Below are 144,179 nucleotides of genomic sequence, written 5' to 3'. Positions count from 1 at the left end.
CAGGTCAGCTAGAAATGTAATTTTTGTGGTTCAATTTAACTTGTCACAATGTGACATGCATGTAATAAGTTTAGTTTGGTCTTTATATTTAGAAACAAAATCATACAGTTTATCTTCAATTACTTTTTTTGAAGACCAAGTAAACAAATCAACAGCAACTTCATGCTTCTCCAAACAGTCAAACCAGAAATTCACACAGACACACTGAAGTGGGAAGGTGAAACGTTACACAAGTCTGAGCTCTGAAATCTCTAATAGCACCTGAAGTCATCATTATTCTGGTCCTGGCTAACTTCATACCCCTGTCCAGAGCCCCAAATGGTCACCCAGTATCCTAATGGGTCTCTTAGCTCATTCACAACAAAGGGGTAATTAAGTAATCCTGCAGGGGTCCTGCCACCCAATAATGCGAATGGAGAATGTGCGGCCGCATTTCCTATATTCCCTGCTGCCCTTCCTCTTGTTATATACAATACAATACAATACAATTTATTATTATGTAGCCCAAAATCACACAAGAAGTGCCACAATGGGCTTTAACAGGCCCTGCCTCTTGACAGCACCCCAGCCTTGACTCTCTAAGAAGACAAGGAGAAACTCCCCCCCAAAAAAACCTTGTAGGGAAAAAATGGAAGAAACCTTGGGAAAGGCAGTTCAAGAGAGACCCCTTTCCAGGTAGGTTGGGCGTGCAGTGGGTGTCAAAAAGAAGGGGGTCAATACAATACAATACACAGAACAGAACAAATCCTCAATACAGTATAAAAATAAAAATTTTAGAAGTACAGAGCAGAATTTAACAGTAGATGATATCACATAATATGATTTGGATTTGTTTAGAGTCCTGGAGACCTCATCCATCAAGCTGCCTCCCCGTTTTGGCCATTCCACAGTTGAAACAGCGCTGGACCAGCCAATCCAATGAAAGGACCCCTCTTTACCACGATTCCTGCAATCCTCCATCAGGGATGACTTTACTTTAGGCAGGCAAAACAACTTGGCAGGTGGGCCGTGGCACCAAGTGCCACATTTGAGTACTGAGAAGAGAAACAGAATAGGTGAGGGTTAGTATCCAATTCTAACTATCATGTTACTTATGTTTTAGTGCTAATGACTAACAACAGAGATGCAGTCTGTACAGCTAATCAGCAGCTCTAGTCAGGGTGTGCTAAACTGAAGTAGTGAGTCTTCAGCCGGGATTTAAACCTGAGACCGAAGGGGCATCTCTTATAGTCGCAGGCAGACCAGTCCACAGTTTAGGGGCCCTGTAACTAAAAGCTCGACCTCCCATATACCACCATGAATAGTTATTTCCAAGACGTTGCCCCACTTTGGTCTCCCTGACAGTACAGAGGGACTTTTGCCTCCCTTCCTTAATGCCCTCAAGCCTAACCGCGTTCCAGCCCTGACCACCCACACCATTACACTGGTCTCAACAACAGGAAACCCCAACACCATACTTTAAAAAAATTTCAGTTTATGATGAGGTACTCAGAAATAACCAGAACTGGAAAAAAAAATTGTTTTAATGATTTTCACTTACTGAAACTTTAGTCTCCTTCAAAGTACTCTCAATGTGAATGAATACACTTATCCCAACGGTTTTCCCACTGGTGAAAACATTTTTGAAATTGCTGAAGAGGAAAATTGTCCACTGCCTGCAGCGATTTTTCTTTGACTTCCTCCACGGTACAAAAACGCTTCCTTTGAGTTCTTTTTTCATATGCGGGAACAAGAAAAAGTCGCATGTAGCAAGATCAGGAGAGTAGGGAAGGTGGCAGGAACTCCAAGACACACAAGTTAATTCAGAAATCTCTTTGAGAGTGTGTCGATGATCTTCGTAAATTGCATTGTAAACTTTTCCAAGATTTTCGTCATTCCTAATTGTGGAAGGTCGGCCAGATCTTGGTTGTTCTTCAAGTGAAATTTCCCCTCATTTGAAATGCAAAAAACACTCGAAGACCTGTGTTTTACTTAAAGCGTCCTCTTTAAAAGCAGTTTCAAGCATCACTACAGTTTCTGCAGCTGTTTTCCCTAAGAGAAAACAAAATTTAACGCAGACTCGATGTTCTTTATGATTATCCATCACAAAAATCGTAGAACTCATTTTAAAAAAAGAAAAAACCGACATGGAATGGACAATACAGAACAACGCCACTTGGCAGACTGCCACTAAACTCTGTAAGTGTGCTACTCCTAGCGTTGAAATTTGCAACTAAGTCGAGATTGTGCACCAGGTATAAATTCCGGTTATTTTTGGGTACCCCCTCGTATATTGTACTTTATACTGATCATTTTCTTCTTCTTCATTCGGTTGCTCCCGTTAGGGGTTACCACAGCGGATCATCTTCTTCCATATCTTTCTGTCCTCGTCATCTTGCTCTGTCACACCCATCACCTGCATGTCCTCTCTCACCATATCCATAAACCTTCTCTTAGGCCTTCCTCTTTTCCTCTTCCCTGGCAGCTCTATCCTCAGCATCCTTCTCCCAATATAACCAGCATCTCTCCTCTGCACATGTACAAACCAATGCAATCTCGCCTCTCTGACTTTGTCTCCCAAAGTCTCTGAGCGGACCCTCTAATGTACTCATTTATAATCCTATCCATCCTCGTCACACCCAATGCAAATCTTAGCCTCTTTAAATCTGCCACCTCCAGCTCTGTCTCCTGCTTTCTGGTCAGTGCCACCGTCTCCAACCCATATAACATAGCTGGTCTCACTATCGTCTGTCACAAATCACTCCTGACACTCTTCTCCACCCATTCCACCCTGCCTGCACTCTCTTTTTCACCTCTCTTCCACAACTCCATTACTCTGTACTGTTGATCCCAAGTAATTACACATAAATAAATATAGCATGCTGTTCAAAAACAAATGTAATCGCCAGACAAATCATGACATCAGACTGTATTTTAAGAGCTGTTCACCCTGCCTGGCCAAACACAGTATGTCTACCAACCACATTAATGGAACAGGCTGATATTACTGTGACCTCAGTCTGTACAGATCTACCAGCACATATTACATGCCAGTAAAAGGGGAAAGAATGAAAAAGGTGTAACTCATCACCGTTCATCAAAAATGGACACAGAGTTTCCTTCTCTCAGCATTTAATAGATTAAGTACATGGCCATGCATTGACAACACTGAAGAGGTAAACAAATGCTATAAGCGCCACAGAGTTGAGTGGTGACTCTGTGGCTAAGGATCTGCGCTGGTATTCAGAAGGTTGCTGGTTACTGGCAAAGGAGATCCTACTCTGCTGGGCCCTTGAGCAAGGCCCTTAACCTGTGATTGCTCCAGGTGGGCTGTACAATGGCTGACCCTACACTCTGACACCAAGTGGTATGCCAAAACTAACACATTCCTAATACAAGAAATTGTATAAGGTGAAATAAAGAAAAAAAAACATTATCAGATAATAAAGCCTCCGAGATTGCAGAGATCTCTAATCGGCGCTTTTTCCTACAAACAAACTCATTCAAATGATTGCTTGTTTAAGATCTCTCCTACACTTTGATAGCATACGACAGCATCACTCACCCTGCCGTGTCGCTCAAATGGTCTGATGTGAGATCTCCGAAATGCCAAGGTATAGTTCCCACCTCACCTACCCGTGTGCATTCCTCATGGGTGCTGCCAGAGTAATTGATTAGGACTCTTAAAACACCCCAAGGTGATTGCATCATCCTTAATCTGTCCAGGTTTTTAAACTCACAAATGACATGGCTGGGTTTCAAGAGACATTTCACAGAGGCATTATGCTCCAGGCTTTTTCTGGATAAAGGATCATGGTGCTGGTTTTAATTAGAGGATGCACTTGTCAGCCTGGAGTAAGAGGGAGGAAATCAACCCTGCAGCTACTGAATAAACAGATGGGTGATGCCTTCAGATAAAATAAGACAAAGACAAACACAAATTTAAACCTATCTTCAGTGACGAGTACACTTTTGACCTTTTCTCATGAAGGTTCAATATTTGAAATGTAAGCCCCGCATTATTATACATGCAGCAAAAAGAAAATGAACAGTCTGGACAAAAGAGAGACTTGCCGGGAAAGACTGCTGGCAGTTACAGAAGAAAGGTGATCAAAAATAAATCACCTTGGATACACAAGTATGGGATGCCCATTTGAATTTTGTTTTTGGATTTCTTGTGGAACTTGGGTGGACTTTTTTAGATTTAATTTAGGTTTTTAAGACAAGTAACATGAGTAATGATGTATGGAGCTGAGACATGAGCAGTAAAGAGAGTGCAGGAGAAGAAGATGAATGTGGCAGGAAGGAGGATGTTGAGATGGTTGTGTGGAGTCACAAAATAGCATAGAATAAGAAATGAGACAGTCAGAGGTACAACAAAAGTGGAAAAGACATATAAGAAAGAACAGGAAAGTGGATTGAAGTGGTATGGACATGTGATGGATGAGGAGAGACAATGAATATTGTCAAGCTTGGATCATAGAGGTGCACAGGAGACAAAATTTCCAAGGAAGATTGACTTTATTGTTGAACAGGCAGGAACAGAGACCAGAGTTGATTAACACTAGAATTACCAGAGCCTATGAAAAAACTCGTAGATCCGGCCCACCTTAAATCGCTTCTTAGATCCGTTCACACCTCTCCGCCAGCTTCCTTTGTCCTCTAAATGTGCTGATAAAAGACAAGCTGCCAGCAGCCGGCTATTCCATCCCCCCACCGACTTAGAACGTGAGCGAACTTTTCCCAGCTCATGCCTTGATTTGAATATCTGGGAGTGAAGTGGAGTTTTAGAGTGGAAATAATATGATCGTTATTTGGAACACACGCATTTCATGTGTGTTCCGTTTCTACAGTAATCTGTGTAAACACATTGTTAAAACAGAAACTTTTTCATATTTTAGTAATAAATGTTACAAAATGTAGTAGGCATAAACTATAGAATGTGTAAAGCCAGAGTTCCAAAGATCAAATAAACACTTTCACAAAAGCTTGAAGGTTAATATAACAGTTTCCATGGCGTAGCGCGCTAAGATTTGCTTCTTAGAGCGCAGCAGCTTTGCTGTGCCTCACAGACCTGAGTTCGATTCCCCACTGGGGCTAAAGTGTTGCTTTTTTTTTTTTCTTTTTAACCTCAAACGGACATAATATTTATAAATTGGTATGCACTGTCAGTTAATGAGATCGTTATACAGTAATCCCTCGCTATATCGCGCTTCGCCTTTCGCGGCTTCACTCCATCGCGGATTTTATATGTAAGCATATTTAAATATATATCGCGGATGTTTTGCTGGTTCGCGGATTTCTGCGGACAATGGGTCTTTTAATTTCTGGTACATGCTTCCTCAGTTGGTTTGCCCAGTTGATTTCATACAAGGGACGCTATTGGCAGATGGCTGAGAAGCTACCTAGCTTACTTTTCTCTTGCTCTGACTTTCTCTGATCCTGACATAGGGAGATTGAGCAGGGGGGCTGTTCGCACACCTAGACGATAAGGACGCTCGTCTAAAAATGCTGAAAGATTATCTTCACGTTGCTATCTTTTGTGCAGCTGCTTCCTGAAGCGACATGCTGCACGGTGCTTCGCATACTTAAAAGCTCGAAGGGCACGTATTGATTTTTGCTTGTTTTTTTTTTCTCTGTCTCTCTATCTCTCTCTCTCTCTCAAGGAGGGGGTGTGAGCTGCCGCCTTCAACAGCTTTGTGCCGCGGTGCTTCGCATACTTAAAAGCCAAACAGCCCTATTGATTTGTTTGCTAGAAATTGTTTTCTCTATCTATGTGACATTCTGTGCTCCTGACACACACTCCTTTCAAGAGGAAGATATGTTTGCATTCTTTTAATTGTGAGACAGAACTGTCATCTGTCTTGTCATGGAGCACAGTTTAAACTTTTGAAAAAGAGACAAATGTTTGTTTGCAATGTTTGAATAATGTTCCTGTCTCTCTACAACCTCCTGTGTTTCTGTGCAAATCTGTGACCCAAGCATGACAATATAAAAATAACCATATAAACATATGGTTTCTACTTCGCGGATTTTCTTATTTCGCGGGTGGCTCTGGAATGCAACCCCCGTGATGGAGGAGGGATTACTGTATTTTCATGTGGGATGCTCCTTTTAAAATATTTTTTTAACAATTGAGACTGCAATTAACATGAACAACTGTCCCTATAACTGTTATTTTTAAGATCCATAACACAGACAGACAGAGCACTTCGTAATAGAGAGACAGACAGGCAGAGATAAATAAATAAACAGGGAAGGCACATGTACTGAAAGAAAAAAAAAGATCAACATGTGCGTTGTTCCTGCTGCACTGAATAAGCTCACGTGCTCTAACATCACCCCTCCGCCCAATCTGACTCTCTAAGTAACAGCACAAGTACAGACGCAAACCAAGTGCATGTGTGTACTGTATAATATTAACAAAAAGAGCAGCTTACTACTGAAAACGGCAAATATAGGAGTGAGTGGGGAATGAATCGAGGACTCTTGATTACACTTGGTTTGCGTCTGTACTTGCGCTGTTACTTAGAGAGTCAGATTGGGCGGAGGGGTGATATTAGAGCACGTGAGCTTATTCAGTGCAGCAGGAACAACACACATGTTGATCTTTTTTTTTTTCTTTCAGTACATGTGGCTTCCCTGTTTAGTCACATTTGTGAAGGGGTGCGTGTCAGGCTACACAGGCTATGGCGTAGCTTCAACGTAGGCTCCATGCAGAAGTATAAATCAGCCATCATATATTGGTGTGTTGCACTTTTTGTTGTGTTCTTGGTAAACTACTAAATATGATTTAAAATTCTGATTTTTGGCTTGACAAGACTGTTTAACGAATCTTTGTCTATTTTCTTGTCCACGTCTTATCTTCTGGTCCCAATTTAAGTTATTTTCTGCCTCAGTCTCACATAAATCTGGCATCTTGATATTAAATCTTATGCTTGAATACCATCCATCCATGTGGAGTCTGTACATTCTCTTTGTGTCTTTGTGTTTTCTGTCCACGTGCTCATGTTTTCCTACCAAAGATGTGTGTGTGTGTTTGGTTTGGTGAGTTACAGTGGGCTTAATGATGGACTCCTGCCCTGTCCCCGGCTGTTTCCTTCCTTTAATGTTGCCATGATAGTCTCCAAGAATTTGATTAGGCAGATTTGAGGATGCTATATCTGGGATTACGTCACTGCGTCCTCTGCTAGAGGTGACGTCAGACTCCTGTTTGCCCACTGTAGGTTTTTTCATTCACTACTGTAATGGTTTAATGCTGCTTCGATGTCAGCTCAGATAATGCCCCATTCATTTACTAGTCAGTTGAAAATGACCTCCAGCAATATGAATTAGGATTTTATAAAAATGCCAATTTATTACCATCAGATTTGATTTAAAGAGGAGATAAAATCACTGGGCACCTTTCCTTCAGGAGGATCAAGCCATCATACTGATTAACAGGAAAAATGAAAGCTAAGAGTTCACAAAGTAGACAAAGTAGGTTAATAATATACCAGTTACATTAAATAGACAGGGTGAGTCAAAATGATGTTAACACTAATGGATTATTTTTATCTCAACCACACCTTTCCAGGTCGATGGATAGTTTGTGGTGGACCATTGCCATGGCCTCCACACTCCCCTCATTGGACCCCCTGTGATTTCTGGTTATGGGGTATGGTGAAGGAGCGTGTGTATAGCAGGAAAGTTTGTGATATCAGAATACGGACTGTGGTATCATCTATCCCCCGCGAAATGTGTGTCCGGGCTTTAAATGGTGCTGTTGCTTGTTGTTTTTTGTGTGTTGAACATGATGGCGAGCAGATTGAGACATTCCTGTAAATCATCTTGCACATATGAAGAATGTTTTGTGAATAAATTATTTCCACCATTCAACATAATTTTGACTGACCCGGTATTGCTGTATTTTATAATAGGGACAATAGAAAGATTCTGATGTTGTTGTATTTGATGTCTGCAGAATGCCAGGGATGGGAGCCCAGCTGGCTGGGGTCTCCAGGACACTCACTGTCTCTGACTTTCTCTGTGACTTTCTTTGTTCTAACTGATTGTGGACCACCCAGCTGCTTAGTTTCTTCTGTGATGCTGCAGACTGCAGCTTTTGTTTTCCTCTCCTCCATTCAACAGTTAATAAATGGGCACCTATTGTTAGATTCCAGTTATGTTAATCATTTTCTAATTACTTTGTTTCCCATCTGTTTAAATATGTCTTTATGTATCTCTATTAATGTAATTAGTACTTTGTAAATTTTGCTGTTGTATTTTCCTATGAAATTATTATAGTGCTCTGTGCCGGCACACAGTGGAGAGCGTTATACAAAATAAAGTGAATTGACTGAATAATATACTGTATACAGGTGCATCTCAATAAATTAGAATATCATCGAAAAGTTCATTTATTTCAGTAATTCAATTCAAAAAGTTAAACTCATATATTATATAGATTCATTACACGCAGAGTGATAGATTTCAAGAGTTTATTTCTTTTCATTTTGCTAATTATGGCCTACAGGTAATGAAAACTCAAAATTCAATATCTCAGAAAATTAGAATGTTACATAAGACCAATAAAAAAAAAAAAAGATTTTTAATACAGAAATGTTAGCCTACTGAAAAGTATGTCCACGTATGCACTTGATACTTGGTCAGGGACCCTTTTGCATGAATTATTGCATCAATGTGGTGTGGCATGGAGGCGATCAGCCTGTGGCACTGCTGAGGTGTTATGGAAGCCCAGGATGCTTTGATGGTGGCCTTCAGCTCGTCTGCATTGTTGGGTCTGGTGTCTCTCATCTTCCTCTTGACAACACCCCATACAGGGTGGTCCAGATCTAATTATGCAACTTTTAATGCAATGCAGGAAAGCACCTGCTGTTCAACTGTCAATGTCTCCCCGCCATTTTGGAATGCAGGGCAGGTGCTGCCATCTATCGGCAACAAAAATAATGTGTAGTGAATTCTCTATGTAATAAACGTAATAAGTTATAGAGTAATGAAAATTGCATAATTAGATCTGGACCACCCTATAGATTCTCTATGAAGGGGAAAGTTTGCTGGTCAATCAAGCACACTGACACCATGGTCATGATACATTTGGCAGTGTAGGCAGGTGCCAAGTCCTGCTGGAAAATGAAATCAGCACCTCCATAAAGCTGGTCAACATAGGGAAGCATGAAGTGCTCTAAAATTTCCTGGCAGACGGCTTCGCCGAGTTTGAACTTGAACACAGTTACTGAAATAAATTAACTTTTCGATGATATTCTAATTTATTGAGATGCACCTGTATTCAAGTATAGTTTTATACTGTACTAGGGGAGCCAAGCCCCCCCAACTCCCAGTTGTGGCCAGAATATTAGTAAAATCTGTAAATGTACAAAAGAAAAATTATTACTTATTGGAGTCAAAATCAAGAAATTCTATAAATATGTAAAAGAAAAATTAATTATTATTTAACAGAGTAAAAATCATAAAATTAGAATAAAATATTTACTCTCTTACCGAATGGAGTATTCCTGTTAAACTGAGGTCCACTATGCTCGATGAGTATTTATAAAAGACTAAATAAACGATCCATCCAATTTAACTGCCATTCTTATAGATGAATATAGATAAAAAAAACTTTTTTAAAAAAATAACAGGAACAATCAGGTGAAAACTAAAATGGTATGCGATGGGTCATCGTAACTTGATTTTCAGCTAACTAAATCACCTAAATGCAAACATTGGTGCTATGAATAGATATTTTTTTTAATAGTTTGTTCCTGTAAAAGTAAGTTTACTCCATCAAAAATATTGTAATTTATTGAATTAAATTATTAAAATAAATTATTGAAATAATAATGATTTATTGAACTTAAAAACCACGATTTTCTTGATATCCATCCATCCATCCATTTTCCAACCTGCTGAATCCGAACAGGGTCACGGGGGTCTGCTGGAGCCAATCCCAGCCAACACAGGGCACAAGGCAGGAAACAATCCTGGGCAGGGTGCCAACCCACCGCAGTTTTCTTGATATTTTAGTTTATAATTTAAAAACGAAATAAGAATCTGAAAATCTAACAACATCACATTAAAGTGATTTTTAAATGTTTTTAATGTCTTTTTCGATAAATCCTGAAAAGAATGATACCAAACATATATATGTAGGTTTTAAAATAAGCGTGACAAAAAAATGTGTCATACATAAAATCGGCCAAAGCGGGAAGTGTCCGGCTAAATTGGGAAATGGCCAATGTTGCTGTAAATTGACCGGCCAATGTCCAATCTTTTCCTCGATTTCGGGATTTGTCCAGCCTGTTTGCAAAATGGCATGGGGCGATCAGCCAAAGTCAGAAGAAAAAAGGCATGAGCAGCGATTTGTTGCGCACTTAGTAGTGCAGTTGCATCGAGTGTAGCCTTGGCGGCTCTTGTTCAGAAAGCGGACGCCACTTGGTTGTTTCACAATAGTTAAGATTAGGTATATAAGTAGGTTTCACATTTCTGCTATCATTTTAGCCCTAAAACAGTGACTTAACATCAGGGACCTGTTTTATTGACCTTAAGGGTTAGTGTTTGGGCGAGGGGAAGGCCGTCTCAAGTGGCGTCTGCTTTCTGAACAAGGCCCGCCTTGAGCAGTTTCTCATACAGAATGGAAAACTCACTTCTGAATCTGCATCTGAGCAGACAGTCTTACATCAGTGCATCGGATTTTGGCCTGGGAGTTCTCACCACTTTGCGAAATGGTCGGCCAAAGTAGCATATACACTGGTCATTTCTAGTAATTCGGACTTTGGACAGACCTTGCAGCCTAAATGTGAAATGGCCGGCCAATTCAGGATCTGGCTGAACTTCGGGTTTTGGCTGTAACATACAGTATATATCGAGTATACAGTATATAGTTATGGAATTGATACCAAAACATGCTCTTTTTAACAGTAAGCTGTGGAAACAGGATGAGTTCCGTCTTTTCTAAGGCTGCAGCAGTATATTACCCTTTGTCTCGACCAGCAGATAAAATTAAAAGCCACCAACACTTAGATGATATCAAAATGTTGTCAGTAGTGGTGAGTGAAAAGATTAAGCAGAACAGAAGGTACAGTGAAATTCCGTGTTTCACTTGACTTTCAAAATTCACAAAACAATTGTGTTTTATTTCTAGTGAAATTTCTGGTATTGATAAAGAAGGAAGACTTTCATTTCCTTTCTGGAAGTTTTTACATGCACTAATTCTACATCTGCAGATCTCTATTGTGAAAAAAGGGATCACCGGTCTCATTCCCTGACATGCACAGAAATATGTTGAGCCACCAGACGTCACCAATTATAATGGAAATCCCGGCGATCGCAATCCTGAGGATGCATCTGAGACAGAAAAGAAACTCCAACCTCTGCAGCATTTGGGATCTGCAAACCTCAGCCTCATCTGCTGGAATTGAGAATCGGCATAGGGCGGGAGGGCTTGGCTTCCCATGTCGTGAGAATTTCCAGTGGAGAAAACACTGCAATGTGCACGATCGGGCATTTTGGCGTGTCTTCATGTGGAAAATATGCAGCATGTTGCATAAAAAAAAAATAAAAGTGAACCGCACCCATGCAGTGATGTGAACAAGAGGCATAAACAGAATTGACATGACAGGAATACAACAGAGCATACGCATTGTGCAGCTGCTTAAAAGCACAGGTCAAAACCGTAGTGTGCATGAGGCACTAGGGAGCACCCCAAAATACCTTTAAAACGACCCAATTTTTAAGTAGTTTTAAGAAGTCACATGTTTCACAATTGCAAAATCACCTCTAAAACAAATTTCAGTATCAGTTTCACAATACTCTGCCAATCGAAACTTGCCTGTTTCATCACTAATTGTCACAAATGTGATCATTACACCACTCCTTCAGGGATTAATGTCAAGAGAACATCGGAATGGTTGGAACCTCAGGGCAGAAGGCTTTTTTTTTTTGTGATAAATTATTTTATTTGACAAAGTCGAAAAATCACCATCTCAAAAAGAGCAGAAGGCTTGAAGTTTCTCTGTGAAGTACTTTTCAAATTTCCTTTATTTTATGTGTTTTACTATCATTCTAATGCTGGGTTTTAGGTTTGGATGCGTTTCCCACAGGCTTTGAATGGTTATTCCCAAACCAAGCAAGAATCTCACTGCACTCTGTACATGTGACACTGATGACCCCACTCATGTGCAGAGCACAATATTGGACCTGCTTGGTTGGGAATGGCAATCAAATCCGGGGGCAAACTCCTTCAAAATCTGAGACGATGCTGGCCAACAAGTCAGTCTTTTGTAAAAAAGAAAGTTTGGTGGATCCCCCACATCGCATTGCTTCTTGTTTTCTGTTTTTCTTTTTGGGTGGACAGTCTCCACTTTCTTAAATGCACTTCAGCTTTTCAGTTATCTGAGACTCGTTGGCGTGCAGGGACACTTTCTAATGAAGTTTATAAAAAACATGACACTGTAAATCAGCGCACACGATTAATATGTGTAATGACATCACAAATGTCTTTAAAGTATCTTCCTGTGTCTGATTAATTGTCTTTAACAAGAAACGGCACACTTTTACAGTATATTAATAGAAAATGTGGATTTAATGCAAAGTTAAGGGATTTATGTAATAGAGTGCAATCTTCTGCTTCCTCTTTATCTTTTTCCACTTTTTGGGGGGACAGTGTTTTATATGTACAATATCAAAAAGGAAAGTAAATGTTTAGAATTGAACTTAGTAGTGACTCTAACTGAGTGAGCTGTTCTGATGTTATCCTCAACTAAGAAAGCAAAAATGTTGCATTATACAGAATAGAGATTTCATTTACTGATTGGTTTTAATAAAAGGAGCAGCAAGCTGTAAACCATCACCTGCCTAGCATTGTACATTAATGTTTGGTAACTGAAAAATCCTTCATTTACTAATCTGCAGACCCTGCTTAATAGAGTTTCACAAAAGATGAATCCCATTCCAGCCGGAGCCAATCCTGGATGTGAAGCCTGTCCATTACAGAAAATACAAATAGATAGATAGATAGATAGATAGATAGATAGATAGATAGATAGATAGATAGATAGATAGATAGATAGATAGATAGATAGATAGATAGATAGATAGATAGATAGATAGATAGATAGATAGGCACTATATAACAGATAGATAGGCACTATGCGGTTGGTTGGCACCCTGCCCGGGATTGTTTCCTGCCTTGTGCCTTGTGTTGGCTGGGCTTGGCTCCAGCAGACCCCCCGTGACCCTGTGCTCGGATTCAGCGGGTTAGAAATGGATGGATAGATATATAGATAGATAGAGAAATAGATAGATAGATAGATAGATTGATAGATAGATAGATAGATAGATAGATAGATAAGAAAGATAGATAGATAGATAGATAGATAGATAGATAGATAGATAGATAGAAAGATAGATAGATAGATAGATAGATAGATAGATAGATAGATAGATGAAAGATAGATAGATAGATAGACTAGATAGATAGATAGATAGATAGATAGATAGATAGATAGATAGATAGAGTAGATAGATAGATTAGATAGATAGATAGATAGATAGATAGTGTGAGGAATTCAGCCTGGACACAACCACACGGACACCAATTCTTCATAATTACACACGCTTTTATTAACTGATGTCCCCAAACACCAGTCCAGCACACAGCACAGTGCTTCCGCACCACAACACCCTTCCTCGGGCCTTTCACTGTCCAAGGGCTACTTTTCCTCTCTTCACAGGAGCTTCGTCCTGCTCCCACTCCCGATTCTAGCTCTCTGATTGTAGGGAGGCGGCCCCTTTTATCCCCACGTGGATGTGCTCCAGGTGCTTGCTGATGTTCTTCCAGCCGCACTTCCTGGTGTGGCAGAAGTGCTGCCCTTGCACCCGGAAGCACTCCGGGCATTCCTGGAAGGTCCTTCTTCCACCTACCCAGGTGTGGCGGAAGTGCAGGTTTCCCGGGCTCCTTGATGCTCGGGGCGCCCCCTGGTGGCGACCACGGGCCCCAGTAGGTTTGAGCCTCCTGGCTCCGTCCCCGTGGTTCCTTCTTTATCCAGGACAGTTGCCCCCTCGTGGCCCAGGGAATGAATAAACCGTCCCCTAGCCTCCTGTAATGATAGATAGATAGATAGATAGATTAGATAGATAGATAGATAGAGTAGATAGATAGATAGATAGATAGATAGATAGATAGATAGATAGATAGATAGATAGATAGATAGATAGATAGTCTCCCAGCAACCCCGTAGAGTTTGAATGTCCTTCTTGTGTCTGTCTGGGTTTCCTCCAGTTGCTCTGGTTTTCTCCCACTGTCCTAATGGTTAAATGATTATGTAATGCTTGATTAGCACTGGTGTGTGTTTGGTGTGTGTGTTCACACCCAGTCCAGAGTTTGTTTCTGCCTTGTGCTCTATGCTGGTCAGGATAAACTCCAGTCCCCCCAACACACAACTCTGGTCAGGATTAAGCAGGTTAGAAATGAACATCTCATGATAAATACAGATCAGAATTACTAAAAAAGAAAGGTGGAAAGCCCCAGTTCCAGTTAGGCATTATATTGTCATAAGCATGAAGAGACCCAGCAGCATATCTTGACAAACTTCAGTTAAATAATATGTTGGCTGAAAGTTCTCACTGCTTGTGTGTCATAGAGAGGATGTGCAGCATTCCTCATAATGACACTCAATTTTGTTTTCATTCTATTCTTTAAGATGAAAAATAACATTTCATATTACATTTCATTTATAAAGTGCCTTTCTTAATGTCCAGGGTACGACGTTAATCAGCATCCATCCCTGCAAGCAGGTCCTTCAACTTGCAAGGAAAACTTGAGGTTGGTGGCAGGACTGGCACTCCCGCCACTGTAAAACACCTCACACTGTTCAGTGCGGGGCTGAGGTGTCACCCGTTGGACGACTGCACTCGGATCTCAATCTGGGTGGTTCACCGTGTGGTGGGTGTGGCAACGTGCTGTAATCAGCGCATGCTCCCAACCTCTCTCTCTCTTTCTTAAGACCTCCAATGGACCTGTCTGGTCTAGTGGACCCCTGAAGTGGACTAAATAGGTCTGAGAATGTTATTATTTTTTTTTTTTTTAACATATACACATCTTCATGAATAAGACTGAAGAAGACTCTCATCTCCAGAGGCTGTGTTCACCTCCGACATTTGCCTGGTATTTTCTCTGGGTACTTTAAATTCCAACAACATGAAAGTGTAAAATAAATGGTGAAAAAGAGTTGTGGTGCTGGCTGGGGATTCCCTTTTACATATATGTTGTTATAATAGAGAAGTCCAGGAGTTGTTTCTGCCTTGTGAATGATGCCTGCTGGGAATGGGGGCCGATAAAGACCCATGCTCTATCTGTATGTCTGTCACAGTGGACTAAAGTAAAGCACCCAATTCTCAAAGGAACAGTAAAGCAGAGTGCATAGAATGCTTAGTCTTCAAGGGGCATAACCTGCTCCCCCCAGTTGTGGCAGACTTTGGGTTACAGTCAAGGTTAGGGTCTTCAAGGAGGATGGACACAGTTGTGCTGTGTGAGTTACATCTTGATTGGGCAAAAACACAAATCTTGCATACCCATTTCAAAACAGATTGTTGTGCCCCTATCTGGGATGGTCTTCTTTTATATCTTCAGTACTAGAAGGGGAGAAGCTAAACCATGGCTGAAGTGACGTCCTCCTTTCTGACACCGGGAATGGAAATTATAGTTATACACAGCATAACCCTTTCAATGTATCCCAACAGTACTTTGGAAACAAGGCACCACTGATACTCATGTGTATGACAAAGGTTAGGTGAATTAGGGGCTCAGAATTGGCCCAGTGGGTGAGTCAATGTGCCCAGCAATGGATTCAAACCTTATCTTATACTCAGTCTTGTACTGGTTTAACTGGGATCAAACATGAATACAGTGAGAACATTGCACATATAAATATTATAAGCAAAGGTGAGTCCCATAACTCTTTGAGAATTGTTGCTGGGACAGTTGTACCTCTGCCCCCTTAGCAGATACCCTCTGTCCGTCTGCCTCTCTCTCGTTATGCTTTGTCTTTATCTGCTATTTCTTTTCCAGATCCATTCATTCATTTACCCATTCATTCACCTTAACCATTCATTAACTGTGGACCATCTGATTCCCATCGAATGCTGCTTTATGGTCAGGACATGTGGAAAGCATTGACAAAGTTTTCCAGAATTAAAACATAATCACAAAGTGCAAGTGGAAACATGTGGTGGGTGTCAAACTTCACCCTGGCAGCCTGGAGTTACCATTCAATCAAACCTGTAAAATGGCAAATGAGCACAGGTCATAAAAGAACGGCCTGCTTTTGTACGGTTAAAAGTTCCAGCATCTTGATAAGAATAACTTCAGTTGGCAATACGTGTTACCGGCATGACAGACGGAGCTTTAGACGGCAGACTTAGAATTGTTTATTTATTTATTCAGTACACTTAGTACACACTGTAATAAAGAAAAAATAAAGGGTCAGGATAAAATGCAATTAATAGGAATAAATGCCAAAACATATTAGCATATATTTTGGTTTTGTGTTTCATTTGAGCCATTTAATTTAAGAAGAATGCCCCCTCAACGTCATAAAAGCTGCAAATTGTAAAATTTTACAGCTTAAAGGTCAATCAAGAGAGTGGTTGGGGGTGGCGCAAGAGACTTAAGAGAGATTCTCATTTATGTTTCGTTTAAGAATCAACTTTGTCACAGTAACAGCTTTAGACAAAAAGGAGACATGAGATACAATTGAGGTAAAATGAGACAAAATTAAGAATTTGGTTTGAAAAGCATGTCATACAGTGTGAAATGAAATGCCTTGACAGAAGAAAAAGGTTTGGGGCAGCCACCCAAATACTTGAATAAGGCTGCACAAAAATGAAGATTGGTAGTACAGTAGTGTACAGATCGAGTCCGAAACAGAACTGAATTCACAGAAGGAAGCTGTCTGGCCTTTAAGGCAGGTTGGCATAAAGGGGGGCGGAGCCGGAAGTGACCCAGGACAGGAAGTGACATCATCAGGCCCAGGCAGAATTTCCCATGTTTGGTCTGCAGGGATAAAAGGGAAAGTTTTATTACACCCTGCCACCCCCTGGCCTGGTGTGGAATTACCTTATTTTGGTCCTTCTAGCTGACTCCCATGTGACAACAGTTAGGTCCATCAGTATCTGGACAGTGACACAATTATCATAATTTTGACTCTGTACGCCACCAAAATGGATTTGAAACAAAGCAATCAAGCTGTGACTGAAGTGTGGAATTCCAGCTATAATTCAAGGGGTTTAACAAAAACATTGAATGAGCTGTTTAGAAAAGACAGACATTTTTACAGTATATATGTTCCCGCCATTTTCAGGGGCTCAAAAATATTTTGACAAAATAGCATAATTATAATTACAGTGGAACCTCGGTTCACGACCATAATTCGTTCCAAAACTCTGGTCGTAAACCGAGTTGGTCGTGAACTGAAGCAATTTCTCCCATAGGATTGTATGTAAATACAATTAATCCGTTCCAGACCGTACAAACTGTATATATATATATATATAATATATATATATATATATATATATATATATATATATTAGTTTTTAAGCACAAATACAGTTAATTATACCATAGAATGCACAATGTAATGGTAAACTAAATGTAAAAACATTGAATAACATTGAGAAAACCTTGAACAACAGAGAAAACTAACACTGCAATAGTTCATGCTATAGTGCTAGGAACTGCTTGCTAAAAACTCGTTTTTTTTAATGAGTTTTAAGCACAGGGAAAAAATGAACATTTGAAAAATCTGTAATTTAATAAACCACTAAGAAAAGTAACATTGCAACAATGCAGGCTACGAACCGATCGCTGTAAACAGAAGTGAAAACAAAAACAAGCCTTCTCTACATTATGCGTCCCTCGCTCGCTCGCTCTCTTGCTCTCTCTCCCGCGCCTGTGTGTGTGTGCGTGCGTCTCTCTTTTGGGAGCCTGGAGCGCCTGTGGGTGTGTCTCTCTAGAGCGCTCCTGTGTGTGTGTGCGCCTCTCTCGCGTGTGCTCCTGTGTGTGTGTGCGGCTCTCTCTGTCTCTCGCGTTGCCTCTCTCTCGCTCGCCTGTGTGTGTGTGTGTGTGTGTGTGTGTGCCACGCTCTCTCGCTCTCTCTCTTGCTCGCTGCAAAGGAAATGCACAGGGAGAGACTGAACATGTACAAACCGAAAGGGAAACTGGCTTGTTCGTATACCAAGTGTGTGGTCGTGAACCGAGGCAAAAGTTTGGCGAACTTTTTGGTCGTAAACCGAGTTGTACGTGTACCGAGACGTTCGTGAGCCGAGGTTCCACTGTATAATGATCATTTTAAATATTTGGTTGAAAATCCTTTACAGTCAATGACTGCCTGAGGTCTGACCCCATGGCCGTCTTCAACTGTTAGGTTTCCATCCTACCGTTGCTTTGCCAGGCCTTTACTGCATCTGTCTTGATTTGCTGCTTTCATTCGTTGGACTTTCTGCCTTCAGTTTTATCTCCAGTAAGTGAAATGCATGTCCAATTGGGTTGAGGTCAGTTGATTGACATTGACACTTCTTTGCTTTGAAAAGCACTTGGTTTGCTGTCACACTATGTTTTGGCTTATTGTCCTTCCCTCACAGAGCAGAAGTCCTTCACCCAGTCCCATCACTTACACAGCATTCCACCCTTTCTGCTCCTGCACAGCGCACCACAAGCTGCCTGCACATCACAATATACAATATTTAACAAAACAAAACAGAATTTCAAAAAGAAAATTAAGATGCAGAAGTACATTAACATTAATACAGAATAACATTCCCATCAGTGGTTTCCCTTTTCGACACGCTATTCAATTTTGTTGGCATCACACTTTGTTTCTCACTTCCTACTCCATAAATTGGAGCAACACTTGAAGCACTTTCACTGTTTCATAAACATTTAATAATTTTAATTTTTTATGACAATTCCAACACAATGACAATGTATAGTAGATTAATTATAACAAGGGAGAAAAGCTCCAAAATGTTATTAAAACTGAAGGTGAATAGCTGACACAGTGATTTCAAAATGCAGCATGACACACTGTGCTGGGGAAGAACACTACGCGCTAACACAAGGGAGTGTCGTTCTGATGTGCAGCAGAGCTCACAGCAAACCACACAGCAGTAGTGACAGGTAGGCGCTGCTGTGAGCAATGGGGTTTTTTTTTGCCCTGACGGTTAATGGAGACTGAAGGTTAATCGGGTGATGGATAATCGAGGTTTTACTATATTTAGTTAATACTAACAATACTATTAGTCATTCTAATTTATTTATTATAACAGGTAGGCAGTGTGCCATGGTGGTTAATCCTTTGGGCTTCAGAACCTCAGGTTTCATGTTCAGATCCCACTACTGACACCACAATGTGACCATGAGCAAATCGCTTTATCTGCCTGTTCTCCATTGTAACTGATCAAATGTCAAACTATCATGGCTTCGGTCCGGACCCCTGACAGATAATTGAGGTTTTATGGTATTATCCTGTATATATTAATAGTATTAACTAAATAAATTTGATCAACTAATAGTATTATTCAGAAGCAAGGACTAGAGTTTTGTAATCATATTATTTTATTACCACAAACAACTGTTCATACATGTCACCATATATTACTGAGAACACAATGCAAATACTTTAAAACTGCAAAAAATACATATATATATACTAGTCATTTAGCTCGTTACAATAACGGGCGCTAGAACAGTAGTGCATAAACATTAGTAGGAACAGTCTATATTAAATGGCAAGGGACTTTGACCTCATTCTTTTTGTCGGTCGTATTTTTCTTTCTTTCAGCCTTTCTTTTGTTGATGTTTACTTGCTGAGCTGACCGTTCTTCGTGGGCTGCCGCTGTGTATTGTGTGTCTTTAATTTTCTGTGACAGTAATACCGTCTTGTACGTCCGCTGGCTTGTACGTCCGTAATATACCTTTAATTTTCTCTGGTGGTAATATAGGCGTGCGCGTCGGTAATATGCCTTTAATCTCCTCTGACAGTAATACTGGCTTGTATGTGGCTGTAATATGTGTCACTGTATTGTGTACCTTTAATTTCCTCTCGCAGTACAGTAATACTGGTTTGTATTTCCATAAAACGCCTGTAACTTTCTCTGACAGTAATATCGTGCATCGCACCATGCCCCGCGCATGCGCACTTCACCAGAAGACACACACACGGACACCTGGACGCACAAAGGGATTTTATTAAAGAGGATATATATATATATATATATATATATTGTAAAGTTTTTTCCAAAAATAAGTCCAAAAGACACAAAAAAAGGTTTGGGGATCGTCCCCGTATATTGCCCTAAGACAATATCCAAAAGAAGAAGTGATCACAAGTCTTTTTAATTCAGAACAAATGACCCTTTTACTATTGAAACATGGTTGTTTAAATACAGAAAGGATTATGGGAAAAGGAAATGGTTGGCATCAAAACAGGAACCGGAAATAACATCATCAGGAGGAGTCGGAAGTGATGTGATATTGCAGAGTCGGAAGTGAGGTTAGTGGAGATGGCCGGAAGTGATGTAATCGGCGGCCATCTTGAACTCGGAATCGGGGCAATTATTTTTCCTCTGGTTTTCTGTAAAGAAAAGAGATTTAGGTAAGCACCATGTGACACCCATATCTCGCGATATTTCACTCACCTTTAGGCTCTTTGACTGCCTCCTAATCGCACGTGTGTGACATGACCCCCCCCTTAGCCCACACCAATCGGGTCGGGCGACCTGCACCGAGAGGTCGTGGACCCGGGAGAGAGCATCCACATTGGCCTGCAAGGAACCTTTACGATAAACAACACTAAAACGGTAAGGTTGCAAATCCAAAAACCACCTAGTGACACGTGGGTTCGACTCCCTATGAAGGGACATCCACTGTAAAGCGGCATGATCCGTCACGAGAGTAAACTCATGTCCCAATAGATAGTACCTTAAAGATGTTACAGCCCACTTAATCGCCAAGGCTTCCCTCTCCACTGCAGCATACTTGGTCTCCCGGTCCAGCAGTTTCCGGCTAAGGTACATAACGGGGTGTTCAGCACCATCGACGCATTGGCTCAGCACGGCACCCAATCCTGTGGCCGATGCGTCGGTCTGGAGGATGAAAGGAAGAGAAAAGTTAGGAGATCTCAAAACAGGTGCTGACGTAAGGGCCAATTTTAAGTCACTGAATGCTTTATCAGCCGAGCTATCCCATATCACTTTTAAAGGTGCTCTTTTCTTTGTGAGACTAGATAAGGGCGCAGCAATTTCGGAGAAATGAGGTACAAAACGGCGATAGTAGCCTGCCAACCCCAAAAAAGCTTGCACTTGCCTCTTAGATATCGGACGGGGCCAATTAATGATGGCATCTATTTTCTTACATTGTGGTTTAACAGTACCCCCCACCCACCAGGTAGCCTAAATATTTGGCTTCAGAAAATCCAAAAAAACATTTCTTTGGATTAATACGAAGCCCAGCTAACGCTAGTGTGGAGAGAACCGTTTTAACCTGCAGTACATGATCCTTCCATGTGCCGGAATAAATGATTACATCATCCAGGTAGGCGGCACTAAATGAATTGTGGGGCCGTAGCAGTGTGTCTACCAGACGTTGGAAGGTAGCTGGCGCCCCGTGCAAACCAAAAGGAAGAACCCTGTACTGCCAATGTCCACTCGGTGTACTAAATGCGGGTTTTTCTTTAGCGGAGGCCGTTAAGGGAATTTGCCAATACCCTTTCGTCATATCAAGAGTAGTTAGGAAGTGCGCGTTCCCCAGTCGATTGAGTAAATCATCCACTCGCGGCATGGGATACACGTCAAACTTAGAGACCTGATTAAGTCAACGAAAGTCGTTGCAAAACCTCCATGACCCGTCAGGCTTAGGAATTAAGACAATTGGACTAGACCAAGGGCTATAGCTTTCTTCAATAACCCCTAATTCTAGCATTCGCCTAATTTCCAACTCTACTTCCACTTTCTTTGCCTCCGGGAGCCTATAGGGTTTCTCTCTGACAATTACTCCAGGGTCAGTAATGATGTCATGCACAATCAACGCAGTACGCCCAGGAATTTCATCCACAACTTTGGGGACAGACAAGATAGCATTTTTGAGATCTTGTCGTTGCTCTGGCGTCAAGTCGGGGCCGAAATTAAGGTGGGGATGAGACATAAACAGAGAACGAGGCTGGCCGGAGGAGAGATCTAGTTCCCTATCCTTCCACGGCTTCAGCAAGTTAATATGATATACACGTTCGGTCGGTCGACGATTGGGTTGTTTAACCAAATAATCGACAAGACCTTTCCTTTCTTTAATTTCATAGGGACCTTGCCAATGGGCTAATAATTTGGAATGAGAAGTTGGGACGAGAACCATAACACGATCACACGGGACAAATTCCCGGAGGGTGGAGTTACGGTTATAATAACGCGACTGCGCTGCTTGGGCTCTTTCCAAATTTTCTTTTAGAATAGGTCTAATTTTCTCCAATCTATCGCGTAATTGCGCGATGTATTCGAGAATATTTGAAGTAGGAAGGACCTCCTCTTCCCAACCTTCTTTTAGCATATCCAATAGACCTCTGGGTTGTCTTCCATATAATAATTCAAAAGGAGAAAAACCCGTAGAGGACTGTGGGACTTCCCGGTATGCAAACAAAACGAGAGGGAGTAACTGATCCCAGTTTCTCCCATCCTCGTTAACCACCTTGCGTAGCATCTGTTTTAACGTCTGATTAAAACGTTCCACCAATCCATCAGTTTGCGGGTGATAGACTGACGTTTTCAGATGTTTGATCTGGAGTAATTTAGCCACCTCCCTGAACGTCTCCGAAGTGAAGGGAGTTCCTTCATCCGTGAGAATCTCTTTGGGGATCCCAACACGAGCGAATATCCTTACTAGTTCCCGTGCGATATTTTTTGTATTAGCTGAGCGCAACGGAACAGCTTCGGGGAATCGAGTGGCATAATCTACTAGGACTAATATATATTTAAAGCCCTGTATCGAGGGTTCTAAAGGTCCCACGAGATCAACTCCGACTCTTTCAAACGGGATATCAATAAGGGGTAGAGGAACGAGAGGAGCTTTAGTCCGTCTGGGAATCTGGCGAAGTTGACACTCCGGACAAGAAGCGCAAAATCGTCTGACCTCCTCATTAATTCCTGGCCAATAAAATCGGAGCTTTATTCTCTCCAATGTTTTTTCGGAGCCTAAATGGGCTCCTAGAAGGTGAGCATGCGCTAAATCACACACATGTCGCCGAAATGTGCGTGGGACTAGCAGCAATTTTCGCACTTCGCCCCCGTGTTCTTCCACTCTATATAACAATTCATTTTTTAATACAAAGAACGGCATCGGTGGTATGGGATCTAGGGTATTATCACCCTCGGCAGATACAATTGCATTTCTTGCAAACTTTAGGGAATCATCATTCCATTGTTCTCGTTTGAACGAGGGAGAGGTTAATATAATTTGGGAAGGTAAATCTTGTATTGGGTCTCTATTGACCTCAATGGGCGGAGTATCTGTCACCACGTTCCCCTCGTTAGCTGTACTAACTCCCGCAGAGGATGATGGGACATCAAATTCTTCACATTGGGTACCCGTGTGGGTCCGTGCTACTGAGGGACACGGCGTGGAGGCAGTCGGAGCATCATTCTCCATGACTAAGCCTAAATTCCTTTCTGGTACAGTTACGTTATTACCGCTGTTAATTTTATTCCAATCTCTTCCCAGTATGACTGGAAAAGGGGGATCTGGTAATACAGCCATGGCCATTCCCACTACATTGTGATTTACCGAGACTACACATCGGGCTGTTTTGTAAAACCGGATGTCCCCATGAATACATTTCAAACTAGTTTTGATTTTAGTCCATTGTTGCGGTAAAACAAAACGGGCAGCAACAATAGAGATGTTACTCCCGGAATCAAACATCGCCCTTACTTTCCTACCATTTATAAGAACTGCACCTGTATATGGAAGAGATAACGGGTTAGTCACCATGGCACAATACCTTTCTCCCTTCACCAAAGAACAATCCATGGGCTCCGTGGTGCAATTGGGGGACCAATGACCAAGTTCCCCACACTTGAAACAGCGCGGGGGGTTGTATGGTTTGTCTCTTTTGCGAACGGTAGGCACGGGAGATTGTCGGGTGGGCTCAGGAGCTGCCCCACGTACCTGTTGGGTGCGACGAGAAAACTGTTCTGATCGCCCTGATTTGCAAGCCGCCCAGTGACGCTCCGCAATCTTGATCAGTGTATCCATATCTTCAAAGTTATGCTTACGGACCTGCTGGGCGATCTGTTCAGGGAGGGCATGGACAAACGTTTCACAGGCCAGTAGCTCGGCCATTTTGTGTGAGCTGTTGATATCTGGCCTTAACCAGCGACACACTTTACCCCAAGCCTCAAAAGCCTGGGTTCTCAGAGGCCTCTCGGGGGTCAAATTGCCACTCCCTCCATTCACTCGCCTGCTGCTCCGCTGATATGCCGTAGCGTTTAAACACCTCAAGTTTTAGAGCATCATAATCGGCAGCCTGCTCCTCAGTTAAATCATAATAGGCTCTCTGCGCCGCCCCCTTCAGGTAGGGAGCCAGTAGGTACGCCCATTCCGACCTCGGCCATGCGTTCCGTTTAGCGGTACGCTCAAAAATCTAAAAATATGTTTCTATATCGTCCTCCTCAGTTAGGGTCGTTAATTGAGTGGGTAATGACCGAGCGGCCTCCGTTCGAACTGATGCGGCGGCACAGACTTCAGATTCCGCTAGCTGGGTCCTGGTCTCCCCCATCTGTACTTTTAAAGTATGGAGTTCGCCCATAATGGTGTTTAGCACGGTATTTAGGTCCTGTTCTTCTGTCATTTTCTTGAAGAAAAAAGAACAATCCTAGTCGACTACGCCAATTGTAAAGTTTTTTCCAAAAATAAGTCCAAAAGACACAAAAAAAGGTTTGGGGATCGTCCCCGTATATTGCCCTAAGACAATATCCAAAAGAAGAAGTGATCACAAGTCTTTTTAAATTCAGAACAAATGACCCTTTTACTATTGAAACATGGTTGTTTAAATACAGAAAGGATTATGGGAAAAGGAAATGGTTGGCATCAAAACAGGAACCGGAAATAACATCATCAGGAGGAGTCGGAAGTGATGTGATATTGCAGAGTCGGAAGTGAGGTTAGTGGAGATGGCCGGAAGTGATGTAATCGGCGGCCATCTTGAACTCGGAATTGGGGCAATTATTTTTCCTCTGGTTTTCTGTAAAGAAAAGAGATTTAGGTAAGCACCATGTGACACCCATATCTCGCGATATTTCACTCACCTTTAGGCTCTTTGACTGCCTCCTAATCGCACGTGTGTGACAATATATACTGTATATCAATACAGTATCGAGAGTATCGAGAGTACACCTTATGAGAAGGATTTTAGAGTCATAGTGGACTTTAAGCTATCGACTTCCCGACAGTGTTCAGAAGCCATTAAGAAGGCTAAGAGAATGTTAGGATATATAGCACGATATGTGAAGTACAAGTCCAAGGAGGTTCTGCTCAACCTTTATAACACACTGGTGAGGCCTCATCTGGAGTCCTGTGTGCAGTTTTGGTCTCCAGGCTACAAAAAGGACATAGCAGCACTAGAAAAGGTCCAGAGAAGAGCGACTAGGCTGATTCCAGGGCTACAGGGGTTGAATTATGAGGAAAGATTAAAAGATTAAAAGAGCTGAGCCTTTACAGTTTAAGCAAAAGAAGATTAAGAGGTGACATGACTGAAGAGTTTAAAATTATGAAGGGAATTAGTGCAGTGGATCGAGACTGTTATTTTAGAATTAGTTCTTCAAGACACAGTTGGAAACTTGTTAAGGGTAAATTTCGCACAAACATTAGGAAGTTTTTCTTTACACAAAGAAGGATAGAAACTTGGAATAAGCTACCAAGTAGTGTGGTAGACAGTAAGACGTTAGGGTCTTTCAAAACTCGACTTGATGTTTTCTTGGAAGAAATAAGTGGATAGTACTGCGAGCTTTGTTGGGCTGAATGGCCTGTTCTTGTCTAGAGTGTTCTAATGTTCTAATACACAACTTGGAGGATGTGAGCCCATCGTATGACTTTGCTGAGATCTTTGCAGAAACTCAACACAAGACACTTGTGAGAATACTGGGGGATTTTTTCAAAAGGATAAAATTAGAGAAAGCAGAAAACATCTGCTTCTTTCTGATCACATTATCGTCTAGGAGAAGCCAATAAGATAATAAGGAGATCTCTTTTTTGATTTTACATTCCTACGGGGGTGAAAGGGACCTTGCCGGCACTGAGTTTCATTACGTCCACACCCATTCTGAATTCATTAGCTTGAGATTCTCCTTGGAACATTGGATGCAGCAATGCCACATTTTGAGTGTCAACTTGCTAGACCCTCAGACCAAGCTCACGTTTAATGATTCTTGAAAAGTGGACTCAATAAACCTATTCAACCTATAACTAATATTATGATTCTTTTTAACATTTTATGGATTTATTTACTATTTACTACATGTTCTTTGTGACTTTTAGTGCAGTTTTGGAATATGTGCTGATGGCTATCATTGAAATTGTTCAAAATATTTAACGTCTTACCTTGACACAATTATGTTTCTTGTTGGTGCCTCCATTTTGGTCTTAACTAGTGTGTGTTTACTAGCGGGTGTTGCTATGCAGGACAACCGACGGGAACAGATTTTCCTATTTTCACTGTGGCACTCAATGTGTTAAAGTGATTATTGATATTTCCTGATTTTTATGTTGGTGTTTATTGCATTCCAGTCCTGGATAATGTATTGGGACTCATTCACCACACTGCCTTTTATGCAAATCTTTTATGCTGTTTTTCAGCATTTTGCCTTTTTTCTAATTTTTGTAAATAAATCTTCATTTCTAAAGATTCTTTGGAGGGTCTGTCTGTACAAGCAAGACTTTGATGGTTGCTCTACCTCCATTTTTAAATGATATTTTGGGACTCTCTTTGTATTTTGAACTTTCAAAGCTAGTTCCTTCTTTTGGCCCTGTGCACAACAACAACATTTATTTCTGTTGAACATTTCCTGTTACACACAACTGAATTTTGTTCTGTCCTGAATCTTTATTTTTTGAATATATTGTGTTAATTTTATCAAAAGTATTTTCATTTGTTAATGTAAATAAATAAAATAAAAAAAATTTTTTTTTTGGTTTCTTTATGGATACAATAAATTTGTTTTATCCATTTTGATTGAAGAAGGGCGCTTATTTTCCCTTTCAGCACCAGGCGTCGGTTTTGCCACACTACAGCTCTGATCTAAGGTTACATCTTGAAATGTAGTGGGAACAGACACTCCAGAATATTAGATGGAACACGATTATTTAAGACTTTATACACAATTAGTAGTATTTTTAGAGTCAATTATATAACGTGTATAATGAAGTTTCTTTTCTTGATTAAAATTCTTGCTGCTGCATTTTGAACTAAGCAACTGATTGATGTCTTCCTTAGGTAGTCTTGTAAGTTGTGCATTCCTCTAATTTAGTCGACTAAATACCAAAGCGTGAATTAATTTCTCAGCATTGTGCATTGTTAGAAATATTGTAACCTTTTCAATATTACTTAAACTGCCTAATGCAGTCTTATTAATCTGGATAATGTGAAATTTAAAGTTTAGGTCAGAGATCATGGTTTTGCCTAAACATTTTTTTTATCTCCACTTTGACTTTTTGTGCTAAAGGATGAAGTTTATTTCTAAACACTCCATTATTTCCATCTTTTCCTGACCACTACTATTTCAATTTTTTTTTCCTTATTTAGCTTGGCAGAATAATTACTCATCCATTCAGAAGTAAATATAAGACATTGGATCAGAGAGTCAAGAGCATCAGGGTCATCAGGTGCTAGAGATAAGTAAAGCTGCATGTCACCTGCATAGCTGTGGAAGCTTGCCTTGTGGTTCAATATATTCTTGCCTAATGGAAACAAGAAGATTGAAAAAAGTAACAGGCCCAGAATAGATCCTTGTGGTCCAGTAATCCCTCCTCCATCGCGGTGGTTGCATTCCAGAACCCCGCGCAAAAGGTGAAAATCCGCGAAGTAGAAACCATATGTTTATATGGTTATTTTTATATTGTCATGCTTGGGTCACAGGTTTGCACAGAAACACAGGAGATTGTAGAGAGACACGGACTTTATTCAAACACTGCAAACAAACATTTGTCTCTTTTTCAAAAGTTAAAACTGTGCTCCATGACAAGACAGAGATGACAGTTCCATCTCACAATTAAAAGAATGCAAACATATCTTCCTCTTCAAAGGAGTGCGCATCTGGAGCAGATCATGTCAGAGAGAGAGAGAGAAAAGCAAACAAAAATCAATAGGGCTGTTTGGCTTTTACGTATGCGAAGCACCGCCGGACAAAGCAGCTGCAAGGAAGGGAGCAATATAAAGGTAGTCTTTCAGCATTTTTTAGAGGAGCGTCTGTATCCTCTAGACCAGTGTGTGAACAGCCCCTCTGCTCACACCCCCTCCGTCAGGAGCACAGAATGTCAGAGAAAGAGAGAGAGAGAGAGAGAGAGAAAAGCAAACAATCAAAAATCAATACGTGCCCTTCAAGCTTTTAAGTATGCGAAGCACCATGCGGGAAGCATGTCGCTTGACAAAGCAGCTGCACAGAATGGAGCAACGTGAAGGTAATCTTTCAGCATTTTTAGACGAGCGTCCGTATCGTCTAGGGGTGCGAACAGCCCCCCTGCTCACACCCCCTCCGTCAGGAGCAGAGAATGTCAGAGCGAGAGAGAGAGAGAAAAGCAAATAATCAAAAATCAATACGTGCTGTTTGATCTTTTAAGTATGTGAAGCACAGTGCGGGAAGCATATCGCTTGACAAAGCAGCCATATGTAAGCCCAGCAAGAGAAAGAGCAATGTGAAGGTAATCTTTCAGCATTTTTTGAGGAGCAGCCGTATCCTCTAGGGGTGCGAACAGCACCCGTGCTCACAATATATTTGAGGAGTTTTATTTAATACATAATAAGCGCTCTGGTTGGGTAGCTTCTCAGCCATCTGCCAATAGCGTCCCTTGTATGAAATCAACTGGGCAAACCAACTGAGGAAGCATGTACCAGAAATTAAAAGACCCAATGTCCGCAGAAATCCGCGAACCAGCAAAAAATCTGCGATATATATTTAAATATGCTTACACATAAAATCCGCGATGGAGTGAAGCCGCGAAAGTCGAAGTGCGATATAGCGATGGATCACTGTACACCATATGCATTATCACGGATCTCTGAACGCCACAACTAACAAAGCATTTCCTACTCATTAAATAAGACACCGCTTGAGAGACCATCCAGTGCTGAAGACATTTTATTAGAATACTGTGGTCTGTCGTGTCAAGTGCTGCACTCGGTTAAAAAAGAACAAGAACTGTGTCCACATTAACACACAAGTCCTTTACCACTTTAACCAGTGCAGTTTTGTTACTATGATTTGTTTGAAAATCTGACTGAAGCTTATCAAGCATACAATGTTTATCAAGTAATCATTTAACTGCTGAAAAACTGCTTTTTTAGAAATTTACTGCACTTAAGAAAGGCAAGTTAAAAATAGGTCTAACATTCCCAGATACAGAGAAGTATTAAGAGATTAAACAGGGGTTTAACAAATGGAACCTTTAGGCAATACGGGAAGACCACCATATCTAATGAAGGATTAACTATGTCATGTACACCATCAATACGGAAATCAGAGACATCTTTGAAAAAGGCAGTTGGAACCAGTCAAGGACACAAGTGGAGGGTTTTAGTTGAGAAATTATTCTACGTAGTTTAAGTAGACCTACGTTAATGATGTAGTTTAATTTATTTAAAAGAGCATGCTGAAGTTCAATGAAGTTCTTGAATGTTGCAAAAGCCTCATATGTTTCCCTCAAAGATTTCAGGAAACATTCCATTAAATGAGTTGGGTTTAGAAGACAATCTATAGGTGAAAATAAAAGTCTTAAATTTCCAGCATTATCATGTATAGTTTAAAAAAAATAGGACAACCTCTAAAGGCTCAAGGTTGTATTCATTTATATGTACTTTTAATATGCAAGTGTACTGTTTATTTAGTTTTCCTCCCTTTCCCCTCAGCTTTTCAGCATTTTATCTTACGTTCAGACACTCTATGAGTCTTCCAAGGAATTTTATTTCTGATGGATTTCTTAACAGTAATCCTCCAGAACTAAAGCCTGCAGGTGGTAGTTAGGGACAGGCTGACTTGGGGGAGACCCTTCTGGGCATGACTAGTGAAATTCCCGGCCTGCTTTTGGGTCTCACTCCTTCTCACCATGTTAGGATCTCAGACTCCCAAAACCTTAGTACTATACTGTACATATATTGGCATTATTTCCTGGAGTCAAACAAAGTGCTATCTATCTATCTATCTATCTATCTATCTATCTATCTATCTATCTATCTATCTATCTATCTATCTATCTATCTATCTATCTATCTATCTATCTATCTATCTATGTAATGAAATAACTGTTTGCTTGAAGTGTTATTAATAGATTTTCCAGCTATTAGTCCATACAGTTAAAAAATAATTAGGAACTGCATAGATCATCCTTTACTGTTTATTTATATCTCATTGTAACCTCTCAAAGTAATCATGAACAGGTCCTTATTTTAAAATATTTTACCACAATTAGGAAAATATGAACTGAAATGCAAGAGCAGCACACAAATCCAACGTTGAACAAATTATTCCTACCCGGAGGATTTTTCCATGTTACATCATCTTATTATTTGTTTTACTCATGAGCTCCATGGTGGCTATAAGGAAACCTGCAATATGTTATATGAATGTTTTGTTTCGGCTCAGCTTAGCCCACCTCTAATAGATAAAGTTAACTCTTTTCAATCGGTATACCTGCCTCACCACCTTTTGTGAAGGAACATCTTAATCTATGCTGCTTTTCTTTGACCTCACTTCTGCCTTTCAGAACGATGGCCAAACCGCCTTCTCAAAATATCTAAATGTCCATCATAATCCCTGAAATATGTCTACCACTACAACCACAGTCTATATGATGCCACTAGGAATGTTAATAAGTTATTAATCAGTGGGTAATCAGATGGTGTTGACTGGAAAATCACATTGGAACATTACGGTACTCAGCAGTCCTGGGCACAAGGTGAGAAAAAACCCTGGTTAGGGTTGCTAGGCCACGACACACCATGTCCATATGCACACCAATTAATTACTGTATGAATTGCTAACTAACCTAACATGCACACCTTCATGGATTTTGGGAGGATAAACCAGAGTACCTAAAGGAAAACCCAGAAAGAAAAACTCTACAGAGACAATGCATTGGCCTTTCCTGTGCACGGCTAGTGAAGTTCCTGGCCTGCTTGTGGGGCTTTTTTAGAGGTCTCAACCCCTTCTTGCCATGTCCTGGAACTCCAACTCATGACACTGTCATACTATACCTTACGTACATTGGCAAATTTCTTACTGGAGTCAAATAAAGTGTTATCTATCTATCTGTCTGTCTGTCTGTCTGTCTATCTATCTATCATGTAATGTCTTTCATATCTTATGTAAAGGAGGATGTTCACAGGCAGGTTGTTGGCAGAGGTAACACCAAACCAACCCATCCAGGTCTCACATCTCTCCACATTCTGCTATAATGGAAGGAAAGATTGAGACTCCCTCCTAGGGCCAAGTGTTCTCCAAGTATCCTGGGTGGCAGCATCCCTTTGAAGTGGTTCCCATCTGGGCCCATGCAGGGCTGCATGTCAGCTGTAGTTTTTAGTGAGCAGCACAGGGTCACGGGGGTCTGCTGGAGCCAATCCCAGCCAACACAGGGCACAAGGCAGGAAACAATCCTGGGCAGGGTGCCAACCCACCGCAGGACACACACAAACACACCCACACTACCCACTGCGCCACCGTGCCGCCCGCTGTACATTCAGGTTTTCTTAATTTGTTTGTGTCCTGCTAGGTAGCCTGTTATACGTTAACGGTTTCAGTTTTTTTCCCCCACCTATTAGGAAGTTTTTCAAAGCACAAACATCCAACTTTGTGTGCAAAGATCCCTACCCAACAAGTAATTGATCTACAAAGAACCACACAACCCAGTAAAGAACCATAAACTGCCATTAAAGAAGTGTTATTTTTAACAGTGTAGTTTGGGTCAAGTTCTGCTGGTGCCAGCATTTAGACCCTGTGATAATGTAATGTTAGTCACTATGATTCACATTCATTTTATTATTTGCTAAATTACTTAAGGGAGTACGTGCAGTATGTTTTATTAATTTAAAGCTTTTTTTGTCTTATTATATCAGACCAAATATGGATGATCCATGTATCAGAAAAAATAAATCCAAGTGTACATTGCTTAGTTCAGTCTAAGTTGTAAATATGTGTGTGTTCTTTAAGCCAGTGCTTAGTGCAGAATAAATGGAGTGGCGTTGAATTGAATTCATGCAATAAGCAGGCCAGGAAAGCAGAAGAATGAATTGCTACATACTCACAGGGGACAGGGGCTCGGGATTTAAACAAATGCTCTTTTTATTTACACTTTTTGTGGCCTTACCTGGCAGGCCACTTTAGGTGGCACCACTTGGCACTTGTTATGATTTGGTTTCTTAGACATCTTCTTACAATGTTGTTCCAAGAGTTTTGACATACATACGCTCAATCAAATTCAGCATATTAAAGACTAGTTTGGCACATAGTTACAGAAGTTTGTTAGCATTTGACGCCGTCTTGTTTTTGTGGGGCATTAACATTTTGTGACAGACTAGGAGTGCACTGAACACACACGGCGGACGGTTCTTTACGTATTAGCGTGCGTCTTCCTTTTGAAATGTTTTTTGATTTGGACTTCTTGTTTCATTTTCTCACAATGAGTTTTGTTTTCTGATTTTAGCGAGAGATAGGACTGGTTTTTGGGATACAAACTTGTTCGCTTGTTTTCTGACCTATGTTTCATTTTCTGATTCTTTTATAATAAAAAAAAATTCTCTGCCATTACCTTCTAGGCATAACATCAGTTGACGCACTTCAAAGTGAGCCTCTCTAGCCCTATAAAGCGTTTAGAGCCAATTTTTAGATTTAATGTTCAGAGTAACTAAAATGACCTATTATGTCTCTCAAAAAAAAAACAATTCTTAGATTCTTTTTGGATTTACCATGTTCTGATATTTTAATCAGGTTTAGCTTAATAAAAACAAAATATATGATAGGATAGAAAGAATCCAGGGGCTCATTTCCAAAATGAATAAATGTAAATTAAGGCGACACTCCTGACTTTTCCCTTCTAGTTCACTTTTTCTCTTTTTCACTCCCCGTCTCAGTCTTCCCTTCCATTCCTGTTCAGCGCCAACAGACTGGCACAAAGCCCTGAGACACTTGAGCGAGCCATGCTCCTGACTTTCAACGACTTGGCGGGATCTGCAAGTGCGACCATAAATTACCCAATCAAGCTGGTTTCCATTAACCCAAAATGATTTATTCAAATGCTTTTATTTGCAATTATGAGCAGCGCCTGTCTTGTCAAGATAGACACCATAAATAAAGATCCTGAAATGTAACTACTGTGCTTGTCGAATTCCAGCTACTGGAATACAATTTCTTCATTTTCAATTTTAGAAAGTATCAATCATTGATGCCTTTTGCTGAAAGTATTATCTTAAGATTAAGAGGTACCTTATTGTTCGATGTGATGGTCCATATAGGGCTGATTCCTGCCTCATACCCAAAGCAGCCAGGATGGGCTCTGTGCTCTGTGACCTTGAACTGGGTCCAGAAATGGATGAATTGATTTATTATGAACGAAGTACGTATGTTGTTTACACAATGATTATCTCTTTGAGAAAAAAATATGTGCATATGGTGGATTAGAGTATCCGACCCCTTTACTTTCTGAGCACTTTACTGTTTTGAAGATCCAAATTAACAAAAGGACAAGTGTCTGTGTATTTGTGAGTTGGTCTGGTAGTTTTGTCTCTGTTATGTGCCATTTGATATGGGATTTGTCAAAAAGCAGTGCTAGTGTTCGTGCTGAGCCATCTGTTGGAATGAAAAATGCAGTTCATTATTACTACATGCATTACAAAAAAACATTCCAGTACATGATGCACTACAAAAGTTAACAGTGAATACGTCCAATGGAGACTAAGTGTTGGACAGACAGAAATCAGCTTATCAACCTTAATAAAAGGACAGGTGTCTGTGTGTGTGTGTATTTGTATGTCTGTCCTGTAGCTATTTTTATGTCATGTGCCATTTTTTATGGGATTTGTAAAAGCAGTGCTAATGTTTGTGATGTGTCATGTGTTGGAATGAAAAATGAAATGCATTTTATTACCACATGCATTACAAAATATATTCCAATATGTGATGCACTACGTACGTCCAACAGAGAGTAAGTGTTAGACAGACAGAAATCAGATTATTAAGCTTAATGAAAGGAACAAGTGTCTTTGTTTGTGTGTCTGTGGATCTGAGTGTCTGTCTGGTAGCTTTGTCTCTGTTATATGCCATTTGGTACGGGATTCGCAAAAACAGTGGTAGTGTTTGTACTGTGCCATCTGTTAGAATGAAAAACACAGCACATTTTATTACTTTTGGTCATCCAAGGAATTATATGTCGATCACAATTTGCAATTCTTTGGGGTGCCACGTAGGCTGTCCCTGTTTACTTGTGAAAAATGATACAAACTCAAACGACACTTGATGGTGTTTAACACATGTATTGGCAAAATAAGGTAGTCCCACAATGATCGGGTATTTAAGGTTTCTAGCAAGGCTCTTGTCGGTCAGCTGATGATGCTCCTCTCCTTGGTCGCTTACTCCATAAGTGACACTTTTCTCAGGGCCATCTTCAATTTATAGCCCAGGGAACAGAAGGGATGGAGTTAGTTGCCCTCACTTGTGGTCTTTCCATGATGTGGAATAAAGAGAAGACAAGGTAGTTAACAGAAGCAGTGCCCCCTCTTGGCTTTGGGTGACATCACCTACCTGTGAAGAACTTGGAAGGTGACCCTCTGATGTGCATGCGTGACAATTACATGCTTTACAAAATACATTTAAATAGATGGTGCACTGGAAATGTTAATTCTGAATTATGTGAAACAGAGAGTTACTGCTGGATGGACAGAAATCAGCTTATCCATCTTAATAAAAGGACAAGTGTCTGTGTGTGTGTGTTTGTGTGTATTTGTATGTCCGTCCTGTAGCTGTTTTTCTGTCATGTGCCACTTTGTATGGGATTTGTAAAAGCAGTGCTAATGTTTGTGATGTGCCATCTATTGGAATGAAAAATGAAATGCATTTTATTACCACATGCTTTACAAAATACGTTTCAATACGTGATTCACTAAGTACGTCCAACAGAGAGTAAGTGTCAGACAGACAGAAATCAGGTTATCCACCACCTTAATAAAAGGGACAAGTGTTTCTGTATGTGTATGTATCTGAGTTTCTGTCTGGTAACTTTATCTATGTTATATGCCATTTGGTATGAAATGTGCAAAAATGTTTTTATGATGCGTCATATGTTGGAATGAAAAATCCAGTGCACTTTATTACTACATACATAACATTCCAATAAATGGTGCACTGCAAATGTTAAAGCTGAATACGTTCAATGGAGAGTTACTGCCGGATAGCCAGAAATCAGTTTATCCACTTTATTAAAAGGATAAGTGATTATGTGTGTATTTGTGTGTGCAGCTGTGTGCCCAGCTGCTGGGTCTCTGTTATATGCCATCTGGTATGGGGTTTGTAAAAGCAGTGCTAATGTTTGTGACACACTATCTGCTGGAATGACATATGCAATGCATATGTCTCTGTTATATGCTATTTTGTAAGCAATTTGTAGAAGCAGTACTAATGTTTGTGAAGTGCCATCTTTTGAAATAAAAAATGCAGTGCATTTTATAACTACATGCATTACATAAAACATTCCAATACATGATACTCTTCAAACGTTAACAGTGAATACGTCCAACAGAGAGACAGAAATCACTTTATCCACCTTAATAAAAGGGACAAGTGGCTGTGTGTGTGTGTGTATGTGTATCTGAGTGTCTGTTTGGTAGTTTTGTCTCTGTTATATGCCATTTGGTATGGAATTCATAGAAAAACAGTGCTAATGTTTGTGATGCGCCATATGTTGAAATGAAAAATGCAGTACATTTTATTACTCTGTGCATAACAAAATACATTCCAATAGATGGTGCACTGTATGTTGTCCAGCTGCTGAGTGTTTGTTATATGCCATCTGGTATGGTATGTGTAAAAGCAGTGCTAATGTTTGTGATGCACCAAATGTTGGAATGACAAATGCAATGCATATGCCTCTGTTATATGCTGTTTTGTATGCAATTTGTAGAAGCAGTGCTAATGTTTATGAAGTGGCATCTGTTGGAATTAATGAATGTAGTGCATTTTATTGCTACATGCATAACAATATGCATTCCAATAGACGTCATTCAGCTGCCGAGTCTCTGTTATATGCCATTTGGTATGGGATTTACAAAAGCACTGCTAATGCTTATGATGTGCAATCTGTTGGAATTAATAAATGCAGTGCATTTTATTACTACATGCACTACGAGATGCATTCCAATGCATGATGCACTGCAAATGTTAATGCTGAATACATCCAAAAGAGTACTGTCATATGAAAAAGTTTGGGAACTCCTCTCAGCCTGCATAATAATTGACTCTACTTTCAACAAAAAAGATAACAGTGGTATGTCTTTCATTTCCTAGGAACATCTGAGTACTGGGGTGTTTTCCGAACAAAGATTTTTAGTGATATTTAGTTGTATGAAATTAAATCAAATGTGAAAAACTGGCTGTGCAATAATGTGGGTCCCCTTGTAATTTTGCTGATTTGAATGCCTGTCACTGCTCAATGCTGATTACTTACAACACCAAATTGGTTGGATTAGCTCGTTAAGCCTTGAACTTCATAGACAGGTGTGTCCAATCATGAGATATAAAGGTATTTAAGGTGGTCAATTGCAAGTTGTCCTTCCCTTTGACTCTCCTCTGAAGAGTGACAGCATGGGATCCTCAAAGCAACTCTCCAAAGATCTGAAAACAAAGATTGTTGAGTCTCATGGTTTAGGGGAAGGCTACGAAAAGCTATCTCAGAGGTTTAAACTGTCAGTCAACTGTAAGGAATGGAATCAGGAAACAGAAGGCCACAGGCACAGTTGCTGTTAAACCCAGCAGGTCTGGCAGGCCAAGAAAAATACAGGAGCGGCATATGAGCAGGATTGTGAGAATGGTTACAGACAACCCACAGATCACCTCCAAAGACCTGCAAGAACATCTTGCTGCAGATGGTGTATCTGTACATCGTTCTACAATTCAGCGCAATTTGCACAAAGAACATCTGTATGGCAGGGTGATGAGAAAGAAGCCCTTTCTGCACTCACGCCACAAACAGAGTCGCTTGTTGTATGCAAATGCTCATTTACACAAGCCAGATTCATTTTGGAACAAAGTGCTTTGGACTGAGGATACAAAAATTGAGTTACTTGGTCATAACAAAAAGCGCTTTGCATGGCGGAAGAAGAACACCACATTCCAAGAAAAACACCTGCTACCTACTGTCAAATTTGGTGGAGGTTCCATCATGCTGTGGGGCTGTGTGGCTAGTTCAGGGACTGGGGCCCTTGTTAAAGTCGAGGGTCGAATGAATTCAACCCAATATCAACAAATTCTTCAGGATAATGTTCAAGCATCAGTCACAAAGCTGAAGTTATGCAGGGGTTGGATATTCCAACAAGACAATGACCCAAAACACAGTTCGAAATCTGCAAAGGCATTCATGCAGAGAGAGAAGTACAATGTTCTGGAATGGCCGTCACAGTCCCCTGACTTGAATATCATTGAAAATCAATGGGATGATTTGAAGCAGGCTGTCTATGCTCGGCAGCCATCAAATTGAACTGAACTGCAGAGATTTTGTATGAAGAATGGTCAACAATAACTCCATCCAGAATCCAGATACTCATCACAGGCTATAGGAGGACAGCGTCTAGAGGCTGTTATATTGGCAAAAGGAGGCTCAACTAAGTATTGATGTCATATCTCTGTTGGGTGCCCAAATTTATGCACCTGTTTAATTTTGTTATGATGCATATTGCATATTTTTTGTTAATCTAATAAACTTAAAGTCACTGCTGAAATCCTACTGTCTCCATAAGGCATGTCAGATATTAAAAGGAAGTTGCTACTTTGAGAGCTCAGCCAATGAGAAACAAAAATCCAAAGAATTAGATAGATAGATAGATAGATAGATACTTTATTAATCCCAAGAGGAAATTCACATTAAGAGGGGTTCCCAAATTTTTTATATGACTGTATGTGTCAGACCGACGGAAATCAGCTTATCCAGCTTATTGAAAAGGACAAGTGTCTGTTTGTGTGTCTCTGTTGCTAGGGTAAGGAAGATAAAAATCAAAATGGGCAACACATGCAGAAGAAGAGTTAAAATAAACCAAAAATTATAATAAAAATACTAAATAAGGGTCTAAAAATAAGAAAATTGGACTTATCAGCCTATTCTGTTGTCCAGTGTTTGTTTATGCCGCTAACACCAACTTTCTTGTGCCCCCTCAGGCCTTGTGAACAAACTTAATATCTGCAATGAGAATAACTGTTAACTTAGCAGATGGGCAATGGATGAATGAAAATAACAATAAATCAATGTGCATGTCAGGACGCCAAAGCCCCGAAACGATTAGGCTAGAGTCACTAAACCAAGGCAACATGGTAGCAGCCACCAGCACATTGAAACACAGCAAATTTATCCATTTAAAATCAATCTACAACACAATAAAGTCTGCAGAAAGTGAAGGGGTGTGAATACTTTCTGAATCTGCAGTATACTTTAATAAAGGAGAAATGTGAACTCCCTAAAGTGACAAACGTCTGTGTGGAGGTGGGTTTACTTCTGGCACTACTGTTTCTTCTCTTATCCAGAAAAGAAGCACTTTTAGATAAATGGCACACACAAGTATACTGTATATGTGCAACTGTGCCCTATTAAAAAACTGGCACTACTGTCCAGGAGAACTAGCTTTACTTTGTTAGACTGTGGCTTTCCCATGACAATTGTAATGGATCAAACACCTTAAGGAAGTGGATGAACGGTTGGATAAATAAGTGTGGGTGTGCCCTCAAACGGACTGGCGTGCCACAAAGGGTTGGTCCCTGCCATACACATAATGCTGTTGATATAGGCTGCTTGTATTTAGGTTAAGAAACTGGATGGACAGATGAATAAAAGAGCACAAATGTTTGTGTCTGTCAATGGGAGCCCTGCAATCCCATCCAGGGCCCAGTGCTGCTCAACATGGATTGGTGTCCCCACATCCCTTTAATGGAGTGCAACAAATATTTAAACATATATTTGTGTATAACACATAAACAGTATTGTACCATATCAGGCATACTTCACTTTTAAGAAAATACATACAAGTAGCACTAAATGTATTATTACTATTATTATTATCGCTGTTCCTGTGTGTTCTTTATGCATAGCCTTTGCTTTTCCAGCCTCAGACTTGAAATTTGACATGCAGATACTTTTCACCATAAGTCAGGATTCTGACATAACTTTCAGCCTTGGCATCCCAGGAGGTTGGCATGGTGGATCAGAGTTGAGATGCAAGTGGCTGTAACCCCATATCTCAAACACAATTAGGATCGCTGATCGTATTTAGTCTAAACACAGAAACGTTTGCCGCATTTAATTTACAGCAACTACAGTAGAGCTACAGTTTCCAAATAGAGAGTTAATAGATTATCGGAGAAATAGCATCAAACTGGAAGGGAAAACCAAGAAAACTGTTTATAAAGATGCTTTCCAATAATAACAATAATTATGTACTAAATGAAACAAGTTTGAGGGTAATAAAATTTGGTAAAATATTGTGGTTGTCCCAGGGAATGACAGGCTGATGCTGTGACAAAATTTTCAGGGGGCCAACCTGACTGTCCTCGTTTATTTGCAAAATTCAACAAAAACAATGCACGACAGAATTCAAAAAGGAAACAAAAATGCTGCACCTTAACACTCAGTCAACACAAATAAATCAACTTTCAACATGCTGTGGAGCTCTTCATCTTAGGTCGTGACGCCTCCTTCAGGGCGATCTCGCTTTTATTGCTCAGGGCCTTCACTGGGTGTTTACTTTGCACTTTGGAGGAAGAAGAAGACAATACAGTTAGAAGCAGCGCTCCCTCTCAGCTCGGGGTGATAGATAGATAGATAGATAGATAGATAGATAGATAGATAGATAGATAGACAGACAGACAGACAGACAGACAGACAGACAGACAGATAGATAGATAGATAGATAGATAGATAGATAGATAGATAGATAGATAGATAGATAGATACTTTATTAATCCCAAGGGGAAATTCACATACTCTAGCAGCAGCATACTGATAATAACAATATTAAATTAAAGGGAGGCAGCATTAAGAAGAAGGACGCCTCACGCCTGGACAAACTGGTGAGGAAGGCAGGCTCTATTATTGGCATGGAGCTGGACAGTTTAACATCTGTGGCAGAGTGACGGGCGCTCAGCAGGCTCCTATCAATTATGGAGAATCCACTGCATCCACTAAACAGTGTCATCTCCAGACAGAAGAGCAGCTTCAGCGACAGACTGCTGTCACTGTCCTGCTCCACTGACAGACTGAGAAGATCGTTCCTCCCCCAGACTATGCGACTCTTCAATTCCACCCAGGGGGGTAAACGTTAACATTATACAAAGTTATTGTCTGTTTAGGAACACTCTGACATGGATGCGTGACAGTATGCGTCACATTGTGAGACTGTGAGCATCACTAATAGTGAGAAAACAACTATCATCAGCCTGCCTATCTATCTATTGTGGCAAGCGGCTAGGGGTAGCACCCATCCGGGATGACCGGAAGGACCGGAGGAGGGATTATGCCTCCTCCAGACACGAGGGGGCGACCTCCCTGGTGGCTTTGGGGACCACGGGAACTGAGCTTGGAAGCTCAACCCTATAGGGGCCCGTGGTCACCGCCAGGGGGCACCCCGATGCCTGTGGATCCCTGGCCTTCAGCACTTCCACCACACCCAGAGGTGCTGGGGGTGGGGGGAGAAGACCAGAGACACCCGGAGTGCTTCCAGGTGCGCAGCTGGTACTTCTGCCACACTTGGAGATAAAAGGGGCCGCCTCCCTCCATTCGATGGCTGGAGTTGGGAGGACGAGAGACAAGGTCTTGGAGGAGAGGAGAGGACGCAGACCAGAGAAAGAGTGGCATTGGCAAGAAGGCCTGGACTCTGGGGGAGTTTTGGGTGTTGTGTGCACTTGTGTAAATAATAGTATTGTAAATAAAGCATGTGTTGGGTGATTTAACATGTCTACCTGTCTGTGTCCAGGCTGCTTTCCACTCCGTCCGTCCGTCCGTCCGTCCGTCCGTCCGTCCGTCCGTCCGTCCGTCCGTCCGTCCGTCCGTCCGTCCGTCTGTCTGTCTATCTGTCTGTCTATCTATCTATCTATCTATCTATCTATCTATCTATCTATCTATCTATCTATCTATCTATCTATCAGTCAGTTACGAGACAGTAACAGAGTGAACAGTGAGTCGACGGGGTGCCTAAAAGAGTTTATTCGTTTGACATTTCCATCTGCAATCTCACTATGTTGCAGTGATGTTTTCCAAAACTAAATACGCTTCAACTGAAAACAAACAAACAAACAAACCACAAAACTCGCACTAGTACCCTCTTGTGCCGATGAACGTCTCTTCTTTAACACAGTTCCCCTACCATGTAGGCTCCTACGTTTCTTCACTCTCTCCTCGGCTGAGGCATACATTTATAAGAATCTAAGGCCTTCAGCTTAACCGCTTAGTCTGGAAGCCTTTGGATTTATGAGCAGCTCACCTCACCTCCCATCAAGCAGTCTGGTGAATGTGTTCAAAGCGTAACACTCCTCATATTCTTTATTCCACTTGTTCTGCCAGAGGACAAACTTCCCAGGAAAACTCATTTCAAAGATTGACAATATAAAAGTACTGTGTTGAAGGACAGCTGGTTTTTCAAGCTCTCGGAAAACAGCGCTGACGTATCCATTTTCAGTGTGTAAAATAATAAATGGTTTCCAGGTAATCTGTAAGTCGTTCAATCAAATGGATGAGTTTTTTCTAGGGCTGCGGTGAGAAAACTTACAGATGTGACATTACTGCTCGGGCATGCAATCGATGGCTTTGAGGGCATTTGTTTTAACCCCATTGTTACTGCCATTTATTCATTCATTCCTGGGTGCAGAAATCAAGCCCAATGACACTGGAACCACGAGACAGCAGTGTTGCCCACTGGCCCACCGTGCCATCTGATCGAAGATACATGATTTGAATATTAACCCTGCAACAGCCACACAGATACTCCTGTAAAAATGTTCATAAAACATTGGACAAATGAGATGAGACCATTCAGTATATGAAGTTGATCTGGCGAGTTAACAGCTGTATTGTCTTCATAGCAAACAGAAGGGGCACATGTCTGTACTCCATATGTACAATGACGAGGGGCTGAAACCCAGCCATCTATCTACAGTATCACTGGCTGTAGTACTAGGGTGTTGTACCATGTTAGTCATTATGAAGATTACAATATGCAAGCTGTCGAGGCAACTTAGGCCCTTTCTTCAGGCAAAGAAGTAATACAGAAACTGGAGTTCCCTGTGTTTATATATTCTCCAGGACAAGTTACAACATTGGTAAATCTTTAAGTGAGACATCTTAAATGTTAAAAATTAATACACCTCTTCAGGCTAAGATTCATTTAATAAGAGAGAAGAACAATGTCTAGTCAAGATCTTTGGATAAGGTAACTGTCCAACAAAGTGTTTTGAAGTTTCTGATGAGTTTTTCCATATAATGTGGGTCTGTAGACAGGGGTCCTCAATCCCAGTCCTGGAGGGCCAAAGTGGCTGCATGTTTTTCTTCTAACCCGGTTGCTTAATTAGAAGGCAATTCTTGCCAATAATTTCATTTCATGGCTGGTTAGTGCTTTAATTCTGCTGTGTCAGGTAATTCTCATATCCTAGATTGTTGTCCCCTTTCTAAGGATATCATCCAAATGATTTGAAGGCTAAAATGGAGGACTAATTCTCAGTCCTTCACTTTTTTCTCTTCACTTTCCTTCCAAGTATTTAATTAAACCCAATAGTGCATGATAAATACACACAGGTGTAAATTGTAACAAGCTTAATGGAGAAATGCTGGTCTCTTTCGTCATTTGCATGTTATTGCTAATTAGAAGCAATTAAAAACCAAGAATACAGCCGTTTAAGACTAAAATAAGCAATAAGGGTTCAAAATCTTAATGAGCGAGACAACTAAAGTGAAGCAGAAATGTTACTTGAACAATAAGCGCGTCTTATTAAGCAACTGGGTTGGAGCAAAAACCTGCAGCCACTGTGGTCCTCCAGGACTGTGATTGAGGATCCCTAGTCTGAGAGATCCAAACAATCCTCATACCTGGCCATAAATCTCTTGTCTCTATTCACACCATGTTGTATTGTGTTAAATTGTAGTGTGAGTTTAACTTCCCATTCTTATCTCTCAAGCTGTGTTCTGAAGTTGCCCATAAGCACAGTGACTTTAAAGTCCCTCTCACATTGTCCATGGCTGTTGAAGTGGACCACTACAGGAACATCTGTGTTGCCATTTTTAATGTGGAACCTGTGTACATTCATTCTCTAGCGGAGTGTTTGTCCAGTTTCTCCTACTGGCTGTACAAACATCATTTATTTTTCAATATATTTTTGCAAAGTCAAACAGGGTATCTTTCAGTGCTGGGTCTTCTCAACTGACAATGATTTCCTGCTATGATTTGGATTTAAAAGCTGATGCCAGGAGGCGAGAAGATGAGAGTGGGATGGAGGTGACGTCAGTGGTCCTCTTCCAGTGGTTTATCCTTCATTCTAAATGCAGAAGATGTAAATGGGTCAGCACCTGTGCCAGATCCATTTTGTTCCCTCATATGCGCATAACAAAAATCTATCCTTGTAAGAGATTCACCAAGTCCACGTGTATGACGGGCACAAAGATAGAATTTTGATAGCATAGTCATATAGCTATGATGGTCTTATATCACCCTTGGGTTAATACCCTTGGACTGCTGGGGTAAGCAGCCACCTTTTCCTTCCTTTACAGGGAGAAGGAAGCAGTGCAGAGATGGGATGGAAGTCCTGAAGTTGACCTTAGTTTCCTGTCTTTTGTTTCTTTAACTTTTGCTTTAATCCATGCACGGTTAAACATTCTAAAAATGACATCACATAAATGTAATGAAACGCTAACAAACAAAAGTAACTGAAATAGTTAACTGCTGCTTCAGAAGCACTTAAGTGGAGGATCTGTTTATATGCAGCATGGCTTATCTAGTCGTCCTCTTCTGTGCGGGAATTTACTGTTTCATTCAGAGAATTAAACACTGGAGGGCAAATAGAGAAGCAAAAACTCACAATGATTTACTGATTGTTTAACTGTAAAGAAAGCAAATTCTTAGTGAGGTATTGCAATTTAGCTGGCAAGAAATTAAAAAACAAAAGTTCAGGCTAAATGGTGGAGTCTTTATGGGAGCAGCCAGGAGTGAAACATCAACAACTAGTAACTTGCATGGCTTCTTATTTGCATGCGGCTGATAGAAGTAAAGATACATTCATTCAACAATTAGCATTAAAAGGTAACAAAGTTAACAGACAAATCTCAGCATGCTTCACTTTTCACACGTTCATCTAAGAAACTGTGAAGCTTGTATGGCAATGTGTAAGACGAGCAACTGTGTTATTACAGATTTACATTTAAACTGCTTACTGACAGATCCAGGAGATGCGTTTGGAACCCTGGCCCTACTATCATGCCGCTAAAAATTAATTCTATTTATGCCTCATGTTCACATCATCACTGAGGAGTGCAGTACATTTTTTACTTTCTCGTATATGAAGTATAGAGAAAGTATTGGAATTGTCCAAAAATTCGACCTCGAGATTTTAATGAATCTTGACGTTTTAGACCTCCCTGAATCCGATTTACTTTCTTGTAGGGCAAGTATTTTAATCATCTAAAAATTCAATTTCGAAATTTTGATGAATCTCAACGTTTTAGACTTCCCTGAATCCAATTTACTTTCTTGTAGGGAAATTATTTTAATCGTCTAAAAATTCAATTTCGAAATTTTGATGAATCTCAACATTTTAGACCTCCCTGAATCTGATTTACTTTCTCATAGGGAAATTATGGTAATCATCTAAAAATTCTATTTCGAGATTTTGATGAATCTCAACGTTTTGGACCTCCCTGAATCCAATTTACTTTCTCGTAGGGAAAGTGTTGTAATCGTCTAAAAATTTGATTTCGAGATTTTGATGAATCCCGACGTTTGAGTCCAAAAATAGATTTTTGGAATTATGTCTGTATGTCTGTGTGTGTGTGTATGTAAACACGATAGCTTTCACTTAGGTCAACCAAATTTTGCATACAAGTATTAAGTACAAAACATAGATTTCTATCAATTTTTGAGCTATTTCCGATAACTGGAAGTGGAACTTTTTTATTCATGCAGCTTCAGAGTCCGATTTATTCAACTTTACTTTTATAATAATTGTTTGATATATTGGTAATTTGATTTGATTTGTTGTTGATGGTTCTTTAATGTACATAATATAAAAATATAATCACTGTCTTGCAGTTTACTCCTCAAATATCCACTCCTCATATATGAGTATACGAGACCACTCCCGATTTTTTTAAAATGTGACATGATACATATTGTCCACACAAATATCTCACAAAAACACACCATTGTGTACATTACAGTGTTCTATCCACAGTAAAAAAACAAAAACTACTTAAATAGGAAGTCATTGCTGCCGAACCCTTCCCCAACACTATCTAGAAACTACCTTATCCTAGCTGAGGATATGCACACCTCCACCGATTGGTTTTCTCCACCTGAACTCTTTATTGAAACATTAAATGACAGGCAGACACACGTGGAATTAATGCATGTGAACATTCCCAGACAGAACTAAACACCTTTTTTCTTGTGCGAATGACGCACATTTCTTTGGAAACAAACACAATTTAAGCACAAACTGAAAACACAGCCAATTCAATTTTGTATGAATCATTTCACTTCCTCTGGATGAAGCTGCACAGGATAAAAGATCGTCTTGTCAATTTGTGGTTTTAAATCACTCTACATTACAAATTAAATTGAGTTTAATCTTACCGATAAATTGGCGCCACCATAATGCAGGGGTTACAAAAAAAGACATAACAGCACTAGAGAAAGACCAGAGACGATCGACTAGGCTGATTCCAGGGCTAAATGAGTTATGAAGAAAGATTAAAAGAGCTGAGCCTTTACAGTTTAAGAAAAAAGGAGATTAAGAGGTGACATGACTGAAGTATTTAAAATTATGACGTGAATTAGTCCAGTGGATCAAGACTGTAATTTTAAAATGAGTTCATCAAGAACACGGGGACACAGTTGGAAACTTGTGATGGGTAAATTTCACACAAACATTAGGAAGATTTTCTTCACACAAAGAACGATAGACACATGGAATAAGTGACCAAGTAGTGTGGTCGACAGTTGGATTTTAGGAACTTTCAAAACTCGACTTGATGTTATTATAGAAGAATTAAGTGGACAGGACTGGCAAGCTTCGTTGAGCTGAATGGCCTGATGTCGTCTACATTGTTCTAAAGAACACAGGGGCATGGTTGGAAACTTGTTTGGCCCATATTTTGCACAAATGTTAGAAAGTTTTTCTTTATACAAAGAACCACAAACATACAGAATAAATTGCCTTGTGTAAGGGAAAGGCACTATATAAATAAAATGTATTATTATTTTATTATTATTACCCTGTAGTGTAGTGGAGAGCAGGACAGTTGGGACCTTCATATTTGACTTGATGTTATTTTGGACAATCATTGCCTGGAATAAGGGGATAAACTGCCTAAATCCAAAGGTGTGCAAAGCATGCAAAGACTTAACCGGGAAGACTATTAGGTTGTATTTGCTACCAGTGTACTGAAAAAAGGTCAGAATACTTATATGAATGAAAGTGTTCAGTTTGTGATTTTTTTACATAATCGCAAACCTTTCTGTAAACATGTTATGGGTTATTGAGTGTCTATTGATGGGGACAATGGAACATTTATCCATTTAAAATGAAATGTGTGCAGAAGGTGAAGAGTCCTGAATCCTTTCTTAATCCACTGTACTTACTATACATTATCATTTATGAAGGTTAATCTATGTTTGCTGTTATTTTAGGTCCAATACAAACAGTTGTCTTACGACATTTCACTATATGTGAATTTCCACTATACACAATACTTTGGAAGGCAGTCCTAATTTTAGATAGTGGTCTACTATACCTTTTTATTATTATTATTATTATAATACTTGCTCACCAGTTGAAAATTCTGCAATCTTTTTCAAGTGGTCAACATGGCAGTTGCAAACATATCATAATGCACAATACCCCATAATGCATAAGTATAAAACTCTTTAGGAAAAGATCAGCCCAGTAGTTTGATGAGACAGAAGGTCCATTCTCCCGGCCTTATATGCCTGAATGACCAGACATGTAGTCAGGTGGGCCTGAGGTTCACTGTTCAGATGGTAAGGTGCAATCCTACTTACTGTAGTTGTGAGTTTGAAGTCTGTCTGGTAGCTCCTCAGTAACACTCAGAACCTCAAATAGTCACCCTTGTCAGCTACACTGCCCTCCATACTGTCTGGGTCAAAGACACATTTCTTCTTGACTAACACCTCTGCTCCACAGTTTAAAATTACAAATCAAACAATTCACACGTGATTAAAGTGCACATGGCAGACTTTCATTTAAGGGGGTTTGCATACATTTCGGCCACACCGTGAAGAAATGACAACACTTTTCCTACAGGGTGCCCCCATTTCAGGACACCATAACATCTGGGACAATTGGAGTCAGAGGGTGTTTGTTGTTCCTCCGGCTTGTTTCATGGCTTCATAAGTTTCCTCAGCTTGCTTCTACCCTTTAGAGTTTGTGGTTGACGGTGTTCAACATGAGGACAAAAGCTGTCCCAATGAAAGTCAAAGAAGCCATAGTGAGGCTCAAAAACAAGAATTTTGTTTGACTTGTAATTTTAAACGGTGATGCTAAGAGTTAAATCAAGTAAACCCAAACCCAAATATTATGGAGGGCACTCTGTCACCACCTTCATCTTAAAATGGGCACCTGCGGTCACCTTACTGATTTTAATTTTTACTCTTTTTTCATTGTAGGTGCTGTTCCTACAGGAGGTAATCTCACACTCACACACTTCGGAGTGACTGCCGCCACAGATAGGTAAGCATAGGTTGCTTTTATTGTTGAAATTTGGTAATGTTTTAAGTTAATCTTATTTATAAAGCCCCCCGGCAGTGACTAAGAAAGGGAAGTTCAGGCATGAATGCTTCACCTTTTATTCTGCATTCTTTTCTCAAAGTCTGCTTCTGTTTTTTGAAAGGAGATTAGTATGAATGCAGGCTTGATACACTAATGCATGTTTTTTTTGTTTAATAATACCATACCATACCATTTTTATTTGTTAAGCGCTTAAAAACACAGCATTACAACTGACCGAAGCGCAGCACCTTTCCCATGCTCATGTTTGGTATACTGAATTAATTTTTCGCACATCCCAACTTACTACAGAGTTTTAGAGGCTGAACGCAGGGTCAGCTATTTGTAAAGCACCCCTGGAGCAATTGCAGGTTAAGGGCCTTGCTCAAGTGCCCAGTGGTGTAGAATTCCTTCTGTCACTGCCAGCATTCAAACAGGCAACCTTCGAATTACCAGCTCAGATCTTTTAGACACAGTGCCACCACACTGGCCACAATTAATAAAACAACCAATTATAACATCCACCACAATCCCATTATACATAGTGAAAGGCGGAAGAAAACAAGTAGGTCTTAAGCCGACTTTTAAAAACCTTGATACAGGATGAAGACCTGATGTGAAAATTCAAGGAGCAACAACTGAGAAAGCTCGGTCTCCTCCCGACTTCAGACAAGATAATGGCACTACAAGGAGAAGTTATCCAGATGACCTCAGAGCTCTTGGTACCACATAGGAGTGAAGGAGGTCACAGATATATTTTGTAGTGAGACCATGCAAGGTTTTAAAAATAAACAACAAGATTTTAAAATCATTGCGACACCTCACTGGTAGGCTAAAATGGGGGAGATGTGATCCCTTTTTCTTGACCCAATCAAAAATCTAGCTTCCACGTTCTGAACCAGCTGAAGGCGCGACAGAGCAGATTTTGGCAGACCCACATATGAGGAATTAGAATAATCTAGTCGAGATGTAATAAAGACGTGAATGACTGTTTCCAAGTCCTTCTGTGATAGAAAGGATTTTAGTTTAGAAATTTGCCTCAGTTGGTAAAAACTGGACTTTACTACCATGGAGATTTGTTTGCCAAAACTTAGTGACGACTCAAAAGTGATAGATACCGCGATTTCTGACATTATTATGAATCATTGCTGCCAAGGAGCCTAACTGAGTGTTGATTTCAACTGCAAATGTGGTAGGACAAAAAATAATAACATCTGTTTTATTTTCGTTTAATTGTAAGACATTTTGTGCCATTCAATATTTAATATCCTCAAAGCATTTCAACAACTTTTTTACAGATGAAGTGACATCAGAACTAACTTTGAAGTATAGCTGCGTATCCTCAGCATAACAATGATACGTGACATCATGTTTGTAAAAGATGACCCTCAAGGGGAGCAGATAAAAGGAAAATAGAAGGGGAGCCTTGTGTTAAGAAATCTTTAAAATTATTATTTTTTCCTTCATCAAGCAACACTCAATAATCCAGAATTACAAATCAAAGACAGGATTTTAGGAATTGTTGAAAATTTATTTAAATATATCACATTGGCTCTGTGAAAATTTATTTAAATACCTGTATATCACATTGGCTCAAGTATTCAGACCCTTTGCGATGACACTTCAAGCTTGGCTCAGGTGTATCTCAGCGTATTGACCATCATTGAGATGTTTCTAAACTCTGTTTGGAGTCCACCTGTGCTCAATTCAGTTGATTGGATGTGATCATCGCTGAGATGTTTCCACACTTTTCTTGGAGTTCAACTTTGGTCAATTCAGTTGATTAGACCTGATAAAGAAAGGGACATATCTGTCTCTAGAAGGTCTTACAGTTGAGCCATGAGTTTGAATGAATGGCGTACAGGGCTTAGAGACAAAATTGTGTTCAAAGCAACAGATCTGGGGAAGGCTACAAAAAGATGTCAGCAGCATTAAAGGTCCCCCAAAGCACAATGCCCTGCATAATTCTTAAATAAAGGGTATTTGGAACAACCACAACTCTTCTCAGAGCTGGATACCTGGACAAACTGAGCAATTGTGGCAGAAGAGCCGTTGTAAGAGAGGTGACTGGGAGTCCAATGGTCACTCTAGGTGAGCTCCAGAGATGCTGTGTTTAGATGGAAGAAATTTCAAGAAGGACGAACATCACAGAGACACTTCAACCATTTGGGCTCAATGGCAAAGTGGCAAGACAGATGGCTATCCTCAGTAGAAGATACAGTTAGGTCCATAAATATTTGGACAGAGACAACTTTTTTCTAATTTTGGTTCTGTTCATTACCACAATGAATTTTAAATGAAACAACTCCGATGCAGTTGAAGTGCAGACTTTCAGCTTTAATTCAGTGGGGTGAACAAAACGATTGCATAAAAATGTGAGGCAACTAAAGCATTTTTTGAACACAATCCCTTCATTTCAGGGGCTCAAAAGTAATTGGACAATTGACTCAAAGGCTATTTCATGGGCAGGTGTGGTCAAGTCCGTCGTTATGTCATTATCAATTAAGCAGATAAAAGGCCTGGAGATGATTTGAGGTGTGGTGCTTGCATGTGGAAGATTTTGCTGTGAACAGACAACATGCGGTCAAAGGAGCTCTCCATGCAGGTGAAAGAAGCCATCCTTAAGCTGTGAAAACAGAAAAAACCCATCCGAGAAATTGGTACAATATTACGAGTGGCAAAATCTACAGTTTGGGACATCCTGAGAAAGAAAGCAAGCACTGGTGAACTCAGCAACACAAAAAGACCTGGACGTCCACGGAAGACAATAGTGGTGGATGATCGCAGAATCATTTCCATGGTGAAGAGAAACCCCTTCACAACAGTCAACCAAGTGAACAACACTCTCCAGGGGGTAGGCGTATCGATATCCAAGTCTACCATAAAGTGAAGACTGCATGAAAGTAAATACAGAGGGTGCACTGCAAGGTGCAAGCCACTCATAAGCCTCAAGAATAGAAAGGCTAGATTGGATTTTGCTAAAGAACATCTAAAAAAGCCAGCACAGTTCTGGAAAAATATTCTTTGGACAGATGAAACCAAGATCAACCTCTACCAGAATGATGGCAAGAAAAAAGTATGGAGAAGGCGTGGAACAGCTCATTATCCAAAGCAAACCACATCATCTGTAAAATATGGTGGAGGCAGTGTGATGGCTTGGGCGTGCATGGCTGCCAGTGGCACTGGGACACTAGTGTTTATGGATGATGTGACACAGGACAGAAGCAGCCGAATGAATTCTGAGGTGTTCAGAGACATACTGTCTGCTCAAATCCAGCTAAATGCAGTCAAATTGATTGGGCGGCATTTCATGATACAGATGGACAATGACCCAAAACATACAGCTAAAGTAACCCAGGAGTTTATTAAAGCAAAGAAGTGAAAAATTCTTGAATGGCCAAGTCAGTCACCTGATCTTAACCCAATTGAGCAGGCATTTCACTTGTTGAAGACTAAACTTCAGACAGAAAGGCCCACAAACAAACAGCAACTGAAAGGCCTGGCAGAGCATTAAAAAGGAGGAAACCCAACATCTGGTGATGTCTATGAGTTCAAGACTTCAGGCTGTCATTGCCAGCAAAGGGTTTTCAACCAAGTATTAGAAATGAACATTTTATTTCCAGTTATTTAATTTGTCCAATTACTTTTGAGCCCCTGAAATGAAGGGATTGTGTTCAAAATGCTTTAGTTGCCTCACATTTTTATGCAATCGTTTTGTTCACCCCACTGAATTAAAGCTGAAAGTCTGCACTTCAACTGCATCTGAGTTGTTTCATTTAAAATTCATTGTGGTAATGTACAGAACCAAAATTAGAAAAAAAGTCGTCTCTGTCCAAATATTTATGGACCTAACTGTACATGGACGCCTGCATGGAGTTTGCAAAGAAGCACACAAAGAACTCTCAAGCTATGAGAAAGAAGATCCTCCTATCTGATGACACTAAGATTAGTGTGTCATGTCTGGGGAAACTAGGGACCGCTCATTACCTGTGCAATGCCATTCCTATTGTGAAGCAGGGTGGTGGCATTGTCATGCTGTGTTCTGTTCGGGGTAGTGTATTGTATTGACCCCCCTTTTTTGACACCCACTGCATCCCCAACTTATCTGGAAAGGGGTCTCTCTTTGAACTGCCTTTCCTAAGGTTGCTTCCATTTTTTTCCCTACAAGGGTTATTTTGGGAGTTTTTTCTTATCTTCTTAGAGAGTCAAAGCTGGGGGTCTGTCAAAAGGCAGGGCCTATTAAAGCCCATTGCGGCACTTCTTGTGTGATTTTGGGCTATACAAAAATAAATTGTATTGTATTGTATTATATGCTGTGGAGTTTGTTTTCAGTGACATGGAGTAGGACACTAGACTAGCTGAGGGAAAGAGATATCCTGCTCCAGAGTGCTGAAGACCTCAGACTGGGCTGAGGGTACACCTTCAAACAGGACAATGACCCTAAGCACAAAGCAAAGACAAGATAGGGGTGGCTTAGGGACAACTCTTTGAATGTCCTTGAGTGGCCCAGCCAGAGCCTGGACATGAACCCTATCAAACATCTCTGGGGAGACCTGAAAATAGCTGTCCACTGAAGGTCCTCATTCAACCTGATAAAGAAAAGAAAAACAGGTAATCCCCAAATCCAGATGTGCAAAGCTTGTCACATCATGTCACACCCAAGAAGACTCCAAAGCTCTTTCAATGGGTCTTCTTGGGTACTTACGTTAATTTGATATTTCAGGGTTTTTTTTTTTTTTAACTTTTAATATATTTGTTAAACAAAGTCGTAAATCCTATTTTCTCTGTCTCATTCTGCGATATCGCGTGTGCGACCAAAAGGGGCGCCACTGAGTCCTAAAACTCAGACACAATATCACCCTACACAGTCTCAGGTTCAAATAAAGAATTTCATTTTCACAAATAAATCACCACACGTGCAAAAGCTACCAAACTACGATATAAACAGGTGTCTTGTCCTTCTCTCCTTCCACTCCTCTGGTTGAGTGCCACCCACTGCCCTCCGACTCTGACTCATGCAGGTGAGGCAGTGGGCTCCTTTCAAGCTGGACCTGGGAATGCTTCTGGTGCCACAGTTTGTCCCTTTGGAAGCACTTATGGCTCATGTGGAAAGCAGGAAGGTTCTCCCCCTAGCAGCACCTTCTAACAGCACCCAGGGACCCCAACAGGGCTGCATTACTGGATTACAATTCTAATGTACTCCTATGGGTGTCCAAACTGGGATGCCTTGGGAGGACCACTGATACCTGTTATAGGGGGGGATGAAACCTCTCCAGGCCTCTGGCTTCCGCTTGCCCATCCTTTATATGCCTCTGGTTGGGCAAGAAGCTGTTTCCTCATTCACCCGGCGTGCCAGTCTGACCTCCATGGTAATTTACATGATTTTAACACAAGGCTACAACACAATGAAATGTAAAAAGTAAAAGGGTCTGAATACTTTCTTAGTGCATTATGTAATTATAGCTTAAGCATCCAGTAAGATGCAAAGTGAATGATATCATATTGTGATGAATACAACAACTCAGAATATGTCTTTATTACAACTTTAATACCGTTGTGGCCAAAAGAGGATGCAGCTGATGATGCCTTATCAATGCCGTTGCCATTGTTTCCTACAGTATTACTACAAAGAAGCTCACTTTATGGGTTAAAGATGACTGACTGCCATGGATAAACAACATTGATGTGTTTCCTGGAACAGAAACCCAACAATATTGGATTTTCTATTCCAACTTTTTCCATTATATATAAGACTAGCACTGTGTGGTCTTTGGGACAAAAAGAAACTCCAAAGACTCCCTAGCAGTTTTACTGTTTTCATGAACTTGGTGAGGCATCAGCTAACTCTTAAGAATGACCCAGTGCAGAGGACGTGGACCCACCTGTGCTTGCTGTCCCACTAGCTTTCATAAGAAGACACTGGCAATGACATATCTTAGCTGTAACTCTGGCATATGAGTCCTATTTTTCTTTGTCTCAAGAAAATACCTCCAGATAGACAATGTTTTTAGTGAAAACTTCAAGCCTTGCCCTCCATTGCTGAGATGTTTCACTTGCATGTTGTTGAGCCGCGGCGTTTCCTTTCTTTTTACGTTGTGTTTCTTCATTTTTGTCATTACCAAGACATTGTTGTTGTGCGGTGGCATTTGCTACACACAGGGCTTTTGTAGTGAGAAGTGAGGGGCATGAAAGCACTAAAAAAATGTAAAAGTGAATGCATGCGCCATCTAGTGGCTGTGGTTGAGCATGAGCAGAGCGGACTGCTCCGGACACACACACACACACACACACAGGTCTTTTGTTTATCTACTGTATGTCTAATTAGATTAGATTAGATTATCGTTTCTAATCCCATGGGGAAATTTAAATGCATACAGCAGCAGAAACATAAAAAACAAGGAGGCAGATTCACAGATAACACAGCCAAGCAATCAATCAATAGATAAATAAAAAATAAAATAAACTTAATGAGTACATTGGATGGAAGCATTGAACTGCCTTTGGGCAGAAGGAACCCCAATAGATGTTTCCTAGCACACTGTGGTGGAATGAGCCTGTCGAATTTTCCCTTGGGGATTAATAAAGTATCTATCTATCTATCTATCTATCTATCTATCTATCTATCTATCTATCTATCTATCTATCTATCTATCTATCTACAGTGCATCCAGAAAGTATTCACAGCGCATCACTTTTTCCACATTTTGTTACGTTACAGCCTTATTCCAAAATGGATTAAATTCATTTTTTTCCTCAGAATTCTACACACAACACCCCATAATGATAACGTGAAAAATGTTTACTTGAGGTTTTTGCAAATTTATTAAAAATAAAATAACTGAGAAATCCCATGTACATAAGTATTCACAGCCTTTGCTCAATTGTTTGTCGATGCACCTTTGGCAGCAATTACAGCCTCAAGTCTTGTTGAATATGATGCCACAAGCTTGGCACACCTATCCTTGGCCAGTTTCTCCCATTCCTCTTTGCAGCACCTCTCAAGCTCCATCAGGTTGGATGGGAAGTGTCGGTGCACAGCCATTTTAAGATCTCTCCAGAGATGTTCAATCAGATTCAAGTCTGGGCTCTGGCTGGGCCACTCAAGGACATTCACAGAGTTGTCCTGAAGCCACTCCTTTGATATCTTGGCTGTGTGCTTAGGGTCGTTGTCCTGCTGAAAGATGAACCGTCGCCCCAGTCTGAGGTCAAGAGCGCTCTGGAGCAGGTTTTCATCCAGGATGTCTCTGTGTATTGCTGCAGTCATCTTTCCCTTTATCCTGACTAGTCTCACAGTCCCTGCTGCTGAAAAACATCCCCACAGCATGATGCTGCCACCATCATGCTTCACTGTAGGGATGGTATTGGCCTGGTGATGAGCGGTGCCTGGTTTCCTCCAAACGTGACACCTGGCATTCACACCAAAGAGTTCAATCTTTGTCTCATCAGATAAGAGAATTTTCATTCTCATGGTCTGAGAGTCCTTCAGGTGCCTTTTGGCAAACTCCAGGCGGGCTGCCATGTGCCTTTTACTAAGGAGTGGCTTCAGTCTGGCCACTCTACCATACAGGCCTGATTGGTGGATTGCTGCAGAGATGGTTGTCCTTCTGGAAGGTTCTCCTCTCTCAACAGAGGACCTCAGGAGCTCTAACAGAGTGACCATCAGGTTCTTGGTCACTCTAGAAAGAGTCCTGGTGGTTTCAAACTTCTTCCACTTACATATGATGGAGGCCACTATGCTCATTGGGAACTTCAAAGCAGCAGACATTTTTTTGTAACCTTCCCCAGATTTGTGCCTCGAGACAATCCTGTCTTGGAGGTCTACAGACAATTCCTTTGACTTCATGCTTGATTTGTGCTCTGACATGAACTGTCAACTGTGGGACCTTATATAGACAGGTGTGTGCCTTTCCAAATCATGTCCAGTCAAGTGAATTTATCACAGGTGGACTCCAATTAAGCTGCAGAAACATCTCAAGGATGTTTATGTACATGTGCTTTCTCAGTTTTTTTATTTTTAATAAATTTGCAAAAATCTCAAGTAAACTTTTTTCACGTTGTCATTATGGGGTGTTGTATGTAGAATTCTGAGGAAAAAAATGAATTTAATCCATTTTGGAATAAGGCTGTAACATAACAAAATGTGGAAAAAGTGATGCGCTGTGAATACTTTCCGGATGCACTCTATCTATCTATCTATCTATCTATCTATCTATCTATCTATCTATCTATCTATCTATCTATCTATCTATCTATCTATCTATCTATAAAATGCTCCCAGAGAGTGCCTCCTAGAGGGGATGGAGGGGATTTTTCATGATGGCATCTAGTTTTGCTACCTTCCCCTTTTCCATGACAGCTTCCACTGTGTTCAGAGTTTGTCTAGTGATGGTGCAGAATTTCCTGATACTGTGCTTCTTTTCAGCTCAGGTTGTTTCCTCAGGAGACTACAGCATAGTCAAAGTCATATGTAATATAATAAATAAATAATAACTAATAGATACAGATCATACAGAAATGATCAGTGTATGGTAATAGTTGTTTAAGACATGTGTAAACAATGACAGGTCAGAATGTTTCACAGCAGAAGGATATCAGGAGTATCAAAATACTTAGAGGTCAGTATGAGGTTTTCAGTTCTTCTCTACCTGCACACTCGTCTTTGTAGGACAGTGGCTCGCATGTATAAAAGTTCTGTTTTTAGAGGTGGTTGAGGCCGTGTGGAAGGTCCCAGGGAACAGCCTGGTGTTAAGGAGTCTGACAGCTTGGGGGTAAAAACTCTCCTGCCACCTGGCAGATCTGGCTTTGATGCTGCAGTATCTTCTCTTGGATGGCAGAAGTGTGAAAAGTCCATGTGAGGGGTGTAAGGGGTCCTGCACAATGCTACAGGCCTTGCGGACACAGCGTTTGTAAAATATGTCCTGTAGTGAAGGTTGAGGCACCCCAATAATGTTCTCTGCTGTCTTCACTATCCTGTGCAGACGCTTGTGGTCGGATTTGTTCCAGTTGCCATACCAGGCAGTGATGCAGCTGGTCAGAACACTCTCAATGGTGCCTCTGTAGAAGATGGTGAGAATGGAAGGGGGAAGACTTGCTCGCTTCAGTCGCCTCAGGAAGTGTAGTTTCTGCTGGGCTTTCTTGATTAGTGATGAGGTGCTATGTGTCCACGTAAGTTCCTCAGTTATGTGCACACCGAGGAACTTGGTACTCGTAACAGTCTCCACATCTAAACCGTTGGTGCTGAGTGGGATGTGGGCAAGACGTGATTTTCTGAAGTCCACGATTATCTCTTTTGTCTTGTTGACATTGAGAGATAGATAGAACTCCACACTGGCTACTATGGACTGGTAGAACATCTCCAGCAGCTTGCTACACACATCAAAAGACCTGAGAGTCTCCTTAAAGTCCAGTCTGTGCACACACACCCACAGGTCTTTTGTTTGTAGATGTCTAATTAAATTAGATTAGATTAGATAAACATTTTTAATCCCATGGGGAAATTTAATTGCATACAGCAGCAGAAACATAAAAAACACGGAGGCAGACTCACAGATAACACAGCCAATCAATCAATCAATCAATAGATAAATAAACAAACAAATTAAAATAAACTTAATGAGTACATTGGGTGGAAGCATTGAACTGCCTGATAGCAGTGGGCAGAAGGGACCCCAACAGATGCTTCTTAGCACACTGTGGTGGAATGAGCCTGTGGCCAAACGTTCTCCAAGAGAGCTCCTCGGGGAGAGAATGGAGGAGATTTTTTTGCCACCATCCTCTTTTCCACAACAGCTTCCAGTGTGTCCAGTGTTCGCACTGTGATGGCGCAGGCTTTCCTGATATTGTGCTTCTGTTGAGCTCAAGTTTCTTCCCTTGGGGACTCCAGCATAGAACACCACACTGGCTACTAAGGACTGGCAGAACATTCCCAGCAGCTCACTGTGCACATCAAAAGACCTGAGAGTCTCTTCCAGAAGTCCTGTCTCCTCTGGCCCTTCACTGTGATGTCAGACCAGCCCAGTTTGTTGTTCATGTGAACCCCCAAGGTACTTGTAGCTCTGCACCACTTCCACATCCTCCCCAGACTGGTCTCAGAGGTGTCCACCACTGATTTTGAGTTGCAGATTGTTGTCCCAGCACCACAAAGCAAAGTCCTCGACGACTTCATAAGAATTAATGAGTTCAGCAAGAGTGACTAACGTAGTGACAAAGTGGGTAGCATTGTTGTCTCAATTCGGTTGGACCCTGAACACCAGCTGTGGCCCCTTCAGTGTAAAATTTTGTACATTCCTCCACGAAAATGTGAGTTTTGTCTAGGAGATTCTGATATCCTCCCACATTCCAAATGCTTGGAATACGTTCACTGGTCGTAAATTGTCTGGTCACTGTTTTAATGCAGTTGGCACATTCTCTGCATGTTTGCATGGATTTATTTTCTGGACCTTCCAGCTTTCATTCCATAGATGTGTGTGCTGGGTTTATCGATGTCTATAATTTGGCCCGACATGAGCGAGCGTGGGGGTTAGCAAACTTGGGATTCTTTTGGGTTTTGGTTACCGGTTCTAAGAGCAGGCCCTGCTTTTTGGCTCTGTTGTCTCTCTCGTTTATTTCTTTGGTCGTGATCGTTGCTTTGCCCTTGACTCTGTTCTTTCTCCTGACCCTCACACTAAGATATTTTATTAACTGTCTGCCATTTTTGCAGTCAATACAGTCAGTTCTCTGACAGAACACTAATGTTTTTGTTTTGTGTGACTGTTTTGGCTTTGACCTTTGCTCATCTCGCCCATGTTACTCCCACACGTCAATGTCCATTACTTAAATTCTGCATTCAGGCTTGTCAGATTTTATCATGGCAGTAAAGTACTCAGTGCTACAAGAATTGGTTCTGATCATCTGCGACTCTGAAATGTATCGAACGGGTTTGGACCATTAAATGGACAATTAAATGAAATCGAACGGTTCATATGGCCATTGAAATTTGTTTTTCTTTTAGTGACGTCTGCGCCACCCTTATTCATTACCTGACCAGACTTTGGCAAAATAAAACTTACACTTGACAGGAGCGCCTGCGTTGTTAAGCAGGTTCTTTTGTTCTGTCACACCTCAGGAACTGGACTGCAGGTGACCTTCTGAAAACTTTGCTAAAAAAGAAAAAGCTCTCAAAAGAGATAAATCAGTTCATTTTAAAATTAAAAAGAAAAACAACAACATCAGATTTGACATTCTGTCTATTCTGGAACAAGCAGAGCCTTTCAACAAAAGCAAGTAATTAGTTAGATAAGGAAACTGTGGCCAGCTAAAAAAGATTATGTTGCAGTGTTTATTTCATTTTGGCCTCCGAGGGAGTTTTCCAGCTATTAACGCAAAAAAAATAAAAATCAGTCCAAGAAAATATCTTTCAACAAAAGAGAAGAAGCAACTGAAATTCAGTCCATGAAGTCAGCCTGGGAATTGCTGAAATTTAATAAACAGCAACAATGAGATTCTAAACTACAAAAAAATCATTAATCAGTATTTTGCTGTACTGAGCACCACTACTGCTCACCATTAACTGACTTCATAATCCGAATTTAATAATTGCTGATGATATCTTGTAATCGTTCTTTATTCCTGGCTCACACTGTGAAACTGAGTCTGACAGCACATTGATGGCGTTTAGTTTTCCAAACGCATACCTTTACTGGGCCCAGCTCATGTCCTGTGTGCAGAATTCTGCTTCCATTCCCGACAACAACACAGTCTATTAAAGGCCATCCATCCTTCCGTTTTCTGATGATTATCCGGGTTGTTCAGGGCAGCAGTCTAAGCAAAGTTGCCCAGACATCGTTTTCCGTCATCACCTCATTCAGGGAGATACTGAGGCCAGCCGAATGATATAATCTCTTCACAGTCTTCCCCAAGGTCTCTTCCATGTTGGACAGACCCAAAACAACTTCCCAGGAGGCATCCTGATCAGATGCCTGAACCCACCTGGGTTGCGGGGAAGCTGCGGCTCTACTTTGACCTTCTCCCGAATGTCTGAACTTCTTAGCCCCATCTTTAAAGCTGAGCCCAGACATCCTGTGAAGGAAACTCATGTGCATCTGCTATCCGGTTCTTTTAGTTACTACCATAGGAGAGGGTAGGAGGAACATGGATCAACCAGGTAAACGATAGCTTACCTGGAGGAATGACAGCCAGCGAGAAGGAGAAGGCGGTGAGTAGAGGATTGTGACTTACAGTGGATAAAGGAACCAGGAGTCCCATGGATTAGTTACACACAAAGTTATTGTGCATAAAGGCACGGCTAATCAACTGATACTTACAATACACTTGACTTATAGTTTTCAGACTCTTTCTCTGTACATTTAGCATTCATTTGCTCAGAGGTTGATGTGCTTATTGCTTCATGAGCAGCTCTTCTTTTCTCCACCCTAGTGGCCCGCTTCTTCTCTTCTTTTGTCAGTATCTTTTCACGTTAAAACTGATTAAGTCAGTGTTTATGTTGCAAGCACGTACTGTAGTTAGGATATAGCGGGATGGATAATGGATGGATGGATGGATGGATGGATATTAAACTTGTCAAAACATATTTCCAAAAATAGCATTTCCTTTACTTTAAACCTATATCCAATGTGGACCACCAGGCAGGCACACTGCCACCCAAACCTGACACAGAAACACACAGAGGCACAAGTATAAGCACACGATTTTATTTAACCTTCATTTTCCCTCGTGGGAAACGTCTTCCCCTGTTTCCCACAACCACAGCACAGCACAATACTCTCCTCTTCTCTCTCTTTTCTTCCCTTCACTCCTATTGGCAAGCTTTGTCCACCTCGTCTTGACTCTGACTCGCCGAGTAATGTCCGGTGGCTTCTTATATAAGGCACCTGGAAGTACTGCAGGTGCTTGTTGATGCATTTCCAGCAGCACTACTTGGGTGTGGTGGAAGATTTGCACTCCAGGGCTCAGCAGCAGCTGCAGCACCGCCCGGCGGTGCCCATGGAACCCAGCAGGGCTGCTCCAAACTCCAGCTCCCATGGAGCTCTGCGGGAGTCTGAGACACCACTGCAAACTAGGGGGGCTGCCATCTAACGCTCTGGGGGAGGAAATGCTCTGGATATGCTGCTTTCCCTGGTCCTTCTAGCATGGAGGAGTCCCAGGCCAGGCATGGACCCCAGACGTATACCACACCAACTAAAACAATCAAAAAACCATGTTCTGCTTCACAGCAATCATCTGACCGAAAATGTTTTATGGAATTAAAGCAAGAAGCAGGACAGACTAATAGTGAGGTTAGGAGCAGACGCTGATACAGTTCATCGCCACACCCGCCACATGACGAACCACTTCAGGACCTCAGATTAGGACCTGAGTGCAGCCATGCGACGGGTGACACCTCAGCACCACACTAGTTCAGATGGAATGGAACAATGGAAGGTTTTTTGTGGTGGCCAATTCTGCCACCAACCCCCAGGTTTTTTCCTGCAGATTGGATGGCCTACGTGCATGGCTGGATACAAATTAATGTCATACCCAGGATTGAGCAATTGCGGGTTAAGAGCCTTGCTCGTGGGCCCAAAGAAGTAGAGTCACCTTTGGCGTATTATGGGATTTGAACCGCCAGCCTTTGAAATGCCAGTGTAAATCCCTAGCCTCAGAGCTACCACCCTGCCCTAAAGACTATTACAGACTAAAAGAGCACCTAGTTATTGTAATACAATACAAATGGCACTCACAGTCAGGATTTTTGGTTCCTTTCCTTTTGAATAACCCCCATCTCTACAGGCAGGTCCTAAAAGTTCAGTATAGCAGCAACTCCCTGTCAAGTGGCACATTAAGCAGGACCGAAGATTTCTGACGCGTTAAACTGATCATAACTTCTTCGATACAATTTAAGGAAGTTTATTACAAAACTCAATTAATGAACATAATAAGCTTATTAAACTTGTCAGAATATTTTATCACAAATACCATTTCCTTTAATTTAAACCTATGTTCAACTAAAACAATCAAAAACTGTTGCCCTATGTCCCGCGTGATAGCAATCAACTGACCTAACCCTCTTTAAGGAATTAAAGCTAGAAGCAGGACAGACTAACAGAGCACCTAGGTATTCTACACAAAGGCATGGCTAATCAACTGACACTTATACATTGATGTTATTCTACGCAGTGGTGTGCTGGGGAAGCAGCATAAAGAAGAGGGACACCTCACGCCTGGACAAACTGGTGAGGAAGGCAGGCTCTATTGTAGGCACGGAGGTGAACAGTTTGACATCCGTGGCAGAGCGACGGGCGCTGAGCAGGCTCCTGTCAATCATGGAGAATCAACCGCATCCACTGAACAGGATCATCTCCAGACAGAGGAGCAGCTTCAGCGACAGACTGCTGTCACTGTCCTGCTCCACTGACAGACTGAGGAGATCGTTCCTCCCCCACACTATGCGACTCTTCAATTCCACCCGGGAGGGTAAACGTTAAAATTATACAAAGTTATTGTCTGTCTGTATACCTGCATTGTTATCTGCATAGTTATCACTTTTTAATTTAATATTCTTTTTTATCAGTATGCTGCTGCTGGGGTATGTGAATTTCCCCTTGGGATTAATAAAGTATCTATCTATCTATCTATCTATCTATCTATCTATCTATCTATCTATCTATCTATCTATCTATCTATCTATCTATCTATCTATCTATCTATCTATCTATCTATCTATCTATCTATCTATCTATCTATCTATCTATCTATTATACAAATGGCTCTCACAGTCAGGTTTTTTAGTTTTACTCTTGTGTACCTGCCGAAATCATTCCTTTCCTTTTGAATAAACCACATTTTCTTATTCCGTAGTCCTGTATCTTGTTTGGATTATGAGTCAGAAGCTAACTATCCCTTGTAAGAGAAGGAAAACACAACAATAAGGAGTTGGGGTACCAGCCTGGGCACCCTGTATAAGTGAAAGGTTTCTCAAAACAAAAACATGCAATAAGGTGAGGAAACATCTTTTCAGATGTTAGTTCAACCTGCCCTAACAAAGAGAGTTCTTGTTTTCAGTCCTTCCAGCAGGAAGAGATGAGTCCAGGTAAGCGACACTAGAAGTGATGTTAGAGGTGTTACAGCCATCAATCATCTGATCTGCAAAGGGAGAAAGAGTAAAGGCATTAGGACACAGTGCCAGTCCCTGGAATGGCAGTAGAAATAAAGTCACTAGAGCCCTTCAGCTGCCCCCTATGTGCACATGTGTGTGTGATGATGCGGGGTCTGCCCCAGATTCCCGTCTCCAGTTTGGGAGCTCTTGAACCCGACACCGTCGGTAATGTAACCGGATGAGCTGGACAGTGAAGACAACAACGAAGCAAGGGGATGGTGCAAAATGTGCAAACTGTTTTTATTTAAAACAAAACCAAAAACAAAGTGTTCAAATAAATAGTGCAGTGTTGCAGTCATTAAATACTGTAAATAATCCATTAAAACAAGTAAAAAATTCCAGACGATTAAAACAAGGCTAAAACGAGATTAAAATCCTACTGACAACATTGGGGTCACACCAGCCAAGCTCTGCTCCTTCCCAGTCTCTCCAGCTCACCCAAGGTATATTCAGCGGGAGTGACACTTCAGCCACCGTGGCCCTCATTCTACCGACCCCCGTCATGGCTGCCTCCACTGGCATCTGCCTGACCAGTCATTGTCGGTTGTCCTCCCATCTTCCTTCTCACACTCGGTCGTCCCTCGCATTCCTAAAGCGGACTTTTTCCCGATCGTACCCACTTTGTTAACTCAATGGGCACAATCATGTCCTACGAGCGTCGATCACTCGCTCCATCTGGGACCCCTGACTGCGCTGACCTCGCTCTTCACATCGGGCTGGCTCATCCACTCTCTTTCCCCAATGCTGCGCTCTCGCTCTCTGCCTCTTCCTTTATTTTTACCGTCCCCCCCCCCCCCCCCCCCCCATTCTGCCTTGTGCTTCTCCAGTGCTGGGGCCACTGCTATTTTTAATATATATAAATGACTTCGAGAGGAATATAAGTAACAAGCTGGTTAAGTTTGCAGATGATACAAAGATAGATGGATTAGCAGATAATTTGGAATCCGTTATATCATTACAGAAGTACTTGGACAGCACACAGGCTTGGGGAGACTTGTGGCAGATGAAATTTAATGTCAGTAAATGTAAAGTATTACACATAGGAAGTAAAAATGTGAGGTTTGAATACACAATGGTAGGTCTGAAAATTGAGAGTCCACCTTATGAGAAGGACTTAGGAGTCATAGTGGACTCTAAGCTATCGACTTCCCGACAGTGTTCAGAAGCCATTAAGAAGGCTAACAGAATGTCAGGTTATATAGCGCCCTGATGTGTGGAGTACAAGTCCAAGGAGGTTCTGCTCAAGTTTTATAATGCACTGGTGAGGCCTCATCTGGTGTACTGGGTGCAGTTTTGGTCTCCAGGCTACAAAAAGGACATAGCAGCACTAGAAAAGGTCCAGAGAAGACCGACTAGGCTGATTCAGGGCTACAGGGGATGAGTTATGAAGAAAGATTAAAAGAGCTGAGCCTTTACAGTTTAAGCAAAAGTAGATTAAGAGGTGACCTGATTGAAGTGTTTAAAATTATGACGTGAATTAGTCCAGTGGATCGAGACTGTTATTTTAAAATAAGTTCATCAAGAACACAGGGACACAGTTGGAAACTTATTAAGGGTAAATTTTGCACAAACATCAGGAAGTTTTTCTTTACACAAAGAACAATAGGCACTTGGAATAAGCTACCAAATAGTGTGGTAGACAGTAAGACTTTAGGGACTTTCAAAACTCGACTTGATGTTATTATAGGAGAATTGAGTGGATAGGACTGGTGAGCTTTGTTGGGCTGAATGGCCTGGTCTCATCTGGAGTGTTCTAATGTTCTAATATTACGGGGATGTGGCTCAGATGTGATGATTAGCAGCTCCAATTATGGATGCGGACGATTCCTCGCCTGTGCACATAAGCGAGGAAACACCCGTCTTACGCAGTGTCCAGGAACCGCTCCGGCCACACTATCACTCCTCCTCTTTAAGCCACAAGTGCAGAGATTATCTATTTAAAAACTGGCCTTTTTAATCTGAGCTGTGGACCCGCTATACCACAGTACAATACCTTCAAAGTAAATAATGGAGCAGTGTGACACAATGGTTAAGGCATTGGCCCTCAATCCATGAGGTTGTGGGTTCGAATCCTACCACTGACACTGTGTGACCCAGCACAAGCTACTCCAGATAGATAGACAGATACTTTATTAATCCCAAGGGGAAATTCACATACTCCAGCAGCAGCATACTGATAAAAAACAATATTAAATTAAAGAGTGATAACAATTCAGGTAAAAACAGACAATAACTTTGTATAATGTTAACATTTACCCCCCTGGGTGGAATTGAAGAGTCGCATAGTGTGGGGGAGGAACGATCTTCTCAGTCTGTCAGTGGAGCAGGATGGTGACAGCAGTCTGTCGCTGAAGCTGCTCCTCTGTCTGGAAATGATCCTGTTTAGTGGATGCAGTGGATTCTCCATTAGTGACAGGAGCCTGCTCAGCGCCCGTCGCTCTGCCACGGATGTCAAACTGTCCAGCTCCATGCCTACAATAGAGCCTGCCTTCCTCACCAGTTTGTCCAGGCGTGAGGCGTCCCTCTTCTTTATGCTGCCTCCCCAGCACACCACCACGTAGAAGAGGGCGCTCGCCAAAACCGTCTGATAGAACATCTGCAGCATCTTATTGCCACCTGTTCTACAATTGGAAAGCCAAAAGAAATGTAACCAATTGTATCTCAAATGTTGTAAGTTGCTTTGGATGAAAGAGTTGGCCAAATAAATAAATGTAATATGCAATAGATTTAGAAACCCTTAAGACTTCTTCTCCACTCTCATTTTAATATGCATTTCTAGCAGTGCTTGAGACTTTTAGTAAAAATTTTATCGTAAAAAGTAGTAATTAGTAAGTACAGTGGAACCTCGTTTCACGACCATAATTCGTTCCAGAACTCTGGTCGTAAACCGATTTGGTCGTGAACCGAATGCAATTTCCCCCATAGGATTGTATGTAAATACAATTAATCCGTTCCAGACCATACAAACTGTATGTAAATATATATTTTTTTAAGTTTTTAAGCACAAATATAGTTAATTAAACCATAGAATGCACAGCGTAATAGTAAACTAAATGTAAAAACATTAAATAACACTGAGAAAACCTTGAACAATAGAGAAAACTAACACTGCAATAATTTGCGCTATTGCGCTACCAACCGCTGGCTAAAAACACTTTTTTTTAATGAGTTTTAAGCACAGGGAAAAAAAATAACATTTGAAAAAATCCATAATTTAATAAACCACCAAGTAAAGTAACATTGCAACAATGCACGCTACGAACCGATCGCTGTAAACAGAAGTGAAAACAAAATCAAGCCCAGTGCATTCTTTAACTGCCTTCCTACCTTATGCGTCCAGCCCTCTCTCTCTCGTGCTGCCTGTGTGTGTGTGTGTGTGTGTGTGTGTGTGTGTGTGTGTGTGTGTGTGTGTGTGTGTGTGTGTGTGTGTCTCGCTCTCTCTCTCTTGCTCGCTGCACAGGAAATGCACAGGGAGAGACTGAACATGTACACACCAAAAGGGAAACTGGCTTGTTCGTATACCGAGGCGTGTGGTTGTGAACCGAGGCAAAAGTTTGGCGAACTTTTTGGTCGTAAACCGATTTGTACGTGTACCGAGACATTCATGAACCGAGGTTCCACTATATTACTATTATTGGTGTCCGGTGGACATTGTGCCTGATACAGCTGGGATAGACTCTGACCTCCACGACTTTGAAATGGATTAATCCGTTCTGGTAATGGATTTTCTTTTTGTTTGCTGGGTTTTCCAGTTAAAGAATTCTGAAAGTTAGATATTGGGGAAACGTAAAATTGCCAACTCACCCAACTTCTTGCTGTTTCTCCATAGCAAAGAATTAATTCATTCATTCTTTCATTTGTTCGTTCACTCATTCATTCACTCTCTAAGCCCCACCATCCATTTTTAATGCATGTATTCTAAAGCAATGGCATCAATCACTTATGCAGCCCCACAATACATTTCTTTATTAAACAACTACACCAAAGCCAAGCCTGAGATTTTTAAGATCTAAGCTCCATTCCAGTGCTTTTAATGTCTCAGATTCTCACCTTTACATGGTACACCCCTGAAGCAACAAGTATGGCCACTTCAGTCATTGCTTGCTTTATCGCGTCACTCTCGATCAAACTTTTTCTTTAACTTTGCCATTTTTGGAATGCTTTCTTCTAATCTGAAGCTCATTCCTCAAGCCCTTAAAAGCTGCCAATCTCCTAAAAATGATGCATTAAAAGGATTTACACCTTGGGGCTAACAAACATTGATAAAAGGATGGTGTTAAACTAAGGCTAGTGGTGTGCAAAAGTAATCTATTCCCTTGAAAATGACCTTATTTTTCTGCATGACAAAAGATTTGTACACAGATTTATCCATTCAGTATTATTAATATGCACCCTTATGCTGTAAAAATACATTTCCAAAGTCCAAATGAATCATTTTCTGTAGTTATTTAACTGAAGAAGTAGAACTCTACAGTTAATGTTTGCCTATGTCTTCAAGCCATACACGTTAACACTTTATCAAGAGACTTTTACAGCAATAACAGCCTTCATTCTTTTGGTTTTGCACATTGTTCAGGTGGGATTCTTCCCCATTCATAGTGTCAGAACTTCTAGAGATCCTCTCATTTGGTGGGTTGTCACCGGTGGGCAGCAGATTGCCACAGATTGTCAACAGGGTTAAGATCAGGGCTTTGACTTGGCCATTCCAAAACATTCACCTTTCTGTTTTTAACCCACTTCAGTGTCACTTTGACCTTATGCTTAGCGTCACTGTCATGTTGAAAGATGAATCTTCTCCTGAGCCGTAGGTTCATAATAATAATAATAATTCAATACATTTATATAGAGCTTTTCTCAGTACTCAAAGCACTATTCACATGGGGAGGAACCGGGAAGCGACCCCACAATCTTCCACAGTCTACTAACTGCAAGCAGCAGCACTACCACTGCACCACCCGTGAGGACATAGCATAAGTGCTCCTGCAATATTGTGTGGTATTTGTGGCCATTCATTATCCCTTCAACTCTGACAAGATTCCCAGTCTCAGCACATAATAAACATCCCCATAGCCTGGTGCTGCCACCACCATGTTTCACTGTTGATATGGTGTTTCTTGAGGCCTGAGCAGTGTTAGTTTTACTCCACACATACCTCTTTGACATCTGGCCAGAAAGTTCCATTTTGGTCTCATCTGACCATGAAAACCTTCTTGCCCATCTTAACTGGGTCTTTCTCATGCTTTGTAGCAAATGTCATATGTGCTTTTAGGTGGACCTTCTGAAGGAATGGCTTCTTTCTTGCTACCCTCCCATAGAGGTATGTTTAATGGAGAGCTCTTTAGTACTAGGGTGTTGTACCATGTTAGCCATTATGAATGTAGTGAGAAATTAAGTAAAATTAACCCATTAATTGGCTAACTAAAAAAAGATTACTATATGCAAGCTTTCGAGGCAACTCAGACCCCTTCTTCAGGCGAGATTTAATGGCAAGTTCTTGAAATTGTGGACTCCTGCACCTTCACATTGCAGACTTCTGAGATTGGACTGGTTGGATTTTTTAGTCTCCTCTCTCAGCAGTCGACGTCTCACTCTGATGTTTAGTTTTGCAGGACGGCCTGTTCTGTTAAGAGTCTGGGTGCTCTGATGAACCTTCCTCTTTCTGATGAAGGATCCAGCAGTGCACAATGAGACATTGAGACTCTTTGATTATTTTTTGTAGCCATTTCCTGTCTTCATTTCAATGACTTTGTTTCTGACATCAGCAGACGCTCCTTTGTCTTCATTTGTGCAGTGATGGTCCAACAAAGACTATGGCCTTACAAAGGGGGCTTTTTATATCCAGCCAGACAGAAAGGACTCACAAGTAGCACCTCATTATGTTTAATTATGATTGTCAAATGCCTGTCACCCTTGTGACGTTTGTGACTAATTTGTCTTTTGTGTAAACCTGGAGCTTCCAAAGCACAGAGGTTTAAATACTTATGCTAACAGTAACCATAGAGGTTTTCTTCTTCAGTTCAGTTATCTAAAGAAAATGGTTTATTTGGACTTTGGAAATGTATTATTACAACATAAGATAAGAGTTCACATTACAAATAGTAAATGGATAAATCTGTGTACAAATCTTTTGTCATGTAGAAAATTATGATTACTTTCAAGGTGATTGAATATTTTAGTACGCCACTGCAGAATGCAACGTTCTCCCTTTTTAAAAAGACTTTGGCCGTCCTTGTTTGTTAAATCAAAACCCGTCTTTGCCTCGTAGCCTAACTGAGATCAACTGTGTTGTCCCATCGAGTGCACAGCCCCCTTAAGCTTATTTCAGTACCTCTTTCCTAATTACTTGTTCCTGGCATTTGACAACATTTTGGACTGATTCTAGAAATCTTGTTCCAAGAGACGCATGCTCAGGGCACAAACAAGTTGAACAACCACCAAGCATTCCTGAAATGGAAAGAAAACATTTTTTTTTTTCCTACTCTGTCAAGAAGGTCTTTTTAACATCTAAGTTTTCTGATGCACTCAGTTTATGCAATCGGATAAGAATCTTGAAGCTGTGTCAGATAAATGACGACGTGCAGAGAAAAAAATTGCAAGTGGTGATATCTGTAAAAAAGAGTCATAAACAGAAGAATTTCCTTTTCTAGTCAGTGAGTGAGATGTTAAAAAATTGAAAATAGAGAGCATGCCGAGTGCATAAATGGCAGTTAGACATTGTCTTTGGGGACACTTCTGCCTCTTTTAAAACAGTGGAAATCTCTCAGGGACAAGCCGCACCTGGAAACAGCGGGTCTGTGAAGTCCCGGAGTGGCCGAAGTTCAGCGTGATGCTGACATATTTATAGTCCTTTGGGGCGCACTGTCACTGCTCCTGGAGAAACTGCTTTATCAATCCTACAACGCTGCATAAATAACATAAGAAAACCAAATCCAAGGGGAAGTTAATAAAACGAGAAGTTAGGACCATAACAAGTAAGGTCAATAGGTAGTAGGAGCAGATTCATAACAGAGTGAACTTTACATGGCAGGCAGTGTGATGTAGTGGTTCAGAACCTGAGGTTGGGGGTTCAGATGCCATTACTGACACTGCATGACTATGAGCGAGTCACTTCTGTCTGTGCTCTAAATGGAAAAACAATTGCAATGTAACCAACAAGTCAAATGTTAAGTGACAATAATGTCTGTCATCCATCCATTCTCTTTAACTCATACCTCTCCATTAAGGTGACTGGGATTTGAAGGCAAGTGGCACAATAAGGAAGCCAGACTGAGGTTGAACACTAGTTACTTCTTTTCTTAAGCAAATTCTTAGCTTCCGTTCACCATTGCAGGTCTGTGATCCCCGTGCTCTTCATGCCCGCATGTACAAAACCCTGGGCATCTTATAGTAAATGATCTCCAGTGCCAAACCATATTTAATATTGTAAACTTTTTCCAGAGCTAAAGTCACAAAAAAATAAGTGACATGTTCAAAAATCATGGAACGTACAAAATGAAACAATAAAAGTTCAAGATTTTAAAAAAAATCTCATGGCAACAATCAAGCCATTTACCTCTACTTCGGCAGTTAACTGTGCAGAGGTAATTCCCAAAGCATTTCTCCTGTTTCGTTGGTAGACTCCTCCCAACATGCTTTCTTCCTCTTGTCTTTATTCCTTCTTGATCATCAGACCACAATGCAGACCACCTACCCCACCTGTTATGTAAGGTAGAGCTGGTATACTCATGGCCCTGTCCTCACTGCTCTCTCTGTCATTTAGTGGATCCAGCCATGCTTTGATGATACCTGGAACTGTCATGAAAAAAAACTCCAAAGAAGGGAGTCATGGGGCCCAGATGAGAATGCAGAACATTTCTGTATTTGCACAGAGTTATGCACAAATGTGTTAGTCTGTGGAGTGAGCAATCAATTAAACAATTCATCTGTATTTATCCTTTTTTGTTACCGTTACCTCATCTAATACATCACATCATCTGAGTCTTAATATGCACAACTTTATTACCTCCTCCAATCAACTAATGCCACCAGCAATTGCTGACTTGTGTCGATTCTTCCATTATTTTGAACACTGCTTCATTAAGGAGGATTTTTGCAGATTTTCCTATTGATCTGAGCATCGCTCCAAAATTTATCCCCACTTTCTGAAGGGGTGTTCATTACTAATTTAAAGATAAAATTGGGTATCAAATTAAGTAAAAGTAACCGCATCTTTCTTAAGAGAATTGTTAAAGACAAACAATTCTGAAATTGCCGTATTGCTAGTTAATTCTAGTCATTGTCTAAACAAACTTAGTCAAAACAGGGTTGCACTGGAGCCTACACCAGCGAGTAGGAACAAACCGTGAACACTGTGACAGTCTATTGCAGGGTAAACACACACACACAGCGTTTGTGTGTCTGCTTGTATCCCTTCAACGATATCTTTTACAGGCTTTTACACCAGCCTTTACAGACTGAAATCAAAGGCATCTTCTTTTTGAGTGCATACACCGTCAGCATGACACTGCCAGATCTAAACACTAGCGTGGCAAATTGCTTGCGTACTAAAGTGACTTTAGCTGTAGGTGGAAGTCCCATTTTAATTGATGGTGCCAAGCAGAGTACAGCAGTCTATTAGCCAGTGAAAGTGTTGTGAAGAAGCTGTTTGTTGTTACAGTTCTGCTTTTGTCCGGACTGATAGCGGTCACGGGACATCGTATCTTTGACTGCCGGTACAACAAATAATTTTGAGCAAATATTAGCTACAGCATTACTCTTGTGCAAAGAATGGAGATAAACGCCATCAACTCAGAGAGGGAGAGGCAAGTTCATTGTGCCACATGAATGTCACTGACAGAACAAAACTGAATAATAAAAAACAAGCACTAACTTTTATAAGTAGCCAAAATTTACACCGGGTGTTACAGACTCAATTCAAATGTATGTTTTTATTATATTATAGTAATAATAATAATAGCAGCTCACTACTCAAAACACAAAGTGTCGAGACTCAAACCTGCAACCTTTCGATTATAAGATAGCAGCTCATACCTCTGCGCCATCCAGGAATATGTACTAGCTTTCTGTTGATTAACATTTGAGCTATGTAAATTGAATGATTTTTTTTTCCTATGGTTATATTCTTGAATAAAAGTGCAAGTGTTTATTTGATATTTGGACTAAAGTCTTCACACATTATACACTTCACATCATTATTAGTATAACATGGATAAAGTTTCTGCTTTAGGTATGTGTTCAGCATTTCTTGCCTCTCATTTCCTGTCATTCTTCACTTACCCAGATCTTTGTAGACACGGAACACACATGAAATGCATGTATTCCAAATAACAATACACTGTATTATTTACCTTGTACCACTCCAGGCACCTCACTTCATATGCAAATAATTAGCCTTGACTTGAGCTGGAAGAACTTTTTGCCCGAGTTGAGCTCCGTCAAGGGGGGTAGATGATGGGATAGCAGACTGCTTGCTGCTTGTGCTGATCGACACATTTACAACACAAAAGATGCTAATGGCAGAGGCGTGAAGGAATTTAAGGTGGACTGGGATTGCGAGTTTTTTCGTAGGTTTCAGCATCTTTTAAATGAGCATACATTAAAATTTCTGTTAAAACTCCACAAATGCCACCCTCAATTGTTCATCACTATCAACTAAAACTATACTCTAAACAAGTGTTTTTTAACTGGTGAGCAATGAGAGCTACTCAGGTGTGCTATATAGGACCACCTGTGTGAGCGCCCTGTGATAGTCTCATCCTTTCTGACAGTTTAGCAAGTTTATAAATTTAATACTTTTGTGGTTGGTAAAATTGTGGTGTGCCTTTGATTTTTTTGGGTTACAAAAAGTGTGCCACCACAGAAAAGCAGCTGGAAAACACTGCTCTACCTACACCTTTGCTTCTGGCACACAAAAAGTTCTCCGTAGCAGATATCTCACTCAAGAACTCACAGCCTGCAATCACTTGGATAGTTATGTTGAATTCTTTGCATACATTAGTGAACATACTGCAAACTGGAATGATGGGTAGAGATAATCATTACACTTCTGTTTTGTAGAATTTTGTCATCATATTAAGGCAGTCAGCACTGTAAGCTAGATGGCGGACCAGCGAGATAAATACAGAGATACTAGAGACTTATTTTGGTTTTAGTGACACTTAACTTATTTTGCACATATGTGGTATGACATTGATTTGATCTTCTTATAGAAGCATTGAATGAAAATAAGAAAATAGAGAGAGTAATTTCTACCTTTGTAACGTTTCTTTAGTATTGCTCCAGGACTACCATCTACCCAAACCACCACTCCCCCTCCCCGCCGTATTTCCCCCCCCCCCCCAGCACTGCTGCACCAATGTCGGTATGTGTAAATCAAGGAAATGAACACCAGTGCCACATACTGACAATGGGCAAGGCATTGTGAAGCATGTAATTGAAAAGTTTTAAATAAAATTCTATTTCTCAAAATTTTTAGAAGTATTATATGAATACAGTACTGGATGTGTATGTAATTTTTCAGGTTCACACTTTTTTGTATTTCTGTTTCATAATGTAAAAAAAATAAATAAATAAGTACATGAAAATGCCAACCTGACTAAATCACTGCCTGATGCGATTGATTTGTTGCCGGCCCCGGATGTGATAATATTTTATAATGCGTTAAACAGCCAACATTATTCACAGAAGTGAATGCATTAACTTTCTCAGGCCTAATTTTTACTAAAATGTTAAATAAACCACTTCCAGAAAATACTCACATGAACAAAAATTGAACGTGCTTAATTGCAGAGTTCACTCACATACGCACAGTGTCTTCAGAAAATATTTAGACCCTTCACTTTTATCACATTTGTTATGTGTCAGCCTTGTGCTAACATCATTTATATTAATTTTTTCCCTCATCAAACAACATTAAATTCACCAGAAGAACAAAGCAAAAGCAGGGTTTTAGAAATTTTAGCATCTTTATTAAAAAGAAAAATCAGACCTAACAAATTTACACATGTATTCAGACCCTTTGCTATGACACTTGCAATGTGGCTCAGGAGCATCCCATTCTATTAATCATCGCTGAGATATTTCTAAACCTTCTTTGAAGCTCACCTATAGCTTGATTGGACATAATTAGGAAAGGCATACACCTTCTACAGAACGTCCCAAATCCAGGAGGACAAAGAAATTCCCTGCAGAGGTTACAGACAGGATTGTGTCAAAACCCAGATCTGGGGAACGACTACAAAAAAAAATTCTTCAACATTGAAGGCTTCCAAGAGCACAGTGTCCTCCAAAATTCTTACATGGAAGATATATGGAACAACCACCACTCTTCCTAGAGCTGCTCAGACAGCCAAACTGAGCAATCGGGAGAGAATGGTCATAGTAAGATAGGTGATCAAGAACTATGTCCAGCTCATTGACAATATGCTTCAAGCATACAAAACCAGGAAGTGCAATATGTCATTAAAGACATTAAAGATTCATTTTTTGCATACAGACTTGGACTTCTTCCCTACTGATCTTGGTGTAGTCAGTAATGAATATAGAGAGGGTTCAGCAGGACTTTGCAATGATGAGAAAAAGTGGTAACAGGGCAAGCGGAATCCATCAATACTGGCTGACGGTTGTTGGAAACTGAAGCGAGAAACACCAGACACTTAGTATAAATAAAAATCAGCAGCAAAACATTAGCATCATTAAGTGATTAAACACACTAAATTCAATAAAAGTGAATTTCATGTATCGCCAAATTCCTGCGTGATGCAGTCAATCTGAAATTCTATTTGTGTTCAGCTTGAAGCTGTCCCTCATAATCATTAAAAACGTTTGAAAGAATGCATTGTCCAGTGTCTCCGTTTGATTAAACTGAAAAGGTTCAACTCCTTCAAGCTGTCCTCATAGCTCATACCTCTCAGTCCAGGAATTTTCCGAGTCACGCTCCACTGAACGTTCTTTTGATGGAACATGTTGCTGTAATTACAGTCACTTTCTAATAAAAAAATCTTAGCTTCTTCTGAGATGTAGCTTCTCCAAAAATCTTAAATAATTCTTAAAAGAAATGTTGGTGATTGAGTTTTGCTCCTCCCTCATATTTTCACACTTTAGTAAAATGAAAAGTGGCATTGACTACACCTCTTTAAAATAACTTTTCCTGACATTACATTACTTTGGCTTTAAACCAGACCCAACTGTTCCTAAGGGAGACCCGCCAAGAAAAACAAATTTGTAATAGTTAAAAAAAAAAGTTCAGTTTTTCCCATGCAATCTCATCCTATTTCCAAGGAACAACTAATTGAATTAATTTACCCGCCCATCTCATCGTTGGCATGATACCAGAGCGGTTAAGGGTTGCTGCAGCATCCTGGGTTTGAATTTCCTGCTTAGTTATTGTCCATTTGCAGATTGCATGTCCTCCACATGGATCCACAAAGACTTGCAGGTTAGGTTAAACCTCAGGTGGTGGGTTTGTGTGTGAGAGTGGGCTATGTGATGGACTGGGACCTTGCCCAGAACTTTTTTGTGCTCTGTGCTGCTGCTGGGATAAGATAACCCCCTGGATGACATTGAATTGGATTATTAGGGTTTGAAAATGTTAATTTATGGTCATGTCATATAATATGACTTTTACAGTAATTTTCAGTTGCATCCTTCATTTAAATAAGCTTAGTGAGTCGTAGACAGCCGGCAGCGCACTCCAGTGAAGGCCATTTTCCTAGTCTGACATAGTCAGTGACTTGGTCCAACTAATCAGTGACTCACCCAAACAAAATCAAACATGTTTGATATTTTCGTGGTAATGGACTTGTGGGCATGAGAGCTGACAACCAATGAATGCTCATCTGGAAATAAAATAAATAGAATACAGTGACAATGAATAAGAAACATGGATGTTATGGACTTTACAAACAGTTTGTCTAATGTCTTGTGTCTTACACACCAAGTCAGGATGGAAAAAGGAAAGAAAGAAAAGGGCATAAATTGCGTGTGAAACTTCCATACCTGTTAACCCTTCATACAGCACCAGATCCATCAGGCAGCATATTATTGGCTGAAACAAAAAGGAGTGGGCATGGGCAGGGCTACGCTAAAAGGTTGGCTCTACAGTTGCTAAATTTGACATGATTTTTGGTTGTGTTAGTTGACTGGTCTGGCAACAAGATCAGCAAGGGTAGTCAGCAAGCCTGACATATCCAAACACTAGAAGTCGCATAATATGATGTCTGCTTTATGGTGCACTTTAAGGTTTCATTTGAATTATTATACAAGACTCTTAAAGGATAAGTTTGTCATATTTAAGCCTAACATTATTTCTACACAAACATGCTATATATGCATTTGCCACACAAAATTGTGCTCTAAAGTTAAGTGTTTTGTATAAATTTTAAAAAATATCTTGCCACCAGTAGTACTTTAAAATGGAGATTATAGGGTACTGCAGACAGAAATTATAAACTACTAAAAGGCACCCTGTCCACTGACTACTCACTCCGGTACAATCAAGACCACAACTTCCACATTTAGATAGATAGATAGATAGATAGATAGATAGATAGATAGATAGATAGATAGATAGATAGATAGATAGATAGATAGATAGATAGATAGATAGATAGATAGATAGATAGATAGATAGATAGATAGATCTTTATTTGCCCCCAGTTTGAAATTTTGGCAATTTTCAAATTTCCGGATAATTTCAAGAAATTAACAATGTAACCTTAAAGGATAAGTTCAGTATTACTCAAGTTGAAGTTATTTCTTCACAAATATGGTATATTTACGCATTTGCCACACAAAATTATGTTCAAAAGTTAAGCGTTTTCTACAGATTTAAAAAAATCTTGCCACAACTAGCACTTTACAATGGAGGCTATGAGGCAGGGAACACTACCGGAAAACAAAAGTTTAAAAACTTACAAATGAAGCGACAAAGGTTTTGATATGAAAACATGCCTTCCGTGTTTTCAGCACATATTTGTGACAACAAAAGGGATTAGGAAATAATAATTTTATGGCATATTACTGGTACTATTTTTCTTAAAGTCGGCAAATGTTTTCTATTCACCTGTGGGAGTTCTCACATAATAAATATATAAATACTAGCAAAATACCCGCGCTTCGCAGCGGAGAAGTAGTGTGTTAAAGAGGTTATGAAAAAAAAAGGAAACATTTTAAAAATAACGTAACATGATTGTCAATGTAATTGTGTTGTCATTGTTATAAGTGTTGCTGTCTTTTATATATATAATATACACACACACACACATAAACATATATATACATATACATATATATATACATATCTACATATACAGATATCTACATATACATACGTATATACACATATACACATCCACATAAACATATATATATATACATATACAAATTTACATATCTACATATATATATATATAGACATACATATATACATACATACATTCACATATATATATATATATATACACTGTATATATATATATATATATATATATATATATACTGTATATATACATATCTACTTATTGGCTCCTGTATTTAGGATATGGCAGGTTGGATAATGGACGGATGGACATTTGTATGCATAGCCATATTTGCCCGTTTTCGTTTTTTTTTCTTTCTTCAGTAATATTTCAGCAAACCCGGAGCTTGTCAGTTCAAATCCTGGTACTGACACCACTGTGTGACCCTGAGGAAGTCACTTCACCTGCCTGTGCTGCAAAAAACAAAAGTAATGTAACAAATTGTACCTCAGATGTTGTAAGTTGGTGGAATAAAGGCATAAGTCAAATAGATAAATATGTATTATACACATAGGAACTATTCATTTATTTTCAGTTAAGTCATCTGCAGCAAACTTTTATAAATGAGGGTTTCTCCTTTTTAGATAGTGCAAACTGTTTCTTCTTTATTGACGTTTTCTCTTGGAGAGCTTTTTTCATTTCATTGAAAATGAAAGCAGCAGCTGCCAAAATATGTAGCTTTCTTATTAATTTTTCAACATTGTGTAAAATAAATGTATAAAGTAACATAAAAGGTTTAAATACTGGTTATCCTTTTACACTAAAATATTACTAAAGAGATACAAAAAAAGTAAAATGGATATGTTCTTTTTCTTTAAGGAGATTAAATATTACTGAAGAAAGAAAAAAAAAAATTAAACAGCCAAATGGGGCTATGCATACGAACTTAAAAGGTTTAAATAAAACAGGAATATATATTTTATTTTTACTTGCTTAACTTGTGGAGGGTGTATCCTGTAGCAAAGCCCTAACTTTTTTCGTGAAAGCACGTTTCAGTAAATAAGTGTTAAAAACAGGTGTAAAGATATTGACAATAAGCTACGCAAACCCAGGAAGACATGGAATCGTTTAAATCAAGTATCATTACATCTTCCTTTCTTAAAGAGAAGTAAGGCAGTACTTATAAGCTTACATATTTATATATAGACATACATATATATATATATATATATATATATATATATATATATATATATATATATATATATATATATATCTGAAGCCGTGCAAGCACACTCTTGAGAATGCAACGTATAGTTGTACAGAAGAAAAGCAATCTTGCCTCAAATGAATGGCAACCTTTTGTAGGTCTATGAAGTTAATTTAAACTTTAGGTTTACATGGTGCTTTCTTTCCGAAGTACCTGCACTCATGAATATGTCTGTATGTGTCAGTCGGTCAAATCCACGCGCTTCGCACTGGCGAAGTACCGCTTTTAAATTTTTATTAAGAAGAAAATAAAACGTTTTTAAATTGAGGGAAAATATACTAATAACAGTTTGTTAAGGATCAGTTTTTTTGTGAAGCTGCCTTTATTCGAGTGATCACTTCGACCTGACTTGGTGGCCAACTATAAGCGTTACCTGGTAGCTAACCACCCATACAATCAGATTGTGAATCAGACTACGAATGCCGTGAATGTAATTACACACTCACTGCACTTGCTTACGGTAATCGAACCTCGGACGTCAGTGCTAGAGGGGCTTAGCAGCGGTGAAGTATTGCTTTTAAATTTTAATTAAGAACAAAAGAAAACCTCAGAGGTTCGATTCCCGAAAGGGAGTGAAGTGAGTGTCCGGTTACCTATCAGGTAACGCTTATGGTTGGACAGCAAGTGACGTAACATCAGCCACGGTGCCTACAGTTGTGAGAAGCAGATCATAGAATGATTGAAAATAGTTTTGCATTTACCTTTTTAGTAAAAGGCGAGCTTTTAAGCCTGAGAAGTCACCCCGTAAATGCACACGTTTAATTGCACGTGTTAATATGTATGCTTACACAGTATTAAAAGACACTCAAAAATTAACGTCATTTACCATCAGCCACGGTGCCTTCAGTTGTGAGAAGCAGATCATAGAATGATTGAAAATAGTTTTGCATCTACCTTTTTAGTAAAAGGCGAGCTTTTAAGCCTGAGAAATCACCCCGTAAATGCACACGTCTAATTGCACATGTGTTAATATGTATGGTTACACAGTATTAAAAGACAGTGAACAACGTCAGTTACCTTTGTTCCCGCGTTTGATAAAAGGCGAGCTTTTAAGCCTGAGAAATCACCCCGTAAATGCACACGTTTAATTGCACATGTGTTAATATGTATGCTTACACAGTATTAAAAGACAGTCAAAAATTAACGTCATTTACCTTCGTTCCCGCGTTTGACTCGTGCTGTAAATCTCTTCCTTGTTTTTAGTTCACGTGATTACGTAGGAGGCGTGATGACGCGATACGTGACTCCGCCTCCTCCATTACAGTATATGGACAAAAAATATGTTCCAGTTATGACCATTACGCGTAGAATTTCGAAATGAAACCTGCCTAACTTTTGTAAGTAAGCTGTAAGGAATGAGCCTGCCAAATTTCAGCCTTCCGCCTACACGGGAAGTTCAAGAATTAGTGATGAGTGTGTCAGTCAGTCAGTCAGTCAGTCAGTCAGTCAGCCAGTCAGTCAGTCAGTCAGTGAGTCAGTGAAGGCTTTGCCTTTTATTAATATGTATAGATTGAGGTAAATCAAAACAAAGCACATGAAAAGTTTACTGTGATCTGGTCCTTCCAGAGGAAACCACGCCTATCATATAGTGCCTTTCGTATCTATCTATCTATCTATCTATCTATCTATCTATCTATCTATCTATCTATCTATCTATCTATCTATCTATCTATCTATCTATCTATCTATCTATCTATCTATCTATCTATCTATCTATCTATCTATCTATCTATCTATCTATCTATCTATCTATCCTATCATATCAATACTATTCAAAACAGGTAATGATAGACCAATCAGATACTCTGTATTCTTAAGTGAAGCTAAAAAACTGGGGCCTGTCCAAGTGTGATATCATAGAGTTTTGCTTTATAGCCATGTCCTTAATCCATCATTATGATTACTAGGCATGAGACAAAATTTCATTGTATTGAATTTTGCATTTCAAAATACTGCCACTACAAAATGTTGCCTTGTATTTTGCATTGTATGACATTACCACAGATTGAAATGAAACAACGGCAAACAAAAACATCTTTCATCGAAAGCAGACAGTTTCAAAATTTGATTGAAAATATAGAACTAATGTATAACATGATAAAGTAATTGTTCTTCTGCAGAACTTTTACACCATCTATATAATAATGTGAGGGTGCAAGCTGTCAGTTCACAACATGGACATCAGGTGTGTCCCGCTTCTTAGATAGATAAATGCAAAAAACATGGTAGAACAGGTACATAGGCACAGAAACTATAACATAAACCAAACTAACAAAATATATATAATTTTACTGGCCTTGTTAACTGCTGAAAATATTTGATGTTTGATATCTCTTCCCCTACATGCATCTTCAGCATTCCTTGTGCTCCTTTTCTGGGTATCCTCGTGTGTCTGAACCCCTCTTAACCGGTGCTCCATCTGTCAAGCGAGTTCTCATAAATCCTGCTTATCAGACCGTATCATAATGAGGCACCTTTCTCACCTTCTGTCCACTTTTATGCTTCCCATCTTTAAGGACGACTCTCAGTGTGTCTCCAATGCCTTCACTCCTCCTTGGATGTTGCAAAAACCCAGCTTCCTCTTTCAATTGCAACACCAAAGCTAAACTGACCAATCAGACCAAAGCCAAGTTGAACAATCAGATTTCTTGTAGGGTCCAGACACACATACACTCTTAACACACACACACACAGACCACACAGACAGTCGTGTTTTATTGTATAGTAGAAAGAATAAACATAAATAACACATTTAACATAAATAATAATAATGAAATAATTAAAATTGAAGAAAAAAAGGATTGAAAAAGTGTCCCGGGCTTATACATCCCATGTGTTATGCATTTGATGTAATTAGAGTTTTAGTAATGCCTCCTTTAGTGTTCTTGCCGGTAAAGGAAAAACATCTGGTCCTTGGGGATCATTAAAGGGAAGTCACTAAGCAAAAACTTGGTGGCACTGTCCCAGCTGTGTGTCACAAGCTCAATGCCCTGGCGCAAGAAGGCACATCTGCCTCCTCTCTATATCTCTCCATAAAAGCATATAAATGAGTGTCATGCCCCTTTCTGTATCATTCAGAGTTCATTAATGGGTTTATATTTAAAATGAAGAGCATTAGCTTGTTTTCCCCTCAAAATGACCTGCTTCTGCGCTCTGAACTCATAACTACTGATAACTCATAACTTCTTATAACACTGCAGTGCTTGTCTGTAGCAGAGGGGGGCACTCTTGTAAATTGGTTCACAGCATGCATTTGGCTAGTGACTTTTCTTTTACCATAATTCTTCAGCAAATAAAAAAATAAAAAAAGCTCATAAATTTTAGATTTACTTCTTTAAAAAAAAGTCAAACAGAGCCATGAAAATCTTCCAGATGAAGAAATTTTCAACAAATGCATCACAGCTGTTATAAACAAGCATTAACAGTGCTACAGCAAGTGGGTTGGCGGCTTCTGCTTTCTTGGACATTTACACTTGCATTTATCCAAAGCAACTTATGAAAGGGGGTCAATATCATCGAGTAGACATCCATCGGTAGGACAGTTTGAGAAACGAGTGTTACAGGACAAGGGTACAAAATTGATCACCACAAGTAAAGAGCACAGAAAACAAATACAAGCAAACAGCGAATATCAGACAGAAAATCACCAAACAAGGGTCTTCAAAAGCTTCTTAAACACATTGAGGGAGTCCAAATTCTGAACGGAGGTGGGCAGCTCGATCCACCAACTGCGAGCTACACCTGAGAAAGTCCAAGCTAAACTGAATGGTTGAGAAGGAGCATAGGACCTTGTGAGTGTTCTCTGTATGTGTAAGTGCTGCCCCATTGACCACTCTGTAGACAGGCATGATGGATTTGAACTTATCACGTGCTGCTACAGGGAACCACTGTAGTGATCTGAACAGAGAAGTGACATGGGCCTCCCTTGGCTAGTTGAACACCAGATGTACCACTGCACTTTGAATCATCTGCTTTGACTTGGTGACATACTGTATGTCGTTACTACTGGAGGCAGAGGGTTGAAGTAGTCCAGACATGACAAGACCAAAGCCTGGAGCAGGAATTGTGCTGCATACCTGAAGCTAATTATGTTCAGGCCTGGCCAGTAATTGGGGTGGGAGACCATCTAGGAAAGGCGGCACGGTGGCGCAGTGGGTAGCGCTGCTGCCTCGCAGTTGGGAGATCTGGGGACCTGGGTTCGATTCCCGGGTCCTCCCTGCGTGGAGTTTGCATGTTCTCCCCGTGTCTGCGTGGGTTTCCTCCGGGCGCTCCGGTTTCCTCCCACAGTCCAAAGACATGCAGGTTAGGTGGATTGGCGATTCTAAATTGGCCCTAGTGTGTGCTTGGTGTGTGGGTGTGTTTGTGTGTGTCCTGCGGTGGGTTGGCACCCTGCCCAGGATTGTTTCCTGCCTTGTGCCCTGTGTTGGCTGGGATTGGCTCCAGCAGACCCCCGTGACCCTGTGTTCGGATTCAGCGGGTTAGAAAATGGATGGATGGACCATCTAGGAAAAACTTGGGTTGCTGCTGGAAGAGGTATTGGTGAGATCAGTTGGTGGTGCTCACCCTGTGTGGTCTGAATGTGGATGCCAGTGCCCCAATGCAGTGATGGGGACACTGTGCTGTAAAAATGGTGTCGGCCTTCAGATAAGACATGAAACCAAAGTCCTGACTCTCTGTGGTCATAAAAGATCCCTGTGTATCCTTCATGAAGAGTAGTGTGTATCCCGATGTCCAGGCTAAATTGCCCACCACAGCCAGGTCATTCTGGCCCTTAATCATCCCCTGTTTCTAATTGGCTATCTCTCACCCTTCACCACCTAACAACTAATATGTGGTGAGTGTTACTAGCAGAATAATGGCTGCCATCGTATTATCCAGGTGGATGCTACACATTGATGGCTCCCCACTCACTGAAGTGCTTTGAGTAGTGAGAAAAGCGCTATATACAGTTAGGTCCATAAATATTTGGACAGAAACAACGTTTTTCTAATTTTGGTTCTGTACATTACCACAATGAATTTCAAATGAAACAACTCAGATGCAGTTGAAGTGCAGACTTTCAGCTTTAATTCAGTGGGTTGAACAAAACGATTGCATAAAAATGTGAGGCAACTAAAGCATTTTTTGAACACAATCCCTTCATTTCAGGGGCTCAAAAGTAATTGGACAATTGACTCAAAGGCTATTTCATGGGCAGGCGTGGTCAAGTCCGTCGTTATGTCATTATCAATTAAGCAGATAAAAGGCCTGGATTTGATTTGAGGTGTGGTGTTTGCATGTGGAAGATTTTGCTGTGAACAGACAACATGCGGTCAAAGGAGCTCTCCATGCAGGTGAAAGAAGCCATCCTTAAGCTGCAAAAACAGAAAAAACCCATCCGAGAAATTGGTACAATATTACGAGTGGCAAAATCTACAGTTTGGTACATCCTGAGAAAGAAAGCAAGCACTGGTGAACTCAGCAACGCAAAAAGACTTGGAAGACAACAATGGTGGATGATCACAGAATCATTTCCATGGTGAAGAGAAACCCCTTCACAACAGCCAACCAAGTGAACAACACTCTCCAGGGGGTAGGCGTATCGATATCCAAGTCTACCATAAAGTGAAGACTGCATGAAAGTAAATACAGAGGGTGCACTGCAAGGTGCAAGCCACTCATAAGCCTCAAGAATAGAAAGGCTAGATTGGACGTTACTAAAGAACATCTAAAAAAGCCAGCACAGTTCTGGAAAAACATTCTTTGGACAGATGAAACCAAGATCAACCTCTACCAGAATGATGGCAAGAAAAAAGTATGGAGAAGGTGTGGAACAGCTCATTATCCAAAGCATAGCACATCATCTGTAAAACACGGTGGAGGCAGTGTGATGGCTTGGGCGTGCATGGCTGCCAGTGGCACTGGGACACTAGTGTTTATTGATGATGTGACACAGGACAGAAGCAGCCGAATGAATTCTGAGGTGTTCAGAGACATACTGTCTGCTCAAATCCAGCTAAATGCAGTCAAATCGATTGGGCGGCGTTTCATGATACAGATGGACAATGACACAAAACATACAGCCAAAGCAACCCAGGAGTTTATTAACGCAAAGAAGTGGAAAATTCTTGAATGGCCAAGTCAGTCACCTGATCTTAACCCAATTGAGCAGGCATTTCACTTGTTGAAGACTAAACTTCAGACAGAAAGGCCCACAAACAAACAGCAACTGAAAGCCGCTGCAGTAAAGGCCTGGCAGAGCATTAAGAAGGAGGAAACCCAACATCTGGTGATGTCCAGGAGTTCAAGACTTCAGGCTGTCATTGCCAGCAAAGGGTTTTCAACCAAGTATTAGAAATTAACATTTGATTTCCAGTTATTTAATTTGTCCAATTACTTTTGAGCCCCTGAAATGAAGGGATGGTGTTCAAAATGCTTTAGTTACCTCACATTTTTATGCAATCACCCCACTGAATTAAAGCTGAAAGTCTGCACTTCAACTGCATCTGAGTTGTTTCATTTAAAATTCATTGTGGTATTGTACAGAACCAAAATTAGAAAAAAAGTTGTCTCTGTCCAAATATTTATGGACCTAACTGTAAATGTAAACAATTATTATTATTATTATACTCTGTCAGATATTGCAGATGTTGTATAGAGTGAATATATAACATCATGGGACCATTGTGACATGGTCAGTGAAAGAGAGCTGGTCATCATTCACCACCTCAAGATGGTGAAATGACTTGGTGGATTTTAGAGATAATGGCCAAGCTGAACAGAGATGAGGTGCAGAACAGACAAGCTGGGATGACAAGAAGTTCCAACTTTGCCAGGGTAAGCTAGACATGGTGTTCCTTCATCCATGTTACAATATAATGTGAGCCATGATACCATGTGGTCCTCTGGAGGGACAAACAGGGACAGCGGCATATCACAGGCATACCACTGATATGAGAAACCATAGGACTGGATGATGGCAGCTGGTGATGAGGAGTATACAGAGAAGAGGAGAAGGCACAAAAGTGTGCATGTGTCAAGAAAAGTGTCTGTTGTGCATGATGCTGTTCGGAAGTACATGGTGATGTGTCTGTCATTTGCAGATTCAAAAATGAAGAAAATGTCATTTTTCATGAAAAAATCCCCTCCATCACCTCCAATAGCACCAAAATACTATCAACATACATATTACCATTTTCTAGGAGCTGTGCAGACTCAAAACAAGTAGCCAGAAGTATTCCTCAGTATAAAAAAATAAAACAAAACCCACAACTACTTTTTTGCAGAAAAAATGTATTAATGTTCATAATACATTTTTAAACTTTCACACTTCTAACATGAATGGTCTTTGTGTTGGCGTGGCTTGAACTTCAAAATAGAGGATTGGCATTTGGCAAACCTTCACTGTTACAAATACTTTGGAATTCCCTTATGTAACAAACTCCTCAATAACTTGACTTATGCTCTTCTGTGGAGTCATCAATCCATTTTATGATCTACTTAGGATCACATTTGGCTGGAATTTACTCTAGGAATCGAAATTGAATGAGGGGACCGCTGCTAGGAACTGATGGCCACTTTGGATCCCCAACTGGTGTCTAATGGCAGGTTCTAACTTTAGATCTGAAATTAGTGAAAAAAGGCTGTTTCTGTTATATCAGAAATTGTAAGAGAAGACGTAAAAACTATAGAAGGAGAGAGGGCATCCTTATGAATTAAATATAAAGTCTCAACGGGCACAGGGCTGATTATCAGCACCAGCCTGCCCAAACCTCAGATTACTTAGAATTTAGTGCCACACTGATGCCAATGCAATGTTGCAGTAAAGACCCCCTTTTTTAAACTTCTTTCTTCTTGTTATTTAGATCATTAAATCGGTTAAATCACTGGTTTGATGTGCATTGCTAAACGTTATGTGATCCTTGTCAAGTGCTTGTCTCAATAAGAGACCTGTCAACAAACCTGTGCCTTGTTCTGCAGGCGGAGGCGAGACCGGGGCTCAGTGAAGAGCAGTCCAGATGGCAGGCCGCTTCGACATTGCCTGCACTCAACACTCGCTATAGGAGCAGCGAGGACCACACTTTACGTGGAGACAGTGCACAGGTGAGCAGCTCCCTCTAGCCCAAAATCAGGTCTCTGCTGTGCTGAATTAAAAAAGCCAGAAGAAGAAGGCATTTGTTTCTCAAACTACAGACTCGGATGTCCTTATCACAATAGAGACTGGCTGCAGACCTCCAGCGGCAGACATCATTCAGGGTCTAGTGGCTGGAGGTACAAGTGACGTAGGTTTGGAAGGTCTGCCTTCTCTTTGAAATGGAAACAACAGGCATGTCTAGCACTCCTAACAACTGATCCACTTTGAAGAGAAGGCAGGCTTTCTCCTTTCAAATCTATGTCACTTCCACCTCCAGCCACAGACATGGTGTCACAGGGGTCTGTCACTGAAGGTCTGCAGCCAGACCCTTCTCTCTTATCCTCCTATGCAGTTGTGCATCTGGGCCTTCCACTTTATTTGATATCCTGGTTAGATCCAGATAGCAAGACAGTAACAGACAGCTTTGTATAAAATCTTCAGTTTTTTTGGCAATCTGGAATTGGAATAACCTTCATTCTGATAAAAAAGACTTGCATGTATCTTGGGAAAGTTGTTTCATGCTGGCAATTTTTGTACCCCTGAATCAAATTCTAGGAATTGCAACCTAAAAACAAAGAAAACTGACCTGCTTTATTGAACAGAAAAACATGTGCTGTGTTAACTCAGTGACCAAGGTTTCCCTAATAACCATTTAGCATTTAAACTTGACTTATTATGAATGAGCTAAACATTTCATCATTAGGACACTAGAGCAGTGCTCCGCAACCGGTGTGCCACGGTACACTGGTGTGCCTTGAGCCGATACAGGTGTGATGCGGTCAAATAAGACAATTTTCTAACTACATAATATTTCAACGGTCCTCCTTAGAAACACAATAACGAGAATACGTGCAATGAAATATTCGCGTAAATAGCCTTTTAAAGGTTTGATAATTTTATGTGTCATTTCTCTGAAATAATAAATCCCATCGCCTGGCGCCTGTCACCTACGACGTAGGCCCTACGTAGTCGCCAGACAACTCCATAGTATGCTTTCATAGGCAGAGCGCTCCGTGCCCTCACCTAGATTCAATTCAAGCCAACGTATTAGTCGTGCTACGTCACATTCACTCGTCTTGCGACAGTAGTTATCATTCATTACTATTAGTTGTATTGCTGAATTGTGTATAGTTAACGTTCTTCGTGTGATTCATATTTAGTTTTATACCCCTTTAAATATGGATAAATTTTTATGTGGAAAAGATTCATCTTCACGTACAGATGATGAAGAACTCAGCCCAAGTGTTGCAAAAAAAACAAAGAAGATTGTGAAAAGGAAGTACAACGAAGACTACATTCGATATGGATTCTCGTGGTGTGGTGACGAAACGGCTCCAAAGCCACAATGCATCATTTGCGGCGATCAGCTATCAAACGAGGCAATGGCACCCAGTAAACTAAATCGCCATTTAATTCAAACCATCCCAGTTACGCCAAAAAAGACAAACAACTCTTGTGTTAATTAAAAATGATAAGCGGTCATGCTTAAAAGATCTTGACCAAGAACTTCGGGTTGCGCTGTCAAATATTGAGCCGAATATAAAACTTTTGTGTTCAGTGAAACAAGTGCAGATATCACATTACTCAGTCATTATGTTATAATAATTATTAAGATTGCATAAAAGTAAATATAGTATGGTTTTTATGTATGTATACTTATAATAAATCCATCCATCCATTTTCCAACCCGTTGAATCCGAAAACAGGGTCACGGGGGTCTGCTGGAGCCAATCTCAGCCAACACAGGGCACAAGGCAGGAACCAATCCTGGGCAGGGTGCCGACCCACCGCAGGACCTTATAATAAATGTATACTTATAATAAAAAATGAAAATTTATTGTAAAATTTGTGTATTAAATTAATATCTATATATCAGTGGTGTAGTTGGAGATCATGTTGCCCGGGGCGGTGAAAAATTTGACGCCCCAAAGCTGAAAGAAATTTTTTTTTTTGTGCCTCCTCAAGGAACAAAAAAAAAAGGAAACTACCGTAGTTTGGACGCCCATAAATAGCTGGCACTCGGAGCGGACCACCCCCCATAGCTACGCCACTGCTATATATTTTGGCTTTTGATGTGCCACGGAATTCTAGGAAGAACTTTGGTGTGTCGTAGGTGAGAAAAGGTTGCGGAGCACTGCACTAGAGTAGTAGCTGCTGAAAATAGGGCTGGCACTCCTATGGGAATAATAAATTCTAAATCTTCATTTCAAATATTATTAGCCATTTGCAACATTAGAAATGTTTTGGCTGTATTTTTAAAATCATTTTAATGATGCTTTGATAAAAGCGGCATCCATTTCTGCAAAAAACATTAACATATCTGGGTGAGGGGCGGCACGGTGGCGCAGTGGGTAGCGCTGCTGCCTCGCAGTTGGGTGATCTGGGGACCTGGGTTCACTTCCCGGGTCCTCCCTGCGTGGAGTTTGCATGTTCTCCCCGTGTCTGCGTGGGTTTCCTCCGGGCGCTCCGGTTTCCTCCCACAGTCCAAAGACATGCAGGTTAGGTGGATTGGCGATTCTAAATTGGCCTTAGTGTGTGTGCTGGGTGTGTTTGTGTGTGTCCTGCGGTGGGTTGGCACCCTGCCCAGGATTGTTTCCTGCCTTGTGCCCTGTGTTGGCTGGGATTGGCTCCAGCAGACCCCCGTGACCCTGTGTTCGGGTTGGAAAATGGATGGATGGATGGATATCTGGGTGATTCCAACATTTTGAACACTAATTTTATACATTAAAGATTTGTTCTTAGAATTGACTGTTTAACAACATTATGACTTTTGGGTGGAAACTGTACCCAAATCTACTGGCACAAATGTCAATGGTCCTGTACCCTTTCCCAGAAGGAAGGAGTGAGAAAATTGGTAATGCAGGATGGATGAAGTCTTCAGTTGTCCAGTTTGCCTTTTTAAGGCAGCAAGTGCCGTACATGTCCTGAAGAAAAGGCCTCTGGACACTGGTAAAATTCTCTACAGGGCTTCATAATCTTGAGCTGAGCAGGTGCCATGGCAGGATGTGAAGATGGACTCCACTGTGCATCTGTAGAAATTTATAAACACTGATGGAGAAACACAAGGAAGTAGAGTGCTTTTGACAAGACCTGAAATGTGTTGCACCCATTTAAGTTAATCAGTTATGACCATTCCAAGAAATGTAAAGCTGCTCACATTTTTAACATCACCTCCTCTGATGTAGATGTCAGTATAGTCTCCCTTCTGATTCCAGTTCCTTGGTTTTGCATGTGATGGTTTTCATGTCCCCACTGAGTCAACGTGTAGGCCTCTTCGATGTATGCCAATTCATAATGATTGGTGACCTGAGCTATGATGGTGGTGTTATGAACTAGAGAGTTCCTAAACATAAAGTCCCAAATAGAGGGAGTAAAAAATCAAACCCTAGTCAAAAAATGGCAATGCAGTATCTTTATAAAGATTTATTTGTACAAAATAAATGCTCTTTAACAAAAGTAAGCTCCAAGGAGCACAATAGGTGAAGGGAGCTGCCTGCAAAGGCAATTCAATGCAAACAAGTCCTCATCACAAACCCAAAAAATGAAGTCAAAAGCAGAGCAAAATTGTCAAAAATCCAGTCAGTTCACAAAAGCTCAATAAATCACTAAACTCACTAACCCACCAAATGCATTCAATGAACCACAAGGGACTGTGGCTTTTCTACCACTGAGGGCAGTCGACTGTGGTTATGGACAGGTGGCCAACCACTTGGAGAACAACCCACAAGATACACAGAACATAGCAAATGATACACAGATACAGAAAAACTAAATGAGCAACAATATTAACAAAACAATAAAAAAAAATTAACAAAAACGACATGAAAAGTGACTTTTGAACCCTAGAAACAGGTGGTGTCATCGGCAGATATAATGATGGAGTTGGAGGTGAACACAGAGTAGACAAGAAGAGGTCTCAGCACACTACCCTGTAGAGTTGCCAGTGGTGAGGGTCAGTGCGGAAGATGTGATCCTGCCAGTCTACACATGCTGAGCTCTGTTGGCCAGAAAGTCAAAAATTCAATTGTGGAGATGAGGAGATTGGTGGTCAGCTTTACTAATAAGACAGTGTTAAAATGCTCAGCTATAATCAGGACTCTTGCATAGCAGAGTATGGAGAGTATGAAGTGCATGCGATATGGCATCTTTTGTGGACTGGTTGTGATATGCAAATTCAAGATGATCAGGGCGGGCGGCACGGTGGCGCTGTGGTAGCGCTGCTGTCTCGTAGTTAGAAGACCCGCGTTCGCTTCCCTGGTCCTCCCTGTACGGATTTTGCATGTTCTCCCCGTGTCTGCGTGGGTTCCCTCCGGGTGCTCTGGTTTCCTCCCACAGTCCAAAGACATGCAGGTTAGGTGGATTGGCGATTCTAAATTGGCCCTAGTGTGTGCTTGGTGTATGTGTGTGTGTCCTGTGGTGGGTTGGCGCCCTGCCCGGGATTGGTTCCTGACTTGCGCCCTGTGTTGGCTGGGATTGGCTCCAGCAGACCCCCATGACCCTGTGTTTGGATTCAGTGGGCTGGAAAATGGATGGAAGATGATCAGGGCTATCTGGAATATTCTGTTTAATGTGTTCCACCACTTCATCATAATTAGAGTAAGTGCCACCAGTCTATGGCCATTCACGCTGTCCAGTTTAATTTCTTAGGTACAGGGATAGTTGTTGTCCTTTTGATGCAGGTAGGGACCACAGATTCTCACAGTGAAATATTAAAAATGTCTCTGAAGATGTCAGCTAGTTTGTTGCTACAAGCCTGTAGAACACGTCCAGAAATTCCATCTGGACTGGATGCCTTGCCAACATTAACTTGTTTAAAAGTCCTCCTTACGTCAAGTACTTGAAACAGAGGTGGATGAATCATGTGGTGCTGCAGGAAACCGAATGGTGAGCTGTGTGTTGTCACTATCCAAACTGGCGTGCAAAACATCAAGTTGGTCTGAAACGTAAAGGGAAGATGACATTGGTTTATGTCTTAAGATATACTTGACACTCAGAATGCTTGGATGCCACACATTTCCAGGGCTCTTTTGACGAATCCACTGAGCACGATGTCAGAAATTAACGCAACGTGTGTGCGAGTTGTAATACCAGCAGAAATGTAGGTGCCACAGTGTGACGGCAAGCCACAATACAGTGCCAACAGGATCAAGGTGCATGCTCGAATGTTTGATGAATGGTTCGATGTGGTGAAGAAAATTATCAGATTTTAAATGTTAACAGAAGTGTTTGTGGTACTTTTCTTCATCCATTTCTCACATATGGATAAAGAATATAGGCAGAGTGGTGGCTCTGAGGCTAGGGATCTGCACTGGCAATCGGAAGGTTGCCGGTTCGAATCCCGTAAATGCCAATAGGGACTCTGCTTTGTTGGGCCCTTGAGCAAGGCCCTTAACCTGCAATTGCTGAGCGCTTTGAGTAATGGGAAAAGTGCTATATAAATGCAAAGAATTATTATTACATAGGTAATACAAGCGTTGCATATTCCCCATCATATTGACGTGATAAATTTAACCCTTAACTATTGTACACCAATCTCAGTTATTTTTGTCCAACATCCTTTTAATTAAACCTACCAGTAGCATAAACCATCTGTCCTCAGCTTGATTCACTACAAGTACAGTGTCGCAATGGTTTCCCTCCAGTGTGCTCCCAGCTGGTTTTATGAGTGGACGCACATATGGTGCATTTGGTACACCACGTGGGTATGTACATACGTATGACAACGATGAGATGTTCTTCTTCCAACCACTTTGTCTGCAAGGAACATTCAACAACCGAAGTGAAATGTGATCCATGTTCAAATCCTGCAGTGGATGAAAGTGTGACCGGTGATGAATGAGCACTGGAGAAGTGGATCAGGTTTATTTTCAGATAGTCCTAGACTCTGTCATACTATTCAGTAATATGGTATTAAATTACATTAAAAACATGTACAATTTAAAATTATTGCAATATTTTATATTACACCCTCACAGTATGCACAAGAATAGCCATTTTAACACTGGTTAATAAAGTACACCATGCAAGTACTTATGAGATGAGAAATGGTGTGAGTACCAATACCATCTTCTTCTTTGCACCTTCACAATAGCACCTGAATGCAAAGAATTTTTATCTTCAGCATTTTCCTTCCCTCAGCTCACAAGATAGCGAAACCGAACATTGTTTTCTCACCGTGATGATTTCTCACACTGCCACCTGGTGGAATCCTCCAGAGGGTGTGCAGGTGTAGTCAGTATGGTGCTCATGCAGCAGTATTGTCTGCAAGTGTATAAGTCACGTAGCATCAAGTGCAAATCGTTACAGCTCTACTTTGCTTCCGTACTGATGTTTAGGAGGTCTAATTGCTTTTGAGTTTGTATATGCAAGATCATAACACGAGGGTCAGTTTCACGGAATATCGTTAGGAGCACCACAACCAAATAAGAAACCAAAGTTGAAAGTCAGAGTAAATCGAGATTCTGCTAAGATTTTTCAACTTCATAATCTGAGTCTTAACGTGTTGGACGGCTGTGTTATGTAGTACTGTATATATTGGCTGCATTTTTGTCTCGTGACTAACAAACATTGTCGTATAGTGGGTCCACGGCTCAAATAAAAGCCCAGTTTTAAATAGATAATCGCCGCGCCAGCGGCTTATAGAGGGGGTGTGGTAGTGTGGCCGGAGCAGTTCCCAAGCACTTCGTGATGCACAGGTGAGGAATCATCCATATCTGTAATTGATGCCGGGAACTGCTAATCACCACACCTGAACCACGTCCCCATTATATATAATAGGAGCGCGAGTGTGGAGGGCGAAAAAAAAAAGTGAATGAAGGTTAAGGGAGAAGAAGGCAGCTGGAAGCAAGGGAACCTGTGTGTAAGGGAGTGAGCGAATGAGCGGGCTCACTGTAAGAAAGAAGGTAGCTGGGCAGTGAGCCCTAGTGGGGTGTTTGACCGGCACCTGGGGGTAGTCGGTAGTGGTCACTCCCGTTGAGCATTAGTGAGGAGCGGGAGTGACCGGAAGGAGGATGGCTCACCGTATATATGGCTGCGGGAATCTGGGACTTGGGAAGTGAAAGCCCCAGGATGAGCGCCCTGGTTGCTGGGGAATCCAAGTCATGGTCTGGTGGAGCCCACCGGAGAAAGGGATTGGAAAGGCGAACAGACCAGCAGTAAGAGAAGGTCAGCAGCAGGTAGGGTGACTCCCCTGGTGCATAGCCTGGATGGGAGAAGCAGGGGAGTTGCCAGTAGAAAGAAGATACCGGGCCTTGTTTTTAAAAGGACTGCTTCCAGCCATTGTTTTAACCCCGTTTTAACTGGTTTTATTTATTGGATTTTAACCACCACATTTTTCACTTGTTTTTAATGGATTATTTATTTATTGAACTTTATGCACTGCACTTGCTTTTTGAACACTTTGTTTTTGGTTTTGTTTTACATAAAAACACTGTCCACATTTTGCACCATCCCCTTGCTTTGTCATTGATGTCTTCACTGTCCAGGTCATCTGGTTACATTACCGACAGTGTCGGGTTCAAGAGCTCCCAGAAGCCAGATGGGAGTATGGAGCAGAACCCGCATCATCACAACCATGCAGTATCACTGTGACTAGACACCTGAAATGGAGATCGGGGGGTGTAGGGCTGAGTGAGGGTTGTGGCTTTGTGCATTGCAGAGAACACCATGTAGTTTGTACTTCCAACACATGGACAAGGACCTCAGGAAAGCCTTATCTATTCAGTGTGCCTATTCTTTTAATCTGTAATAAATTCATACTTTTTATTATTATTTAAGCAGCTTAGAAAAGATTATAATTTATTTGTCCCCATTGAATAGAAAGTCAAAATAGTTTATCATACATAATGTGGTTTTAAGACATTTTACTGCAAAATCCTTGAAAGGATGTGGATATCACAATAATAATAATAATAATAATAATAATTCATTACATTTATATAGCGCTTTTCTCTGTACTCAAAGCACTATCCACACAGTGAGGAACCGGGAAGCGAACCCACAAGCTTACAATGTCAATTGCGTAACGATTGAATTGGCATATTCTTTCTTATCCCCGTAATTCTTTATTATTATTAGTGGAAAAGAGAAAGCTTGAGCTTTGTTAAAAATGTAAAAATGCCATAATAATAAAAAAGCTCAAAATGTACACATTTTAAAAGTCAGGGCAGCTGGCTTAGCATTGCTAGGACTTGTTTTTACCAGAAATGGTGATAATGACTTGGCTGAAACTTACTGGGGTGGTGCAGTGGTAGCACTGCTGCCTCACAGTAAGGAGACCTGGGTTCGCTTCCCAGGTCCTCCCTGTGTGGAGTTTGAATGTTCTCCGGGTGCTCCAGTTTCCTGCCATGCAGGTTAGGTGCATTGGCGATCCTAAATTGTCCCTAGTGTGTGCTTGGTGTGTGTGTGTGTGTGTGTGTGTGTGTGTGCCCTGCGGTGGGCTGGCGCCCTGCCCGAGGTTTGTTTCCTGCCTTGCGCTCTGTGTTGGCTGGGTTTGGCTCCAGCAGACCCCAGTGACCCTGTGTTAGGATATAGCAGGTTGGATAATGACTGACTGACTGACTTTTAATTGGTAGATATTTTTATATTTTCATATTTTATATTTTATATTCCTGCGGTGGGCTGGCACCTTGCCCGGGGTTTGTTTCCTGCCTTGCGCTCTGTGTTGGCTGGGATTGGCTCCAGCAGACCCCCGTGACCCTATGTTAGGATATAGCAGGTTGGATAATAGATGGATGAAACTTACCATCATTCAGTCAGTGCTTCAGCATTTCCACTTTTCTCCTAAGTACTGCATACAGAGATGTCAGAGTCAGTTATTTCATTTGTGGATTGTCCACCTACCACCTGAGCCATGACTTTACAAGAAGAGTCCTCTCGCTCTTTCCTTCCATTTGTCAAACTGCCCTTATCTGTCTTTTAAATGAGTTGTCCTCAAAGTGTTGTCCGCGTGTCACCAGTAGTCCCTAAGTGTGCGTGAATTGGTCGACTTGCTGACAGTCATCAAGGCAAAGTCACCGTTTTACACGTATATAAGCATTTATTTGTTACAATCGAGGCTGACAGCTGTCATCTGGGCTACTTACTCAATATAAGAAACGCCTGTGAAAATCTCACCACAGAGCACACATCTCATTTTCTTGCAGACAATAACAACTTTTGTTTCAGTTCTGTGTGTTCCTACTCTGCTCCTGCTTGCTTGTTGTTGCTTCCCCCCACTTTCTCTTCATCTTTCACGTGTAATACTTCTTTAACATCAGTCTCTCTCCAGTCCAGCCAATCACAGTCACCACCCAGGTCTCTCTTCTAAACTCACTTTGATGTCAACTTGTAGAGTCCACATCTGGTCAAGGCATCCCTTTAACTCCAAGCCACCACTGAGGCAAGCATCAGCACTGGCAGGCTGCCTGCTGTTAATCGATGTTCATGACTGAGGGGTGTAAAGGAAGGCAGGAATACCCTGGCTTCATGACTGGGAAGAATGGTTCCTTGCATGGTTGAAGGACCCACGTAGTGGATAGAAGACACCATTGGAAGGATGTCCTAACCAGAGTGGATGGTGTTCACTTTCCTGGATGGGACTATGAAATAGAAGGACAGGGGGAGACTGCCCTAGAGGTCCCCCATGCGCAAGGTGGTGGTATCCCTTGGCAGGATTACCCATGTGCACCACCACAGGGCAACCTAGGAACTGTAGTCTTTTGGGCAGTCCTGCTGGGTCAATGGATATCATTATGGAAGGTTCTCAAGAATGGGTTTTCAAGGAGATTCCACCTGACTCAGAAGTGATTCATCTGTGTAATGTTGTGACATCAGAAGTATCCCAGGTATGGCAGGGTTCAGCATAAACAGAACTCCTTCTAGGAAGAGGAACCACTTCTGGTTGAGGTGGAACCTCCTCTAAATAAAGAACTCCATTCTTGCCAGCTCCCTTTGGCAGCACCCAGCAGAGCTGCAACACAGGACTACAATTCCCAGGTCGCCCTTCAAATGTGTACAAGGGTGATGCACCCAAGGGATGTCTCCATCTAGCAAACTGTGCAGGCGTATACAGATAGGCAGGCTACCCTGTCCTTTAGTTTCACAGTCCCTTCAAGGAAAGGGAACACCACCCATCCTGCTCGGGACATCCACCCATTGGTGCCTTCTGTCCATTAAATGGGACCTCTCGCCAGGCAAGGGCCCATATACAGTATCTCTATGGGGAAGACAATCCATCCCTGCTTCTTTAAACAGGAGTTTTTGTGGATCGCTGGCTGAAATCTGAGACTTTAAAGTGCCAATCCAGTAAAACTGGATTTATATCTTAATATTTTTCAGATAAATGCCTTTCATAAAATAAATCTGGGAACTGCAATGACTTTAGCAAACTGACAATGGGTCCAAAACACTACTGATATATATTTACAGTTTGGAGGTTTAAAAATTGGTTAGTCAATTTATTAAAATATTATTTTCTTGGTAACAGCTGTTCTTAATAAACCAGTTCTCACATCTTCACAAAGCTAAATGGCAAACAATTGCAGGTGCTGACAAAAAAGTAAGCCTGGCAAAGTTATTAAGTGTTTTATTAGTAATAGAAAAAATTTAAATCAAGTCAAACAGCTTTATTGTAATACAATCCATACACCACATTGCTGCATACAGAGGCATGAATTAACATTCCCCAGGACCACCATGTAACATACAGTATACAGTATATAGATTCAGGACAAGTACAAGACAAATGACAAACTTCACTATGCAATACTATAAACAGATAATAGGAAAATCTTTATATATAATACGGTACCGTGGCTGTCCGTTTGTCTGTTCAGGATTTTAAACCACATGTAGCTCGCAAACCATTTGACCTGTTTATGTGAAATTTGGTACACATATACTACGTGACATCTACTATCCGCTTTTGGGGTGATGATTGACCTCCAAGGTAATCCCCCTTTTATTTTTATTGTATTTTATTGTAGAATCAATCTCTTGACAGTGGGCAGCAGGGCGGCTGTGTGATGCATGCATATGGGCGCTGTTCTCATCCCTACCACCTTCACCATTGCTTCCCCTACCTCTTCATATCTTAAATCATTCTTGAGGCAGATTGAAGACTTAAGTGTCAACTTAAGTGAAAATTAAAGAAAACGTACTAAGTAATTGCAACACAAACACTGACTTTTATAAGTTTTAATGCAAAAAGATGATGATGAAAGAAGAGAAGATGCAGGCCGCTAGGGTGGAGAAAAGAAGAGCTGCTCAGGAAGCAGCAAGCGCATCCACCTCTGAGCCAACAAATGGTAAACGTACAGAGAAAGAGAATGAAAACTAGGAATGCTCAAGTCAAGTGTATTCACTGCATGTTATCGGGCAGTGCGCCATTACTGGTTAATAAATAATCGGTAATACATTGAAATAGATAGTATTAAATAATAATAAAAAAACAGTAGTAACAAACATAACAAATTTATCACATATACAGTAAACAAACTACTAGGAGAAGATCTGAGGACAGTGGGCAGCACAAGTCTGAATAGCCAAGGGGTAGAAGCTGTTGCAGAGTTTCCAGATAAAGAGCAGGACAATGAGACCATAGGAAGCCTGGGAGTGATCCTCCATAATGCAGCAGACTTTGTAGTTGTAAAGCTTAATATAGACATCTTTAATGGACAGCAGAGAGGTCCCAGTGATCTTTTCTGCTGTGTGCACTACCTGTCATAGAGCCTTGCAGTTAGGACCCTAACCAGATGGTGATACCGCTGGTCAGAATGCTGTTGATGGTGCCTCTGTAGATCGTGGTGAGATCTGTTTTCACTTTGCATTTATATTTAATTGCTTACAAGATAATGTTATCCAAAGTAACTTACAAAAGAAGTCATTGTAATCGAGTAAACATCAGTCTGGAGGACTGTCTGGGATCAAATGTTACAGGACAAGGGTACAAAAATTGATTATAATAAGGGAAGAGCACAGAACAAAACACAAGCGAGTTACAATTCTTAGGTTACAAAAGCATAACTACTAATACCAGTTAAAGATAAATTCATCAAACAAGAGTCTTCAAATGCTTCTTAAACCCATTGAAGGAGACAAAATTTCAGACTGAAGTAGGAAACTTGTTCCACCAAACAGGAGCTTCACATGACTGAGATTTGACACCACGCATCAGGTGCCATTCATCAGCAGACCTAAATGGTGAAGAAGGAGCACAGGCCCTCAGAAGTGTCTCCATTTACAGGCGTTGGTAAAAGTAGGTTTACAGTTGTAGGTTTACAGTTTACAGTTGTTCGTATGGAAAAAGACGTGCAAGTTATGATTATTACAATAGCTTTATTAACTCCATAGCTTTATTAACTTTATTAACCCAAAAGAATGTGACAATGTCACTGCACATTTAGGTACAATCTTGTAACTGCTTCAATTGCCCTTCTCACTTACTCACAATTTTAAACCTACATATACCTACGTGCATTCTTTTTCCGATGTAGAACCATTGTCATCATCTGAGTTCACCTTTTCAATAGCACGTCTTTATGTGAAAACAGCAGTGTCAGATCGGGGGGGAGTGTGAACGTGACCGGAAGAATAAACCTTTACAAATACCATAAATTTACACCGGCTCTTACAGACTCAAATCTAATGTATGTTTTTGTTCTAAAATAGTAAGAATAAGAGCAGCTCACTTCTCAAAACAGAGTCAACTAGGGTCGAACTCGTGAGCCTTTGATTACCAATCAGCAGTTCTTACCGTTTTGCCACCAAAGCAGTCAGATTAAAGGCATGTCAATGTTGCACCTTAAAGCGGGTTCTTTTTCTGCAGTTATATTCTTGAAGAAAGGCACACTTGTTTTGTTATACTTGTACCTTTTGTGAAAGTGTTTATTTGATATTTGGACTTCAGGCTTCACACATTATATGCTTCATGTCTGCATTTTGTCAATTATTACTAAAACATGAAAAACATTTCTGCTTTAACGATGTGTTTATATAGATTGTTGTAGACATGGAACACACATGAAATGCATGTGTTCCAAATAATGATATATTATTTACCCTCTACAACTCTAAGCAACTGACACGCAGGTAAACAGACTTGAGCTGAGAAAGCTTTGTGCGGCGGTGGGGGGATGTGATAGCAGGCTGCTTGCTGCTTATCGACACATATACAAGACAAAAGACGGAGAGGTGCGAAGAGATTTAAGGTGGGACGGATTTATGAGTTTTTTCGTAGACTTTGGTAATTCTAGTGTTAAGTAGGTTACAAAATGACATGATGTATTTGTACACTGCTCAAAAAATGAAGGGAACACTTAATTATCCCAGTCTAACACCAAGTCAATTAAGCTTCAGTGATATCAATGTGTCCAGTTAGGAAGCACAAGCGATTGTGTATCAAAGTCACCTGCTTTGATGGAAAAGAAAGTGACAACAAGGGCACTAGAGAGGCAACAGCAAGACAACCAGCAAAATGGAAATGGGGGCCAGAAATAACTGCTCTCTCCTTATCCTTCCTGACTGATTCTTCTCTAGTTTGTGTTTTGCTAGTGTCCTTGTCACTACTGGTAGCATGAGGTGGTACCTGTAGCTGATTCAGGTTACACAGATAGTCCAGCTCATCCAGGATGGCACATCCATACGTGCCATGACAAGAAAGTTTCCTGTGTCTCCCAGCACAGTCTCAAGAGCATGGAGGAGATAGCAGGAGATGGGCCATTACACGAGGAGAGCTGGACCGGTATCTGCTCCTTTCTGTGAGGAGAAACAGGAGGAGCAGCTCCACCATTGGAAATCTGTTCTCTTCACAGATGAGAGCAAATTCAACCTGAGCACATGTAACAGGCATGAAAGAGTATTGAGATGCCGAGGTGAATGTTATGCAGCCTGCAACATCATCCAGCATGAACAGTTTGGTGGTGGGTCAGGGATAGTCTGGGGAGGCATATCCATGGAGGGTTGCACAGACCTCCACGTGCTGGGCAATGGTACACTGACTGCTGTTAGATACCAGGATGAAATCCTCAGAGCCATTGTCAGACCTTACACTAGTGTGGTGGGCCCGAGGTTCCCCCTGGTGCAGGACAATGCCCGGCCGCATGTGGCCTGAGTGTGTAGGCAGTTCGCAAATGGTAAAGGCATTGATACCAATCACTGACCCACACGTTCCCCAGACCTAAATCCAATTGAGAACCTCTGGGACATTATGTATCAGTGCATCCGACGCAACCAAGTAGCACCACAGACTGTTCAGGTGCTCACTGATGCCCTGATCCAGGTCTGGATGGAAATCCCCCAGGACACCATCTCATCGGGAGCCTGCCCAGACATTGTCAGGAGCTCATACAGGCACATGGGGGCCATACACAGTACTGAGTCACATTAGGGGTTGCAGTGATGAAGTTGGATCAGCCTACGATTTCAATTTTTGACTTTCGGTGTGATGTTGAATCAGCCCTCAATATGTTGGTGATTTTGGTTTCCATTGACATCATTTTGTTCTCATCATTTTGCACTCAGTAAAGATTTTCCACCTTAATATTTCGCTCATTGAAATCTGATGTCTGATTTAAGTGTTCCCTAAATTTTTTGGCCAGTGTATTTTTTTTCTATATGAAAACTAGGAGGCTTTGCCCCCGTGTTTGGTTTTCCGGATACACACTTTTAAGATTTTTTAAATTGTTGCTATTTCATTAGTTTCACTTTTATTTCTGAACTTCTGTAAAAACAATATTTGGAATCTTTCGAGTCCCAATATGCTGAATCTTTTAAATGAGGTCGGTGAGACATGTGTTTAATGACTTTGTACCATGATTCAAGATAGGTTTCTCTGTTTGGAATTTCAGCACAGACAAAATGATCGACATCATCAGCAGTTAATAATTTTTTTTTGCAAAGTAACCAATAAATGCATGTGAGGTAAAACACGTTTTTGAAATTCTCTGAGGTAAACTTCAAAGCCTTACAATATTTACATACTTCTGACATATCACCTGTGTCCATATATTCGATCTCTATTCGCCTTTTCGTTATTTCTCCGAGTAATAATTTCTCTTTTTTTTTTGCGCTAATGCAATGTTTACTTTCTTTGTTTTGACACTTTTGTTTTTTTCTGCTCTCATATACTGTATCTTCCTCTGCATGTGTTTCGCGCCTATGTTTTGTTTTTGAGTCTTTTGAATTCCAGTTTTCATTATCTCTAACCTTCTCTGCATGTGTTTGGCCTCCTTGTTTTTTAACTTCTTTATGACATTTTACTTTGTTTTCTACTCTTTGTCTTTTATTTCTGACCTCGCTTTGTCCTGCTTTTTTTTCAATGACACCTGGTCCGTGGTGATTATTTGCCCTTTTTCGAGTAATAATTTCCGTTTGTTTGTGCTACTGTGATCTTTACTTTCTTTTTTTTATACGTTCTAATTATCCTACTTTCATATTCTTTTACTTTCTCCACATTTCTATAGTGCGCCAATGTTTGTGAACGTCTTTATGAAGTTCTACTTTGTCCTTTACTCTGTCTTTTAATTCTGAGCCCAATTGGACGTGTTATGTTTCAATTCCACTTGTTACGGGCTGATAATTACTTTCCTTATTTTCTGAATTTGCACCTAGATTATTTTTTCTTTTTTGCTCTTTTTTCCCTTCAATACTTTTGAGTCTCTTTTCTCTGTGCTGCTTTCTTCTTCGCTTAGTCATCGACGTTTCATTTATAACGTATTGTCCTTATACGCTTTATATACACTGAGACCCTGGATCTGTGTGTGCTGAAATCCTTCACATGACTGAATGTTTTGCTGCCCTGTTGTCTTATTTGATATTGATCGTAAGTAGGGTGTGTCTTGCAAGACTCTCTGATGTTCTACGTTATCGCAAGATGGTCCTGGGTCAATCTCTTAGCACAATGTCTCATGTTTAAGGTCCTCGCGGGTCTTTTAACTGTTTTCCGTGATCTTAACGTGAAGATCACGTCTCAACGCCCTACTGTTTCTCTCCAGGATTTGTTTTTATAATAGAGAGATGTGCAATAAAAATAAAAGTTGCTGTTGAAACATTTTTTAGTGTTTCCGACCTTTCCAGCTTGCTGTCATTTTGCATTTATTGTTTAGGTATCTAAGGCCCCATGGCTTCATTTCTTTGGAAAAATATTCCTAATGAAAATGCTTGAGATAAAAAATTGTTAGTATTTACAACTATGTTTGAGGCTTGAAATAAATCATCCAAATCTTGACACGTTCACTCAGCGATACTCCAAACATGTTCAGCCTCCTGCACATAATGGCAGTTTATGCCGTGTTTACTCCTGTAAGTGAGCACTAATGTTCTTTTTTTTATTTATAAATTTGGAACAGATGTGCTGTCAACAAGAGTATTCCGAGTATGAAGAATGTTTCATGCCCCCAGGTGAGATTGTTGAACTGATAAAATGACATCTAACTAAATTTCAAGTTGTCATGATTAAGTGGAATTAGATTGGCAGGTACAGAAGAAAGATAAAGTGACCAGAGCTAATGATGAGGTGCAGGAGTGACCGGGGCGGGGGGGCTTCATGAGGATTACTAAAGCATTGTTCACAACTGATGGTTTCACCCAAGTGAATGCACTTAACTCACTGCTCTCTCTGTACTGCCTGTAGCAATGTTCGAGTTCGAGATGCCACAAGATGGCAGTTGAAGAAAGAAAGAAAGAAAGAAAGAAAGAAAGAAAGAAAGAAAGAAAGAAAGAAAGAAAGAAAGAAAGAAAGAAAGAAAGAAAGAAAGAAAGAAAGAAAGAAAGAAAATGCTCTTTCTTATCTGGGACCTGATTGTCCTTTAGGAAATGTCAATGAGGTGCGCCATTTCTTTGTCCAGGGAGCGTCTTCTTTACTTCTATGGTAATGTTAAGCCGAGGCTGTTTTGGTGTCCACTGATGCTGAGCTTAGGGTGAACAACCTCATGTAAATTCTGCCAAACAATCTCTTTTACCTCTGTGTTAGTTAAAGCCTTGACATCTCCAAGCCAACCTAACATCACTTCACAAATAATATATAATTTTCATCTTATACAGCCTTCCAACTCCATTAACTCTCTCACTGTTTCTTGAACACCACTGTCCATTTTATTAGAAGCTGCTGGTGCCTCCCAATAGCGCGTCAGTCATGTATTGATGTCTTAGCCACGCCCATTGACCTGCATTAATTAAAATATATTTGAATGTTGAGAACTTAAAAATGAAAATGCAAAGTGGGAAAAGTAAATTCAATGAGCAGCAGGTGGCGCCAGTGTTTATTCACACTTGGCTTTTCATTTTCGCAGCTTCATTGCTCCTCAGGCTGAAAATGAATATCTAAACAAGGACTTTGTGATTAATTTATCCATTTTGAGTTTATATTTTTTCACATGTGTACTACAAATCTAATGGAAAAGAAAAGTTTGAATTTTCAATTTCACTTTAGCAATGAAGAAAAAGCAAATCCAAAATGAAGATTGCATTTTCCTTTTAATTATGACACTGACTCACCAAGACGGGTATGGAAGCTGAAAAGACATTAGGGTGATTTCATTTTATTTTTTAACATTTTCAAAAATGACTCTTACACGTGAGGAAAATGAAATTACAAATGGTGTTTTATTTCATTTTATTTTTAATTTTTGTAGTATTCCTATGTGTAGGCTTTGACAAATAAACCGCCAAAGAGAAATTACACTTTCATTTGATAACTTTCATTTTCATTTTCTTTTAAGCAAAAAATACCTCCCATACTTTTCCTGTCATGGATGGTAGCTTTAAATCCTGTTGCCATCACACCTGTAACAATTATGTAAAAGTGGTAACATAAAAGTGCCACTGCATAGCCTAATGTATGAGCCATTTAAAACAACAAAGACCCTCCTTCAAGAACCAATTGATCTGTAATGTTAGAAAAAGAAAAATATACAGCTGGGCATTAGAATCAGATACATAGACAGAACTGGGTAATACCCTCTAGTAGATATACAGATAGGGTATTACATATTTTATCATGCCATCGCCGTATCCTGGTAAGAGCGGCATCATTAGCATCTTTAAGATGCTACATGTAGGGCCTTGGGAACATTCATGGAGAATGTGGTCCATTGTTTGGGTGGGCTCACCACAGGGACATTCAGCGCTTGTTGTGAGGCCCCATCTAAATAGGTTGTCCCTTGTTTTGCCCAACTTTGACCTAGCTCGGTTAAGCGCGACACAGTCTTTCCTAGAGAGGGATGTTTCATTGGGTAGATGTTCTTGAGGTGTAGGAAGAGCTTCACTGGGAGGGCTACAGTCAGTCTCTTGCCACCTCTCAAGCCTATGTTTTGTGGACTGCTTTGGATTAAGGGGTTCCACTGTGGCGAAGCTCCGATGAGCAGGTCTACACACTACACAGTCTACTGGACTCATCCAGGGGTGGTAAAAGAAATGGAAATGAATTTCAATGAATAGAATGGAAAAGAAAGTAAGAATGAATTTAATAGACAGAGTTACAAGGAGCACAAGTTTGGCAAATGACAAGGGAAGACCGGCCAAAGGCATTTAAAGAGATAGGGTCCGTCAATGAAAAGACTCTCAGGTTAGTGTGATCTAGGAACAAATGAGATCTATCAAGTTACAACTTACCATCTCTGAAAATCTTTTAGGTAGGACAGGCACTCAAGAAGCATTCTTGGGTAGCTGACCTCATCAGTGAGAATTTGGAACCTGAAGTACAGATACCTTCAAGGCTTTTTTGACCTCTGGTAGCCCCAAACTACTACGTCTCTATGAATGTTACCTGGACATTTAGCCGAGTGTGGTAAGGTGACTTGGAATATGACCGACACTAGCAGGAAGGGAGAAAAATCGGAGAAATGCTTAAAAGTCACAATATGTAGAGTACAAATCCAAGAAAGCTCTGGTGAGGCCTCATCTGGAGTCCTGTGTGCAGTTTTGGCCTCCAGGACTACAAAAGGACTTAGCAGCATTAGAAAAAGTCCAGAGAAGAGCAACTAGGCTGATTCCAGGGCTACAGGGATCAGTTATGAGGAAAGATGAAAAGAGCTACGCCTTACAGTTTAAGCAAAAGAAGATTAAAAGGTGTCATGATTAAAGAATTTAAAATTATGAAGGGAATTAGTCCAGTGAATCAAGACTGTTATTTTAAAATGAGTTCATCTAGAACATGGGACACAGTTGGAAACTTGCTAAGGGTAAAGTACGCACAAACATCAGGAAGTTTTTCTTCACACCAAGAACTATAGACACATGGAATAAGTGACCAAGTAGTGTGGCACACAGTAGGACTTCCAGAACTCAAATTGAGATTACTTTGGAGGAATTAAGGGGAAAGGACTGGCAAGCATTTGTTGGGGTAAATGACCTGCTCTTGTCCAGATTGTTCTAATGTTCTAAAGCAGGCAAGTGGTGCAGATCGGGTAGTGACATCATCATCCAACATTGGCTGCTACAATTCTTTGATGTCACGATTGGCTTTGCAAAGCATCATAGGGCACTGGAATGGGGTAGTTTAAATTGGCTGCTCTTCTGATTTACAGTAAAAAAATTCGGTGAACAAGGTGAAAAACAAAAGATTTGCTGTGAAATATGCTACTCACCATCATACCAGTTAACACCTAACCTGTGATAGATAGATAGATAGATAGATAGATAGATAGATAGATAGATAGATAGATAGATAGATAGATAGATAGATAGATAGATAGATAGATAGATAGATAGTCATATAAGTCGAGTCTTGAAACCTGAAAAATTGATCATAAAATCAGATCCCGATTATTTATTTTTTTTTTTTACATCTTCTTGCCTCCTCCAGTCTCACACCAGTTTCTCAGACACATTGAATTTTGTTGCAGCACTGCAGTTACCAATTTTTTTCGTCACTTCAATGACGTTTAATTTAAAACCAGCTTCATATTTTCTTCTGATAGAACGCTCCATCGTAGATAGGAGATGCTCTTACAATAAAGGTGTACAAGGGTGTGAGACATAAAAAATACAAATCAGTGCAAATGTTGCTTCGGAATAGTTCAGGTAGATAGATAGATAGATAGATAGATAGATAGATAGATAGATAGATAGATAGATAGATAGATAGATAGATAGATAGATAGATAGATAGATAGATAGATAGATAGATAGATAGATAGATAGATAGATAGATAGATAGATATGAAATGCACAAAATAATAGACATTCACTTTATATTGTGAACTGAATTTTCTAATACTTTTCAGTATTCCTGATATCCTTATCTTATAATATTTTTAGCTATTAACAAAATTTCAAGCCCCACACCTAATGCTGCACTGTTTCATGAAATGATTTTGACATGTGGGTGTGGAACATAATCGTGTTAAAAGTACGGCTGTCAGTCACTGGCATAACTGAAATACTTCTGTGCAGGCAAATGTTTGGGCGAGATTTCTCTGATTAGAATCATTCAATGCAAAGTTCATGGAGATGATTGCTTTTGAGGAGCATAGTTTCTGACAAAGAAGCAAAAAAATGAAAAGAAAAAGTGGTGTTTATGATGAAGTTTGATGTTTTGAGGATGATAATGTCAAAATGACACGTTTAAACAAGAGTTTTTAACTGTCTTCAAACGTCATGTTTGTGAGCCTTGAAAAACTTTGTTGCTATGGCAATGAAAAGGTTTCAGGGAGTGAAATCTCATAGTTCCAATCAGCCGCCTGAAGACATTTTTAATCTCCCACGTCAAAGGTTTTAGAAAACCTGCTTGGACTAGTTAAGCTGCTGGGAATTTGTTTTAAAATAATAAATAAATAAATAAATGTTGACAATCACCAGATGAACACTATTTCATTATTCTATGAATTTAATGTATATATAATTGCTCTCTCTCTTTATATATATCCACTATATATAAAGTTTATTTGTGAGAATATAACAAACTAAGAATGTTAAATTCCACATGTAATTTGGCCCGTATGTATACACGTTGTCCGATGTAATGTTTCAATTACTTAGTCCTGGTGCATTTAACACACAATAATGAAAGCTACCCATGAGAGCATTATGAGAGTGCACTCAGAGGGCCATGATGATAGGGGACTTTCCACCAAATGATGAAACGATCAAATGTTTGTGTGATGAAATCACCAAGGGGGATGGACGGACGCACTCCACCCAGGCCCACTTGATGATAAGATTGAGTGTCCACACACCAAAAGCTAGAGATGGAATTATCGTGCTGCATTAAACAACTGGGTGTTCACATTCTGTATCAAGTCTCAGTTGAGGAGCTCTGTTCATTGAATCACCCAGAGGCCCGTGGGGGGTCTTAATCTGCGTGTGCCTATAGTGCATCTACTTGTCACACACTGCTGAGTAACAAGACCAAAGGAAACCAAATGAAGCCCTTTGCTGAGGTCTATGCAATTGCAGCACTGATCATCTAGATCAGGGGTAGGCAACGTCGGTCCTGGAGTGCCACAGTATGTGCAGGTTTTTGTTCCAACCCAGTTCCTTAACGAGAACTCAATTATTACTGATGAAGCACATATTGCTTAAGTGACATTTTAATGCTTCATTTTAGTGGTCTCGCTTGTTAAGGTTCTCCAACCTTAATTGCTTATTTCAATCTTAAACTGCTGCATTCAGTGTTTTAATTGCTCCTTATTAGCAATAAGATGTAAAAGACAAAGCAGCCAGCAGTTCTCCAGCTAGCTTTTTTCCAATTACATCTGTGTGTGTTCATCATGCACGGTTTGATTTAATAAAACACTTAATAGAAAAATGTGACAGACTGAAAATGATCTGTTTTAGGCTTCAAATCATTTGGATGATATCCTTGGAAAGGAAAAAAAATCTACGATATAAAAGCCTTACATTGCACAGACTAACAAGCCATAAAATTAAATAAGGTCTGAGATTGGCAATGATTGGTTTCTAATTAAGCAATTGGGTTGAATGAAAACCTGTAGCCACTGCGGCTCACCAGGACCGACATTGCCTATCCCTGTTTTACATCTTATTGCTAATAAGGAGCAATTAAAACACTGAATGCAGCAGTTTAAGATTGAAATAAGCAATTAAGGTTGGAGAACCTTAACAAGCGAGACCACTAAAATGAAGCATTAAAATGTCACTTAAGCAATATGTGCTTCATCAGCAATAATTGAGTTCTCGTTAAGGAACTGGATTGGAACAAAAACCTGCACATACTGTGGCACTCCAGGACCAACGTTGCCTACCCCTGATCTAGATGCACCACTGTTCAGTGCCGTGTAACTATAAGTACAGTTTATGCTTAAAATGTCTGTAGTACTAGGGTGTTGTACCGTGTTAGCCATTATGAATGTAGAGAAAAGCCAAGCAAAATGTCACCTTTTATTTTTGATTACATCCTGCCTGAAGAAGGGGCCTGATTTGCCTCGAAAGCTTGCATATTGTAATCTTTTTAGTTAGCCAATAAAAGGGGTCATTTTGCTTGGCTTTTCTCTGCTTAAAATGTGCAATGCTTCCATTCCTTCATCTTGTCTTTATAGTAAACTGAAGCCCATATGAAGGTGTGTAATAACATTTACACAAGAATCGCATGTTTCAATAACCAAGACAAATGTCACAAGGCACTACATACAAATCATTGGACACAGATTGGCCATTTAGATAAGTTGCTCAGTAAAGATAAGAGGGGCACTTCGCTCACTGCTAAGATGATGTCACACAATCTGACTTCTAGTTTGAGGGGATGTTAAACTTGCCTGCTGCAGCTGCTTTTCTTATTACATGAAAATGTCACATTACAAGACTAGAAATCATAGGGGATGTCAAATTAGACGATTGCATGATGAGTTTCCAGCACATTTCCAAAGAATTTTATGTGCTCGCCTCTTTTCCTGACAGCTAATAAAATGCTGCTTTGCAGAGCTGCTGCCAACATGAATGTTTTACAGGTATGGCAAATTCAACCACAGTCTTGGACCTTTTTTGATTTTTTTTCCATTCTGCCGTCTTATGTAAAACAAGGTGCATCAGACAGATGAGCCTCTTTTCTGTCTGTGACGTCCAAAACCCCAGCATTCCTCATTTCCCTTCTCTGCATTTCTTTTACTCATTTACTCTGTACACAAGTGACCTGAGACAGAACAATGACCACCGCTCCATTATCAAGTATGTAGATGACACCATGATCATAGGACGCATATCTGGGGAGGATGAAAGCCACTTTCTAAATCAAGTGGACTGTATGGTAAACTGGTGCAATAAAAACTCTCTCACTCTGAATGTAAAAAAGACCAAAGAAATGATATTTGATTTTAAGAGACAGAAATCTGTAGTTCTGGGGGAGGAGGTAGAAATAGTAACTGAATATAAAGACTTAGGAACTTACGTAGATGCTGGAATACTAATACAAAAAAATATTCTCTAGATGCAACCAGCGCTTATTTCTCCTCCATAAACTCAAACTATTCAAAGTAGACAAGGACCTCATGTTGTCCTTTTATCGCAGTCTGATCCAGTCTGTGGTCACTTTCAGTTTCATTGTCTGGTTTAATAGTCTGACAAACCAAAACTCAAAAAAGATACAGCAGATTACGAAGTATGCAGCTAAAGTTATTGGGGTTGATGTACGTAGATGATTTGACTAGTGTGTGTCAGAAGGCAATGTTAAAGAAACCGGAAATCATCTCAACTGATGACAGACATCAGGACTAAACTTCAGTAAATCAGGAAGGATAGTCACTTTGAAAACCCACACAAATCGCTCCATAAATTCCTTTCTTCCTTGTGCCATTCGACTTTTCAAAAAGAAATATCGGAGATAATGATTAAGGTTTTGATATACAGTAAATCCTGTAAACTTTTTTTTTGGTGTAACTATGCATTATCTAACTGCCTTGTTTCTATTTGTTTGTTTTATTTCATTCTGTCTGTTATTAGATGCAACTGAGAAGGCAAATTTCTTGTGTAAACATGACTAAATAAAGAAACCTTAAACCTCAATTATATGCACTGTACTTCCAGCTGACAGCTCATTGGCTCTTACCTCCCACACACACACAAGCCCGCACCTATGACTCACCTGCTTGATTGGCTCAGGCGAGTCTCAGACTGACTGGACTGAGTCGCTGGGTATGTCACATGATACGACTGCAGGTGACTCTGTAAATGAAGGGCACGACTGAAAATCATTGGTTAAAACTGTGCAATGTGATACGACTTTAAGACAGGAGATATGAATGTGTGCTTTGTTGCAAAAAAACAGATGTGTAGCACAAAGTGATTTACAAGAAGTTAAGAAGAAAATGACGGTCAAAAAGAATAAATAATTCAACAAAATGAACCATCCATCCATCCATTTTCCAACCCGCTGAATCCGAACACAGGGTCACGGGGGGTCTGCTGGAGCCAATCCCAGCCAACACAGGGCACAAGGCAGGAACCAATGTCGGGCAGGGTGCCAACCTACCGCAGACAAAATGAACTAATAAAGTGGTGAAATAAAAAATTCAAATGTACATAATACAGGCAAACAAGTAAGTAATAGAAATGCTGGAGTCCTTAAATATGAATTAAACTGAGGAGCTTATTTTTTAAGTCTCCAATTATTATTATGATCATGTAAATCCAATGCTTTAGTTAAACTAATGTTGGTAATAATTAAAAAAAAAAAACAACAACATGTGTGCTGCCTTGGATATGGAAACCTGTTACAACATGTAAGGGTGGGCATTGTAATAGGAGGAGGTGGTTGTGAATAAATTGAGGAATGTGTGTTTTAGGGATTTTTATTTCTTTCTGCTATTATAATTATTATTATTATTATTTGGAGGACAATCTAACTGCAATTGCCTTTACTTCACTATTGGCACGTAGACTTGTCTTGCTCAACTAGAAGAATCCTAACTCACCTATTTTAAGTCAGTGGGTAACTAATGTTATTTATTATCTGAAATTGGAAAAAATCAAATTCTCACTTAGAGGATCTGTGCAGAACTTCTTCAGAACCTGGCAGGATCAAATCAATAACATTTTAGAACAGGGGTGTCGAACTCCAGGCCTGGAGGGCCGCAGTGGCTGCAGGTTTTCATTCAGACCCTTTTCCTAATCAGTGACCAGTTTCCACTGCTAATTAAATTTGTTTTCCCTTCATTTTAATAGCCCTGTTTTTAAGGATTCGGCTCTCTGAATTTATTCCTTTCTTCATTAAGTGACAGCCAAACAGAACTGAGACATGAAACAAGCCAACAGATGACCAGCTAAACTGGGGCTTCAAACTCCAACCAATTTCACTCCAACCAGTTTCTTAATGAGAAGTTGATACTTGCTGTTAATTAAACTCATTATCTAATTTCATGGCCTGTTGCTGCTCTCATTCTGCCACAGCAGACATTTCCAGAACTGTTGATTTTTTCTAAGAACACCATCAAAATGTTTTGGTGACCTGAGAGATCAGCCTTACTGAGACCTTCACCTTTCTTTATTTTCAAATATTGTGTGATGGGCACAGGTGAGCTGCTCATGTGGTGGCTTGTTTTGTGTCTCACTATTATTTGGCTGCTAATTAAGGAAAAAGAAAATACTAAGGGGTCTGAGACAAGTTAATTCAAATGAATGCTAAAGAAGTTAATTAGCAGCAAAAACGGGGCACTAATTAAGAAGACGGTTAGAATGAAAACCTGCAGCCACTGCGGCCCTCCAGGACTGGAGTTCGACACCCGTGTCTTAGAATACGCATTTAAATTGAGGAAGCAATTTCTCATTCCTTTTTTTATAATAGCTGTCTATCTATCTATCTATTAAATAGATAGATAGATAGATAATGTGAAAGGCACTATCTATCTATCTATCTATCTATCTATCTATCTATCTATCTATCTATCTATCTATCTATCTATCTATCTATCTATCTATCTATCTATTAAAGTTTTATACTTTTGGCCTCTCTCTCTCTCTCAGGGGTGGGGGTTGATTTGTTTCGAACTTAGTTTTGTAAAATTTAACTTGCTTGTATGGAATTTTGTTTTATTTTAATAAAATCAATAAAATTAAAAGATATATATTATCATTATTATTATTTTGTAATTTGAAAGCAATTTCAGGGGATAGTTCTAGTTCCATTGCTCCCAGGCCAAGTGACAGGGCAGTATTACGCTGTGTGTACATGTGTTGTCCTCGACCAGTAGTAAGAATAAGAACTCAGAAAAAATGTTGGGGTTCCAACCGGGTCACCCCATTTACTTCAATTACGTATGAAACAAGATAATAATAATTCATTAAATTTATATAGCGCTTTTTTCAGTACTCAAAGCGCTATCCACACAGGGAGGAACCGAACCCACAATCTAACCCTAACCCTAACCCTAACCCTGTGAGGACAACAATAACAAGATAAGATAACAAGATGGCACCAAATATAACAGAAATAAATGTAGCTGTCAGCTATCATAATGTTCTGCACTTCATAACCAGAAAAGGCAATGTAAGCTGAGCAGCTCTGTGGTGCAGCTGCCTCATGGCTCCCCCAGACTGCTTTCAGATCACTGCCTGTCACTCTCGGTGTGCAGATTGCCCCCTATACTCTACTGTTCATCCCAGATATGAGGTAAGATAAACTGTTCCCTATGAGTAAGTGTGTCTCCGCACATGGCTGTACTCTGCGATGGACTGGACTATAGTAATGACCGCTCCTTGCATTCTGCCCAGTGCTGTTTGGATGACACCCTCCCCAATGCCACTCCACACCAGACCCCAAACTAGACTGAGCATGTTTTATTAATGTGTGGGTAAAACGTAGTACATACATTAATTCTCAAGCTCATTTAATACAATTCAGAGTCACTGGAAGACCAGAGTGTATCCTGGCAGTACTGGGCACAATGCAGGAAACAACCCTGATTTGGGTTGCCAGTCCATAACAGGGCATGTGCGGGCACGGACTAACTTAGAATCATAAATTAGCCTAACCTGCACATCTGTGAAGATGTGGGTGCAAATCTAGAAGACCTGCAGGGGAATCTCACCCAGACGCCGAGTATGGCCTTCGACATCAGCCTGCTGAGTCTGTGAAACAGAAGCACTTAACCATTATGGGCACCGCAGACGATGTCTATGATGATACCAATCACAGTAATAACAACAACAACAGTTCAAACTTGAAAAAACTTGAAAAAAAAAGTAAGACAAGTACAACTGCAATATACTGTATATATATTTTTGTGAAATCATGAGGTAGCGCCACCGTACGTGAGTCATGTTCATAGGCCACCTGGGAAAAAAAATGACTTAATTGCATCTGCTGTGTATGTTATTTTAGAATCTAAAATCATACTCTATAAAAATAAATAACAGTTATAATAACTTTTCAATTGTCTATGCCTTGATCAAACCCCCTCAGGTCTTTACTCCGGGGGTTGAAATGTTAGGAGCTAAAAACTCAAAAGTCTTCCCTTCAGAGGAGTTTCTTCTTGGTGTGGTTTAAATTTAACACAACGGCTTCCTTTTTCTGTTCCAATAATAAGAACAGGGCCCCAAGGAGTGCACTAATCACCATTAATATCCAGGTGTTATTATCTTAGAGCAGATACCTGATCTTGTGGTTGCCAAAAAGTCCTCGGAACCGTGTGAAGTGTAAGCTTTCTATATTAAGGAATTATTTCTTGGCACAAAAACAAAAAAAACACATGCAGCACCTTCTCATATGTTTAGTCATATGACTAATGTTGAGATAAAGGATAAATTAGGGTGCAACGTAATAAATATTCTAAAAAGACGTGATTTTGATCATCCTGAAAGTTTGGCTCTTTCTTTTGTTAATTTTTCAGTATTATGAACACTAATCTTGACTACATATCTAATTTAATCAAAAAAGAATCTGCTGAAAGGTAGTTGGCAAAATAATGCAAATCATCCCAAATATTTTTTTAATCTTTATATCTAATCACATTAATTCCATAGTAAGTGTCTGAATTATCTAGCTAGGGTGAATCTCATTATTTTTGATTTTTACCATTTCATTGTGATTGCTTTACTGTTAATCTGAAATTTAAAAGCTTGCATTGCCTCAAATCATGAACTGCCTATCTAACTGTTGTGGGGAACAGCCCGGACACAGACAGGCAGACATCGTTTAAAGCACCACAACATGTTTATTTACAAGACTATGTACAATAAGTGAAGCACACACAACCCACTTCATCCCAAAGTCCAGGCCTTCTTCCTCAATGCTTTTTCCTCAGGTCCGCCTCCACTCCTCTCCTCCGAGCTCTGTCTTTCTCCGCTCCTGACTCCAGCCATCGAATGAAGGGAGGTGGCCCCTTTTATCTTCACCCGGACGTACTCCAGGTGCCTCCCAACGAGCTACTGCCAGCACTCCCTGGTGTGGTGGAAGTGCTGGAAGCACTCCGGGTGTCCATGGTCTTCTTCTCCCAAGCACTTTGGGGTGGGGCGAAAGTGCTGAGGGCCAGGGCTCCACAGGCATTGTGGTGCCCCTGGCGGTGACCACAGGCCCCTATAGGGTTGAGCTTCTAAGCTCTGTTCCCGTGGTCCCCAAAGCCACCAGGGCGGTCACCCCCTCATGGTCTGGAGGAGGCGTAAGACCTCCTCTGGCCCTTTTGGGCGTCCCGGCTGAGTACCACCCCCAGCCACTCGCCACACTGTTTTCCCCACTTTCATCAAGATGCCTGCTTTATTTATGAGCAACTCAAGCACAATGTCTCTCTATTACAAAAGAAAATCTTGAGATGAGACGAGACTATAGCCAAGAGATTTTTTCAAGTTCCGCCCTCCTCTAAACCATTTCCGGTTTACGGTCCATGCCTGCGGTCCTCTCACCTCTCATTGATGTGAATGCTTTTGTCAGACACAGTTCCTGCGCAATCAGCTCTTATAAATTTTTACGTTTTCCTTACTTTAAGTTCCCAATAAAAGAAGACTTATGTCCAAATCTTAATTAAGAATTTCATCCTGAAGGGTTATCAACAGAAGAAATGATTGCACGGCAATCCTAGCGCTGAGAAACGATGAAGTCAAACGAATTAATGTGAAAATTGTCGCTCAGTTACACGGCAGATTGTTTAAATGCGTCTCAATTGACTATGCTGAAACAGTTGGTGGTGATTGTGCGGAAGATGAAAACATACAACTTACAATATCCCGCAGAATATCTACAACCTTTAACACCATCTGGTCATCCACTGGCCAAATTACCGGTGAAAGAAGGATGTATCGTAATGTTATTGCGTAATTTATGTATGAGGTGATGGGCTATGCAATAGGACAAGATTAGCTGTATTCAAAATTGTAAACTTTTAACAGGTGACAAGAAAGGTAATGTAGTACATATTTCGCGGATAACAGACACCATAAGAGATCTTGATATGGCAATTGTTTTAAAACATTTACAGTTTCCCATTAGAATAGCTTTTACTATGACAATTAACAAATCACGGGGAAAAACATTTGAAAAAGTCGGTTTATTTATTAGAGAGAAAGAAACGATATTCACTCACGAGCAGTTATATGTTGTGTTGTCACAATGTAACTCCAAACACAAAATCAAAATCCAAAGCGATATTGACGAAATGTTAATTCCAAATATTGTTTTTACTGAAGTTTTACAGTAAAAGTGTAAGTTTAAAAAGTATTTGCATGTTAAATTCAAAGCCGAACAGAATGAAAACATATAACGCAATGAATATCTCTAATGCATCATGAAACATAATTTTCTTTCAATTAATTACGTTTTTACTATTTTTTACTATAGTTAATTACTTGCTGTAATATAAAACAGTTAGTTCTATTATGCATATGCAACAATTCCCATGTAAATAACAATCTGTTTAAATTGTACATGTGCTTCCCCATACGTGAGTGGCAGAGCCGTGAAGTGGCTAGCGTGTAGCGCCTGCACGGGGGTTGGTGAGCGAAGTGAGCAGGGGGCAGAGCCAGTGGCATAGCTAGGGAGGGCAAGGGGGGATTATCTGTGCCCAGGCACAGCATCCAGGGGGTGCCAAATTTCCCTTCCCCATTGCATTTTGGCAAACAGGAGAGGGGGCATGAAATCTTCCGTTGTCCCCGGGCGCTGAAAACCCTAGCTACGCCTCTGGGCAGAGCCCCCTAGTTTATACAAATCTGCAAAAAAATTGAGCTTAAAGGTGTTACTTTAATTTACAGGGCCTTCTGGAAGTATTTTGTTGTCTGCAGCCTTGTGCTAAAATCATTTTCAATTTGTTTTATTTCCTCATCAAGTAGCCCCCCAATACCCCAAAATGGCAAAGCATAAAAGTGATTTTAGATTTTTTTGCCAATGTATTTACAATTAAAAAAATCGTAAATATTTTATTGACACAAATATTCAAGCATAGGTAGTGGCAGACTGTTAACATATAATGATATTTACAGTGCCTTCCATACCCTATAAGGGACAGTATTACCTTGTACAGTGATGAAGAAATAAAAAATGACGAGGGGGTACCCACATCTAGACTTAGCGAGGTGTAGCACACTTACAGTATTCTGTGGCAGTCTGCTAAGTGGCGTTGCTCTGTATTGTTTGTACAGCATTCCATGTTCGTTGGTGTTGGTTGCTTGGTACTTTTTGTAATGGGTGATCATAAAGAACAGCGAGTCTACATTAAATTTTGTTTTCTCTTAGGGAAAACAGCTGCTGAAACTGTAGCAATGCTTGAAACTGCTTTTAAAGAGGAAGCTTTAAGTAAAAGACTGGTCTACGAGTGGTGTTCGCGTTTCAAACGAGGGGAAATGTCACTTGATCTTGCTCAGGGCAACATTTTCTTGTTCCCATCCATCCATCCATCCTCTTTCCGCTTATCCGAGGTCGGGTCGCGGGGGCAGCAGCTTGAGCAGAGATGCCCAGACTTCCCTCTCCCAGGCCACTTCTTCTAGCTCTTCCAGGAGAATCCCTAGGTGTTCCCAGGCCAGCCAAGATACATAGTCCCTCCAGCGTGTCCTGGGTCTTCCCCGAGGCCTCCTCCCAGTTAGACGTGCCCGGAACACCTCACCAGGGAGGCGTCCAGGAGGTATCCTGATCAGATGCCCGAGCCACCTCATCTGACTCCTCTCGATACAGAGGAGCAGCGGCTCTACTCTGAGCCCGTACCGGATGACTGAGCTTCTCACCCTATCTTTAAGGGAGAGCCCAGACACGTTGTGGAGAAAACTCATTTCAGCCGCTTGTATTCACGATCTCGTTCTTTCGGTCACTACCCATAGCCCATGACCATAGGTGAGGGTAGGAGCGTAGATCGACTGGTAAATTGAGAGCTTTGCCTTGTGGCTCAGCTCCTTTTTCACCACGACAGACCGATGCAGAGCCTGCATCACTGCGGACGCCGCACCGATCCGCCTGTCGATCTCACGCTCCATTCTTCCCTCACTCGTGAACAAGACCCCAAGATACTTGAACTCCCCACTTGGGGCAGGATCTCGCTACCAACCCTGAGAGGGCACTCCACCCTTTTTCGGCTGAGGACTTTTCTTGTTCCCACATATGAAAAATTACTAAAAGTAAAAAGTTTTTGTTCTGTGGAAGAAATCAAAGAAAAACCACTGCAGGCATTGGACAACGTTCCTCTTCAGCAATTCCAAAAATGTTTCCACCAGTGGGAATACTGTTAAGACAGACAAGTGTGCAAATTCGCCAATGCTTTTCAATGGGAAATTTTGAAATTTCATAAATGTGTACACCACGCTGTATTCGAGATGTTGTGTCCAAAATTAAATCAGCAAACTATTTTGCAGTTAAAATCACACAAAATGCTTCTTGGTTTTAAGATAGACGAGGTCACAAATTCACCAGTTCTTTTCAATGGGAATTTTTGAAATTTTAAAAACATGTACACCATGCTGTATATAAGATATCATTACAAAAATTAAATCAGTAAATGAGTCTGCAAATTCGTCAATGTTTATAAATTCACCAATGCTATTCAATGGGAGATTTTGAAATTTCAATAATATGTACACTGCACAGTAGTCGAGATATTGAAAACCAAAATTGAACTTTCCCAACATATTTCTTTGAAGAGGAACAAACTTGGTCCACTGGGAGACAAATTGTTTAATTCTGAAATAGGATAAATAGATAGACTGACATGTTATTGTAGTAGGTGCTTTATGCTTTTATAGATCAGAAAGCCATATAGCTCCTTTCACCGGAGAAGTACAAAGTCACTGCATAAAACTGAGGAGAGCGTAGGCATAGTGATGGTGTGAATATTAGTGTTCAAACACGTAAGAGTCAGAGTAATCAAAGAAGGGCATTTAAGAGTTGGACTGTGCCCACCAATCCAAATACCAGTAGTTCTATGATATGCAGCTCTATTTCATGTGCAAATCTCAAATGCCCTCTTTTCTAATTTTGCAGATTGTGTTGGGTGTAGATTTTTCATCTGATTTCTTTTTGGTTTTTTTTTGTAGGACAGTTGCCCATGAGGTCGTTGACGCTGGCCCTGGTGTTTTTGATCATTGTCCAAGCTGTGGAGCAGATAAAGGGTGATGCCAAGGCCGGAGAGGAACAGCACACCCTGGATAATTTGGACATTCCACCAATTGGGATGGCAACAATGGCACAGCAAAATGAAAGGACTGCTTTTGCCTCCCAGCTCCATCACAGCCAACACGAAAGCCATACTCAAAGAGAAAAGCAGCCACTGAGCTGGAGTCCTGACCCCCTCACAAACACAGTCACTACGGTGGATGCCAGACTCTTTACCAAGAGACGATACCGTTCGCCAAGGGTGCTCTTCAGTTCTCAACCTCCAGAAGATGATGAAGCCATAGACGATGTCCCTGGGATGCCAGGGTCAAGAGTAAAGCGTCATGCAACTCCAGCTTTGCACCGTGGAGAGTATTCAGTGTGTGATAGCATTAGCACCTGGGTGGGGGACAAAACCCGAGCTACAGACATCAAGGGGCAAGAGGTGAGTGTCCTGGCAGAGGTGAACATCAACAACACCATCATCAAACAGTACTTCTTTGAAACAACATGTAAAATCAAGCAGGGACAGCAGTCGGGATGCCGGGGAATCGACAGCAAGCATTGGAATTCCCGTTGCAACAACACTCACACCTTTGTTCGGGCTCTGACAGTGGAAAACAAACTGGTGGCCTGGCGATTTATCCGCATCAACACGGCTTGTGTTTGTGTGCTCAGCAGAAAGTCCTGGAGACACTGGCCAATCCATTGACCAATAGTGACTTGTACATCTGGACCTACATCCGAACACTTTTTGCTCTATAGCCTGCCAAAAGAAACATCGATTTGAGACCAGAATTGACTTCTTATTTTCTGTTTGACCAAAAATCCTTTTCCATGACCCTTGCCCTACCTCAGTCTGTAAATTATTGTGTCAAGATGTTTTAAGTTATAAGAGCTGCATGTTGTATTTATAGTTTATATGTTCACAAATTTACCGAAAGGAAAAAAAAAAACAAAAAAACAAACCAACAGAACAGAGCTTTTTGTTATTTATTAAAACCTTGTGTACAAGCTTTAAGTGTTACTGGTGTTTTTGCTTTGCGATGCATGAGTCCCTGTCTTGCACCCCAAAACACGAGGCTGCGTCTCAGTACTTTAGCTAAGTAAGCTTTAATTCAGCTTGAAACAGGAAGAGCAGGGTTATTTATTGTAGCGGGATCTACCACTCTCCTATTCACAGACACGCCAGTCAGGCAGGGTCGTGGCCAGGCTAGTGGATAAGTAATACTGTGCCCTGCATTTACAATGCATCACCCATCGAAGACAAGCATTTACAGTGTGACCGCGATAAGCTCATACAGTGGTGCCTGTAATGTGCATGTAATCCAAAGCACTCGTATATCAAAGCGAATTTCCCCATAAGAAATAATGGACACTCAGATGATTCGTTCCACAACCCAAAAATATTCATATAAAAATGATTAATACAAAATATAAAGTTAAAATACATAAAACAAATTAAACTGCATTTTACCTTCTTACCACTTTACACGTGGTCACAATACTTTAGTATACAGTATACGCTCGTACAGATGTTGACTATATGAGTGAGGCACACCGACTGAGACCAAGCATGGAAGACGATTACCCACAATCCTTCAGCGAGAGAGAGAGAGAAGAACCATTGGCTCAGTTGTGATCACAACTTGGCAGACAAAGCATATACTGTTGGGTTTTCTAGAGACCAAAACTTTTAGTCTCTTTCAAGAGCGATCCGGGCGCACTGTCAAAACCGGTCGCCATAGTTTCGCTTCTTGATCAAAAGAACACAAAAACCTTCCTCCTCAAAGGAGCACAGTGGCTCAGGAGCTCCAACCGGAGCAGAGGATGTCTGGGGGAAGAGAGACAAGGCAGTGAGACACTAGGACAGCCACAGCACGGTCTTTTAAATGTTTGAAGCCCTGCAGCTCATGTGGCATGGCAGCATGCAGCAGGCTAGCAGCTGGTCCCGCAAAGAGGTGATGAAAAGCTTTGTTTGTTTCCCATTGTATCACTGTTTAACAGGGGGTTTTGGAGTAGCGGTCAATCCCCTTGGGGCTGCGTTCACCGTTTTCACAATATGTACAGTACTACTCGTATTGCAAGACCTCGCTCATTTATCAAGTTAAAATTTATTTAAAACTTTTGCTCATCTTGCAAAACACTTGCAGACCAAGTTACTCACAATACAAAGTTTTACTGTTGTTGGTTCTGCGGAGCTCCGCTGCAGCACTGTGAACCTGCGGTTGCCCCGGTAATGGACAAGCAGTCTTTCAGAGCTGTGGTAATTGAGCTTCGCCGTGTCATCCCATTGAGAGGGGGGGTCCCAAAAGAGTTCAGAAACCTCACAGCTTGTTTAAAAACAAAAAATATATAAGATGATCATCAACTGCAGTAATGAATGAAATGGCCCACCACTTGCGAGTGGCCCTGCTTTACCACAATGGAATCTTTGCCAGAATGGGACTTTATGTCCTTCAGGTTTTGTGTGAAACTTCCATGTGCTATCTGCTTTCAAAAGTACTCAAGTACTTAACGTAAAAGTACATTTTAAAATAATGACACTGAAGAACAAAATACATTTATTTCATTTTTAAATAACACATTTTTTTTTTTTTTTGCTACAGAAATGCACTACAGAATAATGAATCATGTAAATGCGAACCTGCCTTTGATCAGCACATACAGTAACAGCAGTCTGTGCCACGGTGATGACCTGAAGTGTGTCACGTGTGTGTTTGTGGATATGACTTGCATTGTGCCTCCCTTACTGGGATACCCAGTAGTGATGGGCGATTCATGAAGAATTTGTTTTTTTTTAATAACTCTTTTCAGTGATTCATATGAATTGATTTGTGAGCTCAAATGAATCGGGTTGATGGAACTCAACGGGACTAGTGCAAAAGCACATGCGTGTTTTGTGTGACGTTGTCATCATCTTCCATTTTGCAGCTGCTGCCTGATGGTGAATGTGTGAAGTGCATGCACAAGGACTCATGAGTCTTGACTCATTTGATTCAGGAACGAGTCAGTAGCTGAGTCTAACGATTCTCCTTTCTTTCTTTGATTTGTGACCTAGTCAGCACCTGACTAATGCTAACCTTTCACCTTAATCAATTGTATAAAATAAACAATCTAACCTGGTCAACCAGAAAATGACATTGTTATAAGTAAAGCGTTGGACATTGAATGGTAATCCCCATATACAGGTGGAATACCGAAATTCATGGGACCATAAAAATATTTAATTATAGCGGAATTTTCATTGTAATGAATATAGGGAAAATATGTATGCTATTGTGACCAGGGTCGCCGGCGAGTCAGCATCTCTAACATCAGAGCCACAAGGACAGCTCCGTAGCTGGATTTGTTAAACTGTAAACCAAGGGCAAAGCAATTGGTTGTCTTCTTCAGGATCACGCTTCCCGCATAACATGCTTGTTTCAAGATGTTAAGAACGTTTAACACCAGGCTTAGACCTGCTCTTCCTTTCTCACACCCTCCTGGTCTGCCACAGCAGTGATTCCGAGCCACTGGTATTCTTCTAATCTGTACATGGGTGCTAAAGCAGGACGATTGCCCCCGTGTTGCAACTCCTATCTTGTGTGCTTCAGCAATGACGTAGGAGCTCCTTTCTTGAATGAAGTCTTGAGACTCTGCCTGCTTTCATTAAGCAGTAATGAAGTACCTGCATTTTCCTTGGAAACCCAAACTCGCCTTCCTGTCTCTCATGCAACTAACTCTGTGACCCATCCTTGACAATACCTGTTTAATAAAACAGCACTTCTTAAACTGTAAAAACTACTGTTAGGTTTAACATCTTTTTCAGTGCAAACTGACATTGTTTCTCACTTTTTTTGTTCATTGCAAAGAAAACTTTTCCAAGCATTATGAAACTTGAACAGCACAGTATCCACACACGACACAATTATCCACGCAGTTACTAGATGGAGCACTGACTCAGAATTTGATTATGTGTATGATGTTGCACTTACACTCTCGCCAAGACTGCCTGAGACCAGAAATTCTGCAACAGACTGTTACTTTGTTTTGGTCTAACAAGAAAGAGACAGCCTGTTGAACAGGCATATCAAACATGTGGCCCCCTGGGCCGCATGTGGCCCGCAACAGAAATCTGTGCGGCCCGCATGACAGATCCTAGTTAGCACTAAACTTGTACAAAATGATTACTATCATTTGTGATTGAATCATTCTGCATCTTCAGTGTTACTTATTGACTTTTCTTACTTCTGCCTTCTGACAAAGCGTGTTTTCCCATGGCATTACGGTACCAGAAACATCATCTGCTAGTATAGCCACGAGCCTTGACCAAAGTTAATGAGCCGCAGCGTCACAACTGAAGTGCTAGGTTGCAGCAGGGGTGGCCTTAGGCATGTACAAACTGTTCACCTGCACAGTGCCACCAAATCCCAGGGGCCGCCACACCAATATATATTGAATATAAAACAGAAAGAGAAAATAACGACACAGCTGACGGCAATGTGGCTGAAAAACATTCTGTTTCTTGTTAATTAGTACGCTGTATTTTCAAATGTTGCTAGAGTCGGAGCAGTAAGCTATATGTAGTATTATAATGTTTTGCCGTAATGAGAATACCACTTGGTTTTCAAGTTACGGACACGCATATATAGAAGCGTGTCATGAGCACAAGGCGGCTATGCAGTGTCCGCAATGGATGTGGCCATCTGCCATGCATAAAATACCATATTGACATTGCCAGGCGAAGGGGCCACCGATTCTTTCTCTGCCCAGGGCCACCATGAGCCTAGAGCTGCCCCTGCTAAGGCTACACTACTGACTGGGTTGCTGAGACTGGCCACTGGGCAGAACTGACCATCACGAGTAGTAATAGCCCGCATATTTTCACGTTTTTTTTGCTCTAGTTTCATGTCATTTTGTGCTAGTATTGCAACGAACAGTTAGTGCAGACTACAGCTGAAGATCTGAAGTGGACGCGAGAAGTTGGTGAGTTGTTTATTAACATATTTTTGTGATTTGGAGTTTGTAAAATTATTGTAGTTCAGGTGGCTTTTTGCATATCGGCTTATTTTACAATATAAACTTTGAAGTAAACTTAGTAAAGTAAAATTTGATTTTTGGAGGATTTGTTTTCCAACTTGAATTACTGAGCAATGAATTCAGTGAGCATTTTCATGATGTCAGTTCGCACAAACAGGGCATTGCGCTGTTCTCTTACAACGTTGAGAATGCGCCTGAGAATATCCATCCATCCATCCATCCATTTTCCTTCCCGCTGAATCCGAACACAGGGTCACGGGGGTCTGTTGGAGCCAATCCCACCCAACACAGGGCACAAGGCAGGAACCAATCCCAGGCAGGGTGCCAACCCACCGCAGGACACCTGAGAATATCCAAATGGAATTGATTGAAGTGCAGTCAGATTCTATTCTGAAGGCAAAATACAAGGAAGTTGGTGTGCCAGGCTTGTATGCTTACCTGCCACCCTCGTATGTGCAGATCCGTAAGTTGGCATTGAGAGTAGGCTACTGTCAATGTTCGGAAGCACTTACCTTTGTGAGCAATTGTTTTTGTTAATGAAAGCTTCCAAAACCCCACATCGCTCAAGACTTACCATCGAGCACCTTTCATCCCTCATAAAAGTTGCAGCTGCACAAGAATTCAAGCCTAATATTGATGAACAGGTTACTAAAAAGAGATGCCAAGTGTCGGGACAAAAGAAATAAATCTCCCACTGTAAGGCTCCTATATAAGCAATGAATATAATATAATGAATATCAATCATCAAGACACTATATAAAAGCGGTCGGGATTGTCCTTCAGTCCCGTGAGTGCAAAGCGTAGCGGTATTCTGCTTATCACAGACTTACTACTTGCGGCTTGCGGTACGAAGCGACGCGATGTGAGCAGTGTGCTGGGGCTCCCATCGTTCCCTTGCTTTTGTGCACGATACGCTGGAAAAATAGACAAAATTATGTCTCTGGAAATAATTAATGTTGATGGAGTACAAATGCCTCACCGCGTAGTAAATATCAGGGGAGATGGTGCTTGCTTATTCTCATCTATAGCTTATTTAGTGCATGAACCTCCGTCTTTAGCGGTACAGATTCGGGCAGACATTGTACGACATGTTTTAAGTAATTGGTCAAAGTTTCAGCCATTTACAATGATGCCGTCAGGAATCTCTTATACAAATGAGCTTCAGTATCTCACTGAAATGTCAAAGTCTCAAACTTATGGTACCATTTCTGAGCTAATGGCAGCGGGACAGTTGTTCCTCTATGAGTTTCAAGTATATTATTATGGAGTCCTACACTCCAAGTTTGGACAGGCACTCGAGGGGATAAAAAACTTAGGTTTTCGGGAAATGTTATGAATGTGCACTTTGATGTTCTCATTCCCTACACTTGCATGCCTGATGTACACATGGAGCGCACACAAAACGCGGGTGAGCCTAGTAATATAATAAGGACCTTGCTAAGAGGTTAAGACTCTTAATTCTACACTGTTGTATGGAGACTGCATGGAAATAAATTGCTTTTCTTTAAACTTTAAACTTTATGTGTTACATTTTTTAAAGTTTTCAGTATTGGAAAGAAAGCTACAGTAACTTTGTATAATAGTATAATAGTATTTGTTACAGTATGGTATGGCAGTCGAAGCGGCCCACCAATGGTAGTGAGTTTGACATGCCTGCTGTTGAAGGTTTCCAAAGACTCGATGAAAGTATAAGTGCATCATTAAGTATTTTTTGCATTGCATTATTATCTTCAGTGGCCATTTTTGGTTGAAAAAACGTTTCTTATACTGAAACTTAAATTTCACTAAAATGAAATCCGTTAAACATGATGTTGTATGAACGTTTGTCCGCACCAACAAAAAATATTCGTTATTCTGGAAATTTCATTATTTCGGTATTTGCTATTAACAGGATTTGACCTGTATTGTGAAGCATGGCAGAAAAACCTTTCACAAAGGATGTCTTTACAGACAGGAGTCTCCAACTAGACTGGGGAGAGATGGTGGTGGTGCCAGTCATGAACTCGATGAGGCAGATGGGGAGGTTTCAAGCAATCTAAACATTAAAGTGACGTCATGCATTGTCTGCCCGTGATTCTCCAGATCTTCAGGTGGAAGGAGAAGGAGAGGCATTAGGAGGCAGCACTAACACCACAACTAGGGGGAAATTGCAAGTCGACAAGCCCTGAAGGCACGCATGTGTGACACGTTTCTTTGTCAAAATACAGTTGAAGCAAAGTGATGCATATGTGATACATTTAGTTTGCTTATGAATGAAAATTACAATTCATTTTCATTTTCTTTTCTTTTTTTTTGTTTTGCATACCATGTAACAAATCAACAGTGAGCCTATGTTCCTGTGAACAGTCTAACCTGAAAAACAAAACCAAAAGTAGGAAGGTAAAACTTCACAATAAACTGTGAATGCAGCATTAATGTGGCTATTCAATTAATCACAAGCCGTCTACTAAAGCAGATGACCTGCTAGTAGTTTGGGGCTGACCGGGACTGAGGGTATAATAAGAGAGGCAGATGTACAAAAAAAAGGTAGACTTTTATTGCACGATACAAAAACAAAACAAAAAATCACAATTCTTTGTGTAAGCATTTATGTGGAAAAAGTGTATCATACACTTAACAACAACTTAAACTAATGCAGTCCAGGGTCAAAACAGTTCTTAAAGTGAGAATAAACAAAAACAAATATAAAAATAAAAAGTAAGAGAAAAAAAACACAACAAATATCTTACCCTGATATTGATTAAGTTTCTTCACAGGGTATCAGCAGCCTTGTAGCGGACTAAAACCCAGCTAAGATTCACACCGTCGATATGACGATGATTTATTTATTTTTTCAGTGGGGATCCCAGGAACACACCCAGCCTTGGCCCGACTCACACACACTAAATCACAGAGAAAAAAAAAACAACCGGTAATAAAACAAAAATTAAAGAATGTATGAAACAATAATAAATGAAATATATGCAAACTACCCCAGTTCCCCTTACGGCGATATACAATAAACACAAATTTAACAATAATAAACCATTAACAAAAACCACACACTATGAAGTCCATGAAGTCCATGAAAACTGCAACTGATGAAATGAAATGATGGAGGTAGATATCCAGAGATCATCACACTGTAGATGAATGTAAAGAGAGTCCTACCATATTTCCTGATGAGATGATGACGTGTGAATGGGATCAGGAGCGCTCCTTTCTTCGCAGAATGACAGCAAATCCTCAGATAGTCCTCATGCAGCAGGAAGACACCAGACAGTCCATACACCCAAAACAGGAGGACAAAACAAGAATGCATAAGGTAGCAAAACGGGAAAGCAAACAGACAGGCAACTCCAGATACAAAACAGGAAAGACTTTTTTTCTCTGTATAACTGGCCCGGCCAGGCCTCCTTGTCCCCAGCAGCCCCTGCACCCTCAGCAGACGACCAATCAGAGCCACTACAGCCTTTCAAAAACAACAAAAAATGCATTCTGCTTCAGCCCATTCCATAAACGTAACTCCTCAAAAAAATATCTCAGAAGCTGTTTTTTGGTTCACACGAGCATCAAGTTGCTCCTTAACAGCAATCAGCTGCTCAGCCACCATTCCCCCTCTATTTCTGGTGCACCGTGCACGCACTAACCCTGTCCCTCAAGTCTCCATGATCAATCAGAGAAAACTCCTCCTGTCATGGCCACAACCGAACTTAGAAAGATGACACAGTTCCCCCATGCAGCATGCAAACACACAGGGAGACACCATTTCGGGCCCTGTAGGTAGCATTGCACACCTCAAACAAACATCAAAGCGTCAACAAACAAAATAAACTTAATTAACTAACTAATATAACAAAACATAATTCTACCTAACCTCAAGGTTACTAAGAAAATAAAAATAAGAATGCTACGGTGTACATCCAAAACAGACTCCCTTCTGACTGTCTTTGTGGATTCTCAGTGTGACGGGCAGCCATGGCTTTTACCTAGCCCGGAAAAACCAGCTGGATGGAAGGGCCAGGGGAGAGAGAAACAGCAAGGCACTACCTTCCCCAGGATGCTAGAGGGCAGCCCTCCTGGACGGCTGTGATAGGATGGATTCCCAAAGGGAATGCTGGGAGTTGGAGTTTGGCACAGCCCTATTGGGTTCCATGGGGGTCATAGGGAGAGCTTCAGAGCCCTACAGTGGGTGTTCCGTCCACCTGGGAGTGATTTCAGGTCCGATTAATGAGCCACCTGGAACACTCCCAGGATCAGCCTCACTCCATTCAGGGAGCCAGAGTAGGGAGGAGGAGGAGGATGAAGCTTGTCGGGAGAAGAGTGGAGGCATAGAAAGAAGAAGAGGGAGGAGGAGGAAGAGGAGGAAAGAGTTTTGCGAAGGACTGTGCTATTTTTGTGCTTTCTATTGTGCTGTGCTCTGGGGAGCAAGAAAAAGCACTTCCCACGTGAGTAAATGTGTGTTGTGTGGCAAACTCATGTCTTTGCCTGTTTGTGTCGGGGTTGGGGCGGCTGGAGTGCCCTTGCTTTCCACGCCAGACATCCACGACTATTCTTAGCCTCGGTGCCAGCTTTAAAACACCGACCAGTATACATTTAATACTACGCACAAGGCCCGTAGCTGAAACTAATGGCAGAACATCGGAAAAATAAAGAAACAACCTGCCAATAAGTTCAAAAAAATCTTGCTAAATATTTTTGCTTTCTCACTGTAAGCCCACTGACAGTTACTTATTGCTGCACACGTTATTACTTATGGAGTGTCTTGCTATTCTTTGTTCAGTTGCACTCTGCTGCATTGGCATCCTGTGAGGCTATAGTGTCACACAATTAGCAACTCTTTTTCATCAACTCTAATTAAATATTTTGAAAGGTAAAGATCTGTGTAAGGTCAATACGAAGAAGAAGATCTAACAAGAAAGAAATAGCCTTGTGAAGGATTCCCGAGACTCTGCAAAAGTGTAGATGAAGCATTAAGTACTTATTGCATTGCATTTTTATCATCAGTGATCATTTTTGGTTGAAAAAATATTCATTATACTGAAATTTGCATTTCATTAAAACGAAATCATGATTTTAAACAAACATATTTGTTATTCTGAACATTTCGTTACTTCAGTATTTGGAATTTCATAAAGAAGGATGACTTTATAGACGGGAGTCTCCAACCAGACTGGGGAGAGATGGCAGTGGTGCCAGTCGATGAGGGAGGTTTCAGGCACCCCAGACATGGAAGTGACGTCGTGTGTCATCTGGATTTTCAGATGGAAAGAGAGGAGAGGCATTAAGAAGCCAAATCACAACTAGATAAAAAGATATTGTATTGATATAGCGCTTTTCAAGACACTCAAAGTGCTTTACATAGAGAGGTGTGAGCCACGTCAACCACCACCAATGTGCAGCATCCTCCTACACCAGCCATTTTACACCAGTACGCTCAACACACATTAATTATTAGGTGATGAAGAGGTAAGAGAGATAGCTAGCCAGTTAGATTCGGGAGTTGATTAAGATTCTAGAATGACTAGGCCATGATGGGCAATTTAGCCAGGACATCGGGAAACACACTACTCTTTATGAAGGATGGCAAGTGATCTTCTTAGAACACAGAGAGTCAGGACCTCGGTTTTACATCTCGTCTGAAGGACAACACCATTTTTGCATCATGGTGCCCCCCTCACTGCGCTGGGGTATTGGAATACACACTGAGACCACAGGGGTAAGAGCCCCCTTATAGCTTCACTAACACCTCCTCCAGCAGCAACCCAAGCTTTTCCTGAAAGAACCAGACTGAACATCTTGGATGATTCAAAGAAAGACACACATACCTTTAGGGGGTATGGTAAAACAAGTCTTTTAATGTAGAATCCATAAAGCATTGTGCAGTCATAACAGTAACACTACTGGGTTGCTGTCCTTTCACTTTTTGAGGGAGATTTCTGCTAACTTGTGCCTTCAGTTTACTGCCATAGTTGATACGAGTCCTAGGATGCTGACCTCAGCAGCGGAACAAAATACAGAGGGTGCTGGTGACTAAAGTTTCTTTTGACTTTCTGCACTCCCCATAACCTCTTGCACACACGCAAACTATCCTAGGAATTTACCAGAGAATTACCAGGTCAAGTCATGTGTAAACAATGCCAGGTCAAGAATTCTAAGAAATTAGGTTAACCTGATAATTTCTTCAGGTTGAGCAATTGATGTATGTTTAAACAAAGTGAGTAAAATACCGGCTAATACACGTAAGACGTCATGGCATCCTCAGGTGTGCATGCTGACATGCATGTGTGTGAACCAGTCTTAGGCTAAATTGATCATATTGCCGAATATTTTCTTAGAGGTACTGTTTAACTGGAACATTCTTTCTTTCAAGTCAATAAAATTGTTATGCCCAGTTACTACCAGATACAACTGTACATGTGAAGACTTCTTCACGGAGGAGTTTTTAATCAGTGGAAAAAAAAAATTAAAACTGTTACAGTCCACTAACCTTAAAGCAGCAGGGAGACTGCTGGGAGTAGGACATGCAGACCACATCTCAAACGAGCTTAACATGATGAAGCTTTCCCGAACAGTTAAAATACAGACGCATTCATCTTCATTTGCTTGAAGCTTTATCTTTCGCTCTTTATTTCAGTTTTCAATCCCATGGATTATTTAATTCTAAAAAGAATCTGCATGATTTGTATCCGTTGTTCATTGTATTAAAAAATCAGGAGTGGTCTCCCCTCGACTTTCTCGTATACTTGGATATGGGGATGGATATTTGAGGAGTAAATCACAAGACAATGATTATATTTTTATATTATGCACATTAAAGAACCATCAACAACAAAACAAATCAAATTAATAATATCTTATATATAATTCACCAGTCTACTCACTCACTTACTCACTCACGTCTGTCCGAAGCCGAATGCACAGTCGCCTTCTGCACATGTCTGAAGCCAAATGCGCAGTCTCCTTCTGCGCAGCTGCCCGAAAAACCTTACGAGACCGACATCGTGGCAGGCGGCGGATTTACAGCCGTGAAAATTCAAAGAGAAAGGCGACTTCGATTAAAGCTCTAGAGGCCTGAAAGGCGATTTCGACTACAGCTCCAGGCCTAAGTACGCATTCATTCAATACACCTATATCAGGTTTGTGGTGCTTATACTTACTACTATTGCACTCGTGCCCGTTTCATCTTACGTTGTCGAAACGGGCTCTTTGTCTAGTGTTGAATAATTGTTATAAAAGTCAAGTTGAATAAATCGAACTGCTGCATGTATAAAAGATAAAGTACCACTTCCAGTAAATGGAAATATCCCAAAAGTTGGTAGAAATCTAAGTTTTGTATCTAATACTTGTATGCAAAATTTGGTTGACCAAAGTGAAAGTGTTTGCATGTTATCGTGTTTGCATACACACACACACACTGACAGACACACAGACATAATTCCAAAAATGATATTTTCAGACTCAGGGAGGTCTAAAATGTTGAGATTCATCAAAATCTCGAAATGGAATTTTTGGAGGATTCCAATACTTTCCCTATACTTTGGATTCGAGAAATTCAGGGAGGCCTAAAATGTCGAGATTCATTAAAATCTCGACATCGAATCTTTAGATGATTACAATACTTTCCCTATACTTCATATACAAGAAAGTAAAATGTAGGCAACAGACAGAAAAAGGTTTGGGGATGGCCACCCCGTATACTGAAAAATCAGCGAAAGAAAAGAAACACATCTTTAAATAAGTGGAATTCACAAATGAACTGACTAGCAAGTTGAGTTTGCTCTATTAATACGGTGGATAGGAGGAAGAGATGTCATCAGGGTGGCCGGAACAAGAACCAAAGTGGCAGGAAGGTGGATTCTGGGTACCAGAAATTATGTCATCATGGTTTGCTGGCAGTGATGTCAACTGTGGTTGGACTGGTGGTGATGTCATTGAGAGACAAGGTCTTTGGCTGAACAAGAGGAACAAGAGGAGAGAGGACCAGGTGAGAGTGACAACCCCCGATCTGGCTGACAAATAACACTATTTAAACCTGTAAACTGTCCTCCATGTGCACGTGTGTGACCCCATACATAGAGTGGATTCAGAGAGAATACAGACCCCTTCACTTTTTTGCAAACTTTATCACAATGTAGATTGGATTTAAAATGAACAGATTTGACATTTTTGCCCATCAGCGTTCAATAACCCACAATGACAAAGTAAAAACATGTTGTCAGAAAGGTTTGTAAATGTATTAAAAATCAAAAACTGAAATCTCTCAAGGAGATGAGCGCCACCAAGTGAATCCCAGGACTTAAGGACATGATGTATTCTGACAGGAGAATTAAACCTGTTTAGTCACAAGCAGAAGAGGCGGTGAGACCTAATCAGAGGTGGGTAGAGCAGCCAAAAATTATACTCAAGTAAGAGTAGCGTTACTTCGAAATAATATTACTCAAGTAAAAAGTAGTCATCCAAAAAATTACTCCAAAAGTAAGAGTAAAAATGTATTTGGTGAAAAGACTACTCAAGTACTGAGTAACTGTTTGATCATAATAAATGATTTATTTTTTAGAAATGTTGCAATAAGAGACAAAAATATAAAATAATGTGCAAATTCTGCTATTTGCAAATAATAAAATAAAAATGAGTAAAAATAAATAATATTTTTACAAAATAAAGCAGCACAAATAACACAAAGTTCCAAATCTCAGTTTTTCACAACAAAGCTTTTGAAGCCAAAACCTACAGTAGGTAACATGTATGTTTGAACAGTGCAAATTCCTTACAGTGCCAAGATCTACTGTACACTGACAGTATAATACTGTATATTCACTTGCCCTCCAAACAGCACAGCTGATAGAAAATAACATTAGAACAAGGCAGCTTGTGCACGTACAAGAAGTCTCACTTTACCTTGACTGTCTGTGTCTGTGCCTGTTTGGTTATAACGTACTTGTTCTTCACTCAGTGAAGTGATGGTTAAGCTTCAGCAGGAGTTGGCTCTCATTTTTCATGTATTCTTTCTTTCCCTGCCCGCTGTCTGTGAGGAGTTTGTGCCGCTAGGACGCGACAGTTTGTGTGTGGTCATGTGACTGCTCGGCTACGTCTGATTTGTGAAACGGAGCCATGTGATTATTGTTGCCAAGTCTGAGTGGTGAAACAGAGTCTTGTGATTATTGTTGCTACGTCTGATTGGTGAAACAGTCATGCAGTAAATCCACTGGCGGCTTCTCTCTGGCAAAAATATAGCGTATCTAATGGAAAAAAAGTAACGATTCGAGTGTTGCCCAATGTAGCGGAGTAAGAGTAGCGTTTCTTCTTCACAAATGTACTTAAGTAAAAGTAAAAAGTATGGTGCAGTAAAACTACTCTTAGAAGTACAATTTTTTTAAAAAGTTACTCAAGTAAATGTAATGGAGTAAATGTAACTCGTTACTACCCACCTCTTGACCTAATTCAGGTTTTCAAAATTTTCAAAGACATTGAACAAGTAAATCCAGCAGAATTCTTTCAAATACACAGTGAATCACATACTTGTGTGGAAATTAAGGGAACATGAATTTAGGGCTGAAGCCATGGATATTATGATTCTGTGCTTAGATTTTATTTTTAACTTAATACTCATTTTTCCTCGTGTTTTGAGACATGGTAATTACAGTTCTCTTTATTGATTTTGCTTCTTCAATATGTTTTTGGTTTATTTGATTTGTTTTGTTGTTTATTTTCTCCGAATACATTCCAGGTGGGTCATGTTCATGATCATCACGATTTTTGAAATCACTATGCCTTCCAATAAAATTATGGCAAAAGGGGACATGTTCAGTATTACTTGGTGGATAAAACTCTGTAAACAGAACTCTTATTTTAGACAACACTTTTAAAAGAATTCCTAATAGTTTTAGTGCCATGCCGTTACAACCTCCTTTTTGTTAAAGACTCTCCTTTCTTTTGTCTTTATATTCTGAGACGTTCCATGTTTTACTTTTCCTGGTTTTAACCTCTTGCATTCCCCTAATTATTCTCTTGCTTTCATCCTTGGCTATCATCTCCAAGTTTGCAGGCAGTGTGAGGAGATAATTTGGAGATAACAGTATGATGCATTTTGGTTTTTGCGCATTGAAATATATAAGCCTTTGTTTAGAAATGTAATGAAGAGAACTACTGAAATGGTTAAGCAAATAAAAGACAAGAATGTACCAAGAAAAGGTTGATGTCATACACTAAATGTGCTAAGAAGACGATTAAGAGATCAGCAGATGTCCTGTGAAGAGCAATACTGGACAGTTGTCACATACACAGAGATTCCAAGGGTAATACATTAGAGATACGAGAAGAACAAGAGTGTGGTAGAACAGACTTTTATTTCAGTAAGGTATATGAGCTGTGGTCAACATGCCAATTAGAATAAATATTTGATTTAATCGGTACTTTTATGTAAATTCATTTATTTAAAAAAATAGACGTCTGCCCTTCTTTTTCTGACCATTCTGTAACAAGCCACTATGATTTGCTGAGGAGTAAATTAGGACACAATGGACAAGTTTCCTCCTGCCTGATTACTGACTCAAAGAGGTTTTATCAAACTTGTCCTATTAGAGGATACATTTCTTTCTTTAATTAATATGTTGATTTCTTCCACGGCAGTAATAACACTATATAATCCTTGGCTACTACACCTTAAGAGTAGAGAGGGAAATCATCAAAAGCCTTGGCTGTAAAACATATCTTTTAACTATTTGATTTATTAAATAAAGAAATAAACCAACCATTGAAGAAGAAAACAAAGAAACATGCATTCAGAAATTAAAGGATTAAAGGAAGAAACTTAATGAAAAAAATACAAAAACAGAAGAAAAGAAAACTTAAATTAGCAGTGACAAATCGAAACAAAATTCAGAAGTTGTAAATTGAACAAAAATACTAAAATGTAATAAAATCAAGCCAAAATCTAAATCAGAAAATAGAGCATTTGAAATCAAAACAACCTGAATTCCTAACAAATTTGTCAAAAGAATGCACTTCTGATAGAAATTAAAGATTTGTCAGGAGATGAGACACATTCAAGAGGCCTGGCAATGTTGGTAACCAGGGGGCTCATGCATAACCGTGCATAGAATTCACACTAAAATATGGCGCAAGGACAAAAGCGGAAATGTGCGTACGCACAAAAAAATTCAGATGCATAAATCTGTGCGTTTGCCAGCTTCCACATTCTTCCACTCCATAAATCCTGGTCAGCGTGAAAAGTAACGCATGTGCATGCTCCTGCTGCCACTCCCAAACACCTCCCAGAATTACGCCTCTTTGAATATGCAAATCAATATAAATAGCCCTTAAGCTCAGCGTTCTGTGAAAAGGCAATGACAAAAGTACATTGGGGGCGATAGAAGAATTTCAGTGAACACCAAGTGGAGGCAAGGAAAAACATACTATTTCTTGGTTTTTTTACAGTGATATAAACAACAAAAGTAAGTTGATCGAGTGACGTAGCATGTCGGAGAAATGTAAAAGCTCAAGTTCACAAAGTCGCACAGTGCCTGAAATTAAAAAGAAGTTGTCACATATCAAAGTTGCCATGAAAAGGTGAGTCGTAGCCCACCGTCTGAGTGTCATATGAAAGGTTATTAGAGTACGGAGAAAAGAAAAAAAAATAGGCACACAGTGGGGAAAAAAGCTCAAAATGTCAACTTTAATCTCGAAATTTCCACTTTAATCACGTAGTTTATTTTGTCATTAAAGTAGAACATCATAAACTTCATCTTAAAATCGTTTAATTTACTATTTTCTCAAATCCCATCATAACTAAAGTAGCACGTTAAATGCTTTGTTTTGTATCTGATCTTCTATGTGCTCTACAGTATGTGTGTGAATCACTACATACTTCTTAAACAGGCTTTCTCTTCCTCCAACTGGACACAGAATCCAATACATTTGTGATATTACAGCTCTCTGAATAATTAAAATACTGAGATGTATACTTGATATCATTTTCATGATGATAGGAGTTAAAGCACATTATTAAACATGGGAACACAGTGGCACAGTGATAGTGACGAGTCGGCGCCCTGTCAAGAAATTGTTCCTGCCCCCCTGAAAGATGCTTGCTGCGCCATTCGCGACCTTCGATGAAATACTTTATTGTAGCAGTACTGTCTCTTTCAAATGTACTAACCCCCAATTCCTGTCCTTCCTTTTCTTTCTCCAAATACCCAATTGCCACACAATCAGCGCTATAATAGACGTTAAGGCATCTGTAAGCTGAGAAAGCCGATTCTTCAAAACTTTTAAGGAATATTGAAATATCTTTGTAGTACATGTTTAATTATTCTACCCATCTGTCTTTCCAGTGTCATGTCAGCACCAGCAAGAATATAACGTGAGGCAGGAACAATCCGTGAACGGAGTGCCAGCTCTTCTCTAGTGCTGCAAAACCGTGTCCTCACATATTTAATTATTAACAATATAGATTATTTAAATGAAGTAAAAATTTTATCTGTATAATATAATAAACATATTTTGCTGCATTTCATCATAAAAATGATATGGTCACCATATGTAAATATGCTCTTTAAAAAATGGCGCAGGTTGTGCAATATTATAACTGTAGTGTAAGTTTACAGTGAGATGATTGTATTTATAAGTATAAACAGTTCTACAAGGAGCACTTGATGGACTGATTGAGTGCGTTTATAGTTCTTGGGATGAAACTGTTTCTGAACCGCGAGGTCAGTAGAGGAAAGGCTTTGAAGCATTTTGCCGTATGAGAGCAGTTCAATAGACAGCATGGCTGAGGAAGTGTGTGCTAGATGCTGTATACCAATAAGCTCAGCTGCTGTAGAGCTGTGATTCTCAGATATAGTGATATAAATACTCCAAGTGGTGCAATGAGAGTAATATGGAAAAGATGATCCGCTGTGGCAACCCCTAACGGGAGCAGCTTAAAGAAGAAGAAGGTGCAGTGAGAGTAACAACGCCAAAGCAGCTATGGTATTTGGAATAGTTTGGCCATTCCGTGGACCATTATATTGTTACAGGTTAATTACAATCAGATGCCTTAAACTAATAAACAATATGTGGTTAATTTCAGTGTATATGATAAAGCTGCGTCAGGGATGTGGATCTAAAATAAGAAAGGGAAACCACACAGGAACAAAAGCACTGCTTTGACTCTGTGTGCCGCCAGTTTGCAAAACCAAGCGGAGAACTTACGTATGCCAAGCATTTAGCTGGCATGAAAATGTGCGTGGCTTTATGCCAAGTTTAGGTTTTATACATCTCAATTTGAGCGTGGAAATGGGAGTACGCAACATTTTTGTGAGTACGCACCATTTATACATGAGGCCCCAGGAGATCACAATTAAAACACAAAAACCTTTAAAACAAAACCAGAAATCAAAAGGCAAAATGAGAAGTGAAAAAACAGGAGATGAATCCAAATTACATTTTTTTTTCCAGAAGCACAAAAAAGTTTAGAATATCTGCAATCTTGAAAAGAGAAAGGTCATGGAAGTGTTTTATATTTTTTCAGCCTTTTCCTTGGCTTCCTAATAATTAATAGCAATTTTGTGTTTTATGCTTTATTATTGTTTTTGTAGTTTTAGAATTATTATTTTTCACATATTTTATGTAATGCTTGTTATTTTCTACTTTTTCTTTAAATGTGTTACTGTTACATGTGCTTTCTGGGTGGTTCCCCAAGAGGCGGGGCCATCCTGACATCACAGCTACTGAGCCCTCCCTTTAAGAAGAAAGCAACGTGTTTTATTGATGTTTATTGGAGATTTATGTGAGTGTTGCTGCTTCTTAGATAGATAGATAGATAGATAGATAGATAGATAGATAGATAGATAGATAGATAGATAGATAGATAGATAGATAGATAGATAGATAGATAGATAGATAGATAGATAGATAGATAGATAGATACTTTATTAATCCCAAGGGGAAATTCACATACTCCAGCAGCAGCATACTGATACAAAAAACAATATTAAATTAAAGAGTAATAAAAATGCTGGTAACAACAGACAATAACTTTGAATAATGTTAACGTTTACCCGCCCGGGTGGAATTGAAGAGTCGCATAGTTTGGGGGAGGAACGATCTCCTCAGTTTGTCAGTGGAGCAGGACGGTGACAGCAGTCTGTCGCTGAAGCTGCTTCTCTGTCTGGAGATGATACTGTTTACTGGATGCAGTGGATTCTCCATAATTGATAGGAGCCTGCTAAGCGCCCGTCGCTCAGCCATAGATGTCAAACTGTCCAGCTCCATGCCTGCAATAGAGCCTGCCCTCCTTACCAGTTTGTCCAGGCGTGAGGCATCCTTCTTCTTAATGCTGCCTCCACAGCACACCACCGCATAGAAGAGGGCGCTCGCCACAACCGTCTGATAGAACATCTGCAGCATCTTATTGCAGATGTTGAAGGATGCCAGACTTCTAAGGAAGTATAGCCGGCTCTGTCCTCTCTTGCACAGAGCATCAGTATTGGCAGTCCAGTCCAATTTATCATCCAGCTGCACTCCCAGGTATTTATAGGTCTGCACCATCTGCACACAGTCACCTCTGATGATCACGGGGTCCATGAGGGGTCTGGGCCTCCTAAAATCCACCACCAGCTCCTTGGTTTTGCTGGTGTTCAGGTGTAGGTGGTTTGAATCACACCATTTAACAAAGTCCTTGATGAGGTTCCTATACTCCTCCTCCTGCTCACTCCTGATGCAGCCCACGATAGCAGTGTCGTCAGCGAACTTTTGCACATGGCAGGACTCCGAGTTGTATTGGAAGTCTGATGTATATAGGCTGAACAGGACCAGAGAAAGTACAGTCCACAACGGCACTCCTGTACTGCTGACCACAATGTCAGACCTGCATTTCCCAAGACGCACATACTGAGGTCTGTTTGTAAGATAGTCCAAGATCCATGCCACCTGGTATGAATCTACTCCCATCTCTGTCAGCTTGTCCCTAAGGAGCAGAGGTTGGATGGTGTTGAAGGCACTAGAGAAGTCTAGAAACATAATTCTTACAGCACCACTGCCTCTGTCCAAGTGGGAGAGTAATCGGTGTAGCATATAGATGATGGCATCCTCCGCTCCCACCTTCTCCTGGTATGTGAACTGCAGAGGGTTGAGGGTGTGTTGGACCTGTGGCCTCAGGTGGTGAAGCAGCAGCCTCTCCATGGACTTCATCACATGTGACGTCAGAGCGACAGGCTGGAAGTCGTTCAGCTCACTAGGACGTGATACCTTTGGGACTGGGGTGATGCAAGATGTTTTCTAAAGCCTCGGGACTCTCCCCTGTTCCAGGCTCAGGTTGAAGATGCGCTGTAGAGGACCCCCCAGCTCCGATGCACAGACCTTCAGCAGGCGTGGTGATACTCCATCTGGACCTGCTGCTTTGCTGGCACGAAGTCTCTTCAGCTCTCTGATCACCTGCGCTGCTGTAATTGTGGGTGGGGATGTCTCTCCTATGCTGGTATCAGCAGAAGGATGGATGGAGGGTGCAGTACTCCGAGGTGAGAGTGGGTTAGGGTGGTCAAACCTGTTAAAGAAGTTGTTCATTTGGTTTGCTCTCTTCACGTCTCTCTCGATGGTGTCACCCCGCTTCGAGCTACAGCCAGTGATGATCTTCATCCCATCCCACACTTCCTTCATGCTGTTATTCTGCAACTTCTGCCCCAGCTTTCTCCTGTACTGCTCCTTTGCCGCCCTGAGCTGGACTCAGAGTTCCTTCTACACGCGCTTGAGCTCATGCTTATCATCACCTTTAAAAGCCCTTTTCTTCTGGTTCAAAAGGCCCTTGATGTCACTTGTAATCCATGGCTTGTTGTTAGTATAGCAGTGTACTGTTCTTACTGGAACTACAATGTCCATACAGAAGTTGATGTAGTCAGTAGTGCAGTCAACAACCTCCTCAATGTTCTCACTATATGATCCCTGCAGGATATCCCAGTCTGTAGTTCCAAAACAGTCTCTCAGTGCCTGCTCTGCCTCAGGGGTCCACTTCCTGAATGAGCGTTTGGTTGTAGGTAGGACCCTCACTCTTGGTTTGTAGTGAGGCTGAAGCAGAACCAGGTGAACCAGGTTATGGTCTGCTTTCCCAAGCGCAGGCAGCGGGGTGGCGCTGTATGCATCTTTAACGTTTGCATACAGTATATCAATAGTCTTATTTCCCCGGGTGTTACAGTCCACATACTGGGAGAAGGCAGGTAATGTTTTGTCCAGCATCGCATGGTTAAAGTCTCCAGCGATTAGCACAAGTGCCTCAGGGTGCTGCGTTTGTAACTTAGCAACAGCAGAATGCTGTTCTTTGCTTTTCCTGGATTCCTGATCTTTTTGTTATTATGTTTGAACTATGATCTTAGTAAACTGAGACTTGTTTGCTGTAAAATTGCCTTTCAGGCAACTCCTTTTTCCTCTTTGAACATTCTTTTTCCTATTCATTTTTCATAAATAAATATCTTTCATTTATAAAGATCCTTGGTTACCTTTTCGGTCGGCTTCAGCCTTTTGTGAGACATTGTGGGACATTAAGTACTTTATGAATGTTGTTAACCAGTTTTCCCATTTTGGGACCTAGCGAGGCAGAAGAGTAATGTTGATGTGGGGAGTAAGCTGGAGTGAGTGAGACCATTTTTTGCTGGCCATTCGAGATCCCGGACTGCATTTCTGGAGTTTTTTTGAAGTCTCCACCTTTTTCATCATGTTTGACAGCAATTCACGACACCCGGTTAAATCCTTGGCTTGTTATGACAATTATGATTCATCTTCTGATTACATCTATGTAAGTAAAATCATAAGCTGCTTGTCTGTGCACTAATCTGATTTTCATCAAATGTTGCATGTGCGTTGTCATTGGTCCTACTTAGAATGCAGGCTATACTATATGTCATATTGGAGAGAGGCATTATAACGGCAGAGGGACCACTGAAAATCCAGCTCCTGTGTGGAGTCGAAAATTCCCATCAGGCAGCAGGAGTATGCTATGGCTGATGGAGCCATGTGATTAGTACACACAAAGTTTCTACCAGCCAAAGCACAATTGCAAAAACTACAGGGATATAGTGGTCTCGGCTGGATTACAGTTTTTGTCTAAGAATACTTTATTTTGTCTCATAGTGGATTGTGTTTAGCCATGTTAAATTTCCAAAAGAAAGTTTTTCCATATTTATTTTTACTGACATTAGCTGAGCTACCCCCATAGAAGATAGGCTGAAATCTAAGTAGCCAACGTAAACCTCAGTGTACTAAAGTTTACAATGCTCCATCTATCTGAATATATTATTTAATGCATGTAGTATGTGAATGTGAATTTACCCTTGGGATTAGTAAAGTATCTATCTATCTATCTATCTATCTATCTATCTATCTATCTATCTATCTATCTATCTATCTATCTATCTTAGTAATAAAATGCATTGACACTGAAAAGATGGCTATCTCAATTATTTGCGATAATATAATGCATTACATTTTAACTCTAACAGATGGTGCATCACAAACATTTGCACTGCCAAATGGCATATAAAATGCAGTGCAAAGTATCTAATCTCCTTGAAAGTTATCCTGATACTCTGCATGAAAAAAGATTTGTACACAGATTTATCCATTCAGTATTTGTAATAGATAGATAGATCGATAGATAGATAGATAGATACTTTATTAACCCTTTAACCGCCAACTCCCTAAATATTCCCCAAGCCAGGCGAAATCTGAACAATTTTTGTTTTTTTACTTTTTTACATTTTTTTTACATTTTTTACATTTATTCAAGCAGTATTGACCACTAAATGTTGTGCAAGTTGCCAGTGTATACACGAAATCTATAAATGTAACCTGAATTCTCAGCTAAGCAAAACATCTTGATACCAAACCGTGCCCTTTTCAATGGTAGATACTGTCGAAACTGTAAGCGGCCCTTCCACGACAATAAACTTTCATCAACTGCAACTGACGGTCCTGGCATGTAGGGCAACTGAAATGCTTCAAATAAATGATCAATCAAAGGACGTAGCTTGAACAAGCGGTTGCGGTTTGGATCTTTCTTATCTGGCTCGTTTCTGTTGTCATTCAAATGAAAGAATTTCAGCAGCAAAGAGAATCGGTTACGTGTCATGACAGCTGCAAAAATAGGTGTTGCATACATAGGATCTGTAGACCAGTACACATCTCAATATCTGGTTTTCTGATTATTCCCATCAACATCAAAATCCCAATGAATTTTTTCATTTCGTTTTCATCAGTGTCAAACCAAGCACGAACACGGGAATGTGGAGGTAAATTGGGATTTTTCTCAATAAACTGTGCTGCATACAGATTTGTCTGATGAACAAAATGTCTAATCAAATCAGGTGACACAAACAGCTCATAAAACTGCTCAGCAGTGTAATTGTTTACATCAACAATAAAGCCACACGTTCCCTCAAACGAATGCAGAAAAGGTAGTTCACCTCGGGCAGCAGCCCAGCTGAGATGCTGGGGATACACCCACTCAGCGCCGTCATCCGATGCGTCTTCATTCACAATATCATGCAGCGCACGTTGCTGCTCATCACTGTCACTAAAATCTTCTTCAGAACTGCTACAATCATGATCAGAACTGTCCAAAATTGCCTGCAAAGCCTCACTTGAAGTCAGTTTACGTTTCGCCATATTCACAGCTGTTACATGCGAATCACGTCACATGACCGGCCAAAACAACCACAGACTTGTCGAAATACAACGTAGTAATAATACCCACGCCAAACCGTCAGTTATACTACTTGCCAGGCATTCATATAACCACAGGCAAATGTGCCGGATAATTCCGGCAGTATGGCGTTAGCATTAAAACAGCGGTGCCGGATATATCCGGCAGAGGGCGGTGAAGGGGTTAATCCCAAGGGGAAATTCGCATACTCCAGCAACAGCATACTGATAAAAAACAATATTACATTAAAGAGTAATAAAAATGCATGTATAATAGACAATAACTTTATATAATGTTAACGTTTACCCCCCCGGGTGGAATTGAAGAGTCGCATAGTGTGGGGAAGGAACAATCTTCTCAGTCTGTCAGTGGAGCAGGACGGTGACAGCAGTCTATCGCTGAAGCTGCTCCTCTGTCTGGAGATGATCCTGTTCAGTGGATGCAGTGGATTCTCCATGATTGACAGGAGTCTGCTCAGCGCCCATCACTCCACCATGGATGTCAAACTGTCCAGCTCTGTGCCCACAATAGAGCCTGCCTTCCTCACCAGTTTATCCAGGCGTGAGGCGTCCTTCTTCTTTATGCTGCCTCCCCAGCACACCACCGCGTAGTAGAGGGTGCTCGCCACAACCGTCTGATAGAATATCTGCAGCATCTTCTAGCAGATGTTGAAAGACGCCAGCCTTCTAAGGAAGTATAGTTGGCTCTGTCCTCTCTTGCACAGAGACTCAGTATTGGCAGTCCAGTCCAATTTATCATCCAGCTGCACTCTCAGGTATTTATAGGTCTGCACCCTCTCCACACAGTCACCTCTGATGTGAACTCGTATGCCAAGTCACAGCCCTGATCTTAACCATATTGA

At 40.6% G+C, this 144,179-nt stretch overlaps 1 protein-coding gene across 2 annotated transcripts; it reads left to right on the top strand.

Annotated features, from left to right (window-relative positions):
• The first annotated feature begins 48,357 nt into the window (after positions 1 to 48,357).
• ngfb (nerve growth factor b (beta polypeptide)) lies at positions 48,358 to 120,656 on the top strand. Of its 2 annotated transcripts, XM_028796495.2 has the most exons (3): positions 48,358 to 48,423; positions 87,059 to 87,181; positions 119,583 to 120,656. In XM_028796495.2, the coding sequence occupies exon 3, from the start codon at positions 119,594 to 119,596 to the stop codon at positions 120,350 to 120,352; it is 759 nt and encodes a 252-aa protein (XP_028652328.1). In that variant the 5' UTR covers positions 48,358 to 48,423; positions 87,059 to 87,181; positions 119,583 to 119,593; the 3' UTR covers positions 120,353 to 120,656. The 2 variants fall into 2 exon arrangements, with proteins under 2 accessions (XP_028652328.1, XP_028652329.1); XM_028796496.2 differs by lacking the exon at positions 87,059 to 87,181.
• Positions 120,657 to 144,179: the final 23,523 nt, after the last annotated feature.

Source organism: Erpetoichthys calabaricus, chromosome 3 (genome assembly GCF_900747795.2).
Source record: "Erpetoichthys calabaricus chromosome 3, fErpCal1.3, whole genome shotgun sequence".
Taxonomy (NCBI): Eukaryota; Metazoa; Chordata; class Cladistia; order Polypteriformes; family Polypteridae; genus Erpetoichthys; species Erpetoichthys calabaricus.
Note: the sequence above shows the minus strand (reverse complement) of the source record. Positions and strands in the feature narration are given on the sequence as shown.

What these genes read in the sequence shown, in the direction of transcription:
- ngfb (XM_028796496.2), top strand. Translation starts at nt 119,594, where the DNA reads ATGAGGTCGTTGACGCTGGCCCTGGTGTTTTTGATCATTGTCCAAGCT.